Source organism: Drosophila serrata, unplaced genomic scaffold (assembly GCF_035046125.1).
Source record: "Drosophila serrata isolate PLE 108 unplaced genomic scaffold, ASM3504612v1 contig_163, whole genome shotgun sequence".
NCBI lineage: Eukaryota > Metazoa > Arthropoda > Insecta > Diptera > Drosophilidae > Drosophila > Drosophila serrata.
In genome coordinates, this window is record NW_028257061.1 from 1 (window position 1) to 136,419 (window position 136,419).

Genomic DNA, 136,419 nt, shown 5'->3' on the forward strand with positions numbered 1-136,419 from the left:
AAGCTAACAATCTGGCAGCACGCCGGTAGTCAATTTTCCTCGTATTCTGTCCTATATTTTCCATCGCGCCTACTAACACCTAACCCAAACAGGCACGTGCCTGGTGTCATACGGGCCACTTGTATGTACTGACCTTAGTGCATCAACGTCCAAGATGTTAAAAAAACAAAGTAATGCTTTCGTTACATTCATATATACATACTATATTTACAGATTAACAACTACAGATTTACACTCCAAATTTTGCATTTCCTTCTACATTAAATGATAGTTTTCATGGCATCTTTATGATAAAGTCGTCCGATTTTTTTTAAATTAATTAATTAATTCCGAAATTCAGAAATAATAAAAAACAAGAAAGGAAGCTAACTTCGGCATGTCGAAGTTTATATAGCCTTGCAGATAGAACTTCTATGAATAGGAATCCATACAATATAAATTATATATATTTGTGTTAAAAAACAATGAAGTAATACCTGCTTTCATTTCATTCACCTATACATATTATATTTGCAGTTTTACATTCACAGATTTGCATTTTTCCTCTACATCAAACGATCGTTTGTATGGCACCTATATGATATAGTCGTCCGATTTTCATGAAATTTGGCACAAAATTTAAGACTAATATAAAATGGCTATACCTTAAATTTGATGATTGATTAATTGTATTAATTTCTCTATCGTTTCTATGGGAGCTATATGATATAGTAGTCCGATTTTCATAAAATTGTATGCAAAATTGTAGAGTATAGTAAAATGGCTATATCTTAAATTTGATCCAGTTCTATTGAAAACTGAAAAAGTTAAATTTATTTTGTATAAATTTTCCGATCATTCCTATGGCAGCTATATGATATAGTCGTCCGATCCGGCCCGTTCCGACATATATACGAGTGAGAGTATATAGAAGGCTAACTACAAAGTTTCATTCAGATAGCTTCAAAACTGAGAGACTAGTTTGCGTAGAAACGGACAGACGGACAGACGGACATGGCTAGATCGACTCGGCTGTTGATCCTGATCAAGAATATATATACTTTATATAGTCGGAGGTGCCTCCTTCACTGCGTTGCAAACTTCTGACTGAAATTATAATACCCTGCAAGGGTATAATGACTACATCTCTGAGTAAATAAAAAACAAACAAACGAAAGGTTTGTTTCGGACGGACTGACTGATGGATTGGCAGATGCAGATGGAAGGACAGATGGACGGAGGGACGGATTGACAGATGCACGGACGGACAGATGGACTGACGAATAGGCTGACGGACAGACGGACAAACTTTTAGGCTTTATAAATCGAGGAGACTAGATTATTTATTATTACGTTGTATATATCATGTTTTCCTTTATATTATTAACGTAAAAATGTGGTTCTAATCTATTTTATTTTTCATAGATCCTCCAGTTGTGAAGGTTAGTCCACCTAATATGATTACTAATACAAGTGAAATAGTTCTACTGAATTGTGAATATGTTGCCAATCCTGCATCTCTTATCCAAGTTGATTGGTAAGTACAACTGACGGCGTGTTATAAGATGACATAAACTTGAAATATATAATTATAAGCTTTTATAACCCAGGCCGAAAACTCCTGAGATTTTTTCAAAGTTTTGTCGGCCTGTGTTATACAATAATAATACATTAGTACCCACCACAATTGTATGTAAAAGACATTTCTTCTGCAAAATAAGGCAAGTCGATCCCAAAAAGTGTACATATTCTTGATCAGCATCACAAGTCGTCTGTATGAGAAAAATAGCACTCAGAGACTATAAGAGCTAAAGCTAACTATTTGCTGATAACATTTTAAACATCCTCACGCACCGTAAGTGATTTATAATTGCTGTAAAGCCGTACCGTAATTGTACCACGGGTTCTAATTAACGCGAATTAAAAATTAAACGTATTTCTATTCTTATTTTTAAATAAAATAAACCTATTCGTAATCCTTCAAATATTTTCAAAGCGCTACAAGTTAAGTAAATTTTAAATTTTTAAATTAATTTTAATTAATTATTATTTTTAACAAGAATAAATTATTTTCATATATACTTTAATATACAATTTACATATTTATGTACATTTCAAATGTTCTTATGGCAGTCATATGATGTACTAGTCCGATCCGGATCGTTCCAAGTTTTATACTAATGATAATAGTCATAAAACTAACTGCAAAAACTAATACAATGCTTTCTCTTTTCTGTTCTTTTTTAAATTAAGGTATCGCAATGATGATCTTATCAACGTTAACGACACGGATCATTATCAGGGTGGCAATTCAGAAAACGTGGCTCTAGTCATTAAATCTACTGATAAAGATGACATCGGAAATTATTCTTGTCAATTATCAAATACTATTGGAAAAGGAATTCCAGAAGAGAAAATTTATCTTGACGTGCAGTGTAAGATATATTAAACAAATAGTACATCATAATAAGCGCAACTAACATTGGGTTAAATCGTACCTATTCCAGTTGTTCCGAGCGTAGAGGTGCAAATGATACCAGGGGGTCCTGTTAAAGAAAGCGATGAATCAAACGTCACACTTTACTGCAATATATTAGATGCGAATCCCCCTGTTCTTACCAAAGTGAGGTGGTACGCTAACTCAACCTTACTAAAGGAGCTTCCAGACTGTGAAGAAACTAGGGTAAGACATTCAAATTAGTCAATTCATTTGATGATCTATTTATATTTACTTTTGCATTTATAATTCGACTATTTAGGAGGATCTCTGTCACATAGATCCAAGTAAACTTTTATTGGAAAGTATTGGACGCGGATTTTTCTATAACTATTCTTGTGAGGGGTTTAACGCTGCTGGTTGGGGTCCCCGCAGTGAAGACAAAGAACTTATTGTATGTTATTTAAATGCAGCTTATTTATTATAATTTTCTTCCCTAAACAATTATATTATATTATTTTTAGGTACACTACGAGCCTGGACCCGCTACCCTTACCCATTTTCCATTAGTCGCTGTTAAAAAAAAAAGTGTTATATTCTCATGTTCCGTCGATGATCCCGGTTATCCAGACTCGAATAGGTTTGTAACGCAACAAGCCAAACATATTAAAAAAATCACGAAAACACCATATCCACCACCAATTGATTTTCATACCGTCCAAGCATTGCAACCACAGGAAGCCGACATTGCTTTGGAAGCATTGCTGCAAAAGCAACAAGAACGGCTCCACAATAATGCTTCTCTCCATCAAGTTCACGAAATCAAAGAAACGCATGCTCTAATTGATTTCAATTTAAATCAATCCTTTTGTACATTACTCACGCTCACAACATACACGTCAAAATCGCAAATTTTTACCCTTTATTCTGACGTTCCAAAAAACTCTGCCTTGTCATATTCATTATACCGCAAAATGGGCAAATTTTTCTTTGATGCTCAAATGGTTTCAAAACCCAATAGATATCGTTGGCTTCGTGGAGGTCGTGGTCCTCTGCAGGATATAGTAACCAAGGACTGGACAGTGGAGCCAGTTGGACTAGACAGTCGGACCAATTATTCATGCTATGCATATAACGAGGGGGGCAAGGGCGTAATGGCCACGATCAATTTGGAAGTTCACGCACCGCCATTTTTCATAAAGAATCTTGCACCGTACACTGGCATCCTGCACACCTCGTCTAATGCCACTTTAACATGTCGCATTGAGTGCGTTCCGCGTTGTGACATACACTGGCAAAAAGATGGTGTGCAAATTGAGAAGAATAATAGCCGATACTTTGTTAAAGAAAAGTATAGGGAGGCATCTCCTACCACAGGCGATTTTGAAAGCATATTATCTGTTTTGGTAAGTATGTCAAGACCAATTTTCTAAGTAATTATTCTTACATTATGATGTATTATTTTATAAATAAGGAACAAGCTGGCTATTTTAGTAAAACCAATAAAGGACGCAAACTTCGGCTAACTAACGCCAAACTGTGTATACCCCTGCACATTCCAATTAGATCATTAATAATTAATACAATACGAATTATATATATTTGTGTTAAAAATCAACAAAGTAATCCCTTATTTTATTACAGCCATCTATACCTATTGTATTTACAGTTTTAAATTCAGATTTTATCTTTTTCCTCTACGTTTCAAAAATGCAACTTTTTGTCACATTCTATAAGTCGAAACGAGCCGTTTCGGACGACTAATGGGTTCCAAACGAACCATGCAAAAATTTTAGAAAAAAATATAGCTTTAACAGTTTATAACATATTTGAATAGAATTTGAGTTTAATTTAATATGACTTAAATTTCGACTTTATTTTATGAAAATTGAACTACTCTATAATATTGCTGCTAATTATTGCAACAAAATTGAACATTTCTCTATTTTTTTTTTTTTTAACATATTTTCATCTCTAGAGAAAATGCGATTTTTCAATTACTTTAGATATTCAATTTATTTTACTAGCTGCCATAGAAAAGATCTTTAAATGTTAACAAAATATGTATAGATTTATCGATGTTTCTTAACATAAAAAAACATAATTTATATAGTATTATATTATTGATGATTGAATTGCAATCTACAAGGGTATTCAAACCTCTGTGTGCTAATGTTAGCTTCCTTTCTTGTTAAATCTTAAAGGGTTCTATGGCGAAGGGGTACAAGCTTTTTATACATATGTCACTTAGTGCTGACCGAGAATGTATGTAAAAGAAGGAACTAAGTAAGGATCCGGTCAACAACCTGTCCTTCTTCTCTTCTGTCTGTCACAAGATTAAACAGAGAGCTTAAACTAAGTATTAAAATCGATGTCCCATTTACATATGTAAACAGGTTATATTGGTATTATAGCGTGGTGTTAACCAAAGATATATATTCGTACGATATGTATATACGTACATACATACAACGATATAGTACAAAAGTTTTAACTTAATTTAAAAACAGCAGAAATGTCTTGAATCAGTTGTAAAGTGGAGCAAAGTTATAATTAGTCAGTTTCTTAAACATCAATTTTTTTTAACTTTCTGTAAACCTTACATTTCATAACTTTACCTACACAATACCGACTTCGGCTTCTGACGCTCTCATTCGACAGTCGTGGCAAAACCGACACCCCCACGCTATAATTTTATATCAATCAATAAAGGAAGCTAACTTCGGCACGCCGAAGTTTATATATATTTTTCAGATAGAACATCGATGACTAGGCATCAATACATCATACATTATATACATTTATGATAAAAAACAATGAAGTTTTCAATTCATTCACTTATACATATTATTATTTTACAGGTTTACATTCTCAGATTTGAATTTTTCCTCTATATCTAACGATTGTTCCTATTGGAGCTATATGATATAGTAGACCGGTTTTTATAAAATTTAAAATAAATTTTAGGAGTCATATAAGATGCCTATACATTAAATTTGTTCAAATTCTGTTGAAAACTGAAATTGTTATAATTCTTTTTGTAAAAATTTTATCGTCCGATCCGGTCCGCTTCGACATATACATGAGTGAGAGTATATAGAAGTCCAACTACAAAGTTTCATTCAGATAGCTTCAAAACTGAGAGACTAGTTTGCGTAGAAACGGACAGACGGAAAGACGGACATGGCTGGATCGACTCGGCTGTTGATGTTGATCAAGAATATGTTATATACACTTTATATGGTCGGAGGTGCCTCCTTCACTGCGTTCCAAACTTCTGACTGAAATTATAATACCCTGGAAGTGTATAAAAATATGACCTAAATGTGGTCCCTACAGTTAAAAAAATGCAAAATTATTTTACTCGAGTTGGTGTTCAGCTATCAGCCAGTTACTTGTTATTGCTGCTAGATCTACTCCAACCTCTGCTACCCTAGGAATGACGGTAGAAATTGTGGAAATTCGGTTTCGTAATAAGAAATAAATGGTGTCAACTCTGCCTTGGTTTGTGTCGCTTTTTGTGAATTGCAGTCAGTGTACACCACAAGTTTTCTACCGTGTTGGTAATGTCTGAAATGTTTTACGGCGTTGTATACCGCTAAAATTTCTAGCTCATACGAATGATATTTGGCTTCCGTGGCCGTTGTACTCTTGCTACAATATTCGACTAATCTACGTTTTCCATCTATTTTATGCATAAGCATTGCGCCATAGCCATCAGCACTGGCAGTTCGATTTCAAGTGTGGGGTCGAAAATTGTTAGGGGTCTTTGGTGAGTACTTCAAAAATCTTCTGTCGAACTTGCTCATGCTCATCTTTCCAGACAAATATTTTGAGTTTAGAAGCCAGCTGATAAAGTGGTTTCATCTTTTCCGAGAACCGTGGGTAGATTGTCTGAAATACGATGCCAATGTATTAATTGCGTCACAGTAGTTGGTGGGGAAAGGACAGAAAAGGCCTCAATCTTACTGGGATTCGGTTAATTTCGCCATCTTTAACATAAAATCCTGGATACTCCACTCCAGTGCGTAGAAAGGCAAACATTTTCGCATTAAACGTAAAACCCGCCTCTGACAAGTAAAGTTTCCAAACTGTATGTATTTTCTTGTACAGCATTAACAATTTTAGCTTTGTAGACATTATATTTATCAGTTTTAATTATAACGCCAAACCCAAGTTTAAATATTTCTTGACCAATCATTATGTCATGCTTTAAATAATTATCCAATACTATGAAACAAAATTTCCAAATTATATTGCGATATTTGAACAGTGGACAAAATTTGCAGATGACTCTCCACAATATTATCGCCAATTCCTCTTAACACGACTAGGTTATTTATTCTTTTCCCAAAAATTTTTTTGGAAATTTTTTTTTTTTTTATCAGAGAACACTCGGCGCCCGAGTCAAAAAAAAAATGGAAATGCCCAGTTCATAGAGCAAACCTTTAGGCTCATATATTTGACATATGTACATATGTCTACGCGCTTCTCCTTAAACTTGTCCATTCCATGCGCACGACCTTTGGGACACACCGAAGCCACATGCCCAACGCACTTGTAGCATCTGATGTTTGGACGATCCTTCCCTGCGGAACCGCTGCCTCCGTTGTACGTCTTTCCTTTACCATCCGGGCATGGCACTGGGCATACTTGTGTCCCATTTTCCGCAAAAATGGCACTCCAGCTGCGACTGGATTTGTAGTTTCTTCTTCTCCGTAGCTGGCGAATGTTCGTGCTTACGCTTATTAAACGCGTACGTCTGCAGCTGCTGTTGTAGCTCATTGCGCGTAGTCAAATTTGTTGTGAAAACGCAACGCAGCAAATTATTATCAATTTGAGCCATGAGGGCTAAAGATATTGACACCGCAATCTCAGCCTTCAATTTGGACAGTAGTAGGGTGACTATGCGACTGCCATACTCAGCATATGTTAGCTCTCTCCGGATTTGGGTCGCCCGTTTAAAACGTTCATCACTGCAGCAGCCGTTGTCTCAATGCCCATAAATCGTTGGATGAATAATTCCTTGAATTGAGTCCAAGTGATGCCGTCGAAGCATACTTGGGAGAGCCATTGGGAGGCACTGCCTGTGAGCTGCCTTCAATTACGTTGTCTGCGAAGAGCAAATCAATAGTCGTGCACCAAGCTGATGCATTCGCTCCAGCACCATCGGGATTGAATTTGGGCAGTGTCACGTGCGTGGTCTTCCCATCCGACGCCGGTGCTTTTGGTGTCTGCATAGTTTTTATTATTTCCATTAGATTTTTGTTGGATCGGGCTTTGTTCAGGTGGCGGCGCCGATCCCACTTTTGATGTCTGATGCGTAACTGTTTCGTCCATATTAATATCTTTGCGCGGCAGCACAGCGAGTTCCGTTGCCGATCGTTACCCAAACTGAACTGAACTCCACTCCATTCTCTCCATCTATTTATGTACATGTATGTATATGTTCTGTCCATGTTCTTACTTCAGTTGATCTATTACCCCCTCTCTCTCTCCTATGACTTTCGGTAGCGCGACAACGGACCTCACTCGCCAGCAGAGACTGCCCTCGTCTCTGCTGCTATGCCTCGCGCTGCGCTTCTTAAGAAAAGCGTACTTCCCAGAATTCTTCTCCCGCGGCCAAAAACTTAAAATTGCTTAAAAACCAGTATTTTTAACATAATTACATAACAAATTGGTCAGGATGATCAAGACTAAGAGAATTTTTCATTTTCTAAAATAAGTTTCAAAAAAATCGTCAAACACGCGCAAACAAAAAAAATGTTGTTTTTATAAAAAAAAGGCATAAAAAATGGCATGTTTTGTTTTGATGCCAATCTCTTAAAACGAAGCATTTTGCTTCGACTTTTGGTTTCTAATATGACATAAAAAACCCAAAGAAACAACATACATTATTAAGAGAATTCATTGCGTAATTCATTAAAATTTATTGTACTACAATTTTTCATCACGTTTCGCTGAAATCCGAGCTTAAACTGGTTTTTTGCAAATGTAACTTCTTTTTTTTTTGTCGCGTGCGAATGCAGTAAATTTTAGTGAATATCTTGAAAATAAACAAGGGTTCAAAATCGACCTTGGCACCAATTATAGTGCTAACCAAGAGCTATTCGTTTAAATTTTTATAAAATTAAAATAAAGTCTTGGCACATGTGTTTTTTTAGTTTGAATGCGTACGAATGTCGCATTCGACACCAGAGAATTCCCCATATGTATACATTATATGGTCGGAGGTGCCTGCATCACTGCGTTGAAAACTTCTGACTGAATATACATATATAAAACCCTGCAAGCGTATAAAAGTGGTTGATGAAAAATATAACAATTCATCTCTCTCTCTCTCTCTCTCTTGCAATCCCTCTCTCAACAAAATAGGCGGGGTGGTTGTTTCTGAGAGAAAACTAAATATATTGTAGCTGGCAATATTAAAACTCTATACTACAAAATAAATTATACAGTTAGCAGGAAATAATTGTTTTCGAGTGAAAAATTAAAATAAAAGAAAAACTCAACAAAAATATGTTGACTAACTTGCTGATGAAACGTTAATGATTTTTTGGCCTAGAATGTTGTAAATGATAAATTGTGAATTTGCACCAGCTCAGTAAATGTAAGGATCGGCATCGATGATTCAACAACAAAACTGACTTGTTGACTGATGAATTATTGATGAAAGGTAGTATCGGTACTGTATGTTTATACATAACATATGCTGTACAAAATTACTCCTTTGTTGTGTTGCAATTTCTGACTAATACAAGAAATGAAGCAAACTTTAGGATTCTTAATTTCAAATATGTATTTACATACAACTAAATAAATATGAACATACAGTCTAGTTTGATACACTCAGGCGAGCAGAATAGTGTCGAAAATTACTTCGGTAATGACTACTTCGTTGGACTCCTCTGAGACAAATGAAAATAGCCTGCAAATACCTTACAAAGTAGTAACATTAGCATGTTTTACATTAAAAACACCTACATGAAATTAAGAAAAAAATTTTTATTTATAGCACTTCAATATGTCAAGTTGGCCACGTAATAAATTTGATATCGACACCGACAATGCGAACTACTCATGTACCTCAACACCAAACACTGTGGGAGCTGGTATCAAGAGTGCGACATATTTTAGTATTGAGTGTGAGTATTAGTGAAAGTTGTTGGCCTATAGTAGCTTTTTTTAAACCAAATTCAACAGATTCACCAGATAATACGACAGTATCCGAAAACATTACCTTCGTTCAGGAAGACACCGTTCCAGGACGGGTCATATGTAAAGCACGAGCTAATCCAGGTACGTTCTTTAGACGGAATTACTATTGTGTTTCTTTATATGTATAAGCATATAATTCCTACAGAGCCATCGTATAAGTGGTTTTTTAAAAACGAAACAATAGCCAATGGAAACGCTTTAATTATCAACACCGCCATGAAACGAAGTGATAATGGCACTTATACCTGTTTAGCTTACAACAAGCATGGCAGTAGCAAAGCAGAAACAGTGATAATAGTGCAGTGTAAGTTTAACATTTAAAAAAAAAACAAAATGTTATGAATATATTGAAATTTTTTTTTTAAGTTGCGCCACACTGCGAAATTGAGAGACGAGAAATTGATGGACAGGACACTTTGATTTGCACTGCATTCGGAAATCCTGAGGAGGTATATGGATGTTTATTTATTTATTTAATATAAAATACATAATTTGCATGATTAACTTTGTAATTTACTTTTTTTATATAAGTTGGATCGTAACTTATGAGTAATATATAAGTCTGGGTCAATATCCATATCTGAATTCTTTTCATAGATGATTTGTGCCGTCCGAACTGGCTGACTTATATACTATTTAAAATAGAAAAAAAACATTCGCAAAGTTTCGTTGCTCAAAAACTGGAAGACTAATTTAAGTTAAAGCGAGTGGTAGACAGAAAGGTGGACAGATGGAAAGTGGGCGGAAAAATGGGAACACTTTTGATTGTGGCGTTTGAGTGCATTTCCCCAAATAACTTGCAATGATTTGTCTCGCGTGCTATTGATACTAAAAGATTTTATATGTGCAAGAAAGGTTACACTTCAACGTACATATATAAACTAGTTTTCCAATGATATGTATCACTCATGCCTTTATTAATAAATCTTAAAATACGTATATTTAATTGATTATTATAAAAAGTATATGTCTTTATTTAACAGGCTGACTTTTCCTGGTCAATAAAAGCTGAGAATGAAACAGTTGAGTTTTTAGGAAGTGGTGATAAAAAGGATTCCTTGGAAAAGAGTTATTACACATTACTAGAGGGCTATGCAATTGCCAGGACATTCAGATGTGTAGCCAACAATACGGTTGGTTCGGGACCATTCTGTGAATTTGAAGTAGCTGGTATGTATAAATTTATTTAAGTATATTCTTAAAATTTATTTTGCGGTGTATAAATCTCGTTGCTATTGGATATTACACACCTATCCATCATTTACATATTTATTAAAACCTTATGACTTTGAGAGTGTAGAGTCTAACCATTAGTGTTAATTTATTTTTGTGCATTATTTTATGCAAAAAAATAAAGTCATTGTTATTTTTTCTGCCTGTTTTACCTCGACTACAATACAGATCAATGTAGAGAATCAAACTTTAGTATACGTAAACTTAATACAGTATTATATTATAATGTACCAAAATTATATGTGTTGGTTTCAAAAGAGATAGTTAGTTTGGACCATAATCTTAATGGTCCCGTGACACCTGTGCATGCCGACAGAGATCCTTGTAAGTTCCTGGATTTTGTAAGCCATAATTAATGGTGGTGCCCGAAATAAGTATGTAGGACATCAATTTTTTTTTGGTTAACAAAAAAACGCTTGAGTAATTAAAAAAAATATAATTATTCTTTATTAAATATTTAACACTTTTTAAGTTACAAGAAATAAAATTTAACTTCACATCATAGAAAATAAAAAAAACCTTTAACACGAAATAAGTAAATGGGAATATATGATATATAGTGAAGTGTTTCTGTTTTGTGAGTCGAACTAATGTCCCGTCAGTTGACTAAGGACAACGCTAAGTTGAATTAATAAAACGAATATTCCGCTTCACGTCTTTATTCAAATGATCTCAGCTTAAGACTAAATTATTGTGACAAAAATCTTACTTCCACTGCCCTTTGTTTACAAAAGTTGGGGAGCGAGATCGCCCGCTTGGGATATTGATTGAAGAATTATTTATGTTATTGAGAAGGAGCATTGCTTGCTCCGGATGTGGATTGTTTACATTGGTTCAGCGTGGGATCGCCTACGCTGCAGATTCATATTTCTTGGAACTTAACAGAATTTGTGAATATGTCACTTCCCTCCCCTTAAAAGGGTTGCCTATGTTTGGGCTGGCATTTCAGGGTACAATGCAGGCAACTGGTTTTGTGCCGGTTTCTTGTTGTGGTTCTTGATTATTTTTTGCTTGTTTTCTAAATTTTGTATATAAAAAGGTAAGTGGATTTTGTGTATACAATTTTGATAGGACAACAAAAATAATAAGAACGATAACTACTAATATTATAATTACGTAAAGTGTGGTATTATTTTCAATAAATTGGGGAGTTATCTGTTGTATTTAGTACGTGTTTAATGGTATTTGTAAATGTTAGATTGTCTCCTTCTTCATATTGAAGATTTTTGAATTTATTTAATAAACCTTTCAACCTTGAAGTTTCCTCCTGATTCAGGTGATCTAATCGAAATAATCCAAAATCAATTTTTTTTTGTTGATTCCTGAGGTGATTTTTTAATTGGTTCTATTGGCTTTTGGATATAAAAATTGTGGTTCTTTTCTGATTTTGAAGTTATTAATTTATATGTTTTATCAAAAAAGGTAACTGTGCTATTTTTGTAATTTATAATTGATTGTGAATTTTTCAACAATTTTCTGCCAATTAGTATATCATAATTATTAGAAAAATTGTGTACATATAATGGTTCAGTTGTTTTAAAAATACTATTGCTAGGTAACATAATTAAATTGTTCAATGTAATAGGGCCATTTGATGTCAAAACTTCGCATATAGTATTTTGAATAGGAAGGCAAAATATATTTTTATTTATCATATTTATTGTGGATCCTGTGTCTATAAGGCAATTGTATGTGCAACCTTTGTATGCTATTTCTATGTATTGGTGTTGTCCGGGGCTGTTAACCGAAAATTTTCGTTTGGTTCTGAGCTATTTAGATTTTGTTCATCTTTATTTTGGGTGTATTGGACCTGTTGTTGCTGTTGTTGTTCATTAGTCAACCTATGGTATTGATTATGGTCATAATACTGTTGTTCATAATAATGAGGTTGTATTTCTTCGTATTCGTGTTCGTGTGCGTCTTGAAATCTTAATTCGTCAATAGACATTTTGGTTTGTTCACTGTCCGATGGTCTTAGTCGTTTGGTAACCGGGAAGTTAGTATTTTTACTTGTTTTGTTGTTGAGGGTATGTATTTCTTTTAGAATGTGCTGTTTGAGAATTTTGAATTTTATTTGAATATTGTGGAAAAGGATTTTTGTGAGTAAATGGTTGTGTGTTCATGTATTGGTTGGGTCCGAAATGATTTGGCCACATAGCTTGGTTGTTAGGTATCTGTTGTATATAGGTGGGTCTAAATGATTGCGTGTATTGATTAAAATTAGGTTGGAATGGTTGAGAATATTGTGGGTAACTTGGTCGATATTGGGTTAGAATTCTGATTAGGGTTTGAGTTTTTATTCCGATTTTCTGGAATTTTATTTAATTCAAAATTAACATGTTCTTCAAATATTCCCTCATGTGCGATAGTGATTAATGATCTTAAGTCTTCAATGTTATGATGAGCCAAAATAGTAAATAATTGTATTGGTAATTTTCTGATCAATATTTTAATGGAATCTTTAATTGCCTGAATATAAATAAGAAAATCTGGCTGGTTAACTTCTAGATGCAATTTCGAAATTAGTACTTGACGTCGTCTTTCTGCTTCTTCGCAGAATGCTCTCAGATTTCCCTTGTAAGGTGTCTCCCTGAAGTTCTCCAGTAGTTTGTAGTTCGGTGTTTGGGGTTTAAATTCTGCAACTAGTCTCGATCTAAGGGTAGGCCAATCTTCAATGTTCGGAAGGCCCAATTATCGTGTTACGTGTCCGTCCAAGTTTCTTTCGATGGCTCCAAGAAGAATCCTCTGTTGTCGCACATCATTAGTTTGGTAGAGTGAAATTACATAGTCCACTCTGCTGACGAAAGTGTAGAGAGTTTCTGGATCACCCTTAAATGGCATGATGTCTTTTAGTTGCCGACGAGCTAGGTTGTTGTCGCTTAGTGCAACGATTTGGGGTGCGGCGATAACTGGTTGTGCCATTGTTACAGTAAATTTGTTGTTATAGTAAAATAAAAATTTATTTTAGTTTATTTTTGATTTCACTTTTTAAAGTTGAAGTGTTTGTTTAAATTAATTTTCTTAAAATTTATTTGTTGTTATTAACTTTTAGGTGCCGTTGGACTTATTGTGTTTTTGTTTTGTTTTGTTCTTCCACTTTTTGTTGGACAACCGAATTGGAATTATAATCCAAGTTGAAGTGTTTTAAAACGTTTTGCGTAATTATTGTTCGAGAACTGAATTATAAAATTTAATTTATTTTTCACTCGAGGTTCTTTTTTTTCGGATACTTTTTGTATCCTACCGACTGCGCCAGTGAAGTGTTTCTGTTTTGTGAGTCGAACTAATGTCCCGTCAGTTGACTAAGGACAACGCTAAGTTGAATTAATAAAACGAATATTCCGCTTTACGTCTTTATTCAAATGATCTCAGCTTAAGACTAAATTATTGTGACAAAAATCTTACTTCCACTGCCCTTTGTTTACAAGAGTTGGGGAGCGAGATCGCCCGCTTGGGATATTTATGTTATTGAGAAGGAGCATTGCTTGCTCCGGATGTGGATTGTTTACATTGGTTCAGCGTGGGATCGCCTACGCTGCAGATTCATATTTCTTGGAACATAACAGAATTTGTGAATATGTCACTATATAGCCAATATATAGCTTAACGGTAATTTTAGGATAAATTTAGTAGAAAAAAGTATATACATATTTTAAGTAGTGCATCCTTTGTTGTCTAATACCTTGGGAACTCGTCTTGGCTTTGAAATAATTAAGCTTTTCAATATTTCTATGTGGATTTTATTCCATTCTTGTTTAATTGCAGCTTTTAATTCTTTAAGACTACTGAATTGTTTCCCATTAGCATAAACCTTTTGTGATAATATGACCCAAAGACTTCTTCTTATATCGCGATAATAACAATGGTAGCTATCAGAGCCATCTAAATTAAATTTTTCTCATCGCTAAATATAAATTTTACATCCTATATCCCAGAATTTGTATTTCAAAATGTCAAACTGCAATTGGGCTAAGGAGTTTATTTTCATATAAACCATTTTCAGATCCTTTTAAATTTTGTTGGGTTCGTCGAGTGGATACTGGTAGTGAAAAATTACATCGTATTTGGGTTGCACTGATAAAACATCATTAACTGTCAGAAATTTAAGTCGTCGCTTGTCCCGCTCGTCAACAGGGTTTTTTACCATGATTTTCTGGGTCCTTTAAAAGGTTTTCCACCGTCCGCTTATTCGTTCCACATTCTTCAGCAATTTTGCGTATTGTCATCCCCATTTCTCGGAGCGCCAATCTTCTTGCCCGCTCTACAGCGCTCAAATGAGTAAAAGTTGTCATATCTAAACAAAAAATTTTAATTTTATAATTTAAACAAATTATTTTTTTGACGAAACTTACTAAAGTTGATTGTATTTTTATACCCTTGCAGGGTATTACAATTTCAGTCAGAAGTTTGCAACGCAGTGAAGGAGGCACCTCCGACTATATAAAGTATATATATTCTTGATCAGGATCAACAGCCGAGTCGATCTAGCCATGTCCGTCTGTCCGTCTGTCCGTTTCTACGCAAACTAGTCTCTCAGTTTTTATGCTATCTGAATGAAACTTTGCAGTTAGTCTTCTATATACTCTCACTCGTATATATGTCGGAACGGGCCGGATCGGACGACTATATCATATAGCTGCCATAGGAATGATCGGAAAATTTTTACAAAAAAAATTTTAACATTTTTAGTTTTCAATAGAATGGGATCAAATTTAAAATGTAGCCATTTTATCAAACTGTTCAATTTTGTGTAAAATTTTATGAAAATCGGACACTATATCATATAGCTCCCATAGGAACAATCGAGAAATTAATACAATTAAAAATTATAACTTTTTCAGTTTTCAGCTGATTTTCAAATTTTAGTATTTTTATATTATTCTTAAATTTTGTGTCAAATTTCATGAAAATCGGACGACTATATCATATAGGTGCCATACAAATGATCGTTTGATGTAGAAGAAAAATACAAATCTGTGAATGTAAAGCTGCAAATATAATATGTATAGGTGAATGAAATGAAAGCAGGTATTAATTCATTGTTCTTTAACACAAATATATATAATTTATATGGTATGGATTCCTAGTCATAGAATTTCTATCTGCAAGGGTATATAAACTTCGGCGTGCCGAAGTTAGCTTCCTTTCTTGTTTCAGGTTCTCTTTGCTTATGTCTCACACATCGTTCAATCAAGAATTCGTAGTAGAAAAAAAATGTTGGAACTTTTTTTTTTGTGGACAAAAAAATCATCAACAGAAGTGTCCTACTTACTTATTTCGTACACCTCCATATGTCATATGTCCGAACTTCTCCCAACTGCATTTTACTCGCTGTGCTTGCTTTCTTGACTCTTTCGATGATATTTCGTTTATACAACACGACAACTTCGCATGTAGTATCACTCCCTGGCACATTGCTTGTTGCGGTAGTATATAGAAGTGCTTTTAGGTTGTTTTTGATGATCATACCCGTCCTCGGCCTACTGAAAGATTTGCTGAAGAGTGTGAGCTACGCTTTAGTCACGATGGTCACCCTTATTGTGGGGTGGTTTTAGGAATGTCTTCGTCGATGACTAAGTGGTTTCGTCGAACTTGTTTCCGAGGATATCGTCCTGCTCGGCTAGAAAGACCTTGATGTTGGCCTTTCTGATGCCATACCGAACCTTATGGTCGGATTTCTCCAGCTATTCGAGGCATCCCTAGTTGATGAGGAACCAGAACGTTTTCATTCCCCGCTCTGCTTTGATGTGGCTCGGCTTGGTGGTGCCTGTCGATGGTTGTGTCGTTTGGGGAGTGCTTGACTTAGCAGCTCTGAATACAGAAAATATAAACCATACATGGGCACGCTTTGGTTCCCAGAGCTCGGCCTGATCATTTCGTTATTTATTTGCATATCACAGCCTGTCAGCAGAAGCTTTAGCTCACATCTACACAAAAACAAATTACATGTATTTTTTTTTTTTTTTTTTTTTTTTTGGCGAGACAGAAGGAAAAATGAAAACTTTCAAGTCGTTTGTGCTGGCCCAGTCAGTTATTTTTCGTGCCCATGTATGATATAGACACACATAATCGTCAAGTTATAAATGCGGTTGAAGGGAAAACTTGGTTACACTTGGGTATTCATTTTCATACCCTTGCAGGGTATTATAAATATATAATGTAATAATAATAATAATAAAATATATATAAAAATTTCCCCAGATATCTTTGCAAATATATTTAAATCTTTGTATTACTCCACGGAGTTAATTTATGTCCAACTATTTACAAAATATACTAAGATTTCATTCTAAATAATAGGAAACATTATGCATTTTATTTAATAACAAATAATGCTCTTAAAATTTACCTTCAAAAATTTTCACAAACAGCGGGATTCCTGAATTGGCTCTTTTAGAAACAACTAAACGATTACACAATTTTTTTTTAATTGATAACAAATTACAAATTTACGCTTTAAATTCATGGAAAATTTGTCTGAATTCTAAACACTTTTTTTTTAGTTCAAGGGCGATTTATAATAGGGTGGTTTTGTAAAATGTTGAAAAACATTTGTGGAGCACAAAAAGCAATCGATATTCCTTCATATTTACAATTGTTATGATACCTTCGTTTCTCAAATGTTTCTAATACCGATGCAATAGACATTTTAAGTGACTTATAACTATTGATTGATTATTTTATAATAAATCAATGTTTTAATTTTTCATTTATTTTAACAGCTGATAACGCGCTTTTAATTTGGTGGCGAGGTAATGCCAACTTCAACACATTAATTTAAACCAATAATATATCGTTTCCAAATCTTTGTTTGCTTGTTATATAGGTTAAGCAATAATGAGTATAACAATATGCAGTTTATACATATTAAACCCATTTCCCTGGCTTAGTCTTTAATTTCGTCCTACGGAAACTTTCCTGTTTTCTTATTCGCCTAACATGCTTACGAACTAATTAAAATTAAACTTTCCAATAACCTTTTTTATAAATTTATATATTTAATAATTAAAGCAGAACTGCTGTCTAAATAAAAGACAATGATAGGAGAGTGTGTTTAATATATATATATATTTATACTTACATTCATACATACATACATATGTACATGTTTATTATTTTCATGCTTTCGTGCGATTAATAAATAGTGCGTCCAAGAAGTAAGTAACTAAGACTAATATTAACAGCATGACTGTTTCTATATTCACAATAGCAAGACTTTTAATTTTATTTATTCACCAAAAAGAATGGTATAAATTCTTAATGTATAAAGAAAATTAACATAAATATGAACTTTAAATTATGGATAACAAATGAATATCCTTACTTAAGTTTTCTATAAAGACCTCGTTATAACCATAACATTAGATTAAATCACACATTTTTCACATGGTCTTTAAAAAAATTGTACATACAAAAATACAAAAAAGACAGAATTAAATAATACAAAAATAACAAGAAAGGAAGCAAACTTCGGCACGCCGAAGTTTATATACCCTTGCAGATAGAATTTCTGTGAAAAGGAATGCATACAATATAAATTATATATATTTGTGTTAAAAAACAATGAAGTAATACCTACTTTCATTTCATTCACCTATATGTTACATATTATATTTGCAGTTTTACATTCACAGATTTGCATTTTTCCTCTACATCAAACGATCGTTTGTATGGCACCTATATGATATAGTCGTCCGATTTTCATGAAATTTGACACAAAATTTAAGACTAATATAAAATGGCTATACCTCAAATTTGATGAAAATCTGTTGAAAACCGAAAAAGTTATAATTTTTAATTGTATTAATTTCTCGATCGTTCCTATAGGAGCTATATGATATAGTGTCCGATTTTCATAAAATTTTGTGCAAAATTGTAGAGTATAGTAAAATGGCTATATCTCAAATTTGATCCAATTCTATTGAAAACTGAAAAAGTTAACATTTTTTTTGTAAAAATTTTCCGATCATTTCTATGACAGCTATATGATATAGTCGTCCGTTCCGACATATATACGAGTGAGAGTATATATAAAAGGCTAACTACAAAGTTTCATTCAGATAGCTTTAAAACTGAAAGACTAGTTTGCGTAGAAACGGACAGACGGACAGACGGACATGGCTAGATCGACTCGGCTGTTGATCCTGATCAAGAATATATATACTTTATATAGTCGGAGGTGCCTCCTTCACTGCGTTGCAAACTTGTGACTGAAATTATAATACCCTGCAAGGATATAAAAAGGTCAACTTACGTTGATGTGATATTATTGATGTGTTATTACGATTCATTCTTGATATTATGTCTATAGCCAATAATATGGTACAGGTAGAAAGTTTGGTCCAGTTTTTGCCCTTTAGTGACTCAAGCTCAAGATAACAAAAGCTGTATTCCGTGTTGATTTATGTTTTAGTGAGGTTTGAAGTCAAGCATCAACTGCGACCTCGGTAGAACACAAAGCTAGAGAATGCGTCATATCTATCATGGAAATAAGTACCAGATCTGAAGTTGTGCAGAGGTGTCTGTAGGTTTGTCGGCTACAAGTCTACCAGTCTACAAGCCTACTCTGAGAATCTCTCCAAAATTGCAACCACATTTGTCTAGCCGCCGAACATTAGTTCTCTAAGAACAAACCGTTGAAAAAAATTTATATTCACATACCTATCCGAAAGAAAATGTTCCAAGGGCGCCAAACCTGCAACCCAAATGACTTGAAGATTTTGTTATCGAAGATATGACCATTAAGAGTTCAAATTATTTTTCGGTATACTTAAAAAATTTTTAAAAATGTTGATATGGTTATATATAACAAATAATAGATAGCAAAACGGAATGGTTTTTACTTTAAAAGATATATTCATTCGAAAACTGCAAGGTAATCAAAAAAAGTTTTGTTTTGGCTTGTGAAGGTAAATCTCTACCTGTTCAACTTATTCTGGCTAAAGTAGTTAATAAAAACTTAAGCTGGTGAAAGACTGCTACTTCACTATTACTTCGACATATTACTACGCCGCAACTCTGGAAATGCAACACAAAAAACCAAAACAACTCATGTTAAAAATACCAACGAACCAACCAATACAACAAGGATAATTTTTGCGCCCAACTGTTTTGTAGCGTTAATTCTTTTCTGTTTTTATATTTATTGCATATCTGTGGCGTAAGAGTCGCAAGTGTCAAGTGATTACAGTCAAGAAATGTTAAATCTATTAGAAATTTGCTAAATATTTTTATATTTTTTCAATATTAAGTAGATAGTTACAATGATAAAATAAACAAAAAATTTGAATAATGTATTCAGAGTTCAAAATATTTTTATTTGAACAAATCAATAAAAATGAAGTTGAAGAACATAAAAATGTTTTTCAAAATCTACTTTATATATTATTATTATTTGTTTATAAATTTATATTTCAGCTATAATAGGCAAATGGGTGTGTGTGGTAAATTTTCCAAAATATATATAAATTTTACAATTACCTCTCAAATGCTGTTTTAATTATACAATTATTTATTTGTTTCCAAAGTTATGAGATTTGTACTGAGACATGGCGCTTCTGTGCTTCGCATTGCGTTGGGTTTAAAACAGTCTTTGACGGTTAATTGTATCGGGCGCATCTTAAAGACCACAAAACAGATTACCAGTTTCTTTTTTTTCGGTAAGATAAGTATTGGCAATTGACTAGAAATTGACTGAAATATGATATACTGGCAATATAGATCCGTTTAAGTATGCTAAAAATATCCCAGCAGGATATAAAATAATAAAAAACAATAAAATATTAAAAAAAAAACATTAAAACATCGATGTTTTGTCCCCATGATATTGACCTGGAGCAATCGGAGCAATAAAGCGGTGGAAACGATGAACTTACAGAAGAATATATTCGAATGTATTAAAAAATTACAAAATGATGTAATTATTTATTATGTATGTATTATTTACTTATTTCCTGTCAGATTGATAGAATCGAACATAGCTTCGGCTGATCCACGATCTGTCCGTAATGTCCTCTGGCTTATCTCATACTGAATACAGAATTTATTTCAATGTTTTCATAATAAATGGGGTTAGGTTGATCAGCCTATACTTGCATAACGCAACACTTTGTTATGTGTTTTGTCATTAGCCGCACTAAAAGTTTCTTGAAAAAGTTTTCATGTTAATAAGTCATTCTATATTCCGACTCCTTTGCATGCCACTATTACAAAATGTATGTTTAATTCTGCCGAACTAGCATTACTTAACTGATCATATTCTCACATTTCTTAAATTAGAGCAACTGGCTTGGTGGCAACTTTGGGAAAAGACTACACTCATCGTCCTAATTGCTGCTATATTTGGTTTGTTGCTGATCGTCATTATAATTTGTTGCATTATTATATGCGTGTGTCGTCGCCGTCGGCGCCAGGATAAATGTGAGTAATATTATTAACAAAAACTTAGAATAAATTTAATTTAAATTATGAATTAGAATATATACAGGGGAAGTCAAAAGTATTTACACAAATTCACAATTATTTTCACCGCCAAACTTATTTTTGTTATTGTTCTTGCTGATGACCGATTTCCATGAAATTTTTGTTATCGCATAAATTGATCTATTCAGAAACAAGCAGAAAACGAAACCAAAAGATAACGGTTCATAGGACAATATTAAAAGCAAAAGAAAATATATCTATTTATTTTGGATATAGCTTAATAAACTCAATTCCAACCAATTAATACCTAACCTAATACCTAACTAATAATAAAGTAACTTAACTTAACTTAACTTAACTTAAGATTGTCACAAAAAAATATATTAAATTTTAATAGCTTTAAAATTAAGACGAAAACAAATTATTTGTAAATATTACACTGTAGATTTATCTATTCTATTACTTATAGCCTTTTTCTATGAACCGTTAACTTTCGATTTCCTTTTTGGTTCTCTTCTGCGTGGATCAATCTACGCAAAAAAAAATTTCAGAAAAACGGTCAACAACAACAAGAATAATAACTAAAATAAATTTGGCTGTGAAAATGGTCGTTGTGTAAAAACTTTTGACTACCTTTGTAAATGCATAAATAAAGTTAAGTGATATTATTCAAAATGGTACACATAGGTCAAAAATCTAAGCATTACAATCAACAGGAATAATAGTTTTTTTTTTCGTATTATCATACCAAATGCGTTATGAATTTATTATTACAGAATAATGATATTTAAAAAAATAAAAAAAGCTAACTTCGGCACGCCAAAGTTTTTATACTCTTGCAGGCTGCAGTTTGATCACTAGGAATCAATACAATATAAATTATTTAATTTATGCCAACAAAACATATTTACAGTTTTACATTCATGGTTTGCGTTTTCCTCTATATCTAACGATCGTTTATATGGCAGCTTTATGATATAGTCCGATCCAGGGAATAGTTTGCGTAGAAATGGACAGACGGGCATGGCTAGATTGACTCGGCTGTTGATCCTGATCAAGAATATACTTTATATAGTCGGAGGTGCCTCCTTCACTGCGTTGCAAACTTCTGACTGAAATTATAATACCCTGCAAGTGTATAAAAATATGACCTGAATGTGGTCCCTACAGTTAATTCTATAACTGTGAGATTCCACCAAAAATTAAAAAAAAAAAATGTTAAATGATAACAAGTTTATGAGAAATATTTATAAAACGTATCAATTTGAAATTTGGAAATGGTTACATTTTTACCGGTTACTTTTTTACAAACGTTAGAAAATACAATCATTCTTAATATAGACAATACAAGCCCAAGGCTTGGTAAACATTTTTGCATAATAAAAAGAATATATACATATATATATTTTTAATTTTATTATTTGTTTAATCATATGTTTGTAAAAGCGATCGGATAATTTATGCCCATATTTATAAATATGTTTATATTTGTATAGCTCGCGGTTGTCAAATTTGTTTATGAGCAATTCTCCAGAAAGGTCCACCGCGGCAAAAATATTAAAAGTTCATAAAAACGAGTATTTTTAACACACATTTGTACGTAAAAAAAAATAAATTTAAAAATTTGTCAGATTGATCAAGACTTTGAAAAAATTAATGGCAAACACGCGTAAACTAAATTTTTGTTATTTTGCTTTAAAAAAAAGTCATACAAAGAAAATGTTTTGTTTTGATGATCTCTTAAACAAAAGCATTTTGCTTTGACTTTTGCTTTCTAATATAACACAGAAAGCCCAAAGAGTAAATATAAAATGTAAGAGAGAGAATGCGATTATTCGTACAGTTTTAATTTAAACTATCGGTTTCTAAAACTAAACTATCGGGACTAAAAATGAATTTTAAAAATAACTGCTTAACATTTAAAAATCAAACAGAATACATTATTAAGATAATTCGTTGCATAATTCATTTAAATTTATTGCATTAAAATTTGGAATCATGCTTCGCTGAAATCAGAGCTTGAACCAAATGTGCCCAAAATCGATCTTAGCACCAATTATAGTGCTAACCAAGATCTTTCAAATATTGTTAAATGTTTGTTTTTTTTTTTGTTTTTTTAGTTTGAATTTTTACGAATGTCGCATTCGACATCAGAGAATTACCCATATGCAGATTGTAAAAGCTTCAGCTATTCGTAGGAAGCTATTATATTAGTTTAACTAGTTAATTAATGTCAAAGGCTGAGTTCTATGAAAAGGATGAAATATTCTATCTTTTATAAATCTAGAAGTTCCTTATCAGGCTAACGATAACTTACATACCTGTAAATGACAAATTTTTGCTTGAATTCATAATGTATTTATTTGCACCGCTTATATTCACAAATGAAATGCTTGGTTCAACAACTTTTTACGATGTCTAAACGGCTAACGCATGTAACTCTTAACATTATGGGCTTCAACTACAATTCCACGAACATTCTTCATGCATGCACACAACTACACCAAATATATAAAGACTTTACGGAAATTTCAATAAGTGGTACGCAAAGGTAAGTTCAAAATTTTGACAAGCTATAATAGTACAATTAAGGAAAAGAATTACCAGAGACCGAACATTTTATGTTCTATCGCCTTCATTTATTTATATAAGTAGTCGTTTTTATTTTAAAACCAACTAAGAGTTTATAAAAATACGGTTAGTCGAAGGTTATTAGCAAAAGCTTATTTTGCCAACCGTGTATTTTTTTTTTAATGTTTTTAAGTTTAGATATTAATATATTTACCAAAAGGAAAATGAAGTTCTAAACTAAAACCTAGCATAGTGTTAAAAAGCATTTATTATTATATTGCTATGTCTTAACATGGAACACCAAGCCAACAGAAATGCCACAATAAATCATGACAGATCAAACTTAAGCTATGCCTTCCTTTTTTTAACACAAATTTGGTGGTCTATTTTGATTCCATACGCAAACTTGTTTATGGATTGGCTATATCTCCCCTGGCTAAATTTAAAATTTGATGAAAAGCTGTTGAAAACTGAATAGTTGATTTTTTTTCTAAAAATTTTCTGATCGTTCCTATTGGCAGGTTTATGATATAGTCGCCTGATCCAGCTCGTTCCGACTTGAAAACGAGTGATAGTAAATATAAAACTAACTGCAAAGGTTCATTTATATATGTATGTATGTAGCTTTAAAACTTAATATGGTCGGAGATGACTTCTTTAGTGCGTTGCAAACTTTGGACTAAAATTATAATACCGTGAAAGGGTATAAAAATAATTGGCAACCTTAAACTTGTTTAGTTTGCAGAACTTAGCTATAAAATATACAGCCTTGAATCTTAAAACTTCCACTAGGCGTGCGGAATTAGGAAATGGTTAAATTATTTAAAATTTATTTTTAATCAGAACTTAAATTATTAAATTTGGGTTTGGTGAAGTCACGACCAAATATCTTAAATACCGCACGTATTATCAAGCTGGATAAACAATATATAAAAACAAGAAAGGAAGCTAACTTCGGCACGCCGAAGTTTATATACCCTTGCAGATAGAACTTCCTGGATTCCTTTCATACAATATAAAATATATATATTAATGTTAAAAGACAATGAAGTAATACCTGCTCTCGTTTCATTCACCTATACATATTATATTTTCAGTTTTACATTCACAGATTTGCATTTTTGCTCCACATCTAACGATCGTTTGTATTGCACCTATGTGATATAGTCGTCCGATTTTCATAAACTTTGCAACAAAATTTAAGACTGATATAAAATGGCTATATTTCAAATTTAATGAAAATCTGCTGAAAACTTAAAACGTTATAATTTTTAATTGTATTCATTTTTTGATCGTTCGTGATATAGTAGTCCTGTTTTTTTTTTTATAACTTTACACAATATTTAGATTAAAATAAAATGATATTTGATGAAAATCTGGTGAAAACTGAAGAAGTTATAATCTTTAATTTTATTAACTTCTTTTATTTCTTATAAAATGGCTATGTATCAAATTTGATGAAAATCTGTTGAAAACTGAAAATGTTATATATTGAATTAATTTCTCGATCGTTCCTATAGGAACTATATGATATAGTCGTTCGATTTTCATAAAGTTTTACACAAAATTGTAGAATAATATGAAACGGCTATATCTCAAATTTGATCAAATTCTGTTGAAAACTAAAAATGTTATAATTTTTTTTGTAAAAATTTTCCGATCATTCCTATGGCAGCTATATGATATAGTCGTCCGATCCGGCCCGTTCCGACATATATACGAGTGAGAGTATATAGAAGACTAACTGCAAAGTTTCATTCAGATAGCTTCAAAACTGAGAGACTAGTTTGCGTAGAAACGGACAGACGGACAGACGGACATGGCTAGATCGACTCGGCTGTTGATCCTGATCAAGAATATATATACTTTATATAGTCGGAGGTGCCTCCATCACTGCGTTGAAAACTTCTGACTGAAATTATAATACCCTGCAAGGGTATAATAAATAAATGAAAATATAACAAGAAAGACAGAGATCTCCGGAAATATAATATAATTATTTACATTTTTCTGTTAAAAAAACAACGAAGTTATTTCTACTCTCATTACAGTCACCTACTCTTATTTTATTTACGGTTTTGCAGTTACAGTTGAACATTCAAAGCTTGCCATTTTTCTCTTAATTTAACAATAGTTTTTAATATATATATGATATAGTCTCCTAATTTTCATAAAATTAAAACCGAAGCTCTAGAATAATATAAAATGGCTATAACTTAAATTTGTTGAAAATATGTTGAAAACCGAAAAAGTTATAATTTTTATTATATTATTATTATTATTTATTTCTGGAACTATGGCATCTGTATGATAAAGTAGTCCGATTTAAATCAAATTAAAATCGATATTCTAGAATTATACAAAATTGCTATATCTCAAATTCGATTAAATCTGTTTAAACTGAAGAGGTTATATATTTTTCTAAGAATTTTTCGATCGTTCCTATGCCAGCTATTTGATATAGTCCCATATACAAATGTATGTACATAATTAAATATTTATGTACTCACTAAAATTAACTGCAAAGTTTCATTCACATACATAGCATCAAAACTGAGACTCTAGTTTACGTAGAAACGGACAGACGGACATGGCTCGATCGACGCGGCTGTTGATGCTGGTTAAAAATATATTTACTTTTGATGGTAGGATATGCCTCCCTTACTGCGTTGCAAACTTCTGACTGAAATTATAATACAATGTGAGCCTATAAACATATAAGAGGATTAACAAATCAACTTCCTCACCTCGTGCCTTGTCACTCAAACCGTTAGTTGATCGAACAAATTACTGTGTTTTGAGTACAACATTTATTTTTAAAGTTTATTGGATGTACAGTTTTATCTTTATATTAATACTAGCTGTACCCTGCCACGTTTCTCTGTGGCATATTTTGGTTGCACGCATAAGAAATTAGTCAAACAAAAAAGAATAATTTTCAAATTCATTTAATTCTGTAATACTTGTGGGTATGCAATATTCTTCGTTTCTCCATTCTCAGCATAAATATAAAGACTATCTGGTTTTCCGACACAGGAACACGCAACATATAATTATCCGTGTGAAAACAATCTGCATCCAAATCTAGACCACACAACTCCATAGATTGACCTTGAGCTTTATTAATGGTCATTGCGAACGCCAAACGAATGGGAAACTGCAATCTCTTGAACTGAAACGGTGTATCAGTCGCGTTCAGAGGAATCCTAGGAATGAGGACATCTTCACCTTTGAAAGGACCTGTTATGATCGTGGCTTCTACTACGTTGTTCATAAATTTCTTGACTGCGAGTCGCGTACCGTTGTAGAGTTTCGGCTGATTTATATTTCGGAGCATGATAATCGGCACACCTATTTTTAATTTCAATATGTGTGGTGGCATTCCAGGCAGATCAAGTGAGTTTAGAAATTCCGTAGGGTAATTAACTGCTTCCTCTGCCTCCACAGCGGGGTCTATCGACTTATATGTAATTTCATCAGTTTCTATGCTGGATTGGATTACATGATTGAGCTGGTATACATCTTTGTTCTTGGCAGCGAGAATCGCTCGTCAACTGAGCCAATCGTGATTCCTAAAATTTATTCGGATATCGGGGAACACTTTTTGGATAAGTCCTTCCTTCGATGTAAGTAAATTACAGAAATTCTCGGGCAATACTATTTTTCTCGACGTCTCATTGACTGGCAGCTTTCCGTTCCCCGTGTCCAGTAGCTGACGTGAGAATATGTCGGCTGAGTCTTCGTTCTGTAACTGGACACGCATATTCGACTTCTACTGTAATGTACGTACATGTTGCCACAATATAGAATATTTCAGGCAAGCATTTATCTCGTCAGCTGGTGTCGATCGGGAAATCACAGGCAACGTTTGCTTGAACTCCCCTGCGAGCAATATTAACGCATTCCCTAATGGTTGGACAGCTCCATGCAAATCCCGCAATGATCGATCGAGAGCCTCCAGCGATTTTTTGTGTGCCATGTGCATTCATCCCAAACAATGAGTTTACATCTTTGCAATACTTTTCCCATGCCAGATGTTTTGGAAATGTTGCACGTAGGAGTCTCGATGATTTGCATGTTCAACGGCAACTTCAGCGCTGAATGAGCAGTCCTCCCACCAGGTAACAATGTCGCAGCGATTCCAGATGAAGCAAGAGCTAAAGCTATGTCCTTGTTAGCTCGAACCGTAGCCAGAATCAATGTAATGAGGAATGTTTTCCCCGTTCCTCCTGGAGCATCCAAGCTTCAGCTACCCTTGCCCTGTCGCGTTCATTATTTTGAGAGTGAATCAAATCGATTGCTGCAGAACGCGACTGCCTAACTCTCAATCGTTTTCTCTCAAGCCTATCTGCTCGTCTTTCTGCTGATTCCTCGTTGTGAATCTGCATTGCTTTCAGCCGCTCAATCTCTCGGATGGATGCCCGTTCTTCGTCAGTCATATTCGTAATCTTACGTCTGTTTGCTTCTGTATTGCGAGTACGACGACCCAAACTCGACTTCTTGGGTGGCATGACTTCGTTTCTTACTGAACCTGAACAAAAAAATAAAATTTGTATCTCCAATTTCTTCTTTCAATATGTTTTGAATGTTTGACAGGAAATGGTTCGATTCAGCTGGCTGCCTGTAGAGGGCGCAGCAGTAGGGGCACGGGGAAACGCGAAAAAAAAATATATATATATTCGCAAATGCAGATAAGCTATCAACATCAAAAGTAGACAATAACCGAGCTGGAACCTCAACGCATGTTGTGTAAAAATTTGGGCTTAAACGGTTTAGAACTTTTCAAGTCTATGAAGGAAGTAGACACGAACAGAGCATTTTTATATATACAGAAGATGAAATGTTAAGTTTTATCAATGGTGAGAATTACAATGTACATTTCTCATGAATTACTACCTCTTTTTTATAAAATAAAATGTTAGTTATTTACTAAAAAAAAATTAAGTTTGAAAGTAACAAAAACAAATACTTGGCATAATTTTGCTGTTTATTTTTTGGGTTCCCAGCTTAGGAATAACAAGATAACAAGAGGTGGGGAAATGCTTAGGAATGCGATAACAAGAGGTGAGGAAATGAGAATGATTGTATAAGTGCTTTAAAATATATCTTAAATTATGAAGGTAAATGATAAACTTTGTATCTTTTTAATAAATGGCAAAAAATGTTACGGTCTTTGGTAATTATTTAAGTAAATTGGTTAATAATTATATTGTATATGGTATCTTATAATGTAATGACATTCAAATACAGTGCTAAAATATATGAGCATTTTTTTTAATAAGTAAGTAAGCATGTACATGCATTGTCTATATCTGTATTTCATGAATCATATTTTCTACATTGCTTCTTTTATTTTCATATACACTTAATTGCCTTATATCCTGATACACTTATCCTTTACCACCAGTGTGCTATCTTATGAGCAGGTAACGCCTCAAATGGGTGGGGCCCAACCTATTCTAGATACATCTGCTGCGTCGGCGACACAACAGCTGTCGCAGAATCACGGATCGCAACATCAGCGAAAGTTGCAAAAAGGAAAAAGGAAATATGAAGCTTATTTAGCACCTTCTACGGTAAATCGCCTTCATGGCAGCGTACCTAAATCGCCACCGCGCTGGCCGATTCGACCTGGAGTAATGTTGCACGTAAGCAATGATACGAAGGAGAATCTGACTGTAAATCGTATGACAATAAAACCAAATTCCTCTGGAAATGAGGGAAGAGGAGACCAGTTTCCGGCCCAATTGGGTGACGGGCTAAACGACACCCAAAGTACGTCAAATATTAGTCTTTTAGTGGTATCTGAAGGAAGACAGACTGAAATAACTCCACTTGCAGTCCCGCATCAACAGCTTGTAAGCTTGTGTTTGACAAATGAATCAGGATCCCTACCAAATGCACCAGCTCTTCTGGCACATTTGTCGTCCAAAACCACCGAGCCTTCTACCTATAGTAAAGTGGAACGTATGTTGGCATTGGTTTACAAAAGAGCTCGAAAACGATCCGAGGTTTGTACTCGGGATAGTCAGCGCAGCAATGTCGGACTATTGCAGTCGATTTGGCGTGGTCGTGCATATAATAAAAAACCATTACAAGTTGGAGCTCACCATCGTCTAAAGGGGATACGGTGCAGTGGAAGTGGTATAGTATTTTTAGACCCTTTATTTTTTAAGTAATTATTTTACTTAATTTTTCTATTGTTTTTATTTGTTTGTTTTATGCCTCGCAACATATAATCCCCATTCATATAGTAACATACAAAAAGGACCCGCAGAAAACAGCTTCTAATCAACGCACCACAAAAGCAGAGCTTGTAGCAGAAGACCCTTTCACAATCAATAAAAGCAATACTCAACCACATGAAAAATCTATGGCTCCATCGTACAATCGGGCGAAATCAGTAGATCTCGAAGCTGACAGAAACGAAACTTTTGGCGAGGAAATAACGGAAAGTACCCCCAATATTGATGCGGGTGCTATTGCCGTGCACTCGAATCAGTCAAATTATTCAACTTCATTAGGAAATGTGAAACAATTAATGCCATTAAATGGACAACGTCCCCTTAGCAGTTTACCTGTCATTATTAATGCCAGCTCCTTACTATTTTCCACCAGTTCAAGGCCACCCATCACGCTCAAAGATGTGCAATGTAAGAACCTATGTGTGAAGTAATAATTAAAACACGCCTATATATTACACATTCAGTTTTATAATTTCTTTTATTATTTGTATTAATTTTATGTTATTATTTATATTATTTTTAATATCAGTACTAATGTCATATAATATTTTTTCACAATATAAGTATATAGAATTTGCTAACTCGAAGTCATTATAGATTATTTTTGAAGGGAATATCTTTTTACGGATTTATGAAAAAGACATAAAATCGCGTGTTTTTTACATCTATAGAAAACGGCATAAGTTTGCTTTGCAAAGAACACATAAATTTGCAGTCCGCGAGAATTAGTGCTTTGTCTATTCATTTTGTTGAATCGAAATAAGCGATTTAAAAAAAAAAACATTTTACTGATATGTTCCTTTGACTAATCGACTTTACATAAAATATAAAAATATATCATCATCATCTTGTGCTGGGCGAGTTTAAGTCATTTTTTGTCATACGTTCACAAAAACTCGCCAAAAAGTATGTCCTATAACTCCTTCTAAAACATCTTTCAACAACAAACAAATACATTTTGTATTTACAAGTGTTTTATTTATGGAATTTTAATTAATAAACTAACTAACTAACCCTGCATGCGGTACACATGTCATCAATAGGCCACTATCATCAACCGTCATCAACGCGCCGACTGCGACTTCTACCGAGCCGACGCTATGCCGTCGTCGGCAGTACCAAGGCCGGCCGTTGATGAATTTGTTGATGAATTGTTGATGATTAATCGATGATATGCTGATGAATTTCTTAATGATTATTTGATTAATTGTTGTTGATGACAGCCTAGGACATGCCCATGTTAAATTCATCAACAGTTTGTATGGCCATTCATCGATGAATCATCAACAACACCGCCTTGACTGTTGATGAATCGTTGATTAATTACTGATGACTGGTACTGCAGGGAACTAACTTATAAACTAATATATGTTATACATTTCACCATCAACTAATCGAAAATTTTAATATATCATAACATTTATGTCAATATCAACAAAAATGAAAGTTAAATTCACGAAATTGTATACAATTGCAGACATCAGATTTGAATGAAATAGTAAAAAAAATTATTTAGTAACTTATATGAGAATATGTGGCAAAACAATGAAGTATAATATATTTTTCTAACGTATTCCTATGGTTCCCATAGCAGCTATATGATATAGTCGTTATATTAGCTCACATTATAGATTACCTGCAAAAGTTTAAGTTTATACTTTCCAGGCGGGACGACTTTATCATTATGGTGTCATAGGAACGATTTTTAAATATCTATTTTGAGTTTTATTTAAAAATGATGTGTTTTAACTTATTATATGCATTTGTAAAGCTGTTATATAAATGAACGGCAGATTGAAAAGGTCAAACCACTTTGACTTTCTATTCCTGTAGATCGACGACCTCAGTATTTTTCGTTTAGAAAATTAATCGCCACGTGATATACGCTTGTGCCGATCACAGATGTTGACTTATACACTCACCAGAAAAAGTGTGCGTACAAACTTAACGCGCAACTTTGATTTTAAATAAAAATAGTTCTATGGAAGATATTGACTTAAATTTTTTTTTAAATTAATGACACATCTATTATTAAAAATTATAGCTAGTCTTTATTTATTTCCGTCCACAACTTTTTTATTTAAAATTAAAAAACAAAAAATACCCACGTTTTCGGGCAAGAAAAAGTGTGCGTACAAAATTCAATTAATATAAAAAAAAACATTTATTGTTAAGGCATTGATAAAATTAGTAAAAAGGAGGATACCCATTTCTATCTATTGTCCCATTTAAGCGTTTTGGAATTGAATTACCCAATTTTTCGGTAAATTCAGGTGGTATTTTACTCCACTCATCCAAAACCACATCCTTCAACGTATCCTTCGATGTAATTGTTCGAAGACGAATCCTGCGCTCCAGAAAAACCCACAGATCCGCTATGGGGCTTAAGTCCTGCGACTGAGGCGATGAATGCAGTTGATTTTTGGTATAAAACAGCAACCATAGCTTCAAACTAAGCGAAGTATGCTTGGGGTCATTATCCTGTTGCAACCAAAAATCATGGGCTGTGGGCGTAATCCTATGTTAACGGCCTCAAAAATTGGCCAGGATATAAAGGAGAAGTAGAAGAAGGATTTAAATGATGACACAGTCCGCAAAATTTTAATAAGGAGGAATTTCATGCCTGTGCTGCGCCGAAGAAGCCTCTCATATTGCCCGTCAATAAATAGGAGTGCGTGGATTTTGCTAAAAAATTCATCCAAGAGCCTTTAGCCTTTGGGAAAATGATTATTTTTAGTGATGAGAGCCAATTTTGCCTATCTGGCATAAAAGGGCGAAAACTTGTGTGGCGCAAACCTGGCACAGCCCTTGATTTGCAGAAGCTCGCTCCAACAGTTAAGCACGGTGGTGGCAGTGTGGTGGTGTGGGGGTGTATGGCAGCGAGTAGAGTTGGCCACTTGGTCTTTATTGACTCCACAATGGACCACAAGGCTTATATGAAAGTCCTTAAGGACAAGTTGCACCAAAGCGCATCAAGATTGGGTCTGGCAGATGATTTTTGGTTGCAACAGGATAATGATAATAATGATACTTCGCTTACACATGCATATACTAGCTGTACCCTGCCACGTTTCTCTGTCGCATATTGTGGTTGCACGCATAAGAAATTAGTCAAACAAAAAATAATAATTTTCAAATTCATTTAATTCTGTAATACTTGTGGGTATGCAATATTCTTCGTTTCTCCATTCTCAGCATAAATATAAAGACTATCTGGTTTTCCGACACAGGAACACGCAACATATAATTATCCGTGTGAAAACAATCTGCATCCAAATCTAGACCACACAACTCCATAGATTGACCTTGAGCTTTATTAATGGTCATTGCGAACGCCAAACGAATGGGAAACTGCAATCTCTTGAACTGAAACGGTGTATCAGTCGCGTTCAGAGGAATCCTAGGAATGAGGACATCTTCACCTTTGAAAGGACCTGTTATGATCGTGGCTTCTACTACGTTGTTCATAAATTTCTTGACTGCGAGTCGCGTACCGTTGTAGTGTTTCGGCTGATTTATATTTCGGAGCATGATAATCGGCACACCTATTTTTAATTTCAATATGTGTGGTGGCATTCCAGGCAGATCAAGTGAGTTTAGAAATTCCGTAGGGTAATTAACTGCTTCCTCTGCCTCCACAGCGGGGTCTATCGACTTATATGTAATTTCATCAGTTTCTATGCTGGATTGGATTACATGATTGAGCTGGTATACATCTTTGTTCTTGGCAGCGAGAATCGCTCGTCAACTGAGCCAATCGTGATTCCTAAAATTTATTCGGATATCGGGGAACACTTTTTGGATAAGTCCTTCCTTCGATGTAAGTAAATTACAGAAATTCTCGGGCAATACTATTTTTCTCGACGTCTCATTGACTGGCAGCTTTCCGTTCCCCGTGTCCAGTAGCTGACGTGAGAATATGTCGGCTGAGTCTTCGTTCTGTAACTGGACACGCATATTCGACTTCTACTGTAATGTACGTACATGTTGCCACAATATAGAATATTTCAGGCAAGCATTTATCTCGTCAGCTGGTGTCGATCGGGAAATCACAGGCAACGTTTGCTTGAACTCCCCTGCGAGCAATATTAACGCATTCCCTAATGGTTGGACAGCTCCATGCAAATCCCGCAATGATCGATCGAGAGCCTCCAGCGATTTTTTGTGTGCCATGTGCATTCATCCCAAACAATGAGTTTACATCTTTGCAATACTTTTCCCATGCCAGATGTTTTGGAAATGTTGCACGTAGGAGTCTCGATGATTTGCATGTTCAACGGCAACTTCAGCGCTGAATGAGCAGTCCTCCCACCAGGTAACAATGTCGCAGCGATTCCAGATGAAGCAAGAGCTAAAGCTATGTCCTTGTTAGCTCGAACCGTAGCCAGAATCAATGTAATGAGGAATGTTTTCCCCGTTCCTCCTGGAGCATCCAAGCTTCAGCTACCCTTGCCCTGTCGCGTTCATTATTTTGAGAGTGAATCAAATCGATTGCTGCAGAACGCGACTGCCTAACTCTCAATCGTTTTCTCTCAAGCCTATCTGCTCGTCTTTCTGCTGATTCCTCGTTGTGAATCTGCATTGCTTTCAGCCGCTCAATCTCTCGGATGGATGCCCGTTCTTCGTCAGTCATATTCGTAATCTTACGTCTGTTTGCTTCTGTATTGCGAGTACGACGACCCAAAATCGACTTCTTGGGTGGCATGACTTCGTTTCTTACTGAACCTGAACAAAAAAATAAAATTTTTATCTCCAATTTCTTCTTTCAATATGTTTTGAATGTTTGACAGGAAATGGTTCGATTCAGCTGGCTGCCTGTAGATGGCGCAGCAGTAGGGGCACTTGGAAACGCTAAAAAAAATTGATATATTCGCAACCGCAGATAAGCTATCAACATCAAAAGTAGACAATAACCGAGCTGAAACCTCAACGCATGTTGTGTAAAAGTTTGGGCTTAAACGGTTCAGAACTTTTCACGTCTATGAAGGAAGTAGACACGAACAGAGCATTTTTATATATATAGATAGAAGATATATATTTAAATAATAGTTCAATTGAGCCAATTTCTAATGCTGAGCATAATATATTTTTAATACGCTTTTAATAGTTCGGGATGTATGTATGTTTCTATGTATATATGTAACGGAATCTTTGAAACCTATATTCAAGGGTTTCCAAATATCTGATTAACTTGAAACTTTGCATACTTCTCAAGGACCGATAGGACAATGCAATAATTTGATAACAAATTTTCATTATCCTGATTAGGATCGTCAGGATTGATAAATTCTTTTATAGATCCTCCTTAAAGGAAGTAAGAGAGACAGAGCTAGCGCGCGAAATAATAAGATTATTTGCAAGATATTTCATAATTGCATGTACGCAAAAATTGATTATTGATAAATCGAACTAAAATACGAAAAATAACTGATAGCTTAGAAAATTAAAAAAAAAATACGCGTTTATAGGTACCCACACTAAAAAATATAAAATAAATAATAGTTTAAGAAAACTAAAAAAACACGCTTTTATAAATAACATAACTTAAACGAAAAAAATAATTTATAATTACAAACAAAATTATTAAATTCATAGCAATAGTATATAATTATAAACAAGATCACTAAATTCAGAGTTAAAAGCGTGGGGTGCATCTATAATCAATGTAACAATTATTCTAAGGGCAACTATCTGTAAGGGGTGAATTATGAAAATATAGAAAAATCATACAAATAACAGTTTTACTGTACAATGTCTCGCCAAGTACATGTTTAACTATTGTTACAAACAATGATAAATGTATTTCTGTGAACATAAAATATAAAAGAAAATCTCTGATATTTACAAAAAATTATTAGATTAACAAAAACAATGCAGATGTGGAATATGTCGTCGCGTATGTATTTACACGTTGTGCTTATTGACAGCATTAACATATGTATATCAATCAAATGACAAATTCACAGCAATAGTCGAACTGAATACATGTTAAAACAATGATATAATTTATTACAGAAAAGAACAGGTACTTGGCGCAAAATACTACCGTGTCTACGGATGCACCCCACGCTTTTAACTCTGAATTTAGTGATCTTGTTTATAATTATATACTGTTGCTCTGAATTTAATAATTTTGTTTGTAATTATAAATTATTTTATTCTTTTTAGTTCGGTTATTTATATAAGCGTTTTTTTTTTTTTTAGTTTTTTTAAACTATTGTTTATTAGTAATGGTATGAAATATTTGGTAATGAAATAATTTAATAAAAACAAGAAAACAAACTAACTTGGGCAAGCCGAAGCAAGCCCTTGCAGATTGCAATTTGATCACTAGGAATTAGTATAATATACATTATATATATTTATGACAAAAAACATATTTACTGTTTTACAGTTACAGTTTTGCATCTTCATCTTTATCTAACAATCTTTTGTATGGCAACTATATGATATAGTAGTCCGATTTTCATAAAATTTTGCACAAAATTTTAGAATAATATAAAATGGCAATACCTCAAATTTCTTTTTCTAAAATTTTCCGATTGTTTCTATGGCAGCTATATGATATAGTCGTCCGATCCGGCCCGTTCCGACATACATATGTATATACGAGTGAGACTATATATAGAGACTAACTATAAAGTTTAATTCAGATAGTTTTAAAACTGAGACACTAGTTTAAGTAGAAACGGACGGACAGATGGACATGGCTAGATCGACTCGGCGGTATATCCTGATCAAGAATATATATACTTTATATGGTCGAAAATGTCTCCCTCACTGCGTTTCAAACTTCTGACTAAATTATAATACTCTGCAAAGGTATAAAAATTTCAACCAGAAAATAGTAACAAGCTGTAAAATATGAATTAGAATTGAGTAATTATTTACTCAGTACATATAGGTATAACAATATAAATATATATACTATGGTTTAAGACTATATACATATACATTAAAATTAAGTGAGTCTATATTTTAATAATATAAAATATGATAAAATTTTGTATTTTAATTTGTCAAATTTGTAAAATTATTTTTATTTTATTTTTTTTCTCATTTGCTTCCAATATTAAATATACTATTCGTGGGATTTGAAATACCGCCATAATCGTAATGTCACCAATAATTGAATAATCGACCGATCCGTACCGTGTATGTTTAATATAGTACACGACAAGTCATCTTCACTGGGGGAACCATTGACGGAACCTGGAGAGTATGAGAATCTTCCGTTTCATGGTCTGCAAACGGCACCTAATAAGGTAAAGTTACTATATATAAACTTATTTGCACTTTATAGAAAAATCATTGTTTATTAGGGTCTAGTACAAAGAAACTAAAAGTCTAACTTTTATAAAGAATTTCTTGTTCTGCATATACTTCTTATATGTATATTTTTTGTCTTTTGTTATGCATTCCATATTTTAATTTAACGTCAAATATCGTACAGTCTTTTACAAATAAATGTAAGTCATCTTCATTTATGTTGCTTTTTCGCTTCTAAAATCACAATTTGAAAACGGCTTAAGTGCGCTTAGTCTAAAAGCCAACCGCCCAAATCTAAAAAATAATTCGGTTTCGCTTTAGATAATATTATTTTCTATCTAATTCATCTTTTCCCTAATTTACGTTTGATAAGTTAAAAAAAACATACTTAAATCATGATACCAAAGTACAATATTTATAAAAAGTAATGGATATAAAAAAATGAATACCTTATATGTTTAAATAGTCAATAATACAATAAGTGTTAAACAAGTTTTTAAGTTAAGAGTATATATCTTAAGTTTTAGCGGAGTTATAAACATTTTGAAGACATAAATATCTTAATTATTTTCTTTTTTGGCAAATGTTCCGGGAGTACACTCGTTCAAAAAACCAAAATATATATAATAAAAATGTAAGGCGAAAGACGCATCGGACAAGAATAGAAAGGCACTAAATGTTGAATCCAAATTCATTTTTATTTTTATATTGTTTTCTTTTATCTAAGTAATCCTTTATTATTTTAATTTTAGTAGAAATCATAATGATGCAACCCCTTTATTGATGCGACCTTTACTTCCGACATTTATTACATTATATCTCCCTTCTTAGCTTACAGCTTCTTACAGTCGGAGATGAACAATGCCATATAATTTAAGGCAAATTAAAAATGTATGAAACAGGGGAAAAAATATCTCTTTAACACCAATGAACATTAATATGTTTTTAGCAAATTTTTTACCGACATTGTCTAGAATTGGTTTTATGTTTTGCCCTGTTAAAGAGGTGTATGGGTCGCCCCAAATTTTGTAATTTATCAATTTGTCGAGTAAAACACACGAGTGCAAGCTCTATTAAAACACTACAGATAGCATTCACGTACAGAACGTAGAGAATGTTAAGTGTGTATAACTGTTTCATTTTATTACATGTACTTACATAAAATAGGCTTAGCTTTTTTTAAGCCAGCTTAAACTACCAAATACTAATCACTTATATATATTTTATTGCATGTTTCTCGTATTAACTAACGAATGCTACTAATCCAATGGATTAAAACGACAGTTTTCTACTACCCCTACAAATTTTAATAACAACACAAATGTGGAGCACATCATTTCACGATCTGAGAGATTAAATGGAGATATCAGTAAGCTACCTGTCCTCCATCAGCAACCTCAACCGACAACTCTGCATCACTTGAGATACGCTAATCCTTTATCGGATCATGAAGTTGAAAAAAAAATTAGTTCGCAGTACATCATGCACCGTCTACCTACTACTTATCAACATAATAAAGGCTTTATTGAACAAGCTTCCACATATAATGATCTACAAAGCAATACATTGTCAAAGAATTACCCTGACTATTTCCACCGTGACCAACCTAAAACTAAGAACACTCATATATCAGATGATGCAACTCAAAAAATCAACACTAACTCATCATCAGGTGTTCAATTAAGTAATGAAATATCAGCCGGCCAGGAATATCAGCCGGCCTATGCTATAGCAGAGCGGACTTCGCTGCCAACTAAAGTTCCAAATACTTTGCTACTCAGTACAAATCCCTTTCTGACTGTAAACAACAGTAACAAATACAAAATAGTAGGAGATGATTTAGATAGCACGGTCCGTGGAAAATCTATCAACACCACAACACTTAGGGACAACCAATTTTACTCTTTGAAGTTATCAAGCGCAACCAAGGTTAAAAACTGCTCTAACGGTTTAACCACGTCCCCCAGCTCTTCAACAAAGTGCAAAAAGAAACATTCTTATGCTGGCATAAGACATTGTCATATGGAAACAAGTAGCCAACACATGCGCCAATACGTTTACGAGAATGGGGCAAATAATAGTACCTCCAGTCAGGATGTAGTAAATATGGACGGAGAAAAAAAAAACCTAAAGTCTATTCATAACCTCCCTACTGCGCAACTGCATGCTCATCCAAGTGTTAATGAAGGTGCTGTCCAGCAAAAAAAAAAACACCAACCACGCCATCACCAGAAAAAAAATGATGCTTTAAGTGCGGAAAGCTGTGCAGAATTCCCATTAATGGAGCCCGAGTGTATAAGCATTTATCGAAGTGATTCCGGAATATCCAACAGCTCCTATGAGTCCCAATTGCCTACGGCTTTGTTACAGCATCCTCAATCTAGAATAACTAAAAATGCATCCTCTGGCTCACTATGTCGAAAACCTGTTAACATAAATTTGGATGCCCAAAATAGTATATTGGCTCACGATAACTTGGCCCAAGAAAACAAATGGCCCCACGAATCGGACTTAGCCAAAAACCAACTTGGGGAAGTCGGGGAAATACTTTTTTATGAGCCGGCATCGGTCTCACTCTGTGTCCCAGTATGCAGCACCAGTAGAGCCGATGCGCCTGCCTTAAAAAGAAAGACAGCGGCGGAAACAGACATGAGTACTGCTGCAGGTTCGGAAGAATATCAAATTGGTCAATCTGGTGTGGGCAAAAATGCAGTTGAAACAACAGCTCCAGAAAAATCCAGTGAAGTTTCCAGTCATTATGAGGTTGGTAAACGAAAACAATACACCATTATTTTTTTTAAAAAAGTTTACATTTTAGGAAGATTTCACGAAATTAATAAAAACTAAAGTTGATTGTTTTAAAAAGTTCCTTCACTATAGATTTTTTTTGCCAAATAATTCTCTATATGGTTTAAAATGACTTTTATAAAATGAAGCATATAAACATCATAGGCTAGATAATAAGGTGAAGCGTAAGAAATCACCTTGGAACAAATATTCGAGCTAATCATAAATTATAAAGATTTTTTTTATTCGAACTAATCATAAATTATATAGATTTTATATATATTCATTTTTATACCCCTGCAGGGTATTTTAATTTTAGTCAGAAGTTTGGAATGCAGTGAAGGAGGCACCTCCGACCATATAAAGTATATATGTTCTTGATCAGCATCAACAGGCAAGTCGATCTAGCCATGTCCGTTTGTCCTTCGGTCGTTAACATTTTCAGTTTTCAACAGAATTTGGTCAAATTTAAGATTAGAACTAGAACGATAAAAACTTTTTCATTTTTCAACAGATTTTCATCAAACTTAAGTTAAAACCATTTCATAATATTCTACAATTTTGTGTACAATTTTACGAAAATCGGACTACTATATAATGTAGCTCATATAGGAATCGAGAAATTAATACAATTAAAAATTATAACAGTTTCAATTTTCAACAGATTTTCATCAAATTTGAGGTGTAGCCATTTTATTTTAATCTTAAATTTCTTGAACAATTTTATGAAAATATGGCTAGATCGACTCGGCTCTTGATCCTGATCAAGAATATATATACTTTATATAGTCGGAGGTTCCTCCTTCACTGCGTTGCAAACTTCTGACTGAAATTATAATACCCTGCAAGGGTATAAAAAACCGATGTCGAACACGCGTAAACTCGAATAATGTAGTTTTTATCAAAAAAAAAGTCATACAAAATGGCATGTTTTGTTTTGATGCCAATCTCTTAAACAAAAGCATTTTGCTTTTACTTTTACTTTCTTATATCACACAGTGAATGCAAGGAATCAATATAAAGTGCAAAAGGACATATGCGATTACCAATGTTCGTACAGTTTTATTTTGAATTCTCGCTTTCCAAAGTGTCGCGTGCGACCAGGACTAAAATTGAATTTAAAAAATAACTACTTAATATTTTAAAATCAAACAAAATACATTATTAAGATAATTTATTTCATAATTCATTAAAATTTATTGTAACAAAATGTTTCATCACGTTTCGCTGAAATCAGAGCTTAAACTGGTTTCTTGCAAATGTAACTTCTTTTTTTGTCGCGTGCGAATGCAGTAAATTTTAGTGAATATATTGAAAACGAACAAAGGTTCAAAATCGATCTTGGCACCAATTATAGTGCTAACCAAGAGTTATACGTTTAAAATTTTGAAAAATTAAAATAAAGCCTTTTTTTTTAGTACGTACGAATGTCGAATTCGACACATAGACAATATATATATATATATATATATATATATATTATATATACATATAGTATATAGATACAGCATCTCTAAACCTGAAATATATAAAAATGATATAAGAATGGATTCCCGTTGAACAAATCAAAAACCATTGAAAAAATATATTCCGGTTTTGGGGTCTGCGTTTTCTTTTTTTTTGCAAATTTTTTCGGCCTGTGTAATTTTATTGGTAAGAAAAGAGGATGTATGATAAGTGCTCGAATATTAGCAACCTCAGTGATCTAGCCCCTTAACAGAAACTTATTATTTAGTCAAGAAACATTTAGTGAACTGGTATGAAAAATTAGTACTTACTTGGAAATAACTTGAATATTTGTACAATTTTGTAGATTTGCATATCATAGAAACTATTATGTTACAATCGTAATAAATAGAAGAACATGAAAAAAGTTATTTTTAATGTCTTAATCTCTTAATTTCAAAATCGTTATTAAAAAATATAATCTTTTTTGTAAAAATGTGATTGAATCGAATTCTCTCTTATATGAGCCGAATAATTCCATTATATGATTCTACTGTTTTTAAATTGTCATTTTTTTATTTTCTGAATTAAATTCGCTTGATCTCGTTTTGGAAACAAAGATATGTTGAGAATATAGAGGGTCTTTATCTTTTTATAGTTAAAAGAAAAATATACTTAATTTTGGTTACCTTATTTACTTACATGAATTATTTTTCGTGATAAACACGGCGCTCACAACATCACTTCATCAACGTTTATACTGCATGCACTTAATTATTCAAATAACGGTAGCAAATCAAATGGCTGGCTAATAATCCATTTCTAGCAAAAAATGGAAAACGTAATGACAACGGAAATAACCACCAAGGCAAACTCCGGAGAAAAACTATCAGCGATCCATACTTTCATATTAAACGACAGCCCTGTGGGGCACTTGCCGCAGATAATCCGACCAGAACGCCAGGGAAATGGCAAATCAAGAACGCCACGAGTGATGCCATTAGTAAGATATCGGCCAGATCCAATGAAAAAAATAATGAACGATTGCTAGTGCTTAGAAAACTGCTCGTTCAGAAACCACGAAAAGATTTTCCGGCGCAAATTCTTTCAGAGGTCCTTCAAGAACCGGTTGAAGGTGTGTACTACGACCGTCTAGTTTCGAGACGACCAATGCGCTTGCCGTTGCGAAAACATCATACCTTCCATTTCCAAAACAGTCAAACAGCAAACGGTAAGCTACATCAATTACGGCAGCAACTACAAGATCACCTTCAAGAAACAGACGAGTTTGAGCAGGAAAAGGGTTTTTTATATTGTCCACTGCAGCACGTCTTCAAACCAATTTCCCCAATACCTTCTGTGACTGCTTCAATTGATGAGTTAAAGACTAAAAATAAATGCGACTTGTCTCTTTCTAAGCAAGAATATGACCACTGTTCTAAAGGAGCGGATGACGATGATGATCCTGGTTACAGTTTTTGTGAAGAAGAAAGCATTGTAGACAACGATAACTATCCCACCTTGGACAATCTTTAAGCATATTCCTAAGCTCCACCCCGATCAATGAAAATTATTTAAAAAAGAGCAAAAGCTTATAAAAATGGCATAGCATGTTTTTTCACTTTTTTACCGCCCAAAGTTATTAATCAGCCTAAGCAAAGCATACAAGGTATTATGTATAATATATGTTATATGTATGTAAATATAATATAAACACAAATTTAATTGTATAATGTTTACACTAATAAATATTTCATAATTGCCAATAAAAAAAAGAAAAATATAAGTGTGGAATGAGTGTTTGACGTACATACAAAAAAAAAGTATTTTATTAATTTATATTTATTTTATTGGTTTTATTTTGAAAGATAATTTTAAAGTTATTAAAAATTAATCCAGTTTTTATATAATCGACTTAAATTTTGAAATTCCCAACGATTCAGTTTCTTTTCCCTCTGCTTTTAAATTTATGAAAAATGTATGTGATTACTAAGTAACATGCCTCTTTTGCATAGATTTCAATAACATTTTTCAATCGGTTGTATGAAAAATAAACCAACATTCCGGAATATCGCCTAAGAAGGAGTAACATATGTGCTGAGAGAATTATGTTATGTTAACTCACAATAAACTAAGAAACGCTGTTAAAAGTGCAGAAATCATAACCTATGTTTGTGTTACTGAACAGTCGCTTTTACCAAGTCGGCAATTAAACAGAGCTTATTATTACATTTTGGTTGTTGTTCTAGCCATTTTAAAAAAGTCTGTCAACTCGATCAGTCAGTTATATTAACAAAAATAAAAAACAAGAAAGGAAGTTATTTTTAGCATTTTTAATATACCCTACATACATATATATATGTTAAAAAGCAATTAAGTAATGCCTGCTTTCATTTAATTCACCTATACATATGTATATACCTATATATGTGTATTCATCTACATATACCCTGCAGTACCAGTCATCAGTCAAGGCGGTGTTGTTGATGATTCATCGATGAATGGCCATACAAACTGTTGTTGAATTAAAGGCACAGTGACAGTGGCCTATTTATGACATGCGGTACTGTAGGGTATTTACAGTTTTACATTATCTAACGATTATTTGTATGCCAGGATATGATATAGTAGTCCGATTTTCATATAATTTTACACAAAATTTTAGAATATAAAATATATTAATATATCTCAAATTTGATCAAATTCTGTTGAAAACTAAAAAAATTAGAATTTTTTTGTACAAGTTTTCCAAACGTTTCAAACGTTGCAAACTTCTGACTGAAATTATAATACCCTGCTAGGGTATAATAAACAAGAAAGAAAGCTATCTTCGGCACGCAGAAGTTTGTATACCCTTGCAAATTGCAATTCAATCATTAATAAATACAATAGAAAATATAAATATTTGTGTTTAAATCAACGAATTTATTCCTATTTTCATTACAGTCTTATTATACTTCTTAATATAATTATACTTAAATTCACAGTTACCCAAATTTCATGAAATTATAACTAAAATTCTAGAATATTACAAAATGGCTATATCTCAAATTGGAAGAAAATATGTTAAAAAAAATAAAAATTAAATTTTTTAGTATGATACACTACTTGACCATATACATACTTGATCATAGAGCTGCGATAGGAACAATCGGAAAATTTTTACAAAATTTCAGTTTTCAACCGATTTTCATTAAATTTGAGATATGTCTATTCTATTATATTCTACAATTTCGTTTAAAACTAGAACAATAGGACTAATACATCATATAGCTTCCATAGGAACAATCGAGAAATTATTGCAATTAAAAATTACAACTTTTTTAGTTTTCAACAGATTTTTATAAAAATCAAAAACTGTGAATGTAAAACTGTAAATATAAAATGTAACTTCATTGTTTTTTTAACATAAATATATATAACTAGGAAACTCGGCGAACTCCGTATCGACACCAGATGGCTTCGTTTTATGTAACATAAATATATATATATATATCTAATATATAAAATTCTCGTGTCACAGTTTTCGTGCCCTTACTCCTCCGAAACGGCTTGACCGATTTTAATGAAATTTTTTGTGCTTATCCGGTATCTATGAGAATAGGCCAACATCTATTTTTCATCCCCCTAAATGTTAGGGGTAGTCCACCCTTAGCGTTTCCAAGTGACCCTACTGCTGCGCCATCTACAGGCAGCCAGCTGAATCAAAGCATTTCCTGTCAAACATTCAAAACATATTGAAAGAAGAAACTTGAAAAGTTCTGAACCGTTTATGCCCAAATTTTTAGAGAACATGCGTTGAGGTTCCAGCTCGGTTATTGACTACTTTTGATGTTGATAGCTTATCTGCGGCTGCGAATATATCTATTTTTTTAGCGTTTCCCCGTGCCCCTACTACTGCGCCCTCTACAAGCAAATCAAAGCATTTCCTGTCAAACATTAAAAACATATTGAAAGAAGAAATTGGAGATACAAATTTTATTTTTTGTTCAGGTTCAGTAAGAAACGAAGTCATGCCACCAAAAAAGTCGAGATTGGGTCGTTGTATTCGCAATACAGAAGCAAAAAGACGTAAGATTACGAATATGACTGACGAAGAACGGGCCTCCTTCCGAGAGACTGAGCGGCAGAGAGCAATGCAAATGCACATAGAGGAATCAGCAGAAAGACGAGCAGATAGGCTTGAGAGAAAACGATTGAGAGTTAGGCAGTCGCGTTCTGCAGCAATCGATTTGATTCACTCTCAAAATAATGATCGCGACAGGGCAAGGGTAACTGAAGCGCGTTTACAGCTTGCAGCAGATCAAACCCTGCAATACAATCGTCTTGCATTCAGATATAATCCAACTGTTGATTATAGCTCGAATCGCAATGTCGTTATTGGCCAGATGCATCAGGTCTGCATATACTGTCAGGCTCTCAAATTCAAAAACGAACCAAAAGGATTGTGTTGCGCTTCCGGGAAAGTGAAATTGCCTCAACTTGAAGCACCACCAGAGCCTCTGCACTCTCTATTCGCTGGATCTACTGCTGAATCGAAGCATTTCCTGTCGAACATTAGGAAATACAACTCTTGCTTTCAAATGACGTCATTTGGTGCGGAAATTATAACTGCGCAATTCATGCCAACTTTTAAAATCAAAGGACAAATCTATCATAAAGCCGGTTCCCTGCTTCCGTTCCAAGACAGCGAACACAAATTTCTTCAAATGTACTTCATTGGTGATGATGGAGATGAAGTAGATGCACGTTATGGAATCAATAAATCGCTGAAGAGGCCAATTATTTCGCAGCTACAGAATCTTTTTCACGAACGGAACAATTTGGTGCGTTTATTCAAAACAGCAATCGATATGATGCCTTCGGATACCCATAAAATTGTCATTCATGCAGACAAAACGCCTGCTGGAGAACATATCAGGAGATATAATGCTCCAACTATAGACGAAGTGGCAATTGTCATAGTCGGGGATCAGTTTCAACCTCGAGATATTGTTCTCCATCGACGAAACGATCGATTGGTAAACGTCGCAGAAACTCACCGTTGTTACGATGCTTTGCAGTATCCACTAATCTTCTGGGATGGTGCCGATGGATACCATTTCAATGTGACTTATTTCTTATGCGTTCAACCACAATATGCCACAGAGAAACGTGGCAGTCCATTTGGAGAATGGTCAACGTGTCTATTTCACAGAAAAAAATGTGCAAGAAAGAGTCCTGAATCGGCCAGCGACAACTCTGATTGCCTTCTTCACCTTATGCCAGGAAGATGATTTTGCCATAACCTTGATGTATTCAGAAGTGCCCTCTTAACCATAATATGCCCGTGCGAAGCCGGGACGGGCCGGCTAGTATATATATAAATATATATATATTTATATATGTTTAATATATTTGAAAACTAATGGATCCGGCCGTTTCTCTTTAGAACTGCGTTAATTGCAATATCGGCATATAGTCGCCATTGGTCCAATATCTAAATTTTCATCATCATCATCATCATATTGGAATGCCAATCGATTGTATGATGCCAATGATCTTCGAGTCCTCACGCGTTGTCTTAATAGGGAATTTCCTCTTATTACATCTTGTCTTTCTTCGCTCAAGTTCTGTGAATACACTTGTTGATCATGATGTTCGTTCGCACGTCGTCCTTTTGTACTATAACCTCAAATAACCAAATAATTAACACATTTCAACTTACCACCTTTAAGACAAATGCCTACACCTTATTTATTTTATTGTTTCCAATTGAATTGTAAGGAAACGACTACTTTATATATTGGTTTGTAGTAAATGCTATATATCAGCGATTTATATCCCGCTTTTCTGTCGAACGGGATAAACCTATGTCCGTCTCCTGGCCCTAAGCTACCTCCCAACCAATTGTCACCCAAAACTGTTCTGCCGTTTTAGAGTTATAATTGGTGTTTACGTGAGGGGCCCACTGTGCCGAATCTGCTCAGGAGCGAGCTTTTGTTTCCGGCTTGCGCTCGCTCTCCAACAATTGCCGATCTCCCGCTCTTGCTTTATCGAGGCAAAACGACCGGGAGCTCGTATTCTCTCTTTAAGTTAGTCTCAGGTAAGCAGCGAATAAAAGCTGACGCTCAGCTGAAACTGCCACGACGCCCCCGCCTTTATCTTTTCAACCCCGACGGGTTAATTTTTTCGCCAGCGACGTGGGAATTTCTTGGGCCTCCATTTCCGAGTCTTTGCGGGCAGGACGCCCCCCTAAACAAGTGGTGTAACAGACACGACTTTCTTTTTACATGGTGACGAGTTCGACATTCGTACGTATTCAGACTAAAAAAAAACATGTACCAAGGCTTTATTTTAATTTTACAAAATATGAAACGTCTAGCTTTGGTTAGCACTATAATTGGTGCCAAGATCGATTTTGAACGTTTGTTCGTTTTCAATATGTTCACTAAAATTTACTGCATTCGCACGCGACAAAAAAAAGAAGTTACATTTGCAAGAAACCAGTTTAAGCTCTGATTTCAGCGAAACGTGATGAAACATTTTGTTACAATAAATTTTAATGAATTATGAAATAAATTATCTTAATAATGTATTTTGTTTGATTTTAAAATATTAAGTAGTTATTTTTGAAATTCAATTTTAGTCCTGGTCGCACGCGACACTTTGGAAAGCGATAATTCAAAATAAAACTGTACGAACATTGGTAATCGCATATGTCCTTTTGCACTTTATATTGATTCCTTGCATTCACTGTGTGATATAAGAAAGTAAAAGTAAAAGCAAAATGCTTTTGTTTAAGAGATTGGCATCAAAACAAAACATGCCATTTTGTATGCATTTTTGAGATAAAAACTACATTATTCGAGTTTATGCGTGTTCGACATCGGTTTTTTTGAAATTTATTTTAGAAAATTAAAAATTCTCTTAGTCTTAATCAATCTGACCAATTTTTTATGTAACCATGTTAAAAATACTCGTTTTTAAGCAATTTTAAATTTTTGGGCGCGGTGGACCTCTCTGGAGAATTTCCCATATATAGATTTATTTTGTATTGATTCCTAGTGATCGAATTTCTATCTACAAGGCACTATGTGCAATTTGAACCGTTTTCGTGGCCAAAACTCATTTTTCGCGAGTAATGCAAATTTCCGTAATTCGATGATGTCATGTTAAGAAATGATCAAACTGCTATGTTACATATCTAAAATGTTAACTTATATGTTCAATGTTAAAATAACAGCTGTTGAAGTCAGCTGTTGCAAGCGAACCCCACGGGCTGTTTTAAAAGTTGCGGTGCAGTTTCAAATTGGCATATCTCTGACAAAAAATCATTAAATAACCAAATTCAAAATGAATATTAATTCTTCAAGTTAATACCATGTGTTAATACTAATATGTTAACACGTAACACGCGTTTGTATTTTTTTTTTAATTTGTATATTTAGGAAGTGGTGTCCCCTTGCCACTTTTGGAAAGAAAGTGGAACTTTCCAAAGAGTTTTAAAAAATGGTTCAAATTGTATCAGTGAGTGTCTATATACATGTTGTAGGTTTGTCAATTCTGAATTCAAAATATGTAAGCTCATTGTGGGTTCTTTGCGTTTTTTTTGCGTAATTTGAATTATTAGGAAGCAACATCTTGATCAGCAATGCAGAAGTGCTGGTAGTGTGGCGCATGGTAGAATTATACAAGGTAGTCTCGTCGGCAAAAGCACTCCGCTATTCATTACTCACAACAAGTGCGAGTGAGAGGAGTCTGCGTAGTAAGTGCGAGTGAAACGACAAAAGAGCTTTTAGTTTAGCCCTTAGATGGTCCATGGGGGTTAAATTGTTCATACATAGTAAAAAGAGTTGAAGTGTTTTATAACTTAATTTTTAATAGTTTGGAATTTGACATTAATCTTTGTTTTTGTTTTTGTAAAGCTATTTTTTTGTTTAAATTCTTAATTTTAAAATATATCCGAATCTTAAAGTAAAATTTTTTTATATCTAAATTAATGTTTATGTTCTTAGCAGCTATTAATAATTTTTCCTTAACGTTTTTTGTTATACTAAAAAAATCAGAAACTATATCTAAAAAAACCATTTCCAGCTCCTTAATTTTCTCCATGAAATTAATGGACGGTTTTACAAGGCCTCCGTGCGAAATCTCGTCTACAAAGGTAAAAGATGAGTTTTCGGCAGTCTCATTAGAAAGTTTCATTTTTTTTATAACATAGCCTGCTATGTATTCAATTGCATCCTCCGTCAACTCATCAAGTTTGATATTTGAAGGAATGCTTTTATTTATATCATCTTCAAAGTCTTCAATATCGTTCACATCACTTTGTGAACTTTGGTTTAATTTTGATTTTAGGTCAAGGTTCAACCAAGTGTCGCTGCTGTCTTCATCAACATTCTGATTGTTTGACAACATTTCCGTATTCTTGGCTAAATAAAAATAAGGATTATTAAATAAAAAAGGGGCAAGAAGTAAAGGGAAACATAAATCACAAAACACAACACATTATACAGGCAAAAACTACAAACAATCACGATCCAATCTTTGCTGAAACATAGAGCTAAACATTTGACAATTAGTAATATTAAATTAATTTGTTATTATTATTTTATTTTGTCATACCTGTTATATATTTTCTTAACCTATACTTAAACTGTAGTGGAGTCGGATGGTCATATTGCCCACCTCTTGAACGCATTGCACCAAAGAAATTCTCCACAATGTCTTGGTTAAGACGACTGGTTAATATATATTTCAGTTTGTATTTATCCGATAAATATCCATATAAGCCGTCGAGGGATGCATTATTGGTAAAAATTCCTTTTTGAAAGGGCAGCCTATGAGTTTTACCAACTATGTTTGTGCGCATTAGCTCAGACATTTTAGCCAAAATCCCTCGTTGGATCTCAATTTCGTCACCATACGGCTTACTCGTTTCAATACAATTTGACGTGGACAATTTCGAGCTAAATACATCGAACCAGTCATTGACAAGCTTAAAAAGATCTGCGGTTTCGCATGCGTTATCAACGTCGTAACCTAGTGCATAGCATCTTCTTATTGCACTGGCGGTTGAATTGGAGAAAAGTTGTGTGGCCAATTTGACTTTTTGTTTGGCGAGCGATCCAACGTTAATGTGGTTATCGGTAATCTTGAACACAATCGAAACATCTGACTTCGAACAGTGGCTTATTGTTTGCTGTACTGTTGCCTTGGTTAAAGTTTTTCCATTGACCACTAATCCGGAGCCAATATAGTGGTTGCGAACCAACTTTACCAGATGTGGGGTATCCGAGAACACGAATATTTTTAAATGTTCATCCGCTGGATGGCTAAACCACGTCTTTGCTAAAGAAAATATTGAATTTGAATTTCTCTTCTGTATTATTTTTATATGAAACTTACTCTCCGATAAGCCAAGATCTGTCCATAATCTTTGGTTTCCAGGGCCCAAATCACAAACAATAGCTACTACGGGATATCCTTTTTTATGTAGTTTGGTGATAATGGAATTTAGAGTAATCGCGTCCATTCGAGTATTAAAGTCGAAGAATACTGGCTGTTTCCATGACTTTTTAAGGCCTCGAACTATAGCCAGTTGTACATAGTTACTCGGCTCGTATACAACATCCGCCGTGCTGTCATACTCGAAAGCTTCAGCCACCTTCATTTCATCGAAGGACAGAACGCATAGCTTATCGACTTCTGTCATCTCTTCATTTTCCATCAGGTCAATTACGATATCAAGAGTACCTGTGTTAATTTTAATGTCTGCCAACCATCTATAAAATGTTGCCCGACTTGGCAAGGGAAATCCCTTCCTATACAGATGGTTGTACGCACGGGGTCCTGCGGCATGAAGACAGATAGCAGCAGACATGTCTGTTGGATTAAACAAGGTCCTCTTTCCTCCATTCTTCAATATTTGAATTTGAGTCTCCGTAAAAATGTTACCAAGAGATTTTTCTAGTTCCTTGTATTTCTCAAGTTCCTGTCGTAAATGATTAATTTCCTTTTCCATTAAACGAATCTTTTTCCGCTGTGTTTCGTTCTCCAAAAATAGTGCACGATCTATAACTTTGTCCCTGAATTTCAAATAATTTTTTTTTTAGCATATAATTATTTATTTTAAAATATTTAGCTTACTCTGTTTGCGAGGTTGACTCTGAGAAGCCTAATTTTAAAATTTTTGGCTCGGGCTCATTCTCGTTTTGAGGAACAGCATCATTTAATAGTCGCCTTCTCTTGTAAACATCTCCTTTTATAGGTGCCGACTTCCAATCCGAAGATTTAAAATGCGTTTCGCAAAGCTTGGACTTTTCGCCAAGTTTGCAGCCAAGGCTTTCCTCCCACAAAGTCCTTTTTGTTACGCATTTTGGTGCTTTTATAAATTTCACGCCATGCACGTGTTTCCGACAGAAATTGCAGAACGACATCGCACACAAGGGTTAATAGTAAGAAAAAAATCGTCCGCACACAACCTTTCTGCTTGACAAACACGAACGCACTGAAAATAAGCCGAACGGTTAGGCAGCCGACGAGACTACCTTGTATAATTGTATCATGGTGTGGCGTAAGTAAGGTAGCTTTAATTCGTCCGGAAATATACAAACATATTATGAAACAAACAAACTCTGCAGAATTTGCGGTTTTGTTAACCGTTAAAACTGATATCGACTTAAGGGTAGAAGACAATACATTTTTATACCCTTGCAGGGTATTATAATTTCAGTCAGAAGTTTGCAACGCAGTGAAGGAGGCACCTCCGACTATATAAAGTATATATATTCTTGATCAGGATCAACAGCCGAGTCGATCTAGCCATATCCGTCTGTCCTTCTGTCCGTCTGTCCGTTTCTACGCAAACTAGTCTCTCAGTTTTGAAGCTATCTGAATGAAACTGTGTAGTTAGTCTTCTATATACTCTCACTCGTACATATGTCGGAACGGGCCAGATCGGATGACTATATCATATAGCTGCCATAGGAATTGTCGGAAAATTTTTACAAAAAAATGTAACTTTTTCAGTTTTCAACAGAATTTGATCAAATTTTGAAATATAGCCATTTTAATATACTCTACAATTTTGTGTAACATTTTATGAAAGTCGAACTATAATATCATATAGCTTCCATAGGAACGATCGAGAAATTAATACAATTAAAAATTATAACTTTTTCAGTTTTCAACAGATTTTTTGGTATAGCCATTTTATATTAGTCTTAAATTTTGTGTCAAATTTTATGAAAATCGGACGACTATATCATATAGGTGCCATACAAACGATCGTTTGATGTAGAGGAAAAATGCAAATTTGTGAATGTAAAACTGCAAATATAATATGTATAGGTGAATGAAATGAAAGCAGGTATTACTTCATTGGTTTTTTAACATAAATATATATCGTTTATATTGTATGGATTCCTAGCCATAGAGTTCTATCTGCAAGGGTATATAAACTTCGGCGTGCTTCATTTCTTGTTTTTTTAATAATAATGAAATTGATAACAATAATGAAGTTGAAAACGAATACAAAAAACTTTTTTTTTCTTGATAACTTCTATATTTGTTATCCGATCTGGACAAAATTTGATGGACACATTTGAAATAAACCATTCATCCTGTGTTCCAAAATTGGGCTCTCTAACTTGCTTTAAATATTCGTGTACTTCGATTTCTGTGGGCGGAAGGGGGCGTTGACACGCCCACTTTTCTATAGTCATAACCATCAATATAAAAGAAACCTGCAGTGAAAAATATTGTTAATTAAAAAAAATGTATTTTTGGACACGAAAACGGGTCAAATTCCACATAGTGCAAGGGTATGTATATAAACTTCTGAGTGCCGAAGTTGGCTTCCTTTCTTGTTATTTTTGTATTTTATTTTATATATAACTAGCTGTACCCTGCCACGTTTCTCTGTAGCATATTGTGGTTAAGAGGGCACTTCTGAATACATCAAGGTTATGGCAAAATCATATTCCTGGCATAAGGTGAAGAAGGCAGTCAGAGTTGTCGTAGGCGCATTCAGGACTCTTTCTTGCACATTTAGTTCTGTGAAATAGACACGTTGACCATTCTCCAAATTGACTGCCAAGTGAACTACAGCTGGATAGCGTTCATGAATTGGGAACGAAAAAATTCGCCATGCAGCCTCGTTGCTGCTTATGTATCTTCCAGCCTGGTATTGAGAGATTTCATCGACAACTCGTACTGCATTGCTGTCACCATTTTCTGCTTGAACACCTAAAACTGCCATATCGCTGCCTTTATTCACGTACTTGCAGTTATATTTAATCGATTTCACGGAATTGCAATATTCTACGTTGATGTGCGCTTTGTATGATTTTGACAATAGTGGTGAGTACGATTGTCTACCTCAATATCACCAATTCTCATGTTTAAACTTGCCGAAGTCCATCCATCTTCAGTTGACCGTCTCCTATACAGAGGATATCCATCGTCCCCTGTTACGGTGTTGGCTGTAAATGCTCAAGGATATCGCTTGGAACACTTCCCGTCTACCATTCATGGTGAACATGGGTTGAGGGTACCACAAGGCCATGGATCATGTTCTTGATGACAACTTCATGCAAATCCGTCTCAACCTCGGCCCGTGGAATCTCAGCGCATATAACATCGTCGATTTCATCTGGAGTAATTTTATCACACAGCCGTATAAGTATGTGCGCATGCGGCAATCCTCTTCTGCCATTCTACTGAATACATCCAGCACAGCACAGATCCAAAAACTCCATGTTTCACAATGAAATCCATTAGTGAAACGCGTTTTGTCTGAAAACACGGGCTGTGATGTCATGCCTATCCCAATATGATTGTCCAGGAACTATCTCGTCCTAAGCTGGATTGCATGTGAAGGTGATAAATAAATCTGGACGGCCGTAGCAACGAATATATGCCATGGCATTTTGACCATATTCATGCATGTGGCGTGGAATACCTATGTATGAGGATGGCAAAATCGTGAGCTTTCCAACGTTGGTTGTAATACGGTCATCACAGCATCCCGCAAATGGATATATTCCTCGGACCGAAGTTTCGTCTGATTCAATCGAAGGAGCCTGACAGTATATGCAGACCTGATGCATCCGGCCAATAACGACATTGCGATTCGAGCTGTAATCAACAGTTGGATTATATCTGAATGCAAGACGATTGTATTGCAGGTTTTGATCTGCTGCAAGCTGTAAACGCGCTTTAGCTACCCTTGCCCTGTCGCGTTCATTATTTTGAGAGTGAATCAAATCGATTGCTGCAGAACGCGACTGCCTAACTCTCAATCGTTTTCTCTCAAGCCTATCTGCTCGTCTTTCTGCTGATTCCTCGTTGTGAATCTGCATTGCTTTCAGCCGCTCAGTCTCTCGGATGGAGGCCCGTTCTTCGTCAGTCATATTCGTTATCTTACGTCTGTTTGCTTCTGCATTGCGAGTACGTCGACCCAAACTCGACTTCTTGGGTGGCATGACTTCGTTTCTTACTGAACCTGAACAAAAAAATAAAATTTTTATCTTCAATTTCTTCTTTCAATATGTTTTGAATGGTTGACAGGAAATGCTTCGATTCAGCTGGCTGCCTGTAGAGGGCGCAGCAGTAGGGGCACGGGGAAACGCTAAAAAAATTGATATATTCGCAACCGCAGATAAGCTATCAACATCAAAAGTAGACAATAACCGAGCTGGAACGCATGTTGTGTAAAAATTTGGGCTTAAACGGTTCAGAACTTTTCAAGTCTATGAAGGAAGTAGACACGAACAGAGCATTTTTATATATATAGATTTATTTATTTTGTGCCTTCTCCGTTTAGCCATTTGCGCCGTCGCGACAGATAAACGTTGCTAGCTTACTCCCACGCTCTTCCGCTCTTTCTGTGCCGCTGCATTTCCAGTGCAAAAAATCTCGATTGGAGGGCAGCATCTAGGCGAATCCCTACAACCCGCAACTAGCACTTAGCAGCAGCCTCCCTCGGTACGGCCCTCGACTTCAGTTTCAAATCCAAGGCTGCTGAAAAGCGCTAAAAAAAAATTCGGCGCCCGAATGTGCCGCCGAAGTGCAATATTAAGTTAAGAACAGCAACCTTACCGACCTTGTTGGAATATCGGCGGGATCAGTTCAAGGATCCAAAACGCTACACAGCCTTGGAATGAGAATTTTACTAAAGTCGATACTTTTTTTCTTGAATGTCCTTCCATATGCCAGTATTTGGTTATTAGAATTAGGCTGCTTTACGTATTGAATTGGTTATATCTAAAATTCGATGAAAATACAGGGATGGTCAAAAGTATTTACACAAATTCACAATTATTTTCACCGCCAAACTTATTTTTGTTGTTATTGTTGACCGATTTCCATGAAATTGTTTTTTATTGCACAAATTGATCTATTCAGAATCAAGCTGAAAACAAAAACAAAAGATAACGGTTCATAGGACAATATTAATAGCAAAAGAAAATTTTTCTATTTGTTTTGGATGTAGCTTATTCAACTCAATTCCAACCAAATGAAAGCCCTAATCTATACATAAGCAAATTCTTTTAACTATTAATAAAGTAACTTATGAGATATTAATAGCATTAAACTTAAGCCGAAAATAAATTATGTGTAAATGTCACACTGTAGATGCATCTATTCTTTTACTTAAAGCACTTATAAGGCTAGCTCAATTGTGATTTTTGTTGTATTATTTGACGAACATCGGCTGCCATTTAAAAGATTACGAAATGTAAAACAAAATTCGAAACTGTAAATCTAACTCTTAAACTTTAAATACACTATGTATAGGTGAATGTAACGAAAGTATGCATCACTATGCATAATTTATATTGTATTGTATTGTGTCGGCACCCCTTTCATTTTTTTATATTATTCTTTATAAATAAAGAATATTTTAAAAATATTGCGTAAAAGTTGTATATCGATCTTTGCAAAATGAACAATGTTGTGAATAGTTGACGAAGGTCGTTTGATATTCAATGTATCTCTTTGAAAAAGTGTCATTTTTCTACCTCTGGACTCTTATCCTTTAACTATACCACAATATTTTCCTGATATCGGTTATTTTTCAGTTTATTTTTCAAAGATTTGCGAAGATTCCTTTAACTCGTATACATTATATATTATAAAACAAAAGTCAGATGGACTGTGTAGGACTTAATATTTAATATTTACATAAGTTGGCTAATGTCAGAATGATGCGGTGAAGCGATGTGACAATATTGGGCAACAACGAGCGATCGTAAAAAAATATATAAATAACCAACAAATACAAATGATCTCAACAGACTTTTGGTAGAAACAATAAAAAAAGGGAATTACATTGGAATCATAAAGTAAGTATATGCAGATTAATTAATTAATAAACATTTCTAGATTACCATTCGTGATTACAATGTTGGTTTCTTACCGTTTTTATGGCTGTGCAAATAAAGCAATATTTTTAACTTATGAGTCTGATCTTAATTTAATATTAATAAATGGTTTGGGTTTATATATATATATGACTATATATAGACAAAATTATGTCTTTATATTTTTGTTGTTTCTTCAATGGTGGTTCTGTCTTAATATGTTTTCAAACGAAAAGCTATTCATATGTATGTCATAATTCCTAAAGCACATATATTTATATTTAAAAACAAGAAAGTAATACCTGATTTCAATTCATTCACCTATACGTATTACATTTACAGTTTTACATTCACAGATTTGCATTTTTGGTCTATATCTAACGATCAAATTCAGTTGTAAACTGAAAATGTTATACATATATATTTTTTTTTAATTTTCCGATCATTTCTATGGAAGGTATATGATATATAGAATACTAACTACAAAGTTTAATTCAGCATAAAAAATGGGAGACTAGTTTTGCGGACAAACGGACATACGGACATGGCTAGATCGACTCGGCTGTTGATACTGATCAGGAATATATATACTTTATATGGTCGGAGGTGCTTCCTTCACTGCATTGCAAACTTCCGACTGAAATTATAATACCCTGCAAGGGTATAAAAACATCCGGACAACTAAGGTTCATATTGGCCTATGCGTATCCGGTTTAACCTAACCTAACCTAACGTATGGCACTCAAAGGGTTTATAGAAAAAGGTTAGTGCACCTCGCCAAAATAAAAGCTTTTTGAATAATTTATTGAATATTCTTTGGGACTTATGGGACTTACGATAAGTATTAAAATCTTTACCTAAATTACGTTAATTTTTATTAGTTTAATAGGGATGGAAAATCGTTTCACTGTAGACGGGAATGCTAGGTTAGCTATTAGTTTTGGGTGTGTTGATAGTCTGGCTTCATATATGTATAAGTTTCTGGAAACAATTTCTACTTTTACGGTATTCATATTCAAGTCACTCTGGATGATTGCGTTGCGTAGTCGATATTACGATTGGTTGAAGTGAATGTTTTACATCTTTCGGTGAAGACTCTGTCCCTAAGGTAAGAGTCAAGCAACTTATGGGTGTTTTCCGGTAATATGATTTGGATTTTATATACTAAACCGTTGAAATAAGGCACTGCAATATCGTATGTAACCAAAGTTCGTGCGAAATTCAGGTGGTATGGGGTTTATTTGTTCGATATTTCAATTTTTTTTTTACTGGTGTAAGGAAATAGTTCATTAACAATAATGCACTCAGGCACCTCGTTGTGATCAAATTGGCCGTGCTGGTTTCATAGTTGGTTGGATGTTTGGGTGAGTTGATTCCAGTTGATTCATTTGCTTTATTCTTAGTAGGTGGGCCCTGTGAGTCTGCCAGAGTCCACGAACTCTTTATTTTTCAAGAAGGAGAGATTTCATCTAAATATTAAGGCGTCCAATTATTTGAAGATATGTCACCGATGAATGTTTGGCGGCAGAGGACATTTTGTCCGAAGTGTCTTGTTGTTTATTCCGATCTAAAGGCCAGTACGTAGGTCTTCCTGGTGAGACAAAGTCTGGCTTATTGCCCTTGGGAATTTCTAAGGCAAGTTATAATGCGTTAATAATCAGCGGCAAATTTTTTTGTGTGAGTTTTTTTCAATTTTTGGGCTAATTTATCTTTTTTTGGTGGTTGGTGGCTCCAAACGCAAGATCCATACTCCAAGATAAAACGAACTAATGAAATATATAAGTATATAGTAACATAGGGGTCATTGAGTTCTTTCGAACACCGTTTAATAAATCTAAGCACACCCCTGACTCTATTTACCATAGTCGAAATATGATCGATAAATTCAAGTTTAGGGTCCGAGCGGAAGCCCAAATTACTAACTGAATTAATTCGTTCCAAAGAGCAGCAGTTCAGCGTGTTGCAAGTTGCACAAAAAGCTTGACGTCGTCAGCGTACATAGGTAATCTGGAGTTAGTCAGAACTGGGCAGGTAGTCAATAAATAATTTAAACAATAGATGACCCAAATGGCTACCTTGCGGGATGCCAGAAGTAACCCTGAGAACATTAGATAAGTTATTCTTAAAGAGAACCTTTTCCGTCCTACAATTAAGATAACTTGAGATTCAACTAAGATAATCAACTGGGAATCCCCATTAAATCGAGTTTTCTTACAAGAACAGAATGGTTAACAGAGTCAAATGGTTTACTGAAATCAATATGGATTACATCTGTCTGAAAGTTATTATGGAAGCCCTTAAAATATAGGAAGAGAGCTCCAAAAGATTAGTTGTTGTTGATCTTCTCTTAATAAATCCATGTTTACATTTAGAAATAATTGATCTGCAAAGGTGCTGTAAATGAGGAGTTATTATATTTTCGAATAGTTTTTGGATTGCCGACAACTTAGAGATTCCTCTATATTTGTTGGCATCCGATTTGCTACCATTTTTGTGGAGAGGAATAGGGTGAACAATTTTAGAAGCGGATTGCAGAGGGCGTTGGCACAATACCTAAGCGCATAGCCAGGAATTATGTCGGGACCAATCGAAAAAACTGGTTCAACATGTGAAGATCTAAAAGAAGAGAGCTTTCGTTTAAACATTTTTTAAAAATCTTTTTTTTTTTCTTACTTAATTTTGATGCCGATATTCTTACGATCATTTTAAGACATTGGGCTTAAAAATATCTCACTACATGTGGATTCTACAGCCATTAGAAGTGAGCGCTGCCGGTATACTTTAGAGTACTTTCTTTATCTTCTTTTACGTTTATCTCAAAACTACGTTTTTTACATGATTTCTCAAAAACTGCTGGACCGATTCTCTTAAAATTTTTTTTGATATGATTTTTTGTTTTAAAGTTATAATTTTTTTTTTTTCAAAGTGCTCCCATTTGGTCAAAAAATTGTTTTTCCAAAAACCGCTACGTCATGCTATATCCATACTTATATAGTTTATAAAAAATTCTGGTTTTTGAATTTCGGATAACAAATGTGGTATGCAGCATGTACACCATCCGACCATTCCCTAAAAAAATTCCATTTTCGACTGGCTATATCTCCGCCGTTTGTAAATATATTTTTTTTCTTTCAATAAGTATTTTTTAGTTTAACATATGTACTTTGATATACTAATAACTAAAAAGTTGTATTCTTAATAACTTTTTCAAAATTAATTTTTTAAAAACCCTCCAATTTTCATGCGTTCAGGGTGGTGGTGAAAATTAGGTTCGATTTAAGCATGCTGCAGGAGTAAATCTGATTTGAGTCTAGGGAGTTTGAAAAACTGCGAAAATAGATCAGCTATTGCCTGATCATTATTTACGGTAGTGTTTTTAAATGAAAGCGAGGAAGGATTCGATGTTAGACTTACGTTTAGTGTTAACAAAATTATAAAACAGTTTTGGGTCCTGAGAAACCTGGACCATGCAACAAGTCAAACAGTTTTTATAACACTGCGCTTTCAGCACGGCACAACTTGACCAGAGATTTTAAATTTAGCATACAGCCTAAATTTTTTATTTTTAAGGCGCGACAACTCTTTAGTAAACCATGGAGGCTTATTCGCGATTGGCGAATAGTTTGAGGAAACACATTCAATAAAAAAATGATTTCATGACATTGTAAAAAATATCCACGGCATCAGTCATGTCAGTACACATGTATAGATCGGACCAATTAAATTATGAAATAAAATTATTCAGCCTTTTAAAGTCCGCTTTCGGAAATAGCGGACTTCTTTGGCTGGACGGTCAGATATATTGCGTACGCCATACTCAATGTCAAAAGTCACATCGAAAGTAGAATGGTACGGATCTTCGGACTGCATCAGAGGCGCCACCCTGGCTAAACAAACTCTCCCCGGATCTGAGAGAAAACAAAGAACAAGCAAGCGCTCTTAGGAATTTCGTACACGGTAGACTTGAGACAGCGAAATGTCAAATAAGCCAGCAATAAAATCATGTTGGGTAGAGGTTGGGAGGGTTTATTATTATTATTATTCACAGTTAAACAAAAATTATAAATTCGCGCTTAACTTATAAATTGAAGCTATAAAAACTAAGGCCTTAAGCTTATTCGATTTAGTATCTTTGTATATGTACGCGGTATAGTTTTTAGTTATTGGGATGGAAGTTTATGTACAGGGGTTTGTTTTTTATAATATTACTTAGATATTGCTTATGTACAGGCGTTTGGTTTTAGATATTATTACATAGGTGTTACATTATATATTTAATTAAATGGTAAAGCTTTGTGTCTTTGAGAACCACCATTTTGACCACCAATATCGGTTTTTTTTCGCCTCGGTGACTCATTTAATAGCGTAAGGCTATTAAATTGGGTGTCCAGCGCCAAAAACATTTCATGATTTCATTTAAAATCTCCTTAAAACCGCCGTTGGTTTGCCGCATAAAAGACATCATTCCCCTTTCACATATCGCGACAGGCCTCGCAGCGTAGCGCAAACCGATGTTTTTAGTAATATCGTCCACCGTCCGACCCATGAAATTGCATGATGTTGTCGCACAGCCAGCAGCCAATTGTATGGTCTCCTGCTGAAATAGCCGTTTTGCAGGTTTTGACGAAACAGACAATCTTGGAGGACATTATCAAGACTTGTACTTGAGAAAAAAACAGAGTTACAGCACTAAGCAAGAAACACATAGAGGTGTCAAACAGTACCAAAAAGTACTATCACAAAAACGGCTGAGCCTGGAACCCCAGAGCACCCGAACGATATGTCTAGAACCCTAGAGTGCCTTCGGCTTTTTCGAGTTCAAAGCAGTCGTTCGAAACCGAGCACAACAAGAATTCACTTTTCAGTGGCAGATCGGCTGTGTAAGGATGAGCAGGGGTGCGTTTCTTTGCGCTGTGCTCTCGTTTCTGTGTATATGTGTATATGTGTACAAGCGCTCGCACGTTTGTATGCGTGTGCAAATTTCTGTTCGCAGAGTCTTTTTCATAGGTTTCGGACGGCCACAGCCAGTGGGCCGAAGCGGCGGCTCACTTGCTTATGACGTCACAGCAATACTTAGCGGTTAGCGCTTGCATTGGGGGACAAATTATTTAAGTTATCTAACTATAATTACCACTTATTTTAATTTAATTTTTGTTTTTCCTGACAATATATTTCCCAAAAGTCATTTTGTTGATGAATCATCGATGAATTGTTGAATTTGTTGAGGAATTGTTGATGAATCATCGATGAATTGGTAATGAATTTTCATTGATGACAGCCTATGACATGCCCATGTTAAATTCATCAATAGTTTGTATGGCCTGTCATCGATGAATCATCAACAGCACCCCCTTGACTGTTGATGAATTACTGATGACAGGTACTGCAGGGTATGTTGTTGTTGTCTATGCAAGTGATTTGCGCGTGTGACTTTTGGTTTTGTTTTGATTTTCTAAGATTCTTTGATTTGTTTTGATTATGCTTACATACATATGTCAATATCTATGTATGTATGTAAATTAATATAATGTTGGGCGGTAATGATTCGTCGTCAACAATTTCAATTCCGCCACGGATTGTTCCTGGAGATGTAAGGTCGGGGCGAGAGGCCCTTTGGTGTCTTCTAGCCGGCTGGCCGTAGAATATTTAGTTAGGATGATTATGTTGGAGGGATGACTGTCCCTCTTTATCTGCTGGCCTAGGGACTCAGTCAGATTTGTAATAATAAATGCTTTACGACGGATCGTCGGAGTTACAGTATGAGAGCGATGGCTCCTTATTTCATAAGTGTCGAAACAGAACTGAACTTAAGAACTAACAAAAGTGATATTCATAGCGGCCACTCCAATGGGCAGTGCTTGCCGGCTATGCACGAGCTTCCGGCCAGACGCTGGGTCAGCAATTTGGCCGGAGCGAGCTTTCGGACGATCGGTCATTGCCGTCGCCCGGTTAACTTAGTTAACTTGTACATATGTATGCATATTTGGGCGCGCTTTTCTTTTAGCGCACTTTTTTGTTCTTGCTTAGCAAAAAAATTAAATTAAATAAATAAATACTTAAATAAAAATGCATTAACAATTCATCGATGATTTATCAACAATTCCTCAACAAATTCAACAATTCATCGATGATTCATCAACAAAATGACTTTTGGGAAATATATTATCAGGAAAAACAAAAATTAAATTAAAATAAGTGGTAATTATAGTTAGATAACTTAAATAATTTGTCCCCCAATGCAAGCGCTAACCGCTAAGTATTGCTGTGACGTCATAAGCAAGTGAGCCGCCGCTTCGGCCCACTGGCTGTGGCCGTCCGAAACCTATGAACAAGACTCTGCGAACAGAAATTTGCACACGCATACAAACGTGCGAGCGCTTGTACACATATACACATATACACAGAAACGAGAGCACAGCGCAAAGAAACGCACCCCTGCTCATCCTTACACAGCCATTCTGCCACTGAAAAGTGAATTCTTGTTGTGCTCGGTTTCGAACGACTGCTTCGAACTCGAAAAAGCCGAAGGCATTCTGGGGTTCTAGACATATCGTTCGGGTGCTCTGGGGTTCCAGGCTCAGCCGTTTTTGTGATAGTACTTTTTGGTACTGTTTGACACCTCTATGTGTTTCTTGCTTAGTGGTTACAGTCGAGTCCCGATAATTCGAAATGGCAAGGGGATCACTTTTTTTACGAATTAGACGGGAATTCGATTTATCGAGATTTCTATTTAACGGGGCTCAAAAATGAAAGAGTCGAATAAACGGGGTTTTTAATTAAAATTAAATTGAATTAAAATTAAACAAACATTATAAGTATGTACATTCATTTGTACGTTTTTTCAAATTAAAGGAAAATAAAACAATAACATAAAATTATAGTAACAAAAAATTAAACAATTAAGCAGAAACATTAAATTATAAAAAACAAAAATTCAAGCTTTAAAATAATTGGTAATTTTTGATTGCTTGGTCACTTTCAGAATTGTTGGGCAAAACTTCTTCCAAAATTGGCTTGCATTATAAACTCCTTTTTTCTGTAGAATTGATGTTATTGTTGATGGAGCGACATCGAATTGTTTTGCCACCTCAATTTTCTTTGTTGCATTATCAATCGCCGAAATAATGCTTTGTTTTTTCGCGATTGATAACGTCTTTTGCGTACGTTTTTGTGACATTTTCACAGAACGATGTTACTCTCCGAAAAAAATCAGCAAACTAAAAGAAAACAGCGAGAGAAACACAAAATTCATAATGCATAGCGATATAAAGGCGGCATAGCTGTCTGCAAAATCTAACGGTGCTTTATCTACAAAAAATTTCGCATCGCATTACGATTTATAAGAGGTTACGAAACAAAATTATGATTTATAAGACGTTCAATATTCATTGCGTTGCGCCAAATAATACGAATTAACGAGGGGACCAAAATGTATGGAATTTTTACGAATTAACGAGTTTTTTTCAAGGGGACAGAATTTTTTACGAATTATCGCGATTTTCGATTTAGCGGGGTACGAATTATCGGGATTCGACTGTATTAAGATAAGAAGTGCAGCGGCACAGCGAGAGTGAGAGAGCGGGAGTGCGTGGGAGATAAAAAAAAACCAAAAAATTTAGCTGTCGCCACAGCGATAATGAAAGCTAAACGAAGAAGGCACACAAAGGAATGAAAAATACAATTAAAAATAACAACTTTTTTAGTTTTCAACAGAATTTCATCAAATTTTCGATGTAGCCATATTATATTATTCTACAATTTTGTGTAAAATTTTATAATAAATATAAAATCAGACTACTATATCATATAGCTGCCGTACAAACGATCGTTAGATATAGAGGAAAATGCAAAACTATGAGTGTGAAAATGTAATTATCTATACTATTATATAAAGAGGAAAGGTTTGATTTTTTGTTTGTTTGTTTGTATGAATTGAATAGGCTCCGAAAGTACTTGGCAGATTTGAAAAATTCTTTCACTGTTGGAAAGCTACTGATTCTGAGTGACATAGGCTATATTTCATTAAAAAAAAAATTGGCATCCTTACTAAAATTACGATAACGTAATCCAAGGTGTTAAAAAAATATCAAAAAACTACCTTACATCTACCGCCCTCTACAGGCAGCCAGCTGAATCAAAGCATTTCCTGTCAAACATTCAAAACATATTGAAAGAAGAAATTGGAGATAAAAATTTTATTTTTTTGTTCAGGTTCAGTAAGAAACGAAGTCATGCCACCCAAGAAGTCGAGTTTGGGTCGTCGTAATCGCAATACAAAAGCAAAAAGACGTAAGATTACGAATATGACTGACGAAGAACGGGCCTCCATCCGAGAGACTGAGCGGCTGAGAGCAATGCAGATGCACAACGAAGAATCAGCAGAAAGACGAGCAGATAGGCATGAGAGAAAACGATTGAGAGTTAGGCAGTCGCGTTCTGCAGCAATCGATTTGATTCACTCTCAAAATAATGAACGCGACAGGGCAAGGGTAGCTGAAGCGCGTTTACAGCTTGCAAAAGATCAAAACCTGCGATACAATCGTCTTGCATTCAGATATAATCGAACTATTGATTACAGCTCGAATCGAATGTCGTTATTGGCCGGATGCATCAGATCTGCATATACTGTCAGGCCTCTTCTATTGAATCAGACGAAACTTCGGTCCGAGGAATATATCCATTTGCGGGATGCTGTGATGAATGACCGTAATACAACCAACGTTGGAAAGCTCACGATTTTGCCATCCTCATACATAGGTAGTCCACGCCACATGCATGAATATGGTCAAAATGCCATGGCATATATTCGTTGCTACGGCCGTCCAGACTTATTTATCACCTTCACATGCAATCCAGCTTGGGACGAGATAGTACAGCTGTTATTTCCTGGACAATCGTATAGGGATAGGCATGACATCACAGCCCGTGTTTTCAGACAAAACGCGTTTCACTGATGGGTTTCATTGTGAAACATGGAGTTTTTGGATCTGTGCGGTGCTGGATTTATTCAGTAGAATGGCAGAAGGGAGGATTGCCGCATGCGCACATACTGATTTGGCTGTATGATAAAATTACTCCAGATGAAATCGACGATGTTATATGCGCTGAGATTCCATGGGCCGAGGTTGATACGGATTTGCATGAAGTTGTCATCAAGAACATGATCCATGGCCCATGTGGTACCCTCAACCCATGTTCACCATGCATGGTAGACGGGAAGTGTTTCAAGCGATATTCTTGAGCATTTACAGCCAACACCGTAACAGGGGACGATGGATATCCTCTGTATAGGTGACGGTCAACTGAAGATGGAGGGACTTCGGCAAATTTAAAAATGAGAATTGGTGATATTGAGGTAGACAATCGTTGGGTGGTTCCATACTCAACACTATTGTCAAAATCATACAAAGCGCACATCAACGTAGAATATTGCAATTCCGTGAAATCGATTAAATATATCTGCAAGTACGTGAATAAAGGCAGCGATATGGCAGTTTTTGGTGTTCAGGCAGAAAATGGTGATAACAATGCAGTACGAGTTGTCGATGAAATATCTCAATACCAGGCTGGAAGATACATAAGCAGCAACGAGGCAGCATGGAGAATTTTTTCATTCCACATTCATGAACGCTATCCAGCTTCAGTTCACTTGGCAGTCCATTAGGAGAATGGTCAACGTGTCTATTTCACAGAAAGAAATGTGCAAGAAAGAGTCCTGAATCCGCCAGCGACAACTCTGACTGCCTTCTTCACCTTATGCCAGGAATATGATTTTGCCAGAACCTTGATGTATTCTGAAGTGCCCTCTTAACCATAATATGCCCAGCAGGTGGTCAACTAACTCATATACCGAGGATACCGATCATCCAAAATGATATGACAATCCCATTTAAACGGCTTCAATTTCCGGTAAAAACATCTTTCGCATTAACAATTAACAAGTCACAAAGCAAAACCTTCGAATTAGTATGGATCGATCTGCGAAAGAAATGTTTTACTCATGGTCAACTGTATGTTGGTTTATCGCGAGTCGGAGCCAATGAAAATCAATTTATTTTGCTGCCACAAAATAAAACATCAAATATTGTTTACAGAGAAGCTCTAACAAAATAAATGTATTTTCTTTTAGGGTTATGACCTCAATAGTTAAAAAAAAAAACAAAAAAATAAAGGATGAATATGTGTCATATTATTATTATTATTATGAATGTGTTAAAATTTACAAATCTAAATGTAATGTTTAATGCCCGTGCGAAACCGGGACGGGCCGCTAGTAATATATATAGGTGAATGAAATGAAAGCATGCATTACTTCTTTGTTTTCCAACATAAATATATACAATTTTTATTGTTTAATATGAATTCGTAGAAGTTCTATCTGCAAGGATATATAAGCTTCGTAGTACCGAAGTTAGCTACATACTTTTCTTGTTTAGAGTGAATTTCTAAATCTAGAGGCGAAAAGTGTAGTGTAATGAAGAAATGTGGGAACCAGAGAATAGCCTTAACAAAAAGACTACAGAATAAATTTGGAGTATTTCCGACACTCAACTCGAGTTAAAAACAAGGTGCCATCAAGCAATCTGCAATAATAATAATAAAACTCACAAACGAAGGTCGTCTGCAGACCAACAAAACCATGATATAATTACAAATTTTAATTGTATCATGCTTTTGATGACCGTTAGACGAACTTTGGAAGTATTCCATGTTTAAAAGATTGTATAAATTTACTTAGAGGAAAAAATTTTGAATGTAGTTTTGCAAATTTCACTCCAAAGAAAACTTTTCAAGTCTGAAGACATTTAACCTAAATAAGACTTTCATTTCAAAGGTTATATTTCTTGTCATTGTTAATTATGTATAAAGAGAAGATTAAGAATGAAAATGACTTAATTGGGTAATAAATAAATGCTTAGCAAGAGTTAGGCATAAGAAAGCCACACATTCTATGTTGCTCAAAAGATAGTAATAAGCACACATCTTTCGTTTTAAATTACACCTTTTGTACAATTGACTATTTAAACAATGATGGGTAAAATAAATTGGAAAGTACTACTATATTAATAGCAAATTGATATTAATGTTTAAGCAATGGCAAACACATTTAAAACAAAAGAAATTAAGTGAATTTAACGGCACAAATACTTCTGCAAGTTCAAAATACAAACTCTCATTAAAGAAACAGATAAGAGGTATTTTTCACAAAATTATTCCATTGTTATCTAAATACAAACCAATTGTGATTTTTTAGAATCTGTCCGACTTTGAGGATCCTTACAAAAGCAGCAATACCTATATATTCTAAGTTTTTTATTTTGTGTTTTACTAGAAAAAAAGGTAAAGTGTTTATTTATTAATTTAAAATTAGATAATAAACTATCGTTCATACTATCTTTCATTGCTAACAATAATGCGTTAAAATGCATTTGAATGAAAAAATCTATGGCCATATTTGAAATTACATTTGCATAGCTTAAAACTTTAAATTATTTACCAAACTATTTTATGCCAATTTTAACAACTTGCATGATACACACAGAGCATACCAAGTACCGCACAAAACTAAATATTTAGCTCTTTATACTAATCAGATATTATCTTTTTATATTATCCATAACAGCCTTTGAATACGGAAAATTTTGAAGATGAATTTATTTACGCTGATCTTGAGAGTCAACATTACGGACCGATAAATTACAAAGCAGCTTCACTATATGCTCAGGTCAAAAAGGACAAAAAAACCGGAGCCCTAAGTGAACTTAAATAAAATGCTGAACATTTTTGAAAGGTTCTGCAGTGCATTTTTATGCCCTTGCAGCGTATTATAATTTCAGTCAGAAATTTTAAGTATTTTAGTTTTCAACAGAATTTTATCAAGTTTGAGATATAGCCATTTTATATTATTCTACAATTTTGTGTATTTAATTATTTATTTATTCTACAAATTTTATGAAAATCGGACTACTATATCATATAGCTGCCATGGAAACTATGAATTAAAAATTATAACTTTTTCAATTGTTAACAGAATTTTATCAAATTTAAGATATACCTATTTTATATTATTCCACAATTTTGTGTTAAATTTTATACAAATCGGACTAATATATAATACAGCTGTCATAGGAACGATCGAGAAATTAATACAATTAAAAATTATAACTTTTTCAGTTTTCAAGAGATTTTCATCAAATTTGCGGTGTAGCCATTTTATATTAATCTTAAATTTTATGAACAATTTTATGAAAATCGGACGCCTATATCATATACCTCCCATACAAACGATCGTTAGATATAGAGGAAAATTCAAAACTGTGAATGTAAAACTGTAAATATAATAAGTATATGTGAATGAAGCAGGCATTACTTTATTGCTTTTTAACATAAATATATATAATTTATATTGTATACATAGTGACCGAAGTTCTAACTGCAAGGGTATATAAACTTCGGCGTGTCGAAGTTAGCTTCCTATCTTGCTTATATGTAGATGTATATGCTTATAAATATACGACATTTGTTAGTTTATTATTTGTCTTATAAATTTGTAAACCCAAATATATACAAATAATTGAGTTGAGAATTAAATTAAATACTTAACATAAATAATTTTAATTGAAACAAAATATATAATACAACAAAATTTAATTTATTTTTCGTTTGTGACTTATATGTATATACAGCTTCGGACGTACTTACGTAAGTCAAACAAACAAATGCCCTGAGAACTGTAGTTTTTTTTCATACTTACTAACATAGGCGTTCCACTTTTCGGGCCCGCTCTCGCACTGTTACGCTTATCTTATCGGTCGGGAGCGCAGGCCTTATGTTTAAGCTAGTGAGTTCTATGTATGATGCGAAATAAAGCTGAAGCACTGATTCGAGCTCGACGGCGCCCCCGACTTATCTTTTAAACCTCTATGGGTTATCTTACTTTTCGACTGCGTCGCGGGAGGTTTTTCCAATACAGGATCTTTAGCGGCATGATCGCCCCCCTCCGAACAGAATCAATTAGTTTTACATTGTCCTTTATTCTGTAATTTAACGATATGGTGTTTGGACTGATCTTTTTAAATAAACTGTTGAAAAAAAAAACTTGTTACTTTCTTCGTTATTGTAGTTACATATTTTTATACATTATATTAATTAAGTTCTTTTAAACCAAGTACAATGGAACAATTGCCAAATGGCGCAATTGTAAAATACGGCACGTTCACGTTCTAGTTAGACGCTTGACAAGGAACAAAGATAATACAAGCTAAGGCTTTCAATGTCTTTAATATTATTAAAGGGGCGGTTGTAATCGGAACATAAAACCCTAAAGGGTCAAAGTATTTCAAACACTCTCCCGCAGTGATTTACTACTAAGGGAATATACGTGGGAAACATGGAAAATGAGCAACGAAGTTAAATGAGTCTTTTTTACATAAGGAGAATCGAATTCCTTCGAACACCTTTTAATAAATCCAAGCAAACCGGCAAACCTCTCCATGAATGTTTAGAAGCAGCGGCAGACCATTGATAAACAATGTAAATAGCAGTTCTACTCCAGATGTGACACCTTTTTAGTTTTGTCCCTCCGATAACTCGAAATCCACTTAAGAAGATCACCGGGAACCTCATAGAATCGAGTTTCCTTACAAGTAGAGAATGATGAACCGAGTCAAAAGCTTTCCTGGAAGGTTTAAAGTTACGTAAGGAGCCCTTAAAAACAAATGAGGTAAGATCCAAAAGATTAGTTGTATTTAAACATCTACTCATAAAACCAAGCTTACATGGAGAAATGACGGATCTGCTTAGATGTTGCAAGTGAGGAGTGATAACATTCTCGAAGAGTTTATGGATTTACGATAACTTGGAGATCCCCATAAAGTTCCTGGCAGCCGATTTGCTAACTTTTGTGTGGAGAGGAATAAAAAATTATTTCCAACGGAGACCAACGGATAGGTTAAGGAAAGAAACAAGTTCATGGCACTGTAAAAATGTCCTCGGCGGTTGCCATGTCAGAGCACATGTACAAATCGGATCAATTAAATTCGGATATTAAGGAATTTAGCTTTTGGTAGTCAGCATTTCGAAAAAAGCGGACTTACTCAGTTATTTGATCATATCTCCTTTCAAAGACAGTCCCCATAGGATAGTCATTTCCAAAGTTGGATGGTAAGGATATTCAGCTTCGTCAATAGAGGAACTATATCCAACTATATACAGTGAATCCAGTAGGCAAAAGACTCTAATCAAGGCTCTGTAGAGCTAATGCCGTGCATAGATTTTATTTACAAAGTGCCAAGTGAATGACACTTTAGGAATACCCAAGCATAGAAAGTTAGGAGCGCTCCGAATTATGTGTATGAAAAGATCCTAGCTTCTCAGCGAATGGAATGAACAAATATTGAATCCAGAATATAATCTAAACCAAAATTATTTGAAAGTTCTAGCAGTGACTATTCTGAAGACTTTGAAGAGTATAATAAAAAATTTCTGCACGGCAAATTTTCAAGCTGTTTGCTAATTTGACTTAAATATTTCGTACTCTGCTTTAAATGAGCTTCAGAGCATCACCTGATTTGCCATTTGATTCGAAAACTTAAAAGGGAACATATATAGATGGTTGTTGTGTCCCAATTGATGGCAGAGAATATATTCATCATGAATTAGCTGATTGATTAACAGATTTTTTCAAAGAAAAAGCAATCTAGCATGTGTTTTTGTGGGGTGACAGCAAGCTTAAAGATGTTAACGAATAACTGAATTAATTTATTTCTGAACTTTGTAATGCTTTTTGTATATATCAAATGAATTTGAAATAAAAGTTAAAGCTTTTATTAGTGACATGCCTTTAAGATGTTTTCTTTTAGAAATTAAAAGGCATAGCGCCTACTTTGGTTGTCTTAAGTGTCTTTAACTAGGTGAGAACTTTCAAAACGAACTTATTTGAAGATTTATAAGCAAATTGCCAGAGCACCTGAAATATAATTTTCATTGTTTATAGCATTTAGTTGATGATTATGTATTATACCAAGAAATGAACACTATATTTGTGCTTTCATATATGAAAAGTTTTTAGACAAAGTAAAGAAAATGGTTAGAAATGGATCACAAGTTGGTATTCAAATACGTACACACATGTTATACGTCGGCTGCCTTTTTTATTTCTGGCCTAATGCCGTTTCTAGTATTGCCAAGCGTAATCTGACATTTTTATTGGAAAGTTTTGTTTGTTTTAACATAAATTCACTTAGAACAGTTTAAAGTACTAGTAATATTTTTGTTGTTTACAGTGACTTTTAAAATAAATTTTGACAATTTTGTTGTTTACAGTGACTTTTAAAATAAATTTTGACAATATCATTGAGTAAACATGGAGACCATCTTCGTTTGATTATTCTTCAATGTTTAAAAGCCAAGAATACTTCGACGAACTTAAATCGATATATGACGACCAAGCACCATCCTTAAGTACTGGAAAATATTTCGCATCTCTCGAAGGTCGAAAGTCGACAGGTTACATACCTTGAGATTACGGCATCCTTGGGCATAAGTTCTACCAGCTTCCATTCAAATCTTATTTTCAAAGGCATTTTTAATTTTGTATTATTTACATATGCTGCAAATAATCAACGGTGAAATACAAAAGTTAAATAAACATTTAAATGTAGATAGGTAGGTTACAGTGGTGAGGCCCATAGCTGGGGCCTCCAATTAGAGCTAAGCTCCGTTTTATTCCACTCCTTCTGTTTGTTGTTGTTATTCACTATCATTACCATCCAGAGTCAGTAAGAAAACCTAGGATTCCTGAAACTTTCAGCTTTTCTATGTTTCCCAGTGACTCCATCTGGTAGGCACCAGAGTGGCGAAATCTGATGTGGTTTAGCGCTGGGCAGAAGCAGAGCAGATGTTCCGGTGTCTCTTGCTCTGTAGGTTGCTTACAGCTTCTACAGATTGCGTTGTATGGCAGTCCCAACTTCATTGCGTGCGAACCGATCGCCCAATGTCCCGTGGTGAGTGGCGTGAACCTGCTAATATCCCGCTTGCTGTTGGATAGCAGTTCCCTGGTTCGTTTCTTGTCGTACCTCGGCCAACATTCCCTTGACCTTCTGTGATCGCTCTTACTTTGCCATTCTTTATTAGCTATCTGCCTAAAGTGGTCATGGATCCTTGTCTGGATCGCGTTTAGGGAGATCGGTAATTCGAAGTCAGAACTTAGCCCTGCCGAGCCTGTACGGGCTAGTTCGTCTGCCTTCTCATTACCTGGGATCTCGTTGTGTCCCGGTACCCATGTTACTTGTACCTTATTTTTGTCGGTAAGTCTATTAAGGGCCTTCTTGCATTCTGCCACTAGTCGTGAGCTCGTTTTCACGGCAGCTAGGGATTTAATAGCCGCTTGGCCATCCGAGTAGATCCGCACTCTGGTGTCCCTGAGGCCCTGCCTGAAGGAAAGTTCGACTGCTTCCCTTATGGCTTGTAACTCAACCTGAAAGACCGTCGCTAAGTTAGAGAGATTGAAAGCCTTTTCGATTCCCAAATTTTCAGCGTAGATCCCAGCCCCTACGCCGCAGCTCATTTTTGAGCCATCGGTGTAGAGGGACACCTTGTTCTCCACTACTACTCTGCCCCTACTCCAGTCTTCCCTTGATGGGTATGATGTCGAGAATGCGTTCCCCAATTTCATTTCCGACTCCATGATCGGTCTTTACGTCTGTGTTAATGCCGCTATTTCCAAGGATCTTGCCGTGCCCGGCGCCGTAGTCCCTCCAGCAATTTCTCGCCTTTAGTCTTACTGCGCTAGTGCCGGCCACCATACTAGGGCTCCGTAAGTTAGTATTGGCCGTACCACTGCTGAGTAGAGCCATAAAATTATCTTTGGGTGCAGTCCCCAATTGTTCCCAAACATTTTTCTTGAGGAGTAAAATGCAATGCTTGCTTTCCTTACTCTTTCTGCAATGTTTTCTTTCCATGAGAGCTTTTTATCCAGAATAACTCCTAGATACTTCGCTCGCTCCGCTAGTTTTAGCTCCATGCCGTTTATACTGGGCATGTTGAAGGGTGGTATCTTAGTTCTTCGTGTGAAGAACATTAGGTCTGTTTTAGTGGGGTTGATACCAAGTCCGCAGGTTTTTGCCCATTTAACGTCAGGGTATGGTCCCGATACTAGCAGTACTATGTTGTCTGCGTATGAAACTTCTTTGACTCCACCCGTATTGAGATCTGTCAATATGGCGTTCATATTTGTGAGCCAGAGTAGGGGCGATAGTACCCCGCCCTGAGGTGTGCCTCTCTTCACAGTCCGCGTGAGGTGAGTGCCACTCAGTTCGGCTGTGATCGTCCTGCTCTTTAGCATGACCCCGATCCACTCTCTGATGCCTCTCTCAATACCTAACTAGGATAGAGTCGGGGTTCACGTTATTGAACGCGCCTTCGATGTCTAGCAAGGCTGCCATCGTGTATTGTTTGTGTTGTAATGTCTTCTCGACATGATGTACAACTACGTGTAGCGCTGTTTCCGTTGATTTTCCTCTGCGGTACGCATGCTGCGCATCCGAGAGTTGATGTCCCTCTAGAGATTCCCTGATGTGGACGTCCAGGAGTCTCTCTAGTGTCTTCAGGGCGAAGGAGGTGAGACTTATCGGTCTATAATCCTTTGCTAGGATATGCCCCCTTCTGCTCGGTTTCGGTATAAAAATGACTTTTGCCTCCCTCCACAGCAGTGGGATGTGCGTCAGTCTTAAACAAGCTTCGTAAATGGCTTTTAGCCATTTGCAAATGCTATCCTTGGCTGATTGTAGCATTGCCGGTATTAAGACGTCTGGGCCCGGGCTTTTAAACTTATCGAATGAGTCTATTGTCCACTGAATTCGCTCAGTGGTAATGATGTCTTTCGTAGGTGTGTCCATTTGAGTGTTCGTTCCCTCCTCGGGTTCCGAGCTCACTCTTAGGCTTCCTGGGATGTGGGTGTCAACTACTAGCTCTAGTGACTCCTCATTTGTCGTCGAAGCAGAGCCGTCTGCTCTGTTGATCAGGGTAGGGCTTATGTGCCCTTTGGCAAAAATTTAGCTTACTCTCGCCGTGTCCTTTATGCCTTCTAATGCTTCGCAGTAGTATTGCCAGGACTCTTTCTTGGCCTTGCATACTGCCTTTTTGTAAATTTTTTGTGCTTCTTTGTATGTTCCCCAATCCGGGGATACATAGCTGTTTTCGAAGGACTTTCTCGCGCTCTTTCTGAGCTCGCTTAGTTCCTTTGTCCACCACGGTGGTTATTGCTTCTTCGAGAATGTTAGCTTACAAGTCTCTTTGAAGGCGTTATTCAGAATATTTGTTAGGTCCTCCACCTCCTTGTCGAGTGCCTTTGCAGTGGATATAGTCTTGATCCTCCTGCCGTTTACTTTAGATTAGACAATTTCGCTGAAATTGTTCCAATCCGTCTTGCGGGGGTTTCTTCTTGGCACCTGTTTCTTAACTGCTGTCGTTATTAAAAAAAAAATGTACCTGTGGTCTGAGAAGGAGTGTTCTGTCGATACCCTCCAGTTCTCGACCCTGTCATTGTTCTGTTCTATATGTAAGGTGAGGTCTAACACCTCTTCCCAACCTTAAAAATTTTCCGTGCTCGGAAAGATGAAGGTCGGCGTATTACCCTTATTACATATCGTAACATTTCTTCAAATAATATTGCCAAAGAGTGACTCACCGAACTCCCCCAGAGCACCAGGGTCGTCTTCATCACTTCCGCCCATTGCAGCAGCTTGACTACCGGCTCAGATGATAAGGTGACTCCCCTCCCATCCGCCGCCACGAATCTGGCCATTGCTAGGTCAGGTGTGCTGAGATTGGGACAGAGAAAAGCATTAAAAAGATTCTTAATTAAAATGGAAACTCTCGACCTACCATTCGAGTTTGTGCACAGTAGTGTGTATCCTTGGATTCTCAGTTCAGCGACTTGCCCGCCCCTGGTCCAAGGCTCCTGTATCAAACCGATGTCGATATCCCTCTCTCGTGAGATTAGCTGAAGCGTGCGAGCTGCGCTTCAGGTTAATCTGCACGAATCTCGTCATCGATGTTGGTGGCGGTGGCGTCAGGAGATTTGTCGTCGATGACCATGTCGTCCAACAATTTGTTGGTGTCAAGAAGACCTTTATCTTGGCCTTCCTGATGCCGTACCGGACCTTGTGGTCATTTGCCTCCAGCTGGGGCAGACAGCAATGGTTTATCACCAAGAGGAAAGGCTGGCTCGCCTTTATTTCCTGCTCTGCTCTGAGGATGGTCCAGTCCTCTGTATGAATATCTGGGTTCTGGGCCTTCAGACAGGCAATCACCCTTGCATGGTCAGTTTGGCCCTTTGGTAACCAGATGCGAGCTCTGGGTCTTCTTGGGATCTCCCTGGCGTGGACTAGCCTAATCTTAAGGCCAGCCCATGTGTCGCTATTCTTAGCAACCCACTCCGACAGGAAGCTTCGAGAGAAACCGTCGTCGCACCTGATGACCCGGTGCCCTCTAACCACGTCTGAGGAGTCGAAGGAGGGGATGGGGCCGGTCGGCATGCTAACAGTTTTTGGGGTTTATCCTCTCCCGGGAGTTCCGAAGCTCGGTTTGTTGTATTCATCTCATTTCATGAACGCCCGCTTCGCTCGACCTGGCAAGCGCAGCGGGGCTTTGAAGACAGGTGGACCGCAGCTTCGCCCCAAAACTGCGGCAAGGCCACTTACGACCCAGGGTTGCCTGGCCCTGGGAAGGCTCCGTGCAGACACAGCTGGATTAACCCCTCAGCTGCGAACCTGGAAGTCAGTGTATATGGGTCGCATCACACACCTGACTTGAGGGGAGGCTGATTAAAGACTTGGCTAAGTCCGCCCGACTACAATTGTTCAGCGTCCCTGGTCGAGCCTCGACTGGAGACCTGCTTCCAGCCGCCCTCGCTTGGAGAATATAGTCGCACTACCGATGGTGTGCACAGTTACGGCAGATGACACAGTCATCCGTTGATCCCCCTGTGCATCCTATCGGCTGACGGTCACACATGTATAAAATAATGTTTTTGCAATAAACAATAACTAGAAATATTCAAACTTTTGTTTTAATACATACATAGATTTTAACTAACGCATTGACATATTAGAAGCTGACCACACAAAGAACCAAACTAAAAACACAAGGATCCAAATTCGGCTGCTAACCGAAATTATTTTAAAACGAAAACTTGTACCAAATAAGAAAAATAAGACACGGTAAAATAAAGGACATTGAAAAACTTGAAAATGACTTAAATAATTCGTCCGATTTGTGTGAAAAACTGAAATCGATCTTTATATAGAAAATAAAACACTCCTTTTTCTATTTTTTTTATTTTATAGGAAGCCGAATTGTAAAACTACAATATTTCTAACCCTGCAATATTTGTATTCACAAAATTTAACAAAATATTAACAGATGAGGTTGCTACCAAGGATTCGAGGAAGGGAAACTACGCTAATGTATTCTTGGCAATGCAATAACAACATTCATTAGAAGTAATTATCGCATTTTAAATTGTTTTTTTCCGTAATCAATTGAAATATTAACCATGGTTTCATTTTTTTTTTAAGAAATCAATTTTCTGTAATTTGCAGGAAATGGTTTTAAACTTCCAACGTTAAGACTTAATATTATAAGAAAACTGAAAACAAATAATTAAAACTATTGATCGATTCGCATTCATCTTTCTAAGTGAACGGTCGTGTGTTTTGCGCTCTGGTTTGTGTATAATTTTGCATAAGCCACCGGGCTTTCAACTTATCCTTTTTTGCGGTTGAATGCAGCTATTCTTGTTTGTTATGCCCTTGCACCGTATTATAATTTTAGTCCGAAGTTTGCAACGCAGTGAAAGAGTTATCTCCAACCATATAAAGTAAATGTATTCTTGATCAGCATTAACAGCCGAGTCTTTCTAGCCATTGTCCGTCTGTCCGTTTCTACGCAAAATAGTCTCTCAGATTCGAAGAATCTGAATGAAATTTATACAAATATATGTTGCAGCAGTGTTACGCACACACGAAGTTCTAAACGAAATTCCTTATTCCCAGTTATGTCGATGTGAATGGTGTACCAAGGTGTATTTACTTTTGGTATAGGATGAAGACTTACCTAAACTTTACGCGAAGAACCAACCAACTTCCCTATATACTTGCCCATGTTATCGATCCAGTAATAGTCATAGGCCTTATCTAAAGTCTTCTCCGAAAATGGACTCATGGATCTGATTTATTACAGACCATCTAAATGGTTGAGGAACAATTGATAAGGATCGAGTTCTACCATTTCGCTTTATTTTCCGAATATTCCAGCTTTTAGCTCGTAAGTTTTAGCAATGTCCTCAGCAAGAGAATTTTCTTTAGATTTTCTTATAATATGAACTATTTCAGAATCTCGACGCTGTTCGGCCAAAAGCCAATTAGCAAATATTTCAAATTTATCAAATTAACTCGTTTTTCTGGAATTTTGCAAGTCAACTATGCTGAAGGCAGATTTCTTGAAAAGAAGCCAACATGAGAGATTCGTTTACCTTTATTATATTGTATGCCAAATGTAAAAGACTGTAAACATGCGCACCATCTTTGCACCCTGGCACACAGATCCTGTTTAGTTCTTGATGCTTTCAGGTGGTGGTTAGGTCAAATAATGCGACAAATGCCCTGGTTTTGTTGATTATTTTCCCGACGACACAGTTAAAATTTATTTAATTAACGAATGGTGCATTAAAGTATAATATTCGAAAATGTATCATAAAATTTTTATATAAAGAAACGGAAACCTGACGAACTTCGTTTTACCACCAGATGGAATGCCAATCAATTGTTCGATGTCAATTATCTTCGCGTCCTCACGTGTAGTCTCTGATTATACTTTGTCTTTCTTCGCTCAAGTTCTGTGAATACAATTGTTGATCATGATGTTCGTTCGCACGTCGTCCTTTTGGACTATAACCACAAGTAACCACATAATTAACACATTTCAACTTACCACCTTAAAGACAATGCCTACACCTTATTTATTTTATTGTTTTCAATTGAAATGTTAGGAAACGACAACTTGATATATAGGTTTGCCAATGAAATTGCAATATTATGTAGTCGCGAAAAGTTACCAAAAATCGATATGAAGTGAAGGTAACTTACCGTGATTAACAAACACTTATCGATATGAAGTGAAGCGAACTTACCTTGATTACACAGATTTTTTTGTTATCACACAGATTACCGATTACATTTGACATTGACATTCGTTACGCGCGTTTTTTAAAATATGCTAAATGAAATGTATATTTTTCAATCTTTTTGAGATATTTTCTTAATATTTGTAAGAACCTTGTACAGAGTATTAGAAAGCTAAAAAAATCTGCCAAATCGGTCAAGCCGTTTTCATGTTATGTATTTATATATAAGTTAACTAAGTCAACCGGGCTACGGCAATGACCGATCGTCCAAAAGCTCGCTCCGGCAAAATTGATGACCCAGCTGGCCGGAAGCTCGTGCATAGCCGGCAAGCACTGCCCAATGGAGTGGCCGCTATGAGTTTTACTTTTGTTAGCTTTTAAGTTCAGTTTTGATTTTATTCTTGACAAATAAAGAGCCTTAGCTTACAAACCTAACTCCTAAGAAATGTTTTTTAGTTTTACTTTTGTTAGCTTTTAAGTTCAGTTTTGATTTTATTCTTGACAAATAAAGAGCCTCAGCTCACAAACCTAACTCCAACAATATATCGTTAAACCCTTATCACTACAAATCTGTCTGAGTCCCTAGGCCAGCAGATAAAGAAGGACAGTTATCCTTCCAACATATTCTTCCTAATTGGATATTCTACGGCCAGCAAGCTAGAAGACATCAACGGACCTGTCGTCCGCACCAAACATTGGATCTTAATCTCGAGGGACCACCCGAAGACGAATATAAATTGCCGACGGCAATTCACCGTTTTGACCGACACGTTAACATCTAATTAATTGAAAAGAACCCACTAAAACAAATAGGGGAAACATGTAAGTGAGCACCTCCATTCCTATGCTTCCCTATATCAGCATTTGAGTAACTTCAAAATAAATCAAATAAATCGCTGCCAGAATAATTTCTGCACCTCCGCTTCCATAATTTTGTGTTAACTTTTAATAAAATAAAGATTAATTAACTCATTATTTGATTGACAATTTAAATTACAATATTTGTTATATGCTGTTATATCTGTTCTGTGTATTGCTTGCATTTTTATTGCCACAAAAAGTACGAATATTAGATATCTCGGCCTGAGCGCAAGGCCGACGCTGACAAATAAATTAATTGTGATTTTATTTAAATTATTTTCGCTAAATATCTGCGTTTAACTCAGCTGTTCGGTTATGCACAAATTGTAAATTCGCTTTTATTTTTGCTTAGACCTAAAATTCTTGGTATTCGCCTTGCAATACATTTTGCTTTTTATTGCCCTCACTCCACTGCTGTGAACCCGATACGGCTGCATATGCATTTGTGTGGCAAATTGTTGTTCTTCACTTCTTTGTTTTTCGTAGCGGAGGCTCAGTCCCCGCGTACACCTGGCCCTGTCGCTGCTTGACAAGGCAGCAACTCGGTTCGACGAGCTCAAATACATTGTTGCTAAAGCGGCGGCTCCGTCCCCGCATACCCCTTGCCATGCCAACTGCCTTTATGGGCAAAATAGCTTAACAAGAATTTCTTTACCAGTGCGAATTAACTTGTCTACTATGAGCTCTCCATTCCAACAGTACAGGGAAAACAAACAATACGCTAGTGACTCAGAGTCTGATAGTGAAGGACCCCCGCTGACTTCCACCCCAATACGGGCACCCACTAACCCCTCAGAAGAAATTATGGACCCCGACCAGCTTAAAGCTATAATTCAGGCCGCGGTTAACCATGCCCTGGCGGAAAGGGTCGGCAAAGAAAAAGAATTGCGCCAAGCCATAGAGCAGTTGGCCGCCCAAGTGGCAGCGGTGCAAGTCGCACCCACACAAGCAGAGGCTCCAAAAATCATGGTTTATGAGCCCATTGACATCAAAGGCAAAGGCAAAGACGAAGCATCGGCGGCAAGAATTTTGTGCGAAAAAGTCCGGGATGATGCGCTCCGCATTTTTCTTTCGGGCCTCAAGCGCAGCCTCTCCGATGCCCTTTTCTCGGCAAAGCCGAAAGACATGCCAACTGCGTTGGCATTGGCCCATGAGGTGGAAACAAACCACGAGAGATACACTTTCGCAACATCGTTTGCAACGAGCCTGGAGGACAGGGACAGGAAGCAAATTACAAAGGCGCAAGATCGCCAACAAACATCCTATCAAGGACACCCCCAAGTGAGTGCGGGTAAAAACTCGCACTTCACTAAACAACACAAGGCTCTGGTGTACTCCGCTCCGAACAACTACAGGCGTCGTGAGAACACACCAGAGCCCATGAAGGTTGACCCTTTAATGTCTAGGATGCTCAAGCCATCTCAAGCGCCGGCCTACCAAAATAGGAAGCCTCCCGGGTCCGATCGATCCGACCCGTACAAGAGCCAGAGGGTTAACCACATTACATAGGGCCCAAGCGAAATTGAAGAAAAATACACCGCCGCAGCTTCAAGAGCGGCCCAAGAAATCAATAACGATGCCGTCCATGAATATGATTCGGACACTATACATTTTTTAGGGGAAAATCCCTGCTACCCGTCATCAGACGAAGAGTAGCGGGGGTAGATATGAGGCTTTTGATAAACACGGGCGCGGCAAAAAATTTCATCCGTCCATACGAGGGGTTGAAAGGCGTCCGCCCGGTAGAATCGCCATTCACGATACATTCGATCCATGGCGTCACCACCATCACTAAGAAGTGCTATGTGTTCCCATTTAACTTGAAGGCCACGTTTTTCATATTACCAGATTTGTCCTCCTTCGATGCCATAATTGGCCTTGACCTGTTAAAACAGGCAGGGGCATCGCTTTGTCTAGCTTCTGGCCACCTCAAATGGGGCTCCGAAATAGAAAAGTTAGAGTTGCAATCGTGCCCCGACGTCAATTTTACCAACATTGATTGCTCGGACGCGCCGCCTCTAGCTAGAGAGGCCTTAATCAAAAAGGTTGGCGAACGAAAAAAAACGCCTTTGCAAACCCCAACGAGGCCCTGCTTTACAAGACGTCGGTGGTAGCTACCATCAGGACGGTTAGCGAAGAACCCATTTATGCCAAGCTTTAACCGTACCCAATGGGTGCTTCGGATTTTGTCAACGGCGAAATCCTAGATTTGCTAAAAAAATGGCATAATACAAAAGTCAAAGTCCCCCTACAATAACCCAATATGGGTAGTAGACAAAAAGGGCACTGACGAAGCAGGCAGCCGCAAAATGCGGCTCGTATTAGACTTTTGCAAATTGAACGAGAGGACGATACCTGATCGCTATCCCATGCCAAATATCTCTGTGATACTAGGGAATTTAGACAAAGCCAAATACTTCACGACACTCGATTTGAAGTCGGGCTACCACCAGATCACTCTGGCAGAGCGTGACCGTGAAAAGACTTCCTTTGGTTTAAAGTATGCTGCCAGCATCTTCCAAAGAACCATCGACGACATTCTGCGAGAGCAGATTGGCCAATTTTGCTATATCTATGTTAATGATGTCATCGTTTGTTCAGAAGACGAAAACGCCCACATACAGTATGTAGATTGGGTTCTTAAGAACCTTCACGACGCCAATATGACGGTGTCAACGCAAAAATTGCATGGCAAAAATTTGCCATGGTTCAACCAGTCCCCTCTAGAACCATAGAGGATCTGAAACCGGCATTACTACTGCTGATGAATGTTTTCCCTGAAGCAAAAGTCATATATTGTGACAACGAACCATCGTTAAACTCGCACACCATCTTGACCATGCTGGAAACCCATTTCGGCGTTAGCGTTAACGCACCGCTCCTCCACAGTTTCTCAAACGGACAAGTGGAGCGCTTCCACAGCACTCTAGTGGAGCTCGCCAGATGCCTTAAAATTGATAAAGGCATCAGTGACACCGTCGAGCTTATCTTACTGGCCACGGACAGATACAATAAATCTATCCATTCGGTCATCGACAAGAGGCCAGCCGACGAAATTCAAATTCACAGTCGGATAAACCACTGTATGAGGTTCAGGATTAGATTAAGATCGCCCAAGATAAGCTCAGGAACAGGGAAAATGCTTCCCAACAAAACATGGTGTTCAAAGTTGGCGAAAAAGTCCTGGTAAAATCCAACAGGCGACTAGACTACAAACTCTCTCCATTGTGTGAAGAGAAAGTTGTGGAAGCGGACATGGGGACCACAGTCCTCATTAAGGGGAGGGTGGTCCACAAGGACAACTTGGGTAGGGGTCATGTTGACATTCGTCTGATAATTTTGTACCATTTTTTTCTATTATTTTATTCCTAGTCACTTGACATTCGATTTCTTATTATCATTATTATTATTATCATTGTTTTTATTTCTATTATTCATTTATACGCATTCTTATTTTATTGTCCGTTGCGTCCGTTAAAATTGTACAATCCACTAACATTATACATTTCATTATTAAATTTCCTAAAATTAAGTCAGATTACATCAAGATCACCGTTTTTCCCGTGTCGCACCACGGCACGATGCTCAGACTGGAGGACAAGGTCATAGCGGATTGCGGTGGATAGATCTACACGGTAAAAACTGCTCCATGTCACTAGGGGCCACATTTAGCCATCTTGCGCCCAGGAACCCAATGCGGGAGGAATTGCGCACTACGATATCCAACATAGCGATTTACATCCCATCACTTACGTAGATGAGGGAATCATTATCATTAACGATCGACAAAAACCACTAGCACCAGATAGTGCTAATTGCGGGAGCAGTTTGCTGCGCATTGATTTGCGTCGGCCTCACTTATCGGTGAGTCACCCAGGGCACGAGGTCCACGGCCCAACTAAGGGAGGTGATTGCCGAAATAGGATCGGCCGAGGGCCAACTTAATCTTGAGGGGGGAGTAGTTAACTAAGTTTACCGGGCGACGGCAATGACCGATCGTCCGAAAGCTCGCTCCTTCCAAATTGCTGACCCAGCATCTGGCCGGAAGCTCGTGCATAGCCGGCAAGCACTGCCCAATGGAGTGGCCGCTATGAGTTTTACTTTTGATAGCTTTTAAATTCAGTTTTGATTTTATTCTTGATAAATAAAGAGCCTTAGCTCCTGCCGCAAGATCCTGGAAAATGTAGCCCAGTGAAAATTCCCACGTCGCAAGCGAAGTCGAAGAGTAAAGGCGGGGGCGTCGTGGGCAATTCAAAATCGTCAGCTTTATTTCGCTGCATACATAAGACCAATTAGCGTAAATTAAACGTAAGGCCTGCGCTCCTGACCTTAAGCTAAGCTTAACAGTGCGAGAGCGGGCCCGAGAAGTGGAGTGCGAACTAGCCGTCCCTCAGCTCGCCTAGTAGCGAGCGAAGCTCGGGAACTCGGGAGCGGGCGTTCGCGAACATCGTAGAGTGGGCGCGGGAGCGCTTAGACTAGCCCGATGAGCAGTGCGTGAAGAGCCGACTTGCGGGAGTGCAAGAGCGGCAAAGCTTTGGAAACTCGGTGGACAGAGGCGGCGTCGCGAAGGGCCTCCTGACGTGAACATTCTCCCCCCCCCTTGCAATCACTCGGGTTGCAACATATTCGTCCTGTATAAGCACTGCCGCGTTCTGCAGGGTGTCCTGGCCAGCGGCGGAAATTGCCTATGCACACCGGAGTGCAGCTGGGGAGCGGTGGACGAAGGCCGTGGAGAGGGGGAGGCGCAGGATCCTAGTTCGGGGGCAACCTCGGAATTGGTTGGATTGGACCTCTGATCAGAGCGTTCGCATGGTGCGAAGCGGTGGCATCTTCTCGAAGCGGACTGGAAAAAATATATCATTTAGAAGAGCGGTCAGTAAATAACGCGAATTGGGAGCACGGAGTCATCCGATGCTGCGATCGGGGTGCGGGAACTGGACTTCCAGGCATTTGCAGGAGCGTGTGGTGATGCTGATTGCACGTCTTGTCACCACTGCGGCACTTGCCTTGGGAATGTTCGTGGGCCAAAGAGTTCGAACAGTAGCGGTTGGTGGACACCGCGCTGAGCCTCTTCTCAGCACTAAGCCTGAGGAACTTGTGGCATTTTCGAAGCGGATGGATTCCGCTGCAGACTCAGCATGGGTAGGATAAAATACCTCGGGAACGTCTGCTCTTGATGTCGGAGGGTACCCAGTAATTGAAGGCGTTGGAATTAGTGATTCGCGTGGAGAACGCGGATATCCTTTGGACCGGTGCGGTTACTGGGCTGGAAGGTTCAGGAGAAATTTGAACACTGGAGGAACAGCTTCTGGGATGCAGCAGGGTGTGATGCCGTCTTCGGCATGTAAGGCAGGAGTGGGCACTGGGGCAATCCCGCTGCTGATGGCCTCGTGCCAAACAATTCAAGCAGAGTTGCTTTCTTTGGATGATATTTGATCTCTCGACTACGGTCATTTTGAGGAAACGGGGACATCTTCGCAGGGGGTGGTTTTTCCTGGAACACAGGTCACACGTTTTGGGTGTTGGAGTCACCCTGATGTCGGAAGAATGTAGCCGGGGCGCTGGGGCCCTCGGAGTCACCCACTTTGGCGGAAAATGCCGTGAGCTGGTATGCGTAACGTCGTCGATGGCCTCCAGCGTGCGATGGCGTTCGGTCAGAAACGCGTCTAGCTCGTTCCAAGTTGGAATTTTGTCTTTGTTGTGGATGGATTGTTCCCACAGAGAACGGGTTACTTTGGGAAGCTTTGAGGAAACCATGTACACTAAAAGACAATCCCAAGCCTCAACTTGAATGGAGTACGTCTCTAGGGCGGTCAGATGGTGGTTGGATGGTGCTTTGCAGCTCTTTCAGCGCGATTCCCGATTCTTGAGGGACAGCCTGGATGCTGAAGAGTATTTTCAACTGGCAGTTAACCAATAATCTTCGTTTTTCGAAGCGATCGGTGAGGCTTCGCCACGCCGAAACGAAACCTTCATTGGTGAGCGGGGCCTTGGAAACAATGGCGTGCGCTTCGCCCGTTGTTTTGGAGAGTAGGTGGAACAATTTCTCCACCTGGGTGAGACGAAGGGGGTGTGTGGACGCTGCTGGAAGAAAGAGTTGACTGGGCCGCGCCCCTTTCTATTATCTCCTGCAGCTGGGCCACACACCTGGAATAGACGGAGTAGCAGTAGCTATACTTAGCTTCTAACACCGTTGAAGTGTCCGCGCCGTCGTCGGACACGGAGACCAGTTCGGAGCAGCTCTCGTAACTCTTCTTCACCTTTTCCCACAAAGCCCGGACTTGGTCGCGACGCACTTGACACGTGGAAGGAGAGGGCTGGGTGATTTCTGGGGCGCCTAGAGGTTGGATCTTTGCCTCGAATTGACTCACACGGTCTGTCATGGCAATAAACTTCCTCAACGCAATGTCGATTGCGGTTTGAGCCATTTTTCTTTTTTTATGGTCGACCGAGTGAGCCTTGACGATGGAGCTGGGCTAGTATTTAAAGCTGTTTGCTCTTGAGCAGACAGCAGTGGACTTTCAGTTAGGCGGAGAGGGTCGCGGAGATGCGGACTGGGATCTTCCCAAACGGATTGACGGAATCGGCCGTAATTAAAATACAGGAATAATTTTTTATTTTAATTTGAAATTACAATTCTTTTGTATTTTGGAATCTATATATATAAAAAATGCTATGTTCGTGTCTACTTCCTTTATAGACTTGAAAAGATCTGAAGCGTTTAAGCCCAAATTTTGACACATCATGCGTTGAGGTTCCAGCTCGGTTATTGTCTACTTTTGATGTTGATAGCATATGCCATCGGTCGGAGAATAAGCTCCCTCCCTCCCCTCCCTTCAGTACCAAAATTCCTTTCCTTTTCGATTCCTGGTGTCATGCCAAACTGCCAAACAATTAATTGTTGTTTTTGAAGGGATTCGGAACAGTGGTTCCGAAATAAGATTGAGATGATTAAAAACTATTATTTAACGAAAAAAAAAGAATCGATAGTCTCGTTGTTGAAATCGATTTTTTCACAGCTCTAATGACAGCTGAAGTATTTACAAGTGTTTTGCAATGTAAGTTATTTAATATTGTTAAAGGGTAAGTGACTTATTTGTATTCAGTTAATAAATTCATTTCCATAATTGCTTTTGAACCTGGACTCTTTTTTAACCTAGACGGTGTGAACGGAAGGCCATTATATATCCAGTATTTATTTTCTTCTTAATTGGTGTGTATATTTATGGAAAATACTAGCTGTACCCTGCCACGTTTCTCTGTGGCATATTGTGGTTAAGAGGGCACTTCTGAATACATAAAGGTTATGGCAAAATCATCTTCCTGGCATAAGGTGAAGAAGGCAGTCAGAGTTGTCGTAGGCGGATTCAGGACTCTTTCTTGCACATTTAGTTGACCATTCTCCAAATTGACTGCCAAGTGAACTACAGCTGGATAGCGTTCATGAATTGGGAACGAAAAAATTTGCCATGCAGCCTCGTTGCTGCTTATGTATCTTCCAGCCTGGTATTGAGAGATTTCATCGACAACTGGTACTGCATTGCTGTCACCATTTTCTGCCTGAACACCAAAAACTGCCATATCGCTGCCTTTATTCACGTACTTGCAGTATATTTAATCGATTTCACGGAATTGCAATATTCTACGTTGATGTGCGCTTTGTATGATTTTGACAATAGTGGTGAGTATGGAACCACCCAACGATTGTCTACCTCAATATCACCAATTCTCATGTTTAAACTTGCCGAAGTCCATCCATCTTCAGTTGACCGTCTCCTATACAGAGGATATCCATCGTCCCCTGTTACGGTGTTGGCTGTAAATGCTGAAGGATATCGCTTGGAACACTTCCCGTCTACCATTCATGGTGAACATGGGTTGAGGGTACCACAAGGCCATGGATCATGTTCTTGATGACAACTTCATGCAAATCCGTCTCAACCTCGGCCCGTGGAATCTCAGCGCATATAACATCGTCGATTTCGTCTGGAGTAATTTTATCACACAGCCATATCAGTATGTGCGCATGCGGCAATCCTCTTCTGCCATTCTACTGAATACATCCAGCACAGCACAGATCCAAAAACTCCATGTTTCACAATGAAATCCATCAGTGAAACGCGTTTTGTCTGAAAACACGGGCTGTGATGTCATGCCTATCCCAATATGATTGTCCAGGAACTATCTCGTCCTAAGCTGGATTGCATGTGAAGGTGATAAATAAATCTGGACGGCCGTAGCAACGAATATATGCCATGGCATTTTGACCATATTCATGCATGTGGCGTGGAATACCTATGTATGAGGATGGCAAAATCGTGAGCTTTCCAACGTTGGTTGTAATACGGTCATCACAGCATGGATGGATATATTCCTCGGACCGAAGTTTCGTCTGATTCAATCGAAGGAGCCTGACAGTATATGCAGACCTGATGCATCCGGCCAATAACGACATTGCGATTCGAGCTATAATCACCAGTTGGATTATATCGGAATGCAGGACGATTGTATTGCAGGTTTTGATCTTCTGCAAGCTGTAAACGCGCTTCACCTATCCTTGCCCTGTCGCGTTCATTATTTTGAGAGTGAATCAAATCGATTGCTGTAGAACGCGACTGCCTAACTCTCAATCGTTTTCTCTCAAGCCTATCTGCTCGTCTTTCTGCTGATTCCTCGTTGTGAATCTGCATTGCTTTTAGCCGCTCAGTCTCCCGGATGGAGGCCCGTTCTTCGTCAGTCATATTCGTAATCTTACGTCTGTTTGCTTCTGTATTGCGAGTACGACGACCCAAACTCGACTTCTTGGGTGGCATGACTTCGTTTCTTACTGAACCTGAACGAAAAAATAAAATTTTTATCTCCAATTTCTTCTTTCAATATGTTTTGAATGTTTGACAGGAAATGCTTTGATTCAGCTGGCTGCCTGTAGAGGGCGCAGCAGTAGGGGCACGGGGAAACGCTAAAAAAATTGATATATTCGCAAATGCAGATAAGCTATCAACATCAAAAGTAGACAAAAACCGAGCTGGAACCTCAACGCATGTTGTGTAAAAATTTGGGCTTAAACGGTTCAGAACTTTTCAAGTCTATGAAGGAAGTAGAACAGTAGAACAGTAGAACAGAGCATTTTTATATATATAGATAAATAAATAAAAATAAAAAAAAAAAAATTAAATAAAAAAAAAAAAAATTAAATAAAAAAAAAAAAATTAAATAAAAAAAAAAGGATCATTAAACTCCTTTGACCATCGCTTAACAAAGGCGAGCTTTACTAATAATTAGACCAATGTGGTCATTAAAATTAAGGGTGTGGTTAAATAGGACTCCGAGATCTGTTACCATAAAGATGCGTTCAAGATCGCACGCACCTATAGAGTAATTGGCGAGCAGGCAATTCTTCCGGTAAAATGACATAAATTTGCATTTGGAGTTGTTGGGAAAGAGGAGATTATTAATGCACCAGGATTGCATGTTATTGAGCTCAGTTTGCAAAAGGTTGTGTGCATGAGAGTTCGTCAATGGCAAACATATTTTGACGTCATCTGCGTACATCATCACACTTGAGTGTAGAACCACTTCAGGCAAGTCATTGATGAAGAGGCCGAACAGAAGTGGCCCAAGGTGGCTCTCTTGAGGAACGCCAGAAGTAACAAAAACCCGGTTTGAGAGAGAGCGCTTAAAGGCAAGACGTTGACTACGATTGGATAAATATGTTGCAATCCAGTTAGTCAATAAAGCAGGGAAACCCAAAAGCGTAAGTTTTCTTAGTAATAGTAGGTGATTTACCAAGTCAAAAGCTTTGCTGAAATCGGTGAAGATAACGTCCGTGTGAAAATTTAACTTGAAACCGTTTCTAATGACAGCACAAAATTCTAGAAGGTTTGTAGACGTTGATCTGTTTTTCATAAAGTCGTGCTGAGAGCGGGACATAATTAATTGGTGCTGCAGCTGCGCAGTAATCAGAAGTTCGAATAACTTCGGAATAGCACTAAGCTATAGCGAATAAGTTCGCTATATCAGGTTCGTTAGACGCGGACTCAGTATTAAGATAAAGACAATAAGGAAAATTTTGGGATCTTCGTTTTGAATTAACAAACGCGTAAAATTGCTTAGGATTAGCCTGGAACTCATTTCTACACCAATTTAGGTGGTTTCTGTAGCATTCAGAATTGTAGACAAAGAATTTTGTGCGAGACTTAAGTTTTTAAGGTAAGCAAGTCGACGAGAAAACCATGGGGGCTTGTAAGACGCATCAGGTGAATGAAAGGATGGGATATAAATGTCAAAGGCAGAATGTAAAATATCATAAAAGCGCATAACCATATTATTGGAGTCGTCTAGAGAATCCAAAAAAGTCCAATCAACTAGGGAAAAATAGAAGTTAATGCCATCGAAATTAGCTCTGCGGAAGCAGCGAAAAGATGTCGGTTCAACTTCTGGACTAGGAAGTAAAGGAAACGACGCTTCAAGAATTATCTCCAGAATGGGATGATAAGCATCTTCAGGATAGGAGATAGGGTCAACTCTTGAGACAAGATTGTGTGATTGTTCGACAACAACACTGAAACCGGTGTAGCAGAAAGCGGCAAACACACAGGAAATTAAAGTCTCTGTCTTTATATGAGATGATTCAGATGTTGTGGGTAAATAAAGATAGCCGAAACACTGATCACTTCCCAAAAATTTGGGCTTTTTAGAATTAATATTCACGGTGAAATCTTTAAGCGAAGATAGAGCGAAGGAAAACACGTCCAACTCGTAGGCAAAAGCTTTCGTTAATGTGTGAATAACAATGGACCAAGGTGGCTACCTTTTGGGACGCCAGATGTGACAATTAGGCTTTTGGATAGACCATTTTAAAACAGAACCTTTTGAGTCCTGTCGCTAAGATAACTCTAAGTCCACTTAAGATCACTAGGAAATCCTTTTGAATTGAGTTTCTTTACAAGAAAAGAATGATTAACCGAGTCAAAAGCTTTACCAAAGTTCGTGTAAATCACATCGGTCTGAAGTTTACGTTGGAAACCTCTAATAACAAATGCGGTAAAATCCAAAAGTTTAGTAGTTGCTGATCTTCGCCTCATAAAACCATGCTTACATGGAGAAATTACGGATGTGAATAAGTGTTGCATGTGGGGAGTAATTACATTCTCGAAGACTTTAGGGATTGACTATAACTTAGAGATACCCCTATAGTTACTGGCATCCGATTTGCTACCTTTTTTGTCGAGAGGAATAACTAAAGAAGGTAAGACCTCCTTTCCTTTGAGAACAATCTACACCACGACAGAACATCAACGGGTATTGAAGTGCATCATATGATCGATGGTTCTCCCGATGTTTGAGAATGATATTCCGTGATGATGTAGAAGAAATTGCAATTGCTCGATAATTTGACGTCTAGTTATGGTACAAATTTTAGAAATCTGATTTAGTTCAATTGCCGAATCACAAACAAAATAAATGTGAAGAAATTAATGATTTTTCTTAGTTGGTGGTACTTGGTGGTAATTTTGAAGAAATTCATGATTTTTGTTAGTTGGTGGTAATTGGTAGTGGTCGATGATGAACTTACCCTTGAATCTGAATGTTTGGAAGTAATTTAAAATATCATAATATTGACATGCAATTAGTTTAAAGAACTGACTGTACTGTTGGTTAACAATTTCGGCACCACATGACGTAATTTTAAAGAATACACTTTAATTTTTGTGCATACGTCAAAAAATGGTTTGAATGGATTGTATTCCCATAGAGCACCGAATACAACGCTCTGAAGGATGCACCAAATTGGGCAATTTTACCATACCAAACATAATCCATGAGATTACAATTGAAACTTCGCTGCATTGCAATGCGGACATACGACAAATAATGATGGCAGCGTGATTCAAATCTAAATTCATCTTCTAGTAAAATTTCGTCAATTCTGAGGAAGCGTTTCAGGGTGAACATGTGCAAGTTAACTGTGGTCAGCCAGACCAGAGTCGTTGACCATAGTCAACATTATAATAACGCTCCGGCCAAACTGCTGACCTAGCAATGGGCCGGATGCTCGTGCACAGACGGCAGACAGCATATTTGCGTGGCCGCTGTGAGTTTTTGTTAGCTATAAGTTTATTCTTTATATTCAGTTCTGATTTGACATTCATTGAATAAAGAGCCACTGCTCGTAAACTCAACTCCGACAAGCTGTCGTTAAAACCTTATTATTCATCACCTGTCTGAGCCCCTAGGCCAGCGGGTAAAAGAAGGGCAGTTACCCTCCCAACATAATCTTCCTAATTAATCATTGGGAGATCTACGGCCAGCCGGCCAGCAGCCAACAGTGGGCCTGACGTCCACCCCCCCTGTGACCACCTACAACTGCCAGTGAAGCTTGCACTACACTACACTACACTAATTGGCGCCCAACTAGTGGTATCTAACTACCCTACCGGACGGATCGATATCAACTTGGAAGTTGAAAAGTGACAGCGGCGCGGGAAAAACGGAACCGTTCCAATTAATAAACACACAATTACAGAACATGTAAGTGGGCCCTTCGGTCAAACCTTTTATGTCTTCTATAAAAAATTCCATAGTTCGGACCAGTGTAAAAATATTAAAGATACAAATAAACAAGTCTGAAGTAGGTTATTCAAAAAATCTGAATATTGAACTATTAAGTGTTTAGTGTTTATTTCTTTTATTTTATCCGGTGGAGGAGATTTACCCGAAACCCCCATTATTTAACAAATAAATATTATAATATTATCGCACTTTATTTTCCCTGCGGAAAAATTTAATTAACAACACAATTATCCAGTACAATTAGGGCGTATTAAAAATTCTTTTTTTCGCTCATAGCTTGTGGTACGGCGTGTTTTAATTTCGCCGGCCAGAGAACATTTTTTCGCATGGTGTACTCAGCAGACATTTAATTCAGTTTTTATATGGCCCTTCGCTCGTATAGAAATTCTCGGTATTAGCTTCGCAGTCCAGTTTTTACTTTTTATTCTTTATTGTCCCCACTCTACTGCTGTGAACCCGATACGGCCGCATATGCATTTGTTGTTTTTTACTTCATTGTTTATCGTAGCGGAAGCTCAGCCCCCGCGCACCTCCCATCTTACCAATGCCTGACAAGGCGGCAGCTTCGTTCGACGAGCTCGCATAAATACATCGTTACTAAGGCGGAGGCTCTGTCCCCCCGCGTACCCCTCGCCATGCAAACTGTCTTCATCGGCAAAATAGCTTAGGCGAGTGTTTTTTTATCAAGGGTATTTAACATTGCCATTTATGAGCTCTCCATTCTCACAGTTTAGGGAAAACAAACGATACGCTACCGATTCAGAATCGGATAGTGACGAACCCCCACATACTTCCACCCCAACTCGGGCACCCCCTAAACCGCCCTCTGTAAGAACGATGGACCCAAACCAGCTTAAGGAGGTAATTCAGGCCGCCGTAGCCCATGCTCTGTCAGAAGCGGCCGGCGAAGCCCAGCGTAGGGAAAAAGACTTGCGCAAAACCATAGAGGAGTTGGCCACCCAAGTTGCAGCGGTGCAAATGGCACCCGTACAGGCGGCAGCTCCTAAAATCAAGGTGTACAAACGCATTGACATCACGGGCGACGTCCAGTGCAACGAGCCCCTGGATGCCGTAAAATGGGAGGTTAACTACGACAACAACGAGAGGGAACTCTTAGCCATAATCTGGGCATTAGCCAAGCTACGACATTATCTGTACGCGTTTAAAGATATCAACATTTTTACCGACCACCAACCTCTAACCTTTGCAGTATCGGAATCCATCCGAATGCAAAGATTAAAAGGTAGAAAGCGCGCATTGATGAGTCAGGGGCGCGGATTTTCTACAAACCCGGCAAAAAAAATCCGATGCATTGTCACGGCAACAACTTAACGTCATGGAGGAGCAAGAAGCTTAATCGTGAGCAGCCACCATTCACAGCGAGCTCTCCTTGACACACACAATCGAAACGACGGATAAGCGCCCTGAATTGCTTCCAGAACTCTGGAGGAGGCACGCTTTCCGTTAAAAAGCAGCTTCGTCTTTTGCGGAAACAAGAGACGGCATGCGATTAACTTCTCCTGCAATGAGTCATTAATTGATGAACTCGCAGACATAATCGTTCCTAAAGGCGTAAACGCCATTCATTGTGACTTGCCCACGCTGGCAATGATACAGGACGAATTGGTTCGTCAATTTCCAGCCACCAAATTTTGGCACTGCAAAAACCAGTTTTGCAGTTCCTGAGAGACGGGAAATCCTCACCGTCGAGCACAATAGGGCTCACAGATCGGCCCAAGAAAATGTTAAGCAGGTACTCTCCGAGTACTACTTTCCAAAAATGGCCAAGTTAGCTACCGAAATCGTAGCAACCTGCAAAACATGTGCGAAAGCCAAGTACGATAGGCACACAAAAAAAAAAAACATGAGCTAGGCGAGACTCCAATCCCCTCTCATGTGGGAGAATTGCTGCATATCGATATTTTTTCCACGGACAAAAAATACTTCCTCACTTGCATCGACAAGTTTTCGAAGTCCGCAGTTGTGCAATATGTACACTCTGGGACAATCGAAGATCTTAAACCAGCCATACTACAAATCATACTATCTCAGCCATGCTTGACAACCATTTTGGCGTTAGCATTGCAAATGCACCGCCACTCCATAGCGTCTCAAATGGGCAAGTGGAGCGCTTTCTTAGCACCCTCTTGGAGCTTGCTCGGTGCTTAAGGATCGACAAGGGGATAACTGATACTGTGGAAATTATTCTATTGGCAACCGACAAATATAATAAGTCAATGAACTATGTCGTTGACAAACGACCATTCGACATCGTGCAAGAGCACCCAGATGACCCACAGACGGAGGTCCGGAATAATATCATTAAGGCGCCAAACACGCTCAGGACCAAGGAAAATGCCCCCCGACAATGCAGAGTATTCGAAGTCGGCAAAAAGGTATTGGTAAAGTCCAACAGAAGGCTAGGAAAGAAACTCACACCCTTGTGTGAGGAGAGAGCCGTAGAAGCGGACCTGGGGACCACAATCATCAATAAGGGGAGGGTGGTCCACAAGGACAATCTTAAATGATGCAACCAACAATGTCCTTTATGTTTTTTATTCATTAGTTTATTACACCTTCAAGCCACATGGCGCACACTCTTTCTTACTGTAAGGTTTATAGCCACTGGCATAGTTTGTTTTAAGTTAATTTTATTGGTGGTGGGAAAACTCTCTATAAGCATAAAAATAGCTAAAGTTTAATTTCACAGGATCGGACCAACACTTTGCATATTCCTTGCATATTCACAGGCCAGGTACATCCCCATCGTGGATGGTGAAATCCTAGTATGGGAAATCCTAGCTACAGAGTAGCTAGGAGCTTGGATTTCTTGGGATCAATGCTAAAGGTCGTAGCAGGGACACCGGATGCCAGTGACCTAGAGAAAATCAGATTTTCTGAAATAAAGTTTGTCGAGTCAAGCAATAGACAGATTGAAATAAACACTAAAGTCCAAAACCAAATTAATCAGCTTACCTATACCGTCAATTCAATCTTGAGATCAGCTAAAAACTCACAAGTAGACATTGGACATTTATACGAGACACTATTTGCTAGAAACCGCATGTTGATGACGGAATTACAAAATTTAATGCTCGCAATAACCCTAGCCAAAATTAATATTGTTAGTCCGAACATTTTAGATCATGAAGACTTAAAAACAGTTTGGCTTGAGGAACCCACCGACACACCTATAGGCAGTGCTGCCAATTTGGATTTTTTCCCGTCAAAACTGGCTTTTTTTAAAGGCTAACTGCTGGAAAAATTTGAAAAAATGTGAAAAGCGGGAATTCTGGCTTTTTTGGAAATTGAATTGGCTTTTTCCCGATTTTTTTTGTGTTGTTAAAACTTAAATACAAAATATGAAAAAGTGGCAGCTAAAAAGTTAGCTTTACAAACAAACCAGATAATGTAGCGACGTATCATTTGGTTTAATTGATATACGCTAATGTCATAACTCGCTTAGTGTTTCCATCTCTATATAAAAAGTGCGCGTAAATTGTTAGCAAGTTCTAAAATGCCGAAGGAGTATAAACAAAAATGCCGCGATGTCTGGCTTAAAAGTGATGAATTTAAGGCATGGATTCGCAGGGATGACACAGACCTGCAAAGGGTTTATTGCAACTATTGCAAGACTACTATTACAGCTAAACTTAGTGATCTGCGAGCTCACGTTGCAACAAAGAAGCATACTTGTGCAAGCAAAAGATATTCATTTCTATTTATATTCATTTTTATTTTAATATACAGAAACAGATTGCGAAGGGTCGGGAAATGCTGCGTTGACTATGAAGTGCCAATCAAATATCTGCAGATTATAGGAACTATTAGGTCTTACGAAAATAAGGAAGACCATGAAGAAATTGATCAAATTATGGAAATCTTTTGAACAAAAATGAACTTATTAAATTGTTATATTTTTGACATTTTTTCTATTTTTTATACATTTGTTTCAGCCTTTTTTTGGATTTTTTTATAAATTTTTTAAGCTTTTTTTTCACTTCTCCCGTCAAAAACAGCTTTTTTTGTTGGTCAAAAGTTGGCAGCACTGCCTATAGGGGATCTTTTGTCCTTCTCGTCTGTAAAAATTCTGCAGTCCGCTAACAGTTTACATTTTATCATAAAATTTCCCAAAATTAAACAATCCTGCAAAAAGATTCCAGTTTTTCCAGTTGCCCATGGTGGAACAATGTTGCAGATAATAGACAACGTCATAGCCGAATGCAGCGGAGGAATTTACGCCATTAAAACTGCTCCGTATCACCGAGAGCCGCATTCTGCCGCCTGGCTTTAGAGAGTACGTGCGCCAAGGAACTGCACGCCGGTGGGGTAGCACACTGCCGAATATAAGAGAGTGACCTGCACCCTATAACCTATATGGACGAAGGGATTGTAATCATCAATGACAGGTCGGCCAAAGTGCGAGTGGACAATGGCACAGAAACATGGACTCACGGCACTCACCTCATTACCTCTGACAAACAGGCCACGATAAATGACACACTCTTCATCAACCACAATAACACCCAGAAGAGAGCCCCAGGGACAGCAAGTCTTCCCCTATTGAGCATCACCGCCACCCAAGATGTCCTCAGTCTCCCGTATCTTCACCGCTTGAGTGAACGAAACTTGGAGTTCATCAAGGAGTTCAGAGAAGAGATTGATAACAACCGAACCGGTCAGCCAGACCAGAGTCGTTGACCATAGTCAACATTATAATAACGCTCCGGCCAAACTGCTAACCCAGCAATGGGCCGGATGCTCTTGCACAGACGGCAGACAGCATATTTGCGTGGCCACTGTGAGTTTTTGTTAGCTATAAGTTTATTCTTTATATTCAGTTATGATTTGACATTCATTGAATAAAGAGCCACTGCTCGTAAACTCAACTCCGACAAGCTGTCGTTAAAACCTTATTATTCATCACCTGTCTGAGTCCCTAGGCCAGCGGGTAAAAGGAGGGCAGTTACCCTCCCAACGTAATCTTCCGAATTCATCATTGGGAGATCTACGGCCAGCCGGCCAGCAGCCAACAGTGGGCCTGATGTCCACCCCCCCTGTGACCACCTACAACTGCCAGTGAAGCTTGCGTTGCCGACCGCAGTTCCACACTCATTATATGAATAACACTAATTTGCATATTCAGTCCATCTCAATGCATTTTGTTCGGTACGATAATTAAGTTTTTGATTATTACTAACATTCACTTGCTGTTGGGCAGAAGGTATATGCCGTCCAATATTTGGTCGTCTAATAGCAGACTTTGATAATTTTGGTCTATTTCCAACTTTAATGCATGCGTTAACAATGTTTTTTTAATAATTTTTTGTTTTATTTAATTTTATTTTCAATCTGTCTTATTTACAAAAGAAATTAATAAACAAATTTCATATAATACATGGTAGGTCGAGTACGTGGAATCTTTTAAGTCGCCTTGGACAGTTAGTGTTGTCTAATAAGCCTCAAGCTAAAATATTATTATGTTCATGCAGCTTATTAATGTATTTTTCTGACGTTAAAAATGTGTTGTCAACATCTGTTAAGGCCCTTAAAAATGTTTGAGGAAGTTTTTGAGCAACGAAAACATTTGACTGGCAATTTTAAACAATTGAGTGTAAAACCTATATTAAACTTCTTTCCTTCGTTGGTGTTCTCTTGATAGTGTTCGCATCAGCTCTCTCGTTTACGGTCTATAGTAATTAGAGCTCAGGGGCGTAGCTACCGCCGTATTTGCCGTATCAATTATACGGGGCCCCCGGGCCACGGGGGTACAAACTAAACTTTTGCATGAATGTACTCATTTGCAGCACAACAGTTCTGTACAGTAATGTAGTGTTCTTAAAAATACAGCACTCATTCTTTACTGTACAGTATTCTGATTAGGCCAGAAGAAGATAGCACAACATTTTCAGTGTACTCACTGCGAGTGAGAACAGTATATGGTTGTACTCTTCGTGAGTGAGTACTATATTTGTCTCTTTTTAAACAGCTGTACAGCTTTTTAGTTGACTGTTTACAGCTGTGCAGATGAGTGCATTATTTTTTACTACGTGCATGAACATGGATTGCAAAGAAAACGAAAACGAAGCATCTTCCTGGCATAAGGTGAAGAAGGCAGTCACAGTTGTCGTAGGCGCATTCAGGACTCTTTCTTGCACATTTAGTTCTGTGAAATAGACACGTTGACCATTCTCCAAATTGACTGCCAAGTGAACTACAGCTGGATAGCGTTCATGAATTGGGAACGAAAAAATTCGCCATGCAGCCTCGTTGCTGCTTATGTATCTTCCAGCCTGGTATTGAGAGATTTCATCGACAACTCGTACTGCATTGCTGTCACCATTTTCTGCCTGAACACCAAAAACTGCCATATCGCTGCCTTTATTCACGTACTTGCAGTTATAATTAATCGATTTCACGGAATTGCAATATTCTACGTTGATGTGCGCTTTGTATGATTTTGACAATAGTGGTGAGTATGGAACCACCCAATGATTGTCTACCTCAATATCAGATCCAAAAACTTCATGTTTCACAATGAAATTCATCAGTGACTTGAGCTTTTGTCTGAAAACACGGGCTGTGATGTCATGCCTATCCCTATATGATTGTCCAGGAAATAACAGCTGTACTATCTCGTCCCAAGCTGGATTGCATGTGAAGGTGATAAATAAATTTGGACGGCCGTAGCAACGAACATATGCCATGGCATCTTGAGCATATTCATACATGTGGCGTGGACTACCTATGTATGAGGATGGCAAAATCGTGAGCTTTCCAACGTTGGTTGTATTACGGTCATTCATCACAGCATCCCGCAGATGGATATATTCCTCGGACCGAAGTTTCGTCTGATTCAATCGAAGGAGCCTGACAGACCTGATGCATCCGGCCAATAACGACATTGCGATTCGAGCTGTAATCAACAGTTGGATTATATCTGAATGCAAGACGATTGTATTGCAGGTTTTGATCTGCTGCAAGCTTTAAACGCGCTTCAGCTACCCTTGCCCTTTTGCGTTCATTATTTTGAGAGTGAATCAAATCGATTGCTGCAGAACGCGACTGCCTAACTCTCAATTGTTTTCTCTCAAGCCTATCTGCTCGTCTTTCGGCTGATTCCTCGTTGTGAATCTGCATTGCTTTCAGCAGCTCAGTCTCTCGGATGGAGGCCCGTTCTTCGTCAGTCATATTCGTAATCTTACGTCTGTTTGCTTCTGTATTGCGAGTACGACGACCCAAACTCGACTTCTTGGGTTGCATGACTTCGTTTCTTATTGAACCTGAACAAAAAAATAAAATTTTTATCTCCAATTTCTTCTTTCAATATGTTTTGAATGTTTGACAGGAAATGCTTTGATTCAGCTGCCTGTAGAGGGCGCAGCAGTATGGGCACGGGGAAACGCTAAAAAAATTGATATATTCGCAACCGCAGATAAGCTATCAACATCAAAAGTAGACAATAACCAAGCTGGAACATCAACGCATGATGTGTAAAAATTTGGGCTTAAACGGTTCAGAACTTTTCAAGTCTATGAAGGAAGTAGAACAGTAGAACAGTAGAACAGAGCATTTTTATATATATAGATATTTAAAAAAAAAACCCGCTTTTATAAATAACCTAACTAAAAGAAGAAAATAATTTATAACTACAAACAAAATTATTAAACTTAGAGCAATAGTATATAATTATAAACAAGATCACTAAATTCAAAGTTAAGCGCGTGTATTTTTAATTTTCTAAGCTATCAGTTATTTTTCGTATTTAAGTTCGATTTATCAATAATCAATTTTTGCGGACATGAATTATGAAATATCTTACGAACTATTTCGTAATCTCATTATTTCATTTAAGGCCTCTTTGTTGCATGGGGTTTTTCTGTTAACTTTGAGCAATCAAGTTCTTCAATGCGAATACCGTCTAAGGTTCTTACACGACTAAGTGCTACATAAGCTTGTCCAGCAGGCATGCGCTGATCGCGCGCTAGCTCTGTCTCTCTTACTTCTTTACAGACGCTCTATAAAAAAGAATTTATCAATTCTGACGATCCTAATCAGGATAATGAAAAGGTTTTATCAAATTATTGCATTGTCATCGGTCCTTGAGAAATTTGCAAAGTTTCAAGCTTATCAGATATTTGGAAACCCTTGAAAATAGTGTTCAAAGATTCCGTTACATACATATGTACATCCCGAACTAATAAAAGCGTATTAATAAAAATATGAATAAAGCGTACAGTGAAGATTATGATGTTCTGCAGTGCTGGTCAATTAATAAAGACCGTTTTCCTTTACTTTATCAAATTAGCTGCAAGATACTAGGAGCTCCCGCGAGCAGTGCGGCATCGGAAAGGGCATTTTCTGTTGCAAAAAATTTCATTTACGATCGAAAATTGCCACCACTGAAGACATGGTAAATAAAATAATGTTTCTGCATTTCAATATTAATAATTTAAATATAAATTCTTTAATAACATAAAATAATTATTATATCTATTTTTAAGTAAAATATTATTATTTTCTAAATTTCTGATTTCTTTATTTTGTAATAAATACATTTGAAACGAAAATACAAATCAATTTTTTAATCGTATTCTTTCCATGACATATACAAACAAACGAGAACTCTATATGTGTGTATGTACTAGTCATGAAGTTTCACTCACTGTACAGCAAGTCAACTGCAGTGCGTTGACTACTGTACACCAATTTCGCTACACTCATCAACAACTGTACAACTATGAAATGAGTGAGAACACTGTCAACCGAAACCGACAATACTACCAAAGAGTGTATAGAGTGGAAGATTCGTAACGCCATACTATTTTTTTGCACACTATTTTTTCGTGCTGGCACGCTCTAGAGCCAGCCACTCTCTCGTGCTGACTCTAGACTCTAGAGTCTAGAGCCAGCAGCACTCTCACGCATACAGCGATGTCATCAACGCGCCGACTGCGACTTCTACCGAGGCGACGCTCTGCCGACTGCGACTTCTACCAAGTCGACGCTCTGCCGACTACGACGCTCTTCATCGATGAATTGTTGATGAATTTTTATTGATGACAACCTAGGACATACCCATGTTAAATACATCAATAGTTTGTATGTCCTGTCATCGATGAATAATCAACAGCACCCCCTTGGCTGTTTATGAAACGTTGATGAATTACTGATGACAGGTACTGCAGGAGTTATTTATTTATATATAACTCTTTTTAGTTTAGTATCAAAGCATTCGTATTTATTTTTTAATAATTTTTTTAATAGAAGAAAGCCAAGCACTTTATCGGATGTCCATCCAGAAATCGAGGAACCCCAAGTCAACGAGTCTGATATATCTGCAGATTGTAATATAATTTCATCAGATAGAGGAAATTTTGGTGACAATTTAACTGAATGCGAACAAAAAATAATTTGTAAATTGGGTCCCTTTAAACCACAAGGAAAGGTTGCAAGGAAATACCATTGATACTCTATTAAAAAGTGAAATCGATAGTAAAATTACATTCTGGAGAGATGTACTGCATTGTATAATTAATGTTATAATTACTTTAGTATCTTGTAATCTACCCTTAAGGATGCATTTTAAATTTGAATAAAGAATATGGAATTGATTTGACTAGGGACACGATGGAGCAAATGTTATGTCGGGTGTGTACGAAGGATTAAAAATAAAAGAGCATGCTCCAAATGCCTATTATGTTCATTGTGCTGCGCACGCTTAAACTTGGTTTTGAACGATGCTGCGAGACATGTTTGTGAAGTATCTACTTTTTTCGATAATTTAAAAAAAAATCATTTGAAAAATATTTGATTACCCTTAAAAAGGTATGTCCTACCAAATGGTCTTCTAAGAACAACGCTTTATTAGCAGTAAAGAAATTAAAAAATTTACTAATCATGAAAACTTTGTACCAACTAAATTTAATTTCAAATAAAAACAAGAAAGGAAGCTAACTTCGGCACGCCGAAGTTTATATACCCTTGCAGATATAACTTCTATGACTTGGAATCTCAACAATATAAATTATATTTATTTGTGTTAAAAAACAATGAAGTAATACCTGCTTTCATTTCATTCACCTATTCATATTATATTTAAAGTTTTACTTTGCAGATTTGCATTATTTCTCTATATCTAACGATCGTTTGTATGGCACCTATATGATATAGTCGTCCGATTTTCATGAAATTTGACACAAAATGTAAGACTAATATAAAATGGCTATACCTCAAATTTGATGAAAATCAGCTGAATACAGAAAAAGTTATAATTTTGAATTGTATTAATTTCTCGATCGTTCCTATGGGAGCTATATGATATAGTAGTCCGATTTTCATAAAATTTTATGCAAAATTGTAGAGTATAGGAAAATGGCTATATTTCAAAATTTGATCAAATTCTGTTGAAAACTGAAAAAGTTACATTTTTTTGTAAAAATTTTCCGACAATTCCTATGGCAGCTATATGATATAGTCATCCGATCTGGCCCGTTCCGACATATGTACGAGTGAGAGTATATAGAAGACTAACTACACAGTTTCATTCAGATAGCTTCAAAACTGAGAGACTAGTTTGCGTAGAAACGGACAGACGGACATGGCTAGATCGACTCGGCTGTTGATCCTGATCAAGAATATATATACTTTATATAGTCGGAGGTGCCTCCTTCACTGCGTTGCAAACTTCTGACTGAAATTATAATACCCTGCAAGGGTATAAAGATGAACGTGAAGAATGTAAAAGTATAATAATATTTTAGAGTTTTAATTTCTTAGTGCTCGTTACATTTTTTTCTCAACTATTTGAAATTATTTATCCTGTTTCTAAAGCTCTACAGCATGAAAATAATGACTTACAGAAATCTTGTATTTTATTAAGTAATCTTTTAAATTGACTGTGCCAATTTAGAAATCAGAATTCATTTAACAGTTTGCTTAATTAACAACCGTTTTTAAAAACAGTAGGCGAAAGATAGCGAAGCGTTTTTTTGATGAGTTATCACAAGATGAGACAATTTCCGACCCGAAATCCTATTTCAAAGTCAATGTATACCATTGCTGTTTAGATATATTAATTTCTCAAACTAAAGAAAGATTTCAGAGCCTTTGCAACCTGAGTAGTATATTCTACAACCGGAGAAACTCCTATCTTCTTCAGGTGAAGAGATATTGAACGCTTCCGCAAAACTGTCTGCTAAATTCATTAAAGACATCTCACTTAATCGTTGTGACCAATTAAAGGCTCTAAAAACATACTTAAATTCTGAAATTAAAAAAAATTATTCCAATAAAGAACCCATTGAGTTATTGCTAGTAAAATTCAATAGTCTTGCATGCAGTTTTCCCGAGGTATTACAGCAACGGCTGAAAGTTTTTGAAAATTTAAACTGACAAGAAAGGAAGCTAACTTCGGCACGCCGAAGTTTATATACCCTTGCAGATAGAACTTCTATATAAATTATATATATTTGTGTTAAAAAACAATGAAGTAATACCTGCTTTCATTTCATTCACCTATACATATTATATTTGCAGTTTTACATACACAGATTTGCTTTTTTCCTCTAAATCTAACGATCGTTTGTATGGCACCTATGTATATGATATAATCGTCCGATTTTCAAAAATTTTGACACAAAATTTAAGACTAATATAAAATGAGTATATATCAAATTTGATAAAAATCTGTTGAAAACTGAAATTACAATTTTTAATTGTATTAATTTCTTGATCGTTGCTATGGGAGCTATATGAAAAGTCTGATTCATAAAATGTTACACAAAATTGTAGAATTATTTAAAACAAGAAAGAAAGCTAACTTCGGCACTCCGAAGTTTATATACCCTCGCAGATAAAAATTCTGTGACTAGGAATCCATACCATATAAATTATATATATTTGTGTTAAAAAACAATGAAGTAATACCTGCTTTCATTTCATTCACCTATACATATTATATTTGCAGCTTTATATTCACAGATTTGCATTTTTCTTCTACATGAATCGATCGTTTGTATGGCACCTATATTATATAGCGTCCGATTTTCATGAAATTTGACACAAAATTTAAGCTAATATAAAATGGCTATACCTCCAATTTGATGAAAATCAGCTGAAAACTGAAAAAGTTATAAATTTAATTGTATTAATTTTTCGATCGTTCCTATGGGAGCTATATGATATAGTAGTCCGATTTTCATAAAATTTGGCACAAAATTGAAGAGTATAATAAAATGGCTATACTTTAATTCAATTCTATTGAAAACTGAAAATGTTAAAAAATTTTTTGTAAACATTTTCCGATCATTCCTATGGCAGCTATATGATAAAGTCGTCCGATCCGGCCCGTTCCGACATATATACCAGTGAGAGTATATAGAAGGCTAACTACAAAGTTTCATTCAGATAGCTTAAAAACTGAGACTAGTTTGCGTAGAAACGGACAGACGGACATGGCTAGATCGACTCGGCTGTTGATCCTGATCAAGAATATATATACTTTATATGGTCGGAGGTGCCTCCTTCACTACGTTACAAACTTCAGACTGAAATTATAATATGTACCCTGCAAGGGTATAAAAACTATATCTCAAATTTGATCAAATTCTTTTGAAAACTAATAAAGATATATGTATAAAAGATAGCTTTATGATATAGTAGTCCGATTTTCATTAAATTTTCACAAAATTGTAAAATAATATAAAATGGCATCTTAAATTTTATACAATTCTGTTGAAAACTTAAAATGTTTTAATTTTTTTTTTTTGTAAAAATTTGTGGATTTTTCCGATGGCAGTTATATAATATACATAGTCGTCCGATACGGCCCGTTCCAACATATACACGAATGAGAGTATATAGAAGACTACAGTTTCATTCAGATAGCTTCAAAACTGAGTGACTAGTTTGCGTAGAAACGGACTGACAGACAGCTAGATCAACTCGGCTGTTTATGCTGATCAAGAATATATCTACTTTATTTGATCGCAGGTGACTCCTTCACTGCGTTACAAACTTCTGACTGATATTATATTACCCTGTAAGGGTAATATATACAAGGGTATAAGAACATCGCAGTTATATATTTGGATTAATTTCCCGAAATGGCAGCTAAGTAATATAGTAGTCCGGTTTTTATAAATTAAAACCAAAATTCTAGAATACAACAATGTGGATATATCTAAAGTTATAAATATACCTTTGAAAACAGGAAACTATTTCTTAAAATTTTCGGATCTTTGTTATGGAAGATGAATGTATACACTAAAACTTTTTAAAAGCTACATGAACTACTGTTTAATGAAGTTATTGCAGTATGCACCTTGTGTATACACAAAAATCAAAAACAGATTGGTATTATTTGCGTGCTGATTTATTAGCCAAAAATGATTTCAAATGGCTTTTAAATGAAATTTACACATTAACGCTTCCTATGCATATGCTCGCGGTTCTTGCGCTTCCAGGCAGCTCGCCTAGATCCGCCAATAGTCTGAGAGTATCTATAGCCCTTGCCAATACCGCGGGAACTCTTTCCAGCTGAAGTAAGACCGCGCAATTCACGATGCTTATGGACATGCTTGCAAATCCAGTTAATTTTTGGATCACGCCGAATGGCACTGTGATGAGTGTCAATCAAGATTACCTCAAAATATTTATATGAAGCATCTTGCGCAATCCAATACGAATTTAAAACTCGCAAGCCACCAAGTCGACGACCAACACGTTCCTTAAAGTAGATAAAATCATGATTTTAAGAAATATACATATACATATATAATTAAAAATTTAGGTATATATGTGTCAGACATCTAAGGAAGTTTAAAGTCAACATAATTTGTATGTTAATATTTGTTGTCATCAATATACATATAATTTTTGGTTAAATTATTTTTATTCTTACCTCCGCAATTGACTGCAGTCCGCGATAGGGCTTAAGTTGGTTAACTCCATGACTCTTCGGCTTTCCATAGGTGCAACCCTTAGGCACTGGGCGTTTGCGACCACCCCGGCGAACACGGATTCTGTAAATAACGAATCCTTGCTTGGCACGATATCCTAGACGTCTGGCCTTATCCGGGCGAGTAGGTCTGGGCGAACGATGTAACTTAGTCAGTTGACGGTATTGCCAAACGCGAATGCGCAATAAATATCGCATAACATCGCTTTGCTTCTTCCTATACAGTTCCTGCATATAGCGGTAGGCCCCCATCTTCGAAAATTGATAGACCTAGTAACAAATTCATTCGTTATTTTATAACAGTCACATCATTGGTCCATCAACTTATTCGACCGAATCGATTTTTCATTTTGTTTCCAATAACATTTACAGATTCTACAATGTAGACGTTTAAATGTTAAAATTGTTTATGCGCTCGTGGTCTAATCAATATGTTTATCCATAGATGTGTAAATACATTCAACACGATAGTGTTTAAAGCACTTGAGATTAATAATAAAAAACAATAAATAATCCATAATTCGCAAAACTATACAATGATTCAGCCAAATTTTGTAGATTTTCCACCAGTGCAAAAGCACAACCAACTTACGAGAAGGTAAAATCCAAAAGGAAGTAAAAAACGTTCAATCGAAATACCAATAACATTCAGAGGAGCTCTGGAACTTGTTATCAGACGCGCTGTAAAATATCGAAAGTAGGGCAGTAAATGTTAAATACCACGTTCGCACTTAAATCATATAATTTACTCAGCAATACTGCAAATCTTGGTTGCATAAAATTTTAAAATGTATATAGTTAAATTGTTCCTTGTAAACCGACAAGAATTCAAATTTGCAAACAAATTTAAATCAAATTCAGATGACGAATATATTAAGCAATTTTAGTAACGGTAAAAAATTTTTGACGGATGGCAGATGGAGATGCGACACAACAGCATAAATTTGAATTCATATTAATATATGTATAAATGAAACAAAAGTCAAATAATTTGTACTCAATAAAAAAAATTTTAAATGGTACATTATATTATTTTCATTCACAATCCTTAGAATGGAAGCATCACATACAATTATTTTTCAGTCCAATTATGACAGCCTTATTAATCGAAAACATTGTGCTTAGATGTTTTTTTTTTACGACGAAATGACTGAATTATTCCCTTGCAGGTTATCATAATATTAGTCAGAAGATTGCAATGCACTGAAGGAGACATTTACGACCCTATATAGAAAATATATTCATGATCAGGATTAACATCCAAGTCGATCTGTCCGTCCCTTTAAACGTAAACTAGTTTTTCAGTTACTCAGATAAAATAAAAATAATAAAATAATAATAATAAATCTATATATATAAACATGCTCTGTTCGTGTCTACTTCCTTCATAGACTTAAGAAGTTCTGAACCGTTTAAGCCCAAATTTTTACACAACATGCGTTGATGTTCCAGCTTGGTTATTGTCTACTTTTGATGTTGATAGCTTATCTGCATTTGCGAATATATAAATTTTTTCGCGTTTCCCCGTGCCCCTACTGCTGCGCCCTCTACAGGCAGCCAGCTGAATCAAAGCATTTCCTGTCAAACATTCAAAACATATTGAAAGAAGAAATTGGAGATAAAAATTTTATTTTTTTGTTCAGGTTCAGTAAGAAACGAAGTCATGCCACCCAAGAAGTCGAGTTTGGGTCGTCGTACTCGCAATACAGAAGCAAACAGAAGTAAGATTACGAATATGACTAACGAAGAGCGGGCCTGCATCCGCGAGACTGAGCGGCTGAAAGCAATGCAGATTCACAACGAGGAATCAGAAGAAAGACGAGCAGATAGGCTTGAGAGAAAACGATTTGATTCACTCTCAAAATAATGAACGCAACAGGGCAAGGGTAGCTGAAGCGCGTTTAAAGCTTGCAGCAGATCAAAACCAGCAATACAATCGTCTTGCATTCAGATATAATCCAACTGTTGATTACAGCTCGAATCGCAATGTCGTTATTGGCCGGATGCATCAGGTCTGCATATACTGGCAGGCTTCTTCGATTGAATCAGACGAAATTTCAGTCCGAGGAATAAATACATTTGCGGGATGCTGTGATGAATGACTGTAATACAACCAACGTTGGAAAGCTCACGATTTTGCCATCCTCATACATAGGTTGTCCACGCCACATGCATGAATATGCTCAAGATGCCCAGGCATATGTTCGTTGCTACGGCCGTCCAGACTTATTTATCACCTTCACATGCAATCCAGCTAGGGACGAGATAGTACAGCTGTTATTTCCTGGACAATCATATAGGGATAGGCATGACATCACAGCCCGTGCTTTCAGACAACAGCTCAAGTCACTGATGGATTTCATTGTGAAACATGGAGTTTTTGGATCTGTGCGGTGCTGGATGTATTCAGTAGAATGGCAGAAGAGAGGATTGCCGCATGCGCACATACTGATTTGGCTGTATGATAAAATTACTCCAGAGGAAATCGACGATGTTATATGCGCTTAGACTCCACGGACCGAGGTTGATACGGATTTGCATGAAGTTATCATCAAGAACATGATCCATGGCCCTTGTGGTACCCCCAACCCATGTTCACCATGAATGGTAGACGGGAAGTGTTCCAAGCGATATCCTCGAGCATTTACAGCCAACACCGTAACAGGGGACGATGGATATCCTCTGTATAGGAGACGGTCAACTGAAGATGGAGGGACTTCGGCAAATTTAAACATGAGAATTGGTGATATTGAGGTAGACAATCGTTGGGTGGTTCCATACTCACCACTATTGTCAAAATCATACAAAGCGTACATCAACGTAGAATATTGCAATTCCGTGAAATCGATTAAATATACTGCAAGTACGTGAATAAAGGCAGCGATATGGCAGTTTTTGGTGTTCAGGCAGAAAATGGTGACAGCAATGCAGTACGAGTTGTCGATGAAATCTCTCAATACCAGGCTGGAAGATACATAAGCAGCAACGAGGCTGCATGGCGAATTTTTTCGTTCCCAATTCATGAACGCTATCCAGCTGTAGTTCACTTGGCAGTCAATTTGGAGAATGGTCAACGTGTCTATTTCACAGAACTAAATGTGCAAGAAAGAGTCCTGAATCCGCCTACGACAACTCTGACTGCCTTCTTCACCTTATGCCAGGAAGATGCTTTTGCCATAACTTTGATGTATTCAGAAGTGCCCTCTTAACCACAATATGCCACAGAGAAACGTGGCAGGGTACAGCTAGTATAATAATATAAACTTTATGGGGTCTTCTCATAGAGAACCAATTGCCATCCTTCATCCGTTAAACGAATGGTCCATAAAATTTTGCCGTTCCGAAAATTTTTATTTTATTCTTTGTTGTCCAAAGGAATTTTAGGAACTTGTTTTAATTATAGCTAGGCGATAGTTCTTCGGTGCAAAGTTGAACATTCGCTATTAAAATGTGAACAAAGATGGCAAGAAAGGAATGGAAATGGGTGGCGCCAAAGGAATAAGTAAACCAAAGAAACTTTCCGTAATTTCCGGTACTTTCTAGCCCCAAATAATCTCGAATTTCAAAGTTTTGTATTTAGTTTTGAGTTTCTACTATATTTTTTATAGGTTTTGTAAGCCTTTACCACTATAGACATTCTTCGAGGCATTACCTCTAAAAAAAATCATTTGACGAATATATTATATAGCTGACCAATCGGAAAACTAAACAAAATAATTAAAATTTTCTATTTGATATATATAAAAATCGGTCTATAGCTTTTAGAAATAAATTGTGTTGCTGAGAACCGACTGAAGGCCTATCGATACATCGATAGGGACAGGTAGAATTGGTTGGACTAGGAGGGGGGCGAGGAAATTGAGCGAACCGGGAAGTTCGAATGCGGCCTAAGAGAAAGGGTTCTTGCCCTTTCTCTCGGCAAAGGCAATGAAGGAATAGGAAAAGTAACGGCTGGACCTCTGGAACAGAGGGAAGGAACCGGGGCTATAAATGGAGGTGGTAATGGAAAAAATCCGGCAGAACAGAAAATTTGTGGATGAAAACGTGTGCGACGGATTTCGCGAAAAAGTCGAGAAAAAGGAACGTGACCACGAGGAAAAGGTGGACGACGTGACCGATCGCCGCCTCCATTCCATAGTCCAGTGCCGCCGCGTCAGAGCCGCCTCAGCGCCACCAGAGAGCCGCTACATCGCCTAAGCCGTAGCGCAGTAGCCGTAGCGCAGTAGCCGTAGCGCAGTAGCCGGAGCCGTAGCCGAAGCCGCCGTAGTGCCCCAAGCCGCCGAAGCGTGGCCGGAGTCAACACCGCCTAAGCCGTAGCGCAGTAGCCGGAGCCGTAGCCGAAGCAGCCGTAGTGCCCCTAGCCGCCGAAGCGTGGCCGGAGTAAGCCGTAGCGCAGTAGCCGGAGCGGTAGCCGAAGCCGCCGTAGTGCCCCTAGCCGCCGAAGCGTGGCCGGAGTCAACACCGCCTAAGCCGTAGCGCAGTAGCCGATGCCACTTTTCGACGAGAACGTGACCAGAGCCGCCGCAGAAGCCCAGAGCGCTGCCAGTTAGCTGTTTAATTTATGATAATCTTAAGAGTTTTGTGTCATACTCGTTTCTTACCAGCGTCCTCAGCTCGACCGTATCCTGGGTCCGGGGTTAGTGCAACACGAGCGCTGTGATCCAAGGGGAACGGAGTAGAAGCCGGTAATTTTCTTTCTTGTTTGTTTTTCGTTGCAAACACCCATACCCCTATATTTCTCTTGGAGCTCCAACAGGGATTAGGGAACAAAGAAGGGAAACTTAATTTTGTGGCCGATTGAGGCCGAATCATTGAAGGCTTCTCCTCCGGGAGTTTTGAGTCCCCAAAAGAGGCAGCCTTGGCGCAAGCGTATCCCAGGCTAAGGCCACGCTCTTGCCGGGAGTGGGTTGAGGACCAATAGCCAAAAAGAAGTATACGTTTGTACATATAAATTAAAATAAAATATTATTATAAAAATGGAGTAGACCAGTTTACCTGGGGGAGATGAGCCGGTCGCCAGACCGCCTGGAATAGGCTCCGGTCCGCCGGAGATGGGTGATGCCCCTAGATAACCAGGAGGCATCACAGGATGGGTGGGGCGTCGTGGCTGAAACACCAATGCCACCAATTTGTCTCAGCCGTGTCCGTCCGTCTATATTTAATTGTCTATTTACCTTTTGTTCTGTTTTTGTTGTAATTAGGGATGAGAGTTGTGTTTCGTGAGGAATGTAGTCCGAGACGTCCGATTAATTCGGTATTTTTTAATTGTGCGGACTGCGGGCATTGGGTCGGACCCAGCCCTGGGCACCCTGAGCTAGCCCGGCGTTGCCCAAGGAAAGGCAGTTCCGTAACAAAATGTAGGGGAATATGCAATGTCACATTCACCTTTCCATTCAGTTTATATAATATTATATTCTATAATTTATATATTATTTATTCTAAATGATCTTCTTGTAATAAGCAAAGGTATACAATTTCGGCAAGCAGAAGTTAGATCCATTTGTTGTTTTAGTTTTTCATTAATAAAGTTTGTATAAGAGAATCTCCTGGAAAAACGTTTCAGTATGATCTTTTCACGCCTATTCGTTAATTTCTTTGGCTAAACTTTTTCTAGAGCGAAATAAGTTGCAATTTCGTCAGCAACATTCTTCGAGCGATTCTATTCTAGGTTAGTACCGGTTTTTAGACTGCTTTCGTGCTAAGTTAAAGTAAATAATAAAAACAAAAATATTGCCGGTTAAAAAACTAAATTACTGTTATATTTTAAGGAGAATATTCGAAAATCGTTATCATTTTAGTCATTTTATATCACTTCAGTGCGTCAGATTTATTTCGCTACATACATAGAACTGATAAACTTAAACATAAGGGCTGCGCACCCGACCGATAAGCTAAGCTTAACAGTGCGAGAGTGGGCCCGAAAAGTGGAGCGCGAACTAGCCGTCCCTCAGGTCGCTTAGCAGCGAGCGAGGCTCGGGAACTCGATAGCGGGATGTCGCGAACATCGAAGAGAGGAGCACGTAGATTATCCCGATGAGCAGTGCGCGAAGGGACGACCTGCGGGAGTGTAAGAGCGGCAGAGCTTTGGAAGTTCGGTCGATAGAGGCGGCGCCGCGGCCGTCGCGAAAAGCCTTCTGACGTGAACATTCTCCCTCCATGCAATAACTCGGGGTGAAACATATTCGTCCTTTATAAACTCGCTGTAAAACGGATGACAGGGATCCTGGCTAGCGGCGGAAATTGCCTATGCGCACTGGAGTCCAGCTGAGAAGCGGATGAAGTTCGGGGGCAAACTCGGCATTGGTAGGATTGGACCTCTAACCAGAGCGTTCGCGTGGTTCGAAGCGGCGGCATCTTCTCTAAGAGGACTGGAAAAAATACATCATTTAGAAAAGTGGTCAGTAAATATCGCGAATTGCACGGAGTCATCCAATGATGCGATCGGGGTGCGGGAACTGGACTTCCCGGCATATGCAGGAGCGTGTGCTGATGCTGATTGCACGAGTTGCATCGGTCATCACTGCAGCACTTGCCTTGGGAATGTTCGTGGGCATAACAGTTGGAATAGTAACGGTTGGTGGACAGCGCGCTGAGCTTCTTCTCAGCACTAAGCCTGAAGAATTTTTGGCATTTTCGAAGCGGATGGATTCCGCTGAGACTCGGCATGGGTAAAATAAAATACCTCGGGAACGTCTGCTCTTGATGTCGCCATAGGGCACCCAGTAATTGAAGGCGTTGGGACAGATAATGACTCGCGTGGAGAACGAGTCCAACCCCTCTTCATTCAACGAATACTGGACCGGATTACCACCTCTGGCGCCCACAATAGCTTTCCTCCTAAGGGATTCGAAGCCGACCTGGCCCCCATGCTCTCACCGCCGCCGCCCAAAGAGAGTGTCGCTCCGTCTCAGGGCATAGAATTCTTCTGCGATCCAGAACACCGTCTCGCTACGCCGACCAAGAGCGTCGTCGAGCACATCTAAAATAACCGTTGTCTGCGACAAAGAGAGTCGTGAAGCACCCCAAAATAACTGCTGTCACAACACAATGGTAGCAAACGGGGCATCTTCCCCCGCAAAAGTGCCCAAGGACTTGTGGGCCCACCTTCACCCAAAATGGACGGCACTAACCGAACGCTTCCCTCGAGTGTTTGCACGAAACAGCGACGACTCGGGGCGTACCGACTTAACCCGGCATGTCATAGACACGGGACAATCTCGACCTGTTAAACAACCAGTGCGTCGCTTAGCAGGAAGGGCGAGGTAGAGCAGCTCGTCGCCTACATGAAGATTAGGGGCATAATTCGGTCGTCCACCAGTCCATGGGCCTCACCGGTCGTCCTGGTAAAGAAAAAGGATGGTTTTACCCGATTCTGTGTGGAAGTCTGAACGACATTACCGTCAAGGATTCATACCCCCTACCGAGAATGGACGACATCTTAGCCACTATGCACGGTGCCTGCTGGTTTTCCACCATGGACCTACAGAGCGGCTACTGGCAGGTGGAGATGGACGAGGACGTGTGACGCAGGTCTGTTCGAATTCAACAATGCCGTTTGGCTTGATCAACGCGCCAGCCACCTTTGAGCGATTGATGGACTATTTGTTCTCCGAATCTACGTGAAAATTCCCTCGACGACATCATCGTATATTCTCGTACCGCCGAGCAGCACCTGGACCACTTGCAGCAAGTCTTCGATTCCAGAGCGAAGGGCTGAAGCTGAGTCCCAACAAGTCACTTCTTTCGGACCGAGGTTAACTATCTGGGTCCGTTGTTAGCCGCAAGGTCTTAAGAGCGTATCCAGAGAAGGTTCCAAAAGTCGTCGATTATTCACCACCTCGGGAAAAATAGGAAGTGCGTTCCTTTGTGGGGCGATGTTCTTATTATCGGAAGTTCATTCAAAACCATGGTGCGGGGGCGGTGCTCGGTCAATGGCAAGACGGCCAGGAGCGTGTACTGGAGTATTACAGCAAGTCCTTTAGCTGCTAGCGGTTGTCTTGGCCGTGAAGCATCTCCACCACTACCTCTATGACCGGAGATTTCTACTGCGCACGGATCACTCGTGTCTCCGATGGCTCTTTAACTTTCGGGAGCCTGAAGGACAATTAGCTCCATGGATTGGACGATTCCAACAATACGACATGGACATGAACCAACGCAGCGGAAAGCAACATGGAAACGCTGACGCCTTGTCTCATTGACCCTGTGGCGACTGCCGCGTATGTACCAGTGCCGAGCAAAACGATGGCCACGAGATCCATTTTCTGCAAACTCAACCCATCGACATCGCTCGCAGCCAGGAAAAAGTCCTCACTCTCGCCTTGATTTTGCAGTGGCTAGAAAACGGAGAGCGACCGGCAAAACCTACAACATGGAGTGAAAGCCCCGAAGTAAAAGCGTATTGGCATTTGTTCGAACAGCTCTTCATGGATAAACCTGCTGATGAACTGCTGGAACTTCCAAAACGGCAGACCCAGCTCTGGTAGTACCTCTCTTCAGGAAGGAGCCATTCGCAGCGCCCATAACTCCACGACCGGTGGACACTTTGGATTAAAAAAGACGATTGGCAAGCTGAAAGAAAGCTACTTTTGGATCGGACAAACCGCCGATGTGTTTGGACATTGGTGTGCCCGCTGTACTGAGGGCAATGCCAGAAGAGGACCTACTCGCCGAACGGTGGGCCAACTGCAGCCCAAAAATTCTGGGCGCTCCATTTGAGCGACTTGCGATCGACATACTGGGTCCGCTGTCCACGGCAGCACAAGGAAACCGCTACATCGCTGTAGTGATGTACTACTTCACCAAATGGCCGGAATGCATAGCGCTGCCCAAACAAACGGCCGAAACGGTGGCCCGAGCGCTCGTCCAAGAAGTGTTTTGCCAATTTTGTGTCCCCTTCATCCTTCACTCGGATCAGGCCGAAACTTTGAGTCAGAAGTATTCCAGGCTAGCCTGGGCCTCCTTGATGTGGAAAAATGTCGTACTACGCCGCTGCACCCTCAATCGGACGGACTGGTTGAGAGGTTTAACCAAACCCTTCTGGACTATTTGGCGAAATTCGTGGACGCCGATCAACGCCACTGGGACCAGTTGTTGCCGCTAGCTCTGTGGGCCTATCGATCGGCCACGCATGAGGCGACTGGGTTCTCACTGTCGCTACTTACACTGGGACGCGAGCTCTGGCTACCAAGCAAACTTCCCTGAATCCGGAAAGTTACCCCGCATTAGTGGACCAAATGCAGAACCACCTCCGACAAACGCAGAAGATCGGACGAAAACATTTAATTGCGGCCGCCAATGTCAACAAGTCACGCAATGACCTTCGGTCGCAGCCAGTGGAGTTTGTCGTTGGAGATGAAGTATGACTATACGCTCCTACTCGAAGGGTGGGAAGAAGCCCTAAGTTGCAGTCGGATTGGATTGGACCCGCCACCGAGATCCGTCTACCAAGGAAACATACCACTAGGACCGTTCAGGTTAACCGCCTGTCAACATATCCGGACCCGAATCCCGAGTAATTACTCGGCCAGGAGGCTCGAGTCTGAAAGGAGGGTAATGTAACGAAAACCGCCAGATTCGAAGAGTCCGCGTTTGCATCGCAAGAAGCCGCGAATTCCCTTATACAGCCAGGATGCCTGGTCTCTCCAAGCGCTCTCGGTTTTCTTCCCTTTTTCTTACGAACGTGTCCGGAAAAGCACGGTATTGATTACTAATAAAGAAAAGCTAAGATATAGATCTGAACGAGTGAATGGGTTCGACCGGGTTCTAGGCAGCCACACCTATTAAAAAGTTTCGCTCGGCTTTCCGTAGTGAACTCTGTCCGTGGCCCGATCACGGCAGAAATTCGTTACAATATATATATGGGTGGTAGTTCGGGCTAGTATGTGTGAATATACGAATTTATAATCCATGTATTTTTCACTTAATATTTGGTCTGTATTACATAGCTCGGACGTGGAGGTTTGCATATATTTTTTGCTCAGAACATTGGTCGGATGTATTTGATAGTTGTCAAATTTATTTATCGAAATAAACCCTTGGTTTTTGTTCGAGAGAAAAACTCAGTGGGTTATGCCTTCGGCAAAGCGTGCGTATGTGCGGGACTCAAAGAAACCAAACGGAACAAAAACACGGCCGCTGCGGCGGCTAAGTTGAAAACATTAAATTAAAATTAATTTAATTAAATGAATTATTTAAATTCAAATTCTGGATCTATTGGTGGATGTTAAACTATTTGTTAATTTGTAAAGTTATCAGCAGCAGATGTTAAATATTTCAGCGCCGAAAAGATGGAATTAAAAAGTAACAATTTTTGGTCACGGAGAAAAGCTCACTGGGTTATGCCGCCGCCAAGCGGTGGCTATGTGAGGGACCCAAAGAACTAAATGGCAACATCAACACTGCCGCTGCGGCGGCTAAATTAAAGACCATTAAAAAACACTCGCGTTTGCGTTTGGGGTTTGCTGGTGATTGTTTTGCTCACTTTGAATTTTTAAATATTATTTTTAAATATATTAATCGGAGGCCGAAAATATATGGGCATGCATACAAATAGGAACAATGTGTAAGGGCATGTATTGGCACAGTGAAAGATCGAGAAGTGGACTGTATTGAATTGCGGGAACGAAAAAATGAGCATGGATACAGCACAAAAATATTAGAAAAAATCGCGGACATTCGGACTGTTCGGCGACACAATTTCACTGTTCACTTAAAATTTTTCCCAGTACGGATATGTGCACAAGTTTAGAATGCGTGTGTGTGTATGGGGCTGAACATAGGCCTCGACCGTTGATAAGTGGATGGACAACGGGAAACCCAAAGAAATGGCGAGAAGTCACAAAACGGACACGGATGGAAATTTCTGACGATCGGAGACGCGGATAAATATGAAATTCTCAAGTGCAGTTGTGTCAGGAAAACTCAGACTTGGACTTAACTGGGCTAGCGAAATTAAATGTTCGGCCCACTGTTAAAGAACAGCAGCGAGAACGAGACGGAAGAGAGACTATACTTACCTTTCTTTATTGAAAGTCGTAGAATAATATAACCCGTAGAGGTTAAAAAAGAGAAGTCGGGGACGTCGTTGGGCTCGCTTCAGTGCGTTAGCTTTAATTCGCTTCATACGTAGAACTGATAAGCTTAAACATATGGGCTGCGCACCCGACCGATAAGCTAAGATTAACAGTGCGAGAGTGGGCCTGAGAAGTGGAGCGCGAACTAGCAGCGAGCGAGGCTCGGGAACTCGGAAGCGGACATCGCAGAGATAAATGCATCCTAACATAATTTAAATTGAATTAGAACGGATTGGATTTTGGGAATACTATTTATTGATGTACTCGCCGCTATTGAGCTAAAGGCGAATAACTGTTGCACTAAAGGCGTCGCTTTTCAATAACCAAAATATTTCCATATTTAAAATGACTCTCTGAAATTAAATCTTAAATTAAGGGTCTTGTCATTACTACGTTTATTTATTTTTTGTTTTACATTAATTCTGGCTTCAAAAATATTTTCGATTCATTTATTTCCCTTAGAAAACTACAGCTGTTTTTGATCCTACAACACATCATATTTCGCGCGAACAAATAGCTTATGTTTGTATCAAGTATGTGAAGTACAGCCTGTGGGAACGGTGCATTTTGAATTATTAATAATTTTATCTACATATTATCGATTCCATTGAGAAATTAAAAATATTTGACTTGTATAACTTTGGGGCGAGAATTATTTTTTGTAAGTTTTAAAAAGTTAAAGTCAAAGAATGAAGTCTGAGGAGAAGTATATCGAGGAAAAGATTGGAAAACGTTTGGATCGTTGTATCTCAGATACATTAATTAAAGGATGTAAGTAATTCGAATTATGTAAGCAGCAGTAGGTGTTTAGGCTTTAGAGATAATGCGAATTAGTGCTTATCACTCCCATATATTGAAATAAACTTGCAATTAAGTAACTAATAAAATGGATACCTCTTTCAATATAAGTCTTAGATTATACAATTTTTAACTTACTTTTGGATTATATGTAAAAAAATAACATCAATTTGTAGTGTATTTTTTATTATATTATTGTATTGTATTGAACAATACTACCTCAGAATTTGTTTTTTCCAAAAGGAAGTGCAAAATAACACTGAATGCTTGCTCTGCAAAAGTTCTTTTTTGTCATATTTTATCCCCAAATAATTGCAGCTCCAAAATTGGTGTTGGGGAAACTTCAAATCTGATAATAATTCCCTGTTGTCTAACAATTTTCTTTGTCAAATTTATACTAAAGTCAATAATTTGTTCGTTGTACATATGGCAAATATTTCCTACTTTAAAATTAATCATAAGCAAGTTGCATCTTTTGCAGTCTTATAGTAGCTTCATACATACATACATATGTGCAGTTTATATACACTAGCCAGAAAAAGCCTGAACAATCTTAATGCGCAACTTTGATGTTAAATAAATAAAGATGTAGGAAAGATATGGACTTTTTTTAAATTAACGAAACATCAATTGTTAAAAATTATAACCAGTCTTCATTTATTTCCATAAACAAATATTTTAATTAAAATTAAAAAACAAAAAATACCCAAGTTTTTGGGCAAGAAAAAGTGTGCGTACAAACTTCATTCAATTAAAAGAAAAACGTGGATGAAATTAGTATTAGTAGAAAGTAGGACACCCCTTTCTATCTATTGTCTCATTCAAGCGTTTTGGCATTGAATGAATCAATTTTTCCGTGAATTCAGATGGTATTTTGCTCCACTCATTCAAAACCACCTCCTTCTACGTATCTTTTGAAGTTATTGTTTGAAGACGAATCCTTCGCTCCAGAAAATCCCGCAGATGCTCTGTGGGATTTAAGTCCGGCGACTGAGGCGGTGAATGAGCTGATGTATTAAAAAGCAAGCATAGCTTCACACTATGCGCATTATGCTTAGGGTCATTATCCTGTTGGAACCAAAAATCATCTGTCAGACCCAATTTTGATGCGCTTTGGTGCAAGTTGTCCTTAAGGTTTTTTAAAAGACCAGGTTGCCAATTACACTTGCCATACAGCCCCAGCCCGTTGGCGCGAGGTTCTGCACTTCAAGGGCAGTTTGCGCCACACAAGTTTTCGCCCTTGTATGCCAAATAAGCAGAATTTGCTCTCATCACTAATAAGAACATTGTTCCAAAATACTAAAGGCTCTTGGATGCATTTTAAAAAAAAAAATCCACGCGCTTCCTTTTATTGGAGGGCGATATGAGAGGATTCTTCTACGCAACATAGGCATGAAAGTCCTCATTTTTCAAAATCTTTCGTGTCATCGTGTAAATCCTTCTTAAACTTTATATCCTGGCTAATTTTTGCGTCCTTTAACCTAGGACTTTCGATCGGTCAGTTTTGGCGGCCTACCAGAACGTAGCTTTGACTGAACTGTACCGGTTTCATCAAAATTTTGTAGTACTCTTTGAATCGTTGAATGTGTGAATGAAAGGAAGCTAACTTCAGCACGCGGAAGTTTATATACCCTTCGATGACGAGGAATCAATACAATATAAATTATATATATTTATGTTAAAAGACAATGAACATATTATATTTACAATTTTACATTCACAGATTTGCATTTTTCCTCTATATCTAACGATATACATATATTTAAATGGCACATATAATATATAGTCGTTCGATTTTCAAAAATTTTGACACAAATATAAAATAATATATACATAATATAAAATGGCTACATCTCAAATTTGTTCAATGCCGTAGGAACGATCGGATAATTTTTACAATAAAATATAACATTTTGTTTTAAACAGAATTTTATCAAATTTGAGATATAGCCATTTTATATAATTCTACAATTTTGTGTAATTGATTGAATATCGGACTACTATATCATATAGCTCCCATAGAAACGAGAGAGGAATTAATACAATTACAAATTACAACAAGTTGTTTCATCAGATTGGAGATATAGCCATTTTATACTATTCTAGAAATTTGTGTTTAATTTTATGAAAATAGGACGACTGTATCATATAGCTGTCATACAAATGATCGTTAGCTATAGAGGAAAATGTATTTAATAATATGTATAGGTGAATAAAATGAAAGCAGGCATTACTCCATTGTTTTTTTTAAAGATAAATATATATATATATTTTTTTTTTCTTTTATTAAGTGTAGAATCCATACAAACAATAAGTATCATAACAACACATATAAGTTACATAGAAAGAAGGCCCCACCTCGTGTGTCATACACTAGGATTTAAATCAGCTGCATATGGATGATCTGGTTACTGCTGGATGGTTTTGGCAAATCCTAATCGTTAAAGCCTTCTTAAAGGCCTGGCCTAGCCCTAGCTAGAGCGCTGCGGTGGTTGCCAAGTCGATCTCTGTATCGGCTAGTGTGCAGCTGGATCTAATCTTCCACATTGTGTAGGTTTAGATCTCTGTGTATGGTGGATCCACGCACATACCATGGGCAGTTTGTCATTGCTCGTAAGGCACGGTTTTGAATGACCTGGATGCGCTGGTAGTTGGATTTGGCTGCAATTCCCCAAATCTGGACCCCATAAAGCCAAATCGGCATAACGCAGTGGACATACACCTTCCTTTTGCATCTCAACGGCAAGGTGCTTCTGCGATTCACTAGCCAGCGCAGTTGTTGCATCCTGTTTCGGCACTTCTTCGCTATCGCCTTTAGATGAGGTCCAAACGTGAGCCTAGTATCCAATGTTATGCCAAGGTATTTGGCTTGCTGGGGTTGTTCGAGTGTAACACCTTCCAACTGTAGTACAGGAAAGGTCCTTAAGAGCCGCTTGAGTGTGAAGCATGGATTGATGCTCTTAGAGGGGTTGATCTTCATATTCCACTTCCTGCACCATGTTGTTAGTGTATCCAGGTAACTCTGTAGGCCATCTGCAGCTTCATTGCTGCATTTGGAGCTGTAGAGAACTGCGATGTCGTCAGCATAGGTCGCAATTAGTGCTTTCAAGGGGCTCTGCATATGCTCATAACTGGGTCTCGGTATATCCGCCGTGTATAGGCAGTAGAGCAGCGGACCAAGAACACTGCCTTGTGGAACTCCAGCTTTCATTACAGCAGGGGCGGAATATGTGTTCCTGAAGCTGACCTTGAACTCCCGTTGTTCCATGTAAGATCGCAGTAGAACAAAGTATGGTGCTGGCAGCAGGTTTTTGATTTTTGATAACAGACCTTCATGCCAGACTCTATCGAAGGCTTGCTGCATGTCAATGAAGACTGCATTGCAGTATTCCAAGTCGTCAAAGGCCTGCAGAATGTGCCTCACCATTCTGTGGACTTGCTCCATTGTGCCGTGGCCCTCTCGGAAACCGAACTGGTGATCTGGCAGTATGCTGTTTTCGTTAGCAAAGGCATGTATGCGATTGGCGATGAGTCGCTCCCAAACCTTAGAGATAGAAGAGAGTAGGCTTATTGGTCGGTATGACTCTGGGTCTTCTTCTGGTTTCCCTGGTTTGTGAATCATAAGAATAGCCGCTATCTTCCACTGCCTTGGAAAGAACTGCACCCGTAGCATAGCATTAAATATACCAGCTATGTATACAATTGCTTGGGTAGGGAGGGCCTTGAGAGTCTTATGACAAATCCTGTCAATGCCATGAGCCTTATATTTTGGTAGGGCTTTTATAACACTTTATCTCCTCGACTCTAATTGGTTGTATAGGTCGTGCCATCTGAAGCGGACTGTAGGTTGTCATATATCTCACTGACCTCTTCAGGACTAGCAAATTCATAGGGCGAGAACCTTGTTTGCAGATGCTCTGCAAACGCATTGGCCTGTTCGTTCTCGTCCCTAGCAAGGTTACCACCAGGGCATCTAATCGGAACCTATCTACAGGGTTGCTTTCGGAGGGATTTGGTGCATTTCCATAAGGAGTAATTTGTGTCAATTGTGTAGTCCATTGAGGCCAACTTATGCTCAAAGAAATTGCTTCTAAGTTGCCTTAGCACAGTTCGTAGCTGACTTGCTCGATTCCACTGGAGTCGATCCCAGGGGTCTTGGGTTCGAATAGCTCGTCTGCGGAGCCGCCTTTTTGTTGCAAGTAACTCTTTGACCTCTCTTGTGAGTACGATACCATACTTGGTTATTGTTGCTAAGGGTTCTGGAGGGGTTGAGTCTATAGCGGCTGTGTTGATTTTCTCTGTAAGAATGTCTACGGCAAATTCAAAATCCTGTCTAAGAGTTGTTTAAAGGTGGCCAGATTGGTGCGCTTCGTGACCAGCCGTGGTGTTGGGCTTAAAGCAACTCTATCTGTGTGGATGGTGATGACTAGGGCCATATGGTCAGATTCTAGATCCCAGTTAGTGCATATGCTCGCTAGAGTGTCTGGAATATCGTGATGCACTGCAAAGTCAATGCAAGTGGCAAGTGCAGTGATGGCTTCAGCTAACTCTCTCCCCCTTGGTGTGCTGCATGTATCGCCCCACAGCCAGTGCCGCGCGTTCCAGTCACCACCTGTGAGATATCGTTGTCCGCAGCCGCGGAGTAGATTTATGAACTGCCTTTCTTCAATTCCATTTCTTGGAGGACAATAGATAGCACTGAAATTCATATCACCTAATCCTGTAGCTACTTTGACTGTTGCCATCTGTATTTCCGGCGTCTCAATAACTTTTTGTAGGAAGTGACGCAGTGTGCTTCTACCAGTACCGCCGAGCCTCCGCCGCTGTTATTGTTGGGTGATGGTTTGTAATACCCTGCTTATACCCATATATTTTTGCTGCTTTTCCTCGGTCCAGCCTTATTTCGTTTAAGAGAATAATGTCAATGCTGTTGCTGTGGGCAAAGAGCTCAACTTCTCCAGCTTTGCCTGAAATGCCATTGACATTCCAGACGAGGATCTTAAGCGGATTCATTGCGAGGATGAGGCGTTCTTCTGAGACTGGTGTTTAGTGTTATCTCCAGCCCATTGTTTTATTGTATTTGCCATTTTGCTCACAATTTTTTCAAGTCTTTCTAGGCGCAGGTTGGCTTGTTGGTTATGTTGTTGTTGTTCTTGTTGTTGATGTCGAAGCTATGCAATAAATTTTTGTTGCTGCTGTTGCTGAAGCTGCTGTTGCCATTGCTGGAATTGTTTTTGTTGTTGTTGCATCAGCATTGTACGTCAAGGAATCTATATTGCTGGCTAGAGTTTTCTTGTTGGCTCAGTAGTAGCTGCTGTTGAGTATTTTCTAGTCGGCGCTGAGCAGGCCCAGGATTGGAGTTAGTGTTCCTTCTTGCGACGGCAGCGTAGGAGACACCTGTACTATCAACAGCGTTGTATGGCTGTTGCTTCTGCATGCTGTGTTGCTACTGGGTAAATTGCTGTTGCCGCTGCTGCGACTGTTGATGTTGTTGCTGGCGTATAGCTGATTTATTAGCTCCCTGTCAAATACATTGGTGTTAGGGGTCCGACTCGATCTAGTTGTGTTTTTTACTCTCTGTGAGCCTCTCGTTGCCCTACGCAGGAAATCCTGATACCATTCACAGCCTTTATAACTGGCCATGTGGTTTCCTCCGCAGTGTATGCACGTTGGTTGAGCTACAGGGGAGCGCATACACTGTGTAGTGGCATGATCTTCCCCACATCTGGCGCAATTAGGATGACGGCGGCAGTATCCGGCTGTGTGGCCATATTGCTGTCATCGCCGACATTGTGCAATCTCGCTTGTTTTTCGAGTTCTTTCTATTGTTACCTTTTGTCGGAAAAGTGTTTTAATTTTATATATTTCATTAATTTTAGTACATTTTATTTATTTAGTTTTTTATTATTACTCTTAGAGCGAGGGTTATGGATATGGAGAGCCTTATAGCCAGCAGCTTGTTAGTAATATCGGTGTTTAGGGTGCTATGGTGAAGGCCCCTAATCACGATTTTGTGTGGCTTCTCATTATGAAGCTGATATGTGTGGTATTCGATGCCTACTTCTTTCAGTCGTTTGACTATATTCCTGTAGGTATCAGTGTCCTTAGCGAAGATTCTAGTCGTTTCTCCCTGATTGACTTTAGTAGTTACGTTTTCCACGTCAGCAACCTCCTCTATAAGCTCGAAAAGATCATTTAAATTGCTAATATGTACAACTATTTGTGGTGGCTTTGATGAGCTCTTAAGCTGTGTGTCTCCATTTGTGGCATCATCATCTACGTGGTTGCCAACGTCTGTATTGTCGTCTGATTGTGCAGGTTGGTTTAACAAAACTTTTTTAGGGTCTTGGTGTATTACCTCGTCTTCGCCACTTCCAGAATCTATATCAATATCAAGAATTGAATACCTGTTTTCAGATATCGTCTGTTTGGTGCTGGTCGATGGTATATCTGGATCTATGTTCACTCGCTTAGGTTTTATCATAGGCAATTTCTTATCAATTTTCCTCTTCGATGTCCGTTTCTTTTGATCATCTAGCATTCTTCTGGCAGCGGCGCTGGGAGCTAGATTAAAGGTATCTAGGGTGTAGGCTGGTGTCAGGCCGGGTTCGTTTTCATTGCGTGTGCCAGAGCAGACACTGCTGGCACTGGTTGTGACAGTGGCTATGGTGTAGCTGGGATTCCTAGCCACAGTAAATGTTAAGGTTGAGAGTTTCCGTGCATAATAGGCGCTGAGTGGCTTGGCGGCATTCACCCCTTATATCAGATGGTATTTTGCCAGCTATGTAGTACATTTCCCTAAAATCTTTCTGATTACGAGTAAGCTGAGAGTTAGGAAAATTGTCTCCCTCCATTTAGGCAATTAGAATATTTTCTTTAGTTAGTTTGATTGATTGATTTTTGCTTTTTTAAAGTTGCTTAAATAAAACAAAACAAGATAAGCTAAACAGCTGCGCGCAGGGTGCAGGGCCCGACGGGCAGGGAATGCAACCTTATCTTACTTCTTTTGTAGATATTTGTTTTTGTCCAAGTGCCGACACTGCACTCGGCAGAGCCCAAAATTGTACAATGTGTGCAGGTTAATCAAAGCACAAGCGCAACACAACCGATCACAACGAGTGCAGATTTGAAACTAGATAAATATATAAAAATTATATTGTATTAATTCCGAGTGATCGAAGTTCTATCTGGAAGTGTATATAAACTTCGGCGTGCCGAATTTATATTTCTTTCTTGTTTTTAGGTAAATTTTGTTAAGACAAAGATATTGTCATCAATTTAAAATAATTAGCACATTATCCAAAAATTAATTTTCATTGATAGTTATGTATGTTTTTAGGATCGAAAAATCGGAGGTTTTTTTAATTCTGCGTGTTTGATCTGAAATGTGTAGTGATGCTTATATTTAAATACTATCTCTTCTAATATTTCAGGTGGAGGGCTTCTTATTGGATCTGCGGTGTCTCTATTATTTTTTAAGCGACGTGCGTGGCCTGCATGGCTTGGCGCTGGGTTTGGAATTGGCGTTGCGTACAGGACTTGTGAGAAGGACATCAATGTTTTGAAGTGATGGGGAAAAATAAATAAACACAAACTGTTGCAATTCAAACTATGCGTTTATCGATTAAACGTTTTAATGAATAGTGTGGAAAAAACCAATGCTGAAATATTTCTATTATTTAAAACCTTTAAAATTAACAATGAGCCTTCTCTTCCGATGTGCAGTTTTCAAATATGTACTTACATGTAAGTATTCCGTCAGTTAAGCTTCCGATAAAGCTGGACACTGGAATCTAATGGTGCTCAATATGGTCCATGATAGTGACCCGCGTAAAATAACCAAAGAGAGGTACCTGAAAACTCTGTGTCACATGCATAACGAAATATGAGTGATCGGAAAGGCGATAAATAAGTTGTGGAGCAATTTCATTTATCTTTGCATTCAGCATCTTTATTTAAGGGGGTAGACCACCCTGAAATTTTTTAAAAATAGGATATTTTTTTTTTATTTAATCTTGATACCGATATTTATTATATTTTTTTAAGGTAATTTTAAGACATCGCGATGTCCTCCTACGCGTAGGAGGAACCGTAACACAGTGGTCGGTCCCATAGGCCAAAAAATAATATATAATATATGTATGTACCCTGCAGTACCACATGTCATCAATAGGCCACTGTCATCAACGCTCCGGCCTATTCAATTTTTGAATTTTTAATTTAATTTATTTTAACCAATAAAGCAAAGCTCCGAAAGCGATTTTTTGTTTTGTTTTGCTCCATAAATTCGCGAAGTAGCGCACAAAGAGACAGCACAAACGAAGCGAACGACTGCACGGGTGCAAATCACTATTGAAATAGTGCAGTATTTTGTACATTAACATTATAAAAGTTTAATTTAAAAGGCTTAATGAAAGTTAATATTAAAGTTGAAGGTATATACATTGTGTGTATCCTTTTTATTAATTTTACATGCTATGTGTGACTATAACATTGAATGTTTGTCGGCTGTAATTTTTCAAACTCCGTTCAATTAAACATTAATCTTCTGAAAAGGTAAAAGTTGTGAAGTCAGTTTCGGCTACTAATGAAACTTTAAGTTAGTTTAATTTGCGAAAAATCTGCTGCGACTGCGTTTGGAATCCGTTATAGAAGACCCCCCCTCGTTCTGTTTTTGTGTCTTTTTGTCAGTTTTTTTAATGTTTTCTATTGTTGTCCTTGTCTTTTTTTTTTTATTCGTGAGTATTATTAACTTTATATAATTCATCTTTATTTGTTAAATATCCTTTGTTCATTATTTAATTAATATTAAGTATTTCATAAATACAATCGTTGAAAAAAGTGCATGCGTGCATTTGGGAGTCACATTTTATAGCTTTCACTGTTGATTCGATATTGGGGGATATATAAGTGGTTGATGGTGCTGATATTTTAAATATAATATTTTTACACAATTTTACATATATCTACAAAAAAATTTCAAGTCGGTATCTCTACTAAAAGTATTTTTGGCTACAGTTTTGAAAACAGTCGTGAACAGACCGTTTTAATAAAATGTTCTATTCTATTCGTAGTACCCCGCTCTTGAGCCATCGAGCTCGTCAATCATATTTTGATGCGGCACTCTAGGACTACAGCACCGACAATTCCCCCACCGCCGCCGCAGGATGGATGGTGATATGCGCTCCCCAGGGATCTCTCTGCGTGTGATGTCTCTCTTAAGTGCAGTACGGAGAGGGTAAAATTTTAAAAATTAAATTGTAAAATTATGTATTCTAAAATTTTTGGAGGGCAAATTATACGGACAACCGGCTCTATTTAAATCTTTAAGACACTTTCAGCATTTGATGCTTTGTTATGGAATATTTGTCGCTACGCGATTAGCATTCATTGTAGCTTCGGCGCCTTCCTGGGATAGCATCCACACGTCTTAATTGGAAAAAATTGGAGTAAATGTATGATGAACTCTGATGGTTTATCCAATATGCAATGGTGCTTTACCGTGCAAATTTCATTTAGCGAACAATTAATTTGGTACTTAAACTATAGAGGTGGAAATTAGGAAAATACATTCATCGATAACATAATAAATAATCGATACTATCATACGAAGACATAATCTTGTTCATACGTATTTTTTTAGCAATTAGATTCCTATCCCGTATACACAAGGAAGAAGCTGATTCTATCCCAAGATTCGGAACCAGATGGCACCAACAAATATAAAACTTAGATTTAGTTCATCCAGCAAAGATGGTTAAAGTGGAATTAAATAATTAGTTTACCAATTTCCAACACCAAAATCTCAGACTCATTGTAAGCATTAAATTTCCATGAATAAGGAGACAAATTGGAGATTGTTAAATAATTGTTGAATTTTTAAACGAATATTGTATTTTATTTGGTCAATATGGGGCAATAGTTGTTTTTATTCCATCTATAGATTGCCCCAAAATTTCAAATTCATTAGTGAGATTTGGTTGCCCTCGTAGGTCACATGAAGCCTGTTGTATCTGATAAAAATTCCAAATGGACACAAAATAGTTGGTAAATTTTATAGGATGTCAAAACCCTATCAAATACCATGTGGAAACAGGTTATAACATGTAAATAGATAATGGTGGCAAATGATTAGGCTATTTATTATGCATTTGAAAAATGTCCTATATATCGATATATTTCTAAAAAATAATATCGACGAATCCTAAGTGCTTGATTAATTTAATGATTAATTTTATATCTTATTTTACTCAGTATTATTATTTATGGTCTTGTAATGTCTATGCGCACCCATGTGAATTTCAGAATAAGCGATATATGTAGATTACACTGTGCACTTATAAAAATATTATTACTTTTATAATAGTAATTAAAAAAGAAATAAAAACATCCAACACAGGTGCAGTTGTATTTTAATATTTTCAAAATATATACCATTAGATTTAATAAACTCGCGATGATAAGCGCAAGCAAAACAAAACATGCGCCGGGGATAATTTCATTACTGTGTACATAGTACATACAGTGACGCACTGAAGTGATGGAACATTTACAAATATGTATAAAATTTTAATTTTATTATTTTACTTATGAAACATTTAAATGATTTTGCTATATGTATCATATTTTTGGTACTTGATGTCTTACATACATTTTAACAATTACAATATGATGTAGGTTTAAAAATGTATTTTAGCAGTAGTTTTTTATTATATTCTATTAATTTCCTCCCACAGGTGTTTAATCAGATTAAGATGGTGTCTCCAATTAGTTTTAGAGGACTTGTGTTGTTTTTTTATACCCTTGCAGGGTGATTTCAGTCAGAAGTTTGCAGCGCAGTGGAAAGGAATTTTCCGACCCAATAAAACATACATATGTACATATGTACATACATATATTCATAATCACTATCTACAACCAAGTCGATATAGCCATGTCCGTCTGTTCGTATCTACACAAAATAGTCTCAGTTTTAAAGCTACCGTGTATACCGTGCAGTACCGCATGTCATCAATAGGCCACTGTCATCGACTGCCGACTGCGACTTCTACTGCCCAAGATACAGTTACGACGGTAGTCTAGACGGCAGTAGTCGGCAGTACCATGGTTCTGTCGTTGATGAATTTTGTTAATTAAACATCTATGAATTGTTTATGAAACATCGATGAATTGTTAATGAATTTTTGCTGATGAAAGCTTAGGACATTAAAAATTTAACAGTTTTTATGGCCATTCATCGATGAATCATGGCCATTAAACGATGAAACATCAAGAACACCGCTTTGACTGTTGATGAAACGTTGATGAATTACTGATGACTGGTACAGCAGGGTGTCATATATCTGTAAATACAAACAATCTTTAAATGTAGAGGAAAATGCAAAACTCTTATTGTAAAACTGTAAATACCCTGCAGTATCATTCATTAGTAATAAATCAACGATTCATCAACAGTCAAGGCGGTGTTGTTGATGTTTCATCGTTTAATAGCCATACAAACTGTTGATGAATTTAACATGGGCATGTCCTAGGCTGTCATCAACAACAATTAATCAATGAATCATCAACAGTCATCAACAATTAATCGATGAATCATCAACAAATTCATCAACAATTCATCAACAGTTCATTAAAAATTCATCAACAATTCATCAACGGCCGAGCCATGGTACTCCCGACGACTGCCGTCTAGACTACCGTCGTAACTGTATCGTGGGCAGAGCGTCGACTCGGTCGAAGTTGCTGTCGGCAGAGCGTCGCCTCGGTAAAAGTCGCAGTCTGTGCAGTTGATGACAGTGGCCTATTGATGACATGTGGTACTGCAGGGTATATTACGCATGGGTAAAAGTAAGTACATATATTACATATTATTTTTTATTATATATTAGGGTCGATTTAAAAAACGCTTAGGCACATACATATGCTTTTCGGATTCTAGGGATCGAAATAAGAAACTTTGCTCACGAAACCATACCTCTAAAATGAATTCTGATGCCCCTCGTTTTAACGTGTAGGTACAGACGTTTTGGTTTAACACATGTGCGCTACCTATGTACAAGTGAAAAATTTGTATTTTTCCGATCGTTATTGTCCGATAGTCGTCCGATCTGGCCTGTTCCAACATACGTATATGAATACGAGTAAGAGTATATAGAAGACTAACTGTAAAGTTTCATTCAGATACCTAAGAGACGAGTTTGACTAGAAACGGACAGACGGATATGGCAAGATCGATGCTGATTATGAATATATATACTTTATATGTTCGGAAATGACTCCATCACTGGGTTTCAAACTTCTGACTGCAAGGGTGTAATAACTTCTCTTACAGCTATATGGTTCCCTTATTATTCATACTTTTTATAAAGGACCTGCTACATTTTTCCAGAGAACTTATGTACGCTGACAACCTCAAGTTTGACAGTCGGATTTACAAAACAGATCTTTATAATTTCTAAAAATGGTGCCGCGAAAACCCATTAAACTTAAACGACTTTTATGGGGTAGACCACCCTGACATTTTTTAAAAATCTAATTTTTTTTTTTACTTAATCTTGATGCCGATATTCTTACGGTAATTTTAAGACATCGGGCTTAAAAATATCTCATTACTCGTGGACTCTACATTAGAAGTGAGCGCAGTCGGTATACCTTAGAGTACTTTCTTTATCTTCTTTTGCGTTTTTCTCAAAACTACGTTTTTTAAACGTACGATTGTTTCGATATGATTTTTTGTTTTAAAGTTATACATTTTTAAAACAAAAATTTCGCAAAAAAACAAAAATTTTTTTTTTCCAAAGTGCTCCCATTTGATCAAAAAATTTTTTTCCAAAAATGGTTACGTCATGCTATAGCCATGGTAGGTAGGTAGGTTACAGTGGTGAGGCCCAAAGCTGCGGCCTCCAATTAGAGCTTAGCTCCTTTTTGATCCACACCCTCTGTTTTTTTGTTGTAATACACTATCAGTACCATCCAGAGTCAGCAAGGAAACCTAGGATTGCTGAAACTTTCAGCTTACCTATGCTTCTCAGTGACTCCATCTGGTAGGCACCGAAGTGGCGAAATCTGATGTGGTTTAGCGCTGGGCAGAAGCAGAGCAGATGTCCCGGTGTCTCTTGCTCTGTAGGTTGCTTACAGCTTCTACAGATTGCGTTGTATGGCAGTCCCAACTTCATTGCGTGCGAACCGATCGCCCAATGTCCCGTGGTGAGTGCCGTGAACCTGCTGATATCCCGCTTGCTGTTGGATAGCAGTTCCCTGGTTCGTTTCTTGTCGTACCTCGGCCAACATTCCCTTGACCTTCTGTGATCGCTCTTCCTTTGCCATTCTTTACTGGCTATCTGTCTAAAGTGGTCATGGATACTTGTCTGGATCGCGTTTAGGGAGATTGGTAATTCGAAGTCAGAGCTTAGCCCCGCCGAGCCTGCACGGGCTAGTTCGTCTGCCTTCTCATTACCTGGGATCTCGTTGTGTCCCGGTACCCATGTTACTTGTACCTTATTTTTGTCGGCAAGTCTATTAAGGGCCTTCTTGCATTCTGCCACTAGTCGTGAGTTTGTTTTCACGGCAGATAGGGATTTTATAGCCGCTTGGCTATCCGAGTAGATTCGAACTCTTTTGCCCCTGAGGTCCTGCCTTAAGGAAAGTTCGACTGCTTCCCTTATGGCTAGTACCTCAACCTGAAAGACCGTCGCTGAGTTAGAGAGATTGAAAGCCTTTTCAATTCCCCAATTTTCAGCGAAGATCCCAGCCCCTACGCCGCAGCTCATCTTTGAGCCATCGGTGTAGAGGGACACCTCGTTCTCCACTTTTACTCTGCCCCTACTCCAATCATACCTTGATGGGTATGATGTCGAGAATGCGTTCCCGAATTTCATTTCCGCTATAATGTAGTCGGTCTTAACGTCTGTGTTAATGCCGCTGTTTGCTAGGATCTTGCCGTGCCCGGCGCCGTAGTCCCTCCAGCAATTGTTCGCCTTCAGTCTTACTGCGCTCTGTGCCGCAGTGTCCGTTGCATCCGTGTCAGCTTCGTTCTGTTGTAAGCCCTAGTTAGTGCCGGCCACCATACTAGGGCTCCGTATGTTAGAATTGGCCGTACCACCGCAGTGTAGAGCCATAGAATTATCTTTGGGTGCAGTCCCCATTTGTTCCCAAACATTTTCCTGCAGGAGTAGAATGCAATGCTTGCTTTCCTTACTCTTTCTGCAATGTTATCTTTCCATGAGAGCTTTTTATCCAGGATAACTCCTAGATACTTCGCTCGCTCCGATAGTTTTAGCTCCATGCCGTTAATACTGGGCATGTTGAAGGGTGGTATCTTAGTTCTTCGCGTGAAGAGCATAAGTTCCGTTTTAGTGGGGTTGATACCTAGTCCGCAGGTTTCTGCCCATTTGATTAAACGACCTAGCGCACCCGTCATTATTTCGCTAATAACGTCAGTGTATGGTCCTGATACTAGCAGTACTACGTCGTCCGCGTATGCAACTGCTTTGACTCCACCCGTATTGAGATCTGTCAATATGGCGTTCATATTTGTGAGCCAGAGTAGGGGCGATAGTACCCCGCCCTGAGGTGTGCCTCTCTTCACAGTCCGCGTGAGGTGAGTGCCACTCAGTTCGGCTGTGATCGTCCTGCTCCTTAGCATTACTCCGATCCACTCTCTGATGCCTCTCTCAATACCTAGCAAGTTGAGGGAGCCCAGGATAGAGTCGGGGTTCACGTTATTGAACGCGCCTTCGATGTCTAGGAAGGCTGCCATCGTGTATTGTTTGTGTTGTAATGTCTTCTCGACATGATGTACAACTACGTGTAGCGCTGTTTCCGTAGATTTCCCTCTGCGATACGCATGCTGTGCATCCGAGAGTTGATGTCCTTCTAGAGACTCTCGGATGTGGACGTCCAGGAGTCTCTTTAGTGTCTTCAGGGTGAAGGAGGTGAGACTTATCGGTCTATAATCCTTTGCTAGGATGTGCCACCTTCTGCCCGGTTTCGGTATAAAAATGACTTTAGCCTCTCTCCACAGCAGTGCGACGTGCGTCAGTCTTAAACAAGCTTCGTAAATGGCTTTTAGCCATTTGCAAATACTCTCCTTAGCTGATTGTAGCATTGCCGGTATTAAGCCGTCTGGGCCCGGGCTTTTATACTTATCGAAAGAATCTATTGCCCACTGAATTCGCTCAGTGGTAATGATGTCTTTCGTAGGTGTATCCATTTGAGAGCTCGTTCCCTCCTCGGGTTCCGAGCTCACTCTTAGGCTTCCTGGGAAGTGGGTGTCAACTAGTAGCTCTAGTGACTCCTCAATTGTCGTCGTAGCAGAGCCGTCTGCTCTGTTGATCAGGGTAGGGCTTACGTGCCCTTTAGCGAGAATTTTGCTTACTCTCGCCGTGTCCTTTATGCCTTCTAGTGACTCGCAGTAGTTTTGCCGGACTCTTTCTTGGCCTTGTATACTGCCGGGTTACAACGCTGTCGTTGAAGGACTTTCTCGCGCTCTTTCTGAGCTCGCTTAGTTCCTTTGTCCACCACGGTGGGTGTTGCTTCTTCGAAAATGTTAGCTTACAAGTCTCTTTGAAGGCGTTGTTCAGAATATTCGTTAGGTCCTCAACCTCCTTGTTGAGTGCCTTTGCAGTGGATATTGTCTTGATCCTCCTGCCGTTTACTTTAGATCGGACAATTTCGCTGAAATTGTTCCAATCCGTCTTACGGGGGTTTCTTTTTGGCACCTGTTTCTTAACTGGTGTCGTTATTTCAAAGAAAATGTACCTATGGTCTGAGAAGGAGTGTTCTGTCGATACCCTCCACTTCTCGACCCTGTAGTTATTATGTTCTACATGTAATGTGAGGTCTAACACCTCTTCCTAACCTTGAAAATTTTCCGTGCTCGGAAAGATAAAGGTCGGGGTATTACCCTTATTACATATCGTTACATTTCTACATATAATATTGTCAAAGAGTGACTCACCTCTTTCGTTAGTCTCCGAACTACCCCAGAGCGTGTGCCTCGCGTTCGCATCACACCCGAGCACCAGGGTCGTCTTCGTCGCTTCCGCCCAATGCAGCAGCTTGACTACCGGCTCAGGCAGGGCCGGCTCGTCATGGGCCATGTACGCTGATGATAGGGTGACTCCGCTCCCATCCGCTGCCACGAATCTGGCCACTACTAGGTCAGGTGTGCTGAGATTGGGACAGAGAAAAGCGTTAAAATGATTCTTGATTACAATGCAAGCCCTCGGCCTACCATCCGAGTTTGTGCACAGTAGTGTGTATCCTTGGATTCTCAGTCCAGCGACTTGCCCGTCCCTGGTCCAAGGCTCCTGTATCAGACCGATGTCGATATCCCTCTCCCTTAAAAGGATCTTGAGATTAGCTGAAGCGTGCGAGCTGCGCTTCAGATTAATCTGCACGATTTTCGACATCAATGTTGGTGGGGGTGGCGTCAGGGGACTTGTCGTCGATGACCGTGTCATCCAACAGTTTGTTGGCGTCATCGACCTCCTCCAGAATCTCGTCCGGCTCGGCCAAGAAGGCCTTAATCTTGGCCTTCCTTATGCCGTACCGGACCTTGTGGTCGTTTGCCTCCAGCTGGGGCAGACATTGCTGGTTAATCAGCAGGAGGAAAGGCTGGCTCGCCTTCATCACCTGCTCTGCCCTGAGGATGGTCCAGTCCTCTGTATGAATATCTGGGTTCTGGGCCTTCAGACAGGCGATCACCCTTGCATGGTCAGTTTGGCCCTTAGGTAACCAGATGCGAGCTCTGGGTCTCCTTGGGATCTCCCTGGCGTGGACTAGCCTAATCTTAAGGCCAGCCCATGTGTCGCTAATCTTAGCCACACACTCCGCCAGGAAGCTTCGGGAGAACCCGTCGTCACACCTGATGACCCGGTGCCCTCTGACCACGTCTGAGGAGTCGAAGGAGGGGATGGGGCCGGTCGGCATGCTGACCAACCTGTCGGTCACCATGTCGGCCAACTTGCCCTCGATCTCCTCCCACTTCTCCGACAGCAGGCGACCGTCGTCATGGAGCTCGTCCACCAGTGCCATAGCCAGACTGTCTCTGGCCACCTCGCTAAACTTCTTTGCCTGGCTGACAAAGTTTGTCGCACGCGGCTTACCCTGTGGGTCCTTCGCTCTCTTAGGTGCGCTTTCGCTCACTTCCTGTGAGCGAATTCGCTTTGCCTTCGAGGGCTGGAACGCCGTCGGGTTTGCCGCTTTGTACTGCTCATATTCCGCGATCTCCGCAAGGAATTTGGCCTTGTCCTCGGCATCCCGAGGGTCAGTTTTGCCCTCAGCCTCATTCTTGGCTATCTTGCCGAGAACGAAACGGGCTCTGTTGACCCTCGCTCGTCTCTGATGGTGAGACATTTTCGCTATTTCTGAGGTGGTGCTCAGCTGAGCCCCACCTGTGTGTTTCGATTGGGGAGTGCTACTCGCTCTCCCCTCGGATTGCGACTCTTCTCCGTCGGTCTCCGATGCAATGTGAGATGCAGCGACCAGTCTCGGCCTCTGCAACTCCTTCTCGTCCTTCGTTGACATTGTTTGGGGTTTATCCTCTCCCGGGAGTTCCGAAGCTCGGTTTTTTGTAGTCATTTCATTGCATAAACGCCCGCTTTGCTCGACCTGGCAAGCGCAGCGGGCCAGAGGGGGTTTGGGGCTTTGAAGAAGGTCGACCGCAGCTTCGCCCCAAAACTGCGGCAAGGCCACTTACGACCCAGGGTTGCCTGGCCCTGGGAAGGCTCCGTGCAGACACAGCTGGCTTTACCCCTCAGCTGCGAACCTGAAAGTCAGTGTGCACGGGTCGCATCACACACCTGACTTGAGGGGAGGCTAATTAAAGACTGCTTAGGTCCGCCCGACTAAAATTGGTCAGCATCCCCGGTCGAGCCTCGACTGGGGACCTGCTTCCAGCCGCCCTCGCTTGGAGAGTATAGTCGCACTACCGATGGTGTACACAGTTACGGCAGATGACGCAGTCATCCGTTTATCCCCCTGTGCACCCTATCGGCTGACGGCCGC

The 136,419-nt window shown here is 37.9% G+C and overlaps 4 protein-coding genes across 31 annotated transcripts; 2 read left to right on the plus strand and 2 right to left on the minus strand.

The window, feature by feature from the left end:
• The first annotated feature begins 1,393 nt into the window (after nt 1-1,393).
• LOC110190376 (B-cell receptor CD22) lies at nt 1,394-69,608 on the plus strand. 27 transcript variants are annotated; one of them, XR_015270340.1, is made up of 21 exons: nt 1,394-1,516; nt 2,233-2,414; nt 2,487-2,662; nt 2,739-2,870; nt 2,941-3,056; nt 3,438-3,822; nt 9,432-9,561; nt 9,620-9,715; nt 9,780-9,938; nt 10,001-10,083; nt 10,618-10,804; nt 17,590-17,619; nt 18,013-18,024; nt 21,146-21,286; nt 23,807-23,840; nt 29,268-30,004; nt 30,115-30,513; nt 37,276-37,370; nt 37,559-37,574; nt 38,659-40,137; nt 42,400-43,393. XR_015270340.1 is itself a non-coding variant. In XM_086826744.1 (21 exons), exons 1-20 carry the CDS (start codon nt 1,437-1,439, stop codon nt 68,263-68,265), a joined length of 3,162 nt encoding a protein of 1,053 aa, XP_086682870.1. In that variant the 5' UTR covers nt 1,394-1,436; the 3' UTR covers nt 68,266-68,297; nt 68,581-69,608. The 27 variants fall into 27 exon arrangements, 23 of the variants coding, with proteins under 23 accessions (XP_086682870.1, XP_086682858.1, XP_086682869.1 ...); XR_015270341.1 differs by having other exon boundaries at nt 42,434-43,393; XM_086826744.1 differs by lacking the exons at nt 37,559-37,574; nt 38,659-40,137; nt 42,400-43,393 and adding exons at nt 68,212-68,297; nt 68,581-69,608 and having other exon boundaries at nt 29,268-29,635; nt 29,702-30,004.
• A 36,326-nt stretch (nt 69,609-105,934) lies between these two features.
• On the minus strand, nt 105,935-107,149 carry RpL15 (ribosomal protein L15). Its single transcript, XM_086826752.1, has 3 exons — nt 107,073-107,149; nt 106,481-106,807; nt 105,935-106,306 (listed from the first exon to the last, which is right to left on the minus strand). The coding sequence occupies exons 2-3, from the start codon at nt 106,787-106,789 to the stop codon at nt 106,001-106,003; spliced, it is 615 nt and encodes a 204-aa protein (XP_086682878.1). The 5' UTR covers nt 106,790-106,807; nt 107,073-107,149; the 3' UTR covers nt 105,935-106,000.
• A 2,956-nt stretch (nt 107,150-110,105) lies between these two features.
• LOC147644528 (uncharacterized) lies at nt 110,106-111,722 on the minus strand. 2 transcript variants are annotated; one of them, XM_086826754.1, is made up of 4 exons: nt 111,533-111,722; nt 111,266-111,429; nt 111,139-111,191; nt 110,106-111,087 (listed from the first exon to the last, which is right to left on the minus strand). In XM_086826754.1, the coding sequence occupies exons 1-3, from the start codon at nt 111,618-111,620 to the stop codon at nt 111,147-111,149; spliced, it is 297 nt and encodes a 98-aa protein (XP_086682880.1). In that variant the 5' UTR covers nt 111,621-111,722; the 3' UTR covers nt 110,106-111,087; nt 111,139-111,146. The 2 variants fall into 2 exon arrangements, with proteins under 2 accessions (XP_086682880.1, XP_086682879.1); XM_086826753.1 differs by having other exon boundaries at nt 110,106-111,076; nt 111,139-111,429.
• Nucleotides 111,723-118,244: 6,522 nt separating this feature from the next.
• LOC110190125 (MICOS complex subunit Mic10) lies at nt 118,245-126,019 on the plus strand. Its single transcript, XM_020960448.2, has 2 exons — nt 118,245-118,383; nt 125,844-126,019. The coding sequence occupies exons 1-2, from the start codon at nt 118,302-118,304 to the stop codon at nt 125,978-125,980; spliced, it is 219 nt and encodes a 72-aa protein (XP_020816107.1). The 5' UTR covers nt 118,245-118,301; the 3' UTR covers nt 125,981-126,019.
• The last annotated feature ends 10,400 nt before the right edge of the window (nt 126,020-136,419 follow it).

What these genes read in the sequence shown, in the direction of transcription:
- LOC110190376 (XM_086826729.1), top strand. Translation starts at nt 1,437, where the DNA reads ATGATTACTAATACAAGTGAAATAGTTCTACTGAATTGTGAATATGTT. An exon ending in AAAGCATATTATCTGTTTTG is followed by an intron (nt 3,823 to 9,431) that starts GTAAGTATGTCA and finishes TTTTATTTATAG; the next exon opens with CACTTCAATATGTCAAGTTG. An exon ending in AAGTTTCCAGTCATTATGAG is followed by an intron (nt 40,138 to 42,399) that starts GTTGGTAAACGA and finishes AAATAACGGTAG; the next exon opens with CAAATCAAATGGCTGGCTAA.
- RpL15 (XM_086826752.1), bottom strand. Translation starts at nt 106,789, where the DNA reads ATGGGGGCCTACCGCTATATGCAGGAACTGTATAGGAAGAAGCAAAGC. An exon ending in GACTGCAGTCAATTGCGGAG is followed by an intron (nt 106,307 to 106,480) that starts GTAAGAATAAAA and finishes ATCTACTTTAAG; the next exon opens with GAACGTGTTGGTCGTCGACT.
- LOC147644528 (XM_086826753.1), bottom strand. Translation starts at nt 111,620, where the DNA reads ATGCCTCCTGGTTATCTAGGGGCATCACCCATCTCCGGCGGACCGGAG. An exon ending in GACCGGCTCATCTCCCCCAG is followed by an intron (nt 111,430 to 111,532) that starts GTAAACTGGTCT and finishes ACTCCCGGCAAG; the next exon opens with AGCGTGGCCTTAGCCTGGGA. An exon ending in CGGTCGAGCTGAGGACGCTG is followed by an intron (nt 111,077 to 111,138) that starts GTAAGAAACGAG and finishes GCTAACTGGCAG; the next exon opens with CGCTCTGGGCTTCTGCGGCG.
- LOC110190125 (XM_020960448.2), top strand. Translation starts at nt 118,302, where the DNA reads ATGAAGTCTGAGGAGAAGTATATCGAGGAAAAGATTGGAAAACGTTTG. An exon ending in AGATACATTAATTAAAGGAT is followed by an intron (nt 118,384 to 125,843) that starts GTAAGTAATTCG and finishes CTAATATTTCAG; the next exon opens with GTGGAGGGCTTCTTATTGGA.